The sequence below is a fragment of the Stegostoma tigrinum genome, chromosome 10 (genome assembly GCF_030684315.1).
Source record: "Stegostoma tigrinum isolate sSteTig4 chromosome 10, sSteTig4.hap1, whole genome shotgun sequence".
NCBI classification, from domain to species: domain Eukaryota; kingdom Metazoa; phylum Chordata; class Chondrichthyes; order Orectolobiformes; family Stegostomatidae; genus Stegostoma; species Stegostoma tigrinum.
Genome location: NC_081363.1, coordinates 55,497,792 through 55,609,959, shown reverse-complemented (window position 1 = coordinate 55,609,959; position 112,168 = coordinate 55,497,792). Strand labels below are relative to the sequence as shown.

The 112,168-nt window shown below is 40.5% G+C and overlaps 3 protein-coding genes across 7 annotated transcripts in view; 1 reads left to right on the top strand and 2 right to left on the bottom strand.

The window, feature by feature from the left end:
- The window catches only part of pnn (pinin, desmosome associated protein), a 26,435-nt gene extending 4,651 nt beyond the window's left edge, over nt 1-21,784 (bottom strand). The window contains exons 1-8 of the mRNA XM_048537958.1: nt 21,637-21,784; nt 19,049-19,120; nt 14,827-14,895; nt 7,814-7,886; nt 6,214-6,308; nt 5,643-5,718; nt 3,812-3,967; nt 3,593-3,731 (exon numbers count right to left, since the gene is read on the bottom strand). Of these exons, the coding sequence (XP_048393915.1) occupies nt 3,593-3,731; nt 3,812-3,967; nt 5,643-5,718; nt 6,214-6,308; nt 7,814-7,886; nt 14,827-14,895; nt 19,049-19,120; nt 21,637-21,749 (793 nt within the window). The 5' untranslated portion in view covers nt 21,750-21,784. The remainder of the gene's footprint in view (nt 1-3,592; nt 3,732-3,811; nt 3,968-5,642; nt 5,719-6,213; nt 6,309-7,813; nt 7,887-14,826; nt 14,896-19,048; nt 19,121-21,636) is intronic.
- A 7,770-nt stretch (nt 21,785-29,554) lies between these two features.
- On the top strand, nt 29,555-68,910 carry LOC125455925 (trafficking protein particle complex subunit 6B). Its single transcript, XM_048538494.2, has 6 exons — nt 29,555-30,212; nt 42,197-42,264; nt 43,988-44,105; nt 46,177-46,260; nt 62,592-62,685; nt 63,137-68,910. Exons 1-6 carry the CDS (start codon nt 30,117-30,119, stop codon nt 63,166-63,168), a joined length of 492 nt encoding a protein of 163 aa, XP_048394451.1. The 5' UTR covers nt 29,555-30,116; the 3' UTR covers nt 63,169-68,910.
- A 51-nt stretch (nt 68,911-68,961) lies between these two features.
- Nucleotides 68,962-97,574, bottom strand: gemin2 (gem (nuclear organelle) associated protein 2). 5 transcript variants are annotated; one of them, XM_048538491.1, is made up of 11 exons: nt 97,506-97,574; nt 94,468-94,608; nt 94,003-94,087; nt 92,485-92,574; nt 91,820-91,879; nt 86,752-86,871; nt 82,949-82,993; nt 79,013-79,081; nt 77,298-77,408; nt 70,112-70,170; nt 68,962-69,222 (listed from the first exon to the last, which is right to left on the bottom strand). In XM_048538491.1, the coding sequence occupies exons 1-11, from the start codon at nt 97,508-97,510 to the stop codon at nt 69,186-69,188; spliced, it is 822 nt and encodes a 273-aa protein (XP_048394448.1). In that variant the 5' UTR covers nt 97,511-97,574; the 3' UTR covers nt 68,962-69,185. The 5 variants fall into 5 exon arrangements, with proteins under 5 accessions (XP_048394448.1, XP_048394447.1, XP_048394449.1 ...); XM_048538490.2 differs by having other exon boundaries at nt 97,416-97,554; XM_048538492.2 differs by lacking the exon at nt 97,506-97,574 and adding an exon at nt 97,296-97,409.
- Between the last annotated feature and the right edge of the window lie 14,594 nt (nt 97,575-112,168).

The window sequence follows — 112,168 nt, the reverse complement described above, 5'->3', positions numbered from 1 at the left end:
CAGAACATCCAAAGAAAGTCATTGACAGGAATGGCTAACAATAATAGTGATTTTAATTTTCATATAGTTTGAATGAATTGAATCACCAAATGTAGCTTTAAGGATGAATTGTATTCATTGAGTGTATGACCAGGTCAATACATTTTAGAAACAATCAAGAAACAGGTTACTTTAGCTTTAATTAATTATATTTCATTGCACACTACCAATGAGCCCACAGCAAAGGATCCGAGATAAAAATGAGCAGAACATGACAATTTCACATCCAGTTTCAATAAGAAATTGGGGCTCAAAGTCAGTAATACCTTTGTAATTGCTTTTATGAGAATTTAAAAGACAGATTTTAATAACATAATGGGAAAATAAAGTGAAAGCTAGTCAGTAGCAAAGCTGTGGCAGACTAAGGAGAGATTTCATAACTGTCAAAAGACACATTCCTAGGAGGCAGAAGCAGGCGCACCATCTGCAGTCAAGGATTTAAGGATAGTTTATACAGAAAGATCCAAAAGATGCATAGCTTAGTGCTGGTCCAGACACTGTCACAGGGATGTACAGTATAGAAACAGACCGTTCAATTAAACTTGTCCGTACTGACCAGATATCCTATAAATCTAGTCCCATTTGCCACCATTTGGCCTGTATCCTTCTAAACCCCTCTTAGTTGTATACCCATCTAGATGCATTTTGTAATGTTATAATTGTACCAGCCTCCACCTTCTGGCACCTTGGTCCACAGACCCTCTCTAAAACAGCTGCTCCTTTTAAATCTTTCCCCTCTCACCTTAAACCTATGCCCTCTTAAGTTTTGGACTCCCCTACCATGGGGTAAAGACCTTAGCTGTTCGCCCGACCATGCCTCTCAGGATTTTATAAACTTCTATGATCACTACTCAGCCTCCAACGTTTTAGGGAAAATAGCCCTGATCAACAAATCTTTAGAGACTGGTAATGGTTAAGTAGATGGCAAAAAAGTCAACAGATTATGAACATGGAAAAACAGAAGGTTTTCTTATGAGGAAAGATTTGGTATGATGGGCTTATATTCAGTGGAGTTTAAAAAGAATGATAAAAAGAGATGTTATTGAAATTTTAGACTGTGGCAGGGGGGGGCGTGCGGTGTCAGATGAGGCTGACAGGGTAGTTGCTGAAAGGTTTCCAACATAGTAGGAATCCAGAGATCACGGTGACACAGTTTACAAAAAAAAAATCCCACTTGGATGAAAATAAAAGGAATTTCTCCTCAGTCGTCAATCCTTGAAATTCTCACAAAATGAAAGGAATCAATTAATTTTTAGACAAGGTGTAGAGCTGGATGACCACAGCAGGCCAAGCAGCAGAGGAGCAGGAAGGCTGATGTTTTGGGCCTAGACCGTGTTCATCCAGCTCCATGCCTTGTTATCTCAGATTCTCCAGTATCTGCAGTTCCTACAATCTCAAACAATTAATTTTTAGATCATGTTTACACAGAAACAAACAGTTAAACAGCGTGTGCTTCAAGTTATTTGAACAAGGATTACCCAAAGCTAACTGCTCTTAAAGACCTGATAAAATCCAACAGTAACAGTTAAACAGGTTCAAGTGACCAGAAAGAAAACTTTTAATAGAACAAAGTTAACAGCTGACATTCAGATCACTGTTAGGGCTTCTAGATAACTTTACTATTTTGGGTTCATTATCACTTCAAGCAACAAGTGTCACTCCATAAAACCAAAACATTCAATGCCTCTTCTTCAAAGCCAAGATTTCTAATAATTTATCTTAATTACTAATTGTGGGGTCTTGCATTGCATATATAGGAATCTGCATTTCACTATTTAATTACACTTTCCTTGTAGATCTTCAGGTTGCAAGCGCACTCTGAAAACTTCAAATTGTTATCCTCTAGCATTTAACTTGGTAACCCCAATGTGGTTGATTCATGCAAGAGTTTTCCTGTTTGCCAGCAAAACATTTTAGTATTTTAGACTTTCAAATGTCCTTAGTTTTGCACGTTCAGAATGAAAAAGTTCTTTTACCTTAGGTTTCTCCTTTAACTAAAGTATAAGTCCCGACATCAATCTCCCGTATGAGCATGATATATTATGACTGATGAGCCTTCTAAAACCACGCATTAAAAGGAGTGCTCTAAATTACTGCCTAGATTTTATACAAATACACTACTTCTGTTTAAATGAACCTCTGATCATGATGCAACACTTCTAAAAGACTGATTAGATGCTAGGAATTCGCTCAACTGAATTAGTCACCTCTGGAAGTTGCCATGAAGACTATATGGTAGACATTTAGTACAACCCCTTGAAAAGCAAAGATATTTTGATTTATAGAATGTAATTTCCTAGTGTTTTCTCTTTTGGTGGCATAGCAGGCTGGGCAGGTGATGTCTGTTGGACCCTTTAAATGGAAACTTGCGCGATTACCTCGGAATGTTGGGCGAGTGTAAGTGTATTTGATAGCACAGAATGAGAATAGGATGGGACAGATTGAAATAGTTCAGTTTTAGTAACCTAAAGCAAAGCTACTTGGAATTCATTTGGTAAAATGAGCCTTGTACTATTTTTAATCTTTCTAAGAAAAAACATTGGTTTGGTCCATCTCAGTCAGACATTTTGTTATAAATGGCCTTCTGGTGCAAAAAAGTTCAAGCATTGGCCAGGAGAGTCAATCACAATTCAACTGATTGTTATTCAGTATCATAATCATTTACTGCTAAACTTTTTCAAAGAGAACAAAGCTGACCCAATTTATTAAAAAAAATCTTTAAGATTAGTACTTGAAAGTTAGACTGACTGAAGTAGTTGTTCTCCTCACATTCCATTTCAATCTCATTTGATTAAGATACATTACCTTTAAATCAGGCTGTTTTCTACTAAAACAATTTCTAAACACAGGCTACTTTAAAAATCACCGAAATGTGATCTAAAGCCAATTGCTGAGCTACGAAGAATTCAACTTGAGATTCTGAAGCACAAGATAAATACCACTAAACTGCCCTTCAGACTTGATGCTCTCAAATTTGATTTGGTCTTTAACAAAGATTTCTTTACACAAAGACATAATGCCTCAGTAATGAAACTGTCCAAGACCCACATCTGTCTAGACTTTATACTGTTCTAATATTTTGGCAGGCCTATCAACACACTGCAAATGGGGACCAAAAAAAACACGCACACACACCAAGATAATCCCTTTCATCTAGGCATCAAAAAGCTCCCTTCTCCCTTTCAAACACAACTAACCATTCTCTCCTTTTGTACTGCACATGTCATCTTATACCCAACCATGTTACATTTTCAACTCACTCTCACCAGCTGCATTGGGACATTTTCAAAAGGGTGCCTGTACTTGGGTCACAGTTAGTCTTGCATCGCAATAACTCACGGTAATCCATATCCTCCGCTTGCTAATCGTTCTTTAAAGACTGCAGACTTGCAGAATGACCAATTTCTATACATGAATTAGTGACATACTAGAAAAGTGATTACCATAACTCAATTTCATATTGTTTAGCAAGCTACATTTCTGAAATTACAGGATTTAATCTCTTTGGCCTGAGATAAGACATTGTCTGTAATTCTACTGCAAAATCACTTACCATTCATCTTCCTTTGTGATTCATCCAAAAGCTTTTGAGTAGCTGGACAATGTTTGCCAGGTATATAAAATAAGTGAGGCTTTGTCTTGGTTCTGATGTATTTGATTATTTTTAAATTATGTTCATTCCATACATCTTGCTGTTTAAAAAAGGAAGAAACATTAAAGATCAAGCAAATACAAAATTCACAAATTTCCTAAGCAGAAAACAAATTCCTACCAACTGGGCCAGTTCCACTTTTTGTTCTAGAAGTCTTAGCTCAGTTTGTTTAGCACGACGTTCCTCAAATAATTCTCTCCTCTCATTTTCTACTTGTTTACGTTCTTCTTCAGCTTGCACTTCAAGTTTCTGCTCTATTTCCTGACGCCTTTTTTGCTGTTGGTAAGTGGGGAAATAGAAAGAATTAAAACTCGAACTTTCAAGCTCGGTTCTACTCTGCTCACAAAGTATAAAATGACAAATTACGTGACAACAGATTACAGTCCAACAGGTTTATTTAAAATGAAACTTTAGGAGTGCTGCTCCACCTGATGAAGGACTATAATCCGGTACTGCATAACTGACTGCCTGCTCCAGTCCAACGACAGCACCTCCACATCAAAAAAATTCAATTCAGGATAGTCATTTCATGCCAGCCCCAGAACTTCATATCAGTGTGATTTGAGGGGAAGCAGGTTAACAACAGAAAACAACTCCTAAGTACTGCACAGGTTAATATCTCAAATACAAGTAAAACCATGAAAATCACCACATTTGACTGCATCACTGAGAGTGTACATTCTACTTAATTGTACAGTCAAGTATGGTCTAACTGTCATTCCTAGACAGACATTATTGAAAAGGCACCAGAGGCCAATCTTTCAGTTGCATCAGTCCTTATGTATGCCGACAACTTATTCAACATACCAGAATTGCGTTGTGCGTGTATATTTATTTCATAGCTAGCAACATTCTTCGATAAAGCCTATAGGCTCAGTGTGACGGCACAAAACTTGAAGTGAATCTAAATATCACAGATTTTTTTTAAAAATACTGTAGAATCACAAAATTTCAAATCAATAGAATTGCTGAAGAATCAACCAAAAGCTGCAGAGAACCAATGGAATGAAGTTATGGATTATAGAGCTGTACAGAATAATTTTAAGTAAACTTACATGTCGTCTTGGACAACGAGCTGCAAACTAAGAAACAATACACTAATTGAGGTGCTTAAAGTGAGCCCAAGAGTCACCATTGGACAAAAGGAACATTTTTTTGGTATGACATTTATTCAGCACACTATCAAATATATAAGCTTGTTTGAATGGTTGAGAAATACCCCTGAAATCATTAGTACAATTCAGACAGAAACTGAAGACAAATGTCTAACGAATGGATTTAGGGGACTGGAAAACAGTATGTCAGCACTCTGCCCTCTCATACTTGGGCTGCATTCAAATTCATCACTGAGTGATACAATGATTAGCTAGCAGGCTGGCTGTTTTACCAAGTGAGAATATTTTGCAAGAGTTTTTAGGATCTGAATCATTATTTGTCATTAAATCTCCCCCTACAGGGAACACTTCTTGACTGGCAAAACTCAAATTAGTATTCACATAGCAGCATTCAGAACCACTCAGACATAGTTAAAATATGCACACTACACCTGATTCCAATTAAAACGATGATTCAGCATTTCAGTTTAAAATTACTGTAAAAGGTAAGCATGGAAATCGGTGCTCTACATTAATTTTGCATTTAACTCATACACCATGTCCTCACCAACTCACAGCAAATACAATAAATCAGTTTTCTTCTGCTTGGAGTCAGAAAGCTGCATGGGATTAGAAGAAAATGCATATGACATATACTAGTTTGCCATAATTTAAAAGTTAAAGTTAAAGATTGTGTATATGCATTTGTGTGGTAGAAATGAATTCATAAATGACATCTGTTGCGCACAAATTGGCTTGAAGTATTTCAGACACCATTATTGTACTGCAATAATCAGGACCAAACTCTTGAAGCAAGATCTAGCAACTGAAGAGCAAATATAAAGAGAAAAATATACCCTCTCAGTTGCAACATTAGATTCCTGTTTGAATTTTTGCAGAGTACCCATCAACAGGCCAAACATCCGCCGATTCCTATTAAGTAAAAGACAGCAATTAGATACTTTGTACTTGTTGTCTTGGAATTGGACCAAAAACTTGTTTAATCAAGAATATACTGCAAAATAAATTCAAACGTGCTGAGATTACAATTTATTCCCGGGGTTGTTGAGTTTTTAAACCATTAAATACTCCTCTCACAGGACTTCTGATGAACAACACTGAGTTAACAGTAAATAGACAGACATTCTTAGAAAACAAAACTGTGTTAACAATTTAATTGTTCAAACCCCTATCAGTTCAGCTTTGAACTCCATGTCCACAGCCAAAGTAAAACTGTTTGGTAACGATTACACACACACAAAAAAAAATCAAATTATGTAGTCTGCAGTTTTAGTTTACACCAGTGCTGATTTGAAATAGTGAACCTTCTAAAATTACACTTGCCCAGGAGTGATTTCAAAGTCTTTTTCATAATATGTTTCAAAGCAGTTAATACTGTGCACTATACTGTCTGTGGAGTAGAGATACCTTTCTTTGCCTTTTTCGTCCATCGTTTGATCCTGAATAAGGTCTCGGCGTGTTCTTTCTTTGGAGGTAGCAACAACAGAAGACTGCAACGCTGGCTATGAAGAGAAAATGAAATTATTAATTAACTATTAATTTTCATTTCAGCAAAAAAAGTTTGTCACTACCCTCTAATGGGAAAAGCCAATTCACCGGAGAAAATTTTCTGTAACAGTACCTCCAAATGCTCATTTCTTTGATTGTCAGTAACCTATTCAATAATGCTGACATTTTAGTGGAACCCAAGAGTTCTTCAGAACTGAGTGTGGGAAGGAAATTGGAAGAGGGCATCATTTCTACCTTAGAGCTCACCACAACAGCAAACCTGCAAAATCCTCCTTATCTACATTTGTGGGGTAGTGTCAAAATCAAAGACATGCGCTGTAGTCTAATTAAGAAATAGCCTGACATTGTCTATGATATGATTCCACAATTATTGCAATATCTAGGAGATCATCAACAATATCCCTGGGTATGTCGAGTTCTACAGATGTGAAAGACCATCCTCACTACCCCAACCACCAACACAGTTTGGGTACACAAGTGCTGGTCAAAGACCATTTTCGAAAAGACAGGACTTACTCATCACCCCTTTACCTTCAACTGTATACCTAAATTAAGGTTCGGGCTGGAAACGAGATTTTAACCGAGGGATTTAAAATAGGGTGAACCAGATCAAGATGTTGTGTCATTTAGACTATCCAAGCTTTCATGTCAGGGATTTAGGAGGTTTATTTAATAAGTAAGTTTGTGGTTGAGCCAGTTTGTGTCTAGGATTTTGTTCTTTACAAAATTCTAAAGTTCATGAACTACAAGCAAAATTTTCTCCATTCAAATGGACAGGTGTCGTTCCAACAACATTCAAGCAGCACAACACAATTCAGGAGAAAGAAACTCAATTGATTGCCATCCTACCCATAGAACAAGATTTACCTTGGGATGGTAATGATATCGTGGTTGTACTCATGGAATCATGTCACAACGTCAGTGTTAGGATCTTGCTCAACTAATCTGCAGTACAGTTCTCTCAATTTTGAGAAACGCACAATGTAGGTCAGTCATCTGCAGCGTTTACAGGGCTGTATTAGCCATTATACTGAGCTTTTCAGGCAGGTACAGCTGCCAGTCCTCTGCTCCAATTTTTCACAAAACCAGACATTCATTCTCACCAAGAAGAGCTTGCTCATTTCCGAAACACGCAATAAGGTTACAGTGGGTAATGATTCGGAAAACTTTGAACTAGAAGGATTAGGACAGCTGAAGCATTGGAATGTTACCATTGCAAGTTCCAGTCCAGATCCCACACTATCCTCACCTAACAGCATATCATTACTTCTATTTGTTGCCAGGTCAGAGGCTTGGAACCCCCCCAGAGGCACTGTGGGTATCCGATGCCCTGAGGAACTGCAGTGGCTCAAGAAGCCAACTCACCACATCTCCTCCAGGATAGGAGGCATGAGAAATAAGTCCTGTCCACATTCTACATTCAATGAATGAATAAAGAGGTACATTTATCAACTGAATCAGGATTGAACTGCACTTTCATTTTTTAATTAAGAAATACCTTTTTTGTATCTTCATCATCCTCTGCGTCGCTGTCTTGACGTGACTCTCTCCTAGACCGACGATCTCCCAGCCTAGTAAAAGACAGCACCAACTGGATTTTTGAAATATAATTTATTAAAGCACTTATCTTGCATGCAGCAAAAACATTAATCACTTCTGGTGAGTGCATTTTTTGTCTGTAAGGAATTTTGCACTAAAACTGCAAACTTCCAATTTTCTGATTTTTAGTCGACATAATATCTAATATATTCAGACTACAGATATTCAGTACCCACAGCTCTCCTAAGAACAATTTGATCATCAGAAGGAACACAGTGGTATGAAATAATTCTTTTTATTTTCTTCTCTTGCAGAGGAAAGAGTCAGATTCTTGTCGAATGCTTCCACGTTTCCAGTGATGCTTCGTTGTTCTTTTGGAAACAACACAAATCTTATTGCTGATTCTGTTTGATCAGAAACGGGATATGGGCATGGTGGGGATGATTTGGTAAGATCAGATGCAAGACTGCACGCTGATTACACAGCAGAGAAATTCAGGAGACTATACAAATACGAAAATCTGCTAATTAAAAATATAAATTTAACATTTGTGTATTGAACTTAGCTGAAGGCAGTTACATGTTTATTTTCTATGGCAGCGTGGAGAAGATGTACCATGCAGTACTTGCGTACAGGCGTTCTGAAGACTTGATGAAACGTTAATTCATTTAAGAAGGTGGTCAAAGATATTCCTAGGGCACAGATGCCGGCAACGAGAAATGCTGGAGTAATTGGTTCAGACTCTTTTGTGCTAACTTAAACATAATGCTGAAGCTGAAATGGCAAATCACATCCCAAGTATTTTGTGGTGTTGTGGAGTAACTTCTCATCTTGGATGTGGTTGCCAGAGAGAATAACGTTAAGTGTGGGAATACTGAATCTGGAAATGGAATATGAAGGAAAAAAAACTGTACAAGTAAGGAATCCCTCATCCAAAAACTTCAGGGTGAACTGGTATTTGGATAAAAGACATTTTTGGACCTACAGTAATCAGTTCAGACTCTGAAAAATAGCTTGGCTTAACTTGAACAGGCCTAAAGAAAAAGTTAAGATATTTTTCGAAAGGGCCTGTAGAGATGCTGAGTTTGGCCCTTTGGGGAGAAAAAAAATACTCTGCTTTCAGATCTGTTCAAGGTAAGGAGGTTACAGTAGATGTGCGCTCAGTTGGAGAGGGCGGTGCAAGTTTCACATTTTTGTACTATTTGGGTCTTTTCAGGGGTAGAAATGACCTGTTGAGGCTGGTTGGCTTGCCGAGCTGGTTTAATGTTCCATAGGCACTTTGTTACCAAGCTGGGTAATATCCTCAGTGCAGCCTCCGATGAAGCGTCAGTGTGTTTTCCCACCTGTTTTTTTTTTTAAGAACTCGAGTCCGCTGAGCTGGATTGCCTCACTTCTGGTTTTCCTTTGTAGTGGAGTGTATATGGGGGTTGACTTCTGTGTGTTTGTTAATGGCTTTCTTCGTGGAGTGCCCAAGCTTCTAGGACTTCCCATGCCTGTCTCTGCTTAGCTTGTCCCAGTCAACTTGGTGGTTCTCCTTATCCACATGGATAGAGATGAAAATGTATTGGTCATGTCTTTTTGTAGCCAGTTGGCGTTCGTGTACCCTTGTTGTTAGTTTCCTTCCTGTTTGTCCGCTGCAGAGTTTCTCAGTCTCTGCAGGGGATCACATAGACGATATTGGTCCAGTCCATGGCGGAGTTTGGGTCTTTAGTTCGGGTGAACAGTTGTCAGTGTTGATGTGGGTTTGTGTGTTGCTCTGATGCCCAGCAGTTGTAGGAGTCTTGTGGTTAGTTCCGACGTGTTCTGATGTATTTTAATTAAGTATTTTGTGGTACTTAAAAGCTCAAATCTTTGTTTCCGCTGAATTGGATTGCTAAAGAGAGACAGCAGTGGACCATAAAACTAGGAGAAATCATGAATTGCACGGCCCCTACACTGGCATCTGGAAAGTACATAACAGGTCAAACACAGAAGCCCTCAAAACAAATTGGGACTGGCCACCAGTCAGAGATCAAATTGAAACCAATTACCTTGAGGACAGGGATAAAAGGATTCAGTTTCAGCAGATTACGTGAAATAGATTAAGGCATCAAAAAAAAAAGCTAGTCTTAGGATTACTACCAGTGTCACATGCTAACTAATAAAAGAGCTATACTGTGGTGGTAAAAATGTGACTACAGTTGCTTGGAGAAGGGCTGATTCATGAACTTTAGGAGCAGTTTTGGGTAGAATTAGAGGTACTGACTAACTGAGTCAATTCACACCAATCAAATAGCATCTTGAGGAAACCCTAGGCTAATGAGGCAAAGGGAATCTGAAAAGTAGTTAGATTAGATCGTTTAGAAAGAGAAACAATCTTCAAATAGAAAGCTTATATAGTACACAGAGTCAGAGCCGGACAGCATGGAAACAGAACCTTTGGTCCAACTTGTCCACGCCGACCAGATATCCCAAATCAATCTAGTCCCATTATCAGCAGTTGGCCCATATTCCTCCAAATCCTTCCTATTCATATAACCATCCAGATGCCTTTTAAAAGTTGTAATTGTACCAGACTCCACCACTTCCTCTGGCATCTCATTTCACATATGCACCACCCTCTGCGTGAAAGAGTTGTCCCTTAGATCCTTTTTATCTTTCCCTTCTCACCTTAAACCTATGCCCTCTAGTTTTGGACTCCGCTACCCCAGAATAAAAAAAGACCTGACTATTCACTGTATCTACGTCCCTCACGATTTTAGCAATTTCTATAAGGTCACCCTTCAGCCTCCGATGCTCCAGGGAAAAAGAAAATTCTCTCTAGCCTTCACAGCCTCTCTTTATGGCTCGAACCCTGAACCCTTTCAAGCACCACAACATCCTTCCCAGACGAGGGAGAGCAAAATTGCCACAACATGACTTCTCAATTCCATGCATTGAACAATAAAGGCTAGCAAACCAAATGCCTTCCTCACTATCCTGTCTACCTGCAATTCTACTTTCAAGGAACTAGAAACCAGCACTCCAAGGTCTTTGTTAACCAACACTCCCTAGGACCTTACCTTTAAGCGCATACACCCTGCCCTGATTTGCCTTTCCAAAAGGAAGAAAACTCATTTAACCAAATTAAACTGCATCTACTGTTCCTCAGCCCAACTGATCAAGGTCCCATCATATGGAGGCAACTTGCTTGGCTGTCCACTATACCACCAATTTTGGTGTCATCTGCAAACTTACTAATCATACCCTTAAGTTCACACCCGAATCATTACAATAAAATACCAAAAACAGTGGACCCAGCACCAATCCTTGTGGTCACGGTTTCCAGTCTGAAAAGCAACCCTCCACCACCACCTTCAATCTTCTACCTTTGAGCCAGTTCTGCATCCAAATAGCTAATTCTCCTTGTATTTCACATGATTTAATCTTGCTAACTAGTTTACCATGCGGAATACTGTCAAAACGCCTTACTGAAGTCCATACAGATCACGTCCACCACTCTGCTTTCATCAATCCTGTTACTTCAAAAAAACCCTCCAAATTGGTGACACACAATGTCCCACAGATAAAAGTCATGCTGGCTATCCCTAAGCAGTTCTTCTTTTTGAAAATATATATAAATCCTGTCCCTCAGGATCTCTCCAACAACTTGCCTACCAGTGATGTCAGGCTCACCAGTCTATAGTTCCCTGGCTTTTCCTTATCACCTTAATAAATAATGGCACGACATTAGTCAACCTCCAGTCTTGCAGCACCTCACCAGTGGCTATCAATGATACAAATAGCTCAGCAAGGGGCCTAGCAATCACTTCCCTAGCTTCTCACGAAGTTCTGGAGTACACCTGATCAGGACCCAGGGGTCAGCATGGTGGCACAGTGGCTAGCACTGCTACCTCAGTGGCAGGGACCCAGATTTGAATCCAGCCTCGGGCGACTGTGTGGAGTTTGCACATTCTCCATGTGTCGGTGTGGGTTTCCTCCCACAGTCCAAGGATATGCAGGTTAGGTAGATTGGCTATGCTAAATTGCCTGTAGTGTTCAGGGCAGTGTAGACTGTGGGTTATAGGGAGATGGATGCTCCGAGGTCTGGTGTGGACTTGTTGGGTCAAAGGGCCTGTTTCCATACTGTAGGGATTCTATGATCTATCTACCTTTTTGCATTAAGAGGTTCTGCACACCGCCTCTGCGTCGTGGACATTTTCCCAGATGCTGTTACTTATTTCCCCAAGCTCCCTAACTTCCATATCCTTCTCCACAGTAAACACTGATGCAAAATATTCATTTTATTATCTCCATTTCCTGCAGTTCCACACAAATCATTTACAGACATGAACTTATTTTTCACAGATCACAAGTTCAATCCCATTATGGCAGTTTGGATTTTAAAACCAAAGTGTTTGTATCAGTAAAAGTGACCAGAAATCTGTCATCTGCTTTATAAAAAAAAAAATGACAATTGGTTTAGGATTGTCTTTAGGACACAAGCCTTAGGCAGCTCTGGCCTATGTTGACCTCAAATCTTGCAATGTTTCAATTGACTTAACTGCCCTTTGAAGTGTTCATGAAAGATGAATTATTGTACAAGGGAAACATGGATTGGCAAGAAGTGAGATCAAGTTGGTGATCTCTGTGTCAATTTTAAAAAGAAATGTAGGTAACAAGGTTCAAGCTAATAATATAGCTTATCAAATGAAATCACTCTGTGGAAAGACTTGTTGAAAAAACAAGTCCATACAAAAATGCAAATACATACAAGAACAACACGGGGGTTTTTAGTGAAAACAGAAAATGATCCAAGTTAAAAAGAATTCAACAGAATTCGGGTTGACAATTATAGAGTTTCTCCGTAGTTGCAGATTAGGTCACTTTCAATGCAGTTCAGACCCCAGGAAATGCTTTCTAGCTCAATAGTTTCATAACCAGCATATGTAAGTTTTTGTGGTTTATAATTTCAGTTTGATTTGAACAAATTCATTGCAGATGAAGCATAATTTAATGAGATAGACAGCGGGAAAAAAAAAGAGGCTTGGGTGTCCTCATTCACCAGTACCTGGAAGCAAGCATGCAGGTACAGCAGATGGTGCACGAAGCAAATGGTATGTCAGCTTTCATTGAAACAGGATTTGAGTACAAGAGCAGGAATATCTTGCTACAGTTGTACATGGCCTTAAAACCATGCCTGGAGCAGTGCACACAGTTTTGGTCTCCTAATCTGGGAAGAGGCCCTGTCTATGAAGGAAAATTAACAAAAGCTTACCAGTCTGATTCTTGGAAAGGCAGGACAGATGAATGGAGAGACACTTCATCAGTCAGGATTATAATTCACTGATGTTTACAAGAATATCGCAAGGTTTCATAGAAATCTGCAAAATTTTAAACAGTACTAGGCAGGGTAAATGCAGGAAGGATGCTGCCGACGACACGGGAATCCAGAACTAGGGGTTATAGCTTAAGGACATGATGGCAGGCCATTAGGATTGAGAGGAGAAATCAGCCTGTGGAATTATCTGCCACAGAAACAGTTCAGACCCAAACATAATGTTTATAAGAGAAGATGATTAAATCCTTCAGGTGTAAAGGATTTAAAGGGTACATGAGGCAGGACTCAGTGGAAAAGCAGGATTGCTGCCCATTAACTCTCTGAAACAAGTAGCTTCTTTGACTCTGAAACCGCCAATCACATTACTGTGGATCTGGAGTTATGTGGAGGCCAGAATAGGTAGGATTCACAGAATCCATTCTGAAAGGGCATTCGTAAACCAAATGTGTTTTTCTAACAATTGATTTAAGATTCATATCACCATTACTGAAAACAGTTTTATGTTTTTCTTTTATTTAAAAAATTATTTAATTGAAACTGATACAGCAGGATTGAACCAGTGTCCCCCTATTCCGGTCTACTAATTCAGTGGTATTAACATCACACAACAGTCTCCTCCTGCATATTAATTCTACACCAAATTAAGTCAGAGACTTCACTTTATCAACTTTACTTTATTAGGAGAGTTAATAGGTTGAAGTGTGAATTGCTCAAAATGACAAACTTCCAAGATAATTTTGACATTCCCTTAATAAAATTGCTATTACAGCCATTACTGAAGAGAGAACAGAAAAGGTTAGATTTAGTTAGAGGAACAAAAGGGACCTTGGTGAGCACATTGACAGATCCCTGAAGGTAGAAAATACAACTGAGAAAGCATAATGAGTTCTTTAATAGCTTAGTGAGGCAATAGCCAAATGGTACTAATCACTAAACTACTAACCCAGAAACCCAGGTTTGAATCCCAGAGTGGATGGTGGAGTCTGAATAAAAATGTAAAAAACTGCAGTTAATGGTGAAATGATTACCATGAAACTACTGCAATTCTCAGGAAAAACCCATCTGGTTCACCAATATCCTCAAGGGAAGAAGGAGACCACCATTCTTAACTGTAATGGCCTACATGAGACTTAAGACCCACTACAATGTGGTTGACTCAACTGTCCTTTCGGCCATGCCCCTTGAGTGAATAAAAGAAGGGTTATGAGCTAAGCGCTAGTAACTGGAAATGGACTGGAGCGGGATTGATGGCTTCCTTTTGTGTTGTACATTTCCATGATGTTACTGAATATATTGGAGAACACAGGAAAATATTGTTAAAAACATGCATATTTGTCTCAAGAGTAAAGTAACTGACTAAACACTTGCCCAATTTGTGTGTATTCTTTGGTCAATTAAGTTTATACTTTGAAAAGATGCCATAAGCATTCTTCTGTGGAAATTCAAGTTACTCTTTTTGTCAAGACAGATATGGTGCAAGCAGGGCCACTTGTTTGAATTTACTGAGAAAGAATTCACCTCAGCATCTCTTCTTCATTTATGGACAGAATATTCAAAATTAAACATTATCAAAACACCAACAAATAGTTGTTTTAACTATATTGCTTATACAGTTGTCTGCAAGAATAAACACTTCCAATGTGACATTAGACTTAATGATAAAGATAAGATACCTGCTGAGTGCCCCATCTAAATCTCTCTGTTTGGCTGGGGGACCTCCTCCGCTGTCAGAGAGTCCACGTCTACTTAAACAAGAAAATAACAGTCCAGTTAGTTGGAGCAACCTTTTTTAAAAAAAAAATCTCTCCTCTGGAAAGGGGAGTTCATCTAAGAAAAATAAAACTGCAAAACTCACACCTGATCTTAGAGAAACTGTGTGGGGAGATCACAGGCAGGGAAACAGCAAAGTGGTTAGTTTTACTTTGTAAATCTGCAATAGTGAGTATGTTTTTTTAAAATTATGTCTTTTATTGAGATCTGTCTGGATTAAAATGTAAAACATACATACTAAGTTGGCCAGAAGTGTTTTTGCAGCAGGAAGAACGTTATTTTCTGGGTCTGTAGATTGTTAAGTTGCAAAGATGACCTTTACTAGAGCAATGTGCTCTTCCTGTCGATGTGGGAGAGATTCCATGTTATGGGAGCCAGGGGGTGTGGCAAACGTCAACTGCAGCAAGGGAGATAAACCGAAGAGAGTCAGGTAGTTCGGTGACCTCCAGGAAAGGTAGGAGAGGAAAGGAAATAGTGCAGGAGTCTCTATGGCCACCCTTATCTCAAGTATGCAGTTTTAGAAAGTGTAGGGTTGGCATTGGGGGGGGGGGGGGGGGGGGGGGGGGGGGTGGGGGGGGGGTGGAGTGGAGGGTGGAGAATGGAGAATGGGGTCTCAGGGTAATGCAGCGCTGACAGAAAGTTTTCTGGTACTGAGACTGGCTCTAATGTAACAAGGGATATACCAGGCTCCAAATGGTTGATAGTGATAGGGGACTCTCTAGTCAGAAGCACAAACAGACGTTTCTACAGCCAACAAGACATCATAGTGGTATGTTGCTTCTCTGGTGCCAGGATCAAGGATATCTTGGAGAGGGTGCAGAATATTCTCAAAGGCGCGAGGGACCTGTATAAAGTTGTTGCACGGATTGGAATCCATGAAGAGAAGGACGAGATTCTGAGGAGAGAATATAGGGAGTTAGGCAGAAATTTAAAAAGGAGGTCCTCAAGGATAGCAATACCTGTATTATTCCTGCTGCCAGTAGGAATAGAAGGATAAAGCAGATGAATGTGTGGCTGAGGTGCTGGTGTAGGGGAGAAGGATTCAGACTTGTGGATCACCTGTGATAGAAGCGGCCTGTATAAAGAAAGAGGAATTGCACCCGTATCTGAAATGAGACTAATATACTGGTGGGGAGATTTGGTACAGCTGCTCAGGAGGATTTAAACTAGTAAGGATGGGCGGGTGGCAGGTCGGACCCAGGGAGGCATGGAGGAAAGAGAGTGGTCTGAGACTGATACCGTTTGGGGGGGGGAGAGGGAGAGGAGGAGGAGGAGGAGAAATCAAGTCAAACGGTAAAGGCAGGTAGGAACAAAGTAAAGGACAATGCAAGCAGCCTAACAGGTAAGGTAGATGAACTCAGCATGGTTGGACACATGGGACTTGGGTCTCTCAGCAATTACAGAGTCATGGCTCAGGAAGGACAGGACTGGCAGTTTAATGTTCCAGGATACAGATGCCATAGGAACAATAGAAAGGGGAGCAGCAATTTTTATTAAAGGTAACATTACAGCTGTACTTGGAGATTATTCCTGGGAAGAGTCCAGGGAACTTATTTCGGTAGAACAGGTAGAAGAAAGAGATGATCACCTTATTGGGATTGCACTATAGACCATCTAATAGCCAATGGGAAATTAAGAAACAAGTTTGTAAGGATGTCTCAGTTCTCTGAGAATAGTAGGATGGTTACGGTAGGGGATTTTAAAGTTTGCCGAAGATAGATCGGAACTGCCACAGTGTTAAGGGCTTGGATGGAGAGGAATTTGTTAAGTTTATTCAAGAAAATTTTCTAATGCAGTACGTGGATGAACCTACCAGAGAAGGTGCAAAACATGACCTACTCTTGAGAAATAAGGCAGGGCAGGTGATTGAGGTGTCAGTGGAGGGAGCACTTTGGGGCCAGTGATCATGATCCTATTAGTTTTAAAAGTGTTGGATCTAAAAGACAAAATTCTAAATTACAGAAAGGTCAAGTTTGATGATATTAGGCAAGAACTTTCAGAAGGCAATTGGGGGGCAAACGTTCGCAGGTAAAACGGATGGCTGGAAAATGGGAAGCATTCAAAAATAAGATAGCGTGTCTAGAGACAGTATGTTCCCATAAGGATGATGGTCAAGGCTGGTAGGTGTAGGGAATGCTGGATGACTAGAAAAATTGAGGTTTTGATCAAGAAAAAGGAAACATGTTAGGTACAGATAGCAAGGGATTGAGCAAATTGTTAGAGCATAAGGCAGTAGAAGTATACTTGAGAGAAATCAGGAGGGCAAAAAGGCGATATAAAATAGCCCTAGCAAACAGGATTGGGGAGAGTCTAAGGAGATTCTACAAATATATTAAGGGCAAAAGTAGGAGGGAGTAGGGTCCCTTAAAGATCAGCGAGGCCACCTATGATGGAACTGCAGGGAATGGGGCAAGATACTAAATGGGTATTTTGCAGTGTTAACTGTGATGAAGGATATGGAAGATAAAGAATGTGGGAAAATAAATAGTGACATCCTAAAATGTCCATATCACACAGGAGGTGGTGCTGAACATCTTAAAATGCATAAAGGTGTATAAATCCCTGGGATCTAATCAGGTCTAATCCCGAACTCTGTGGGCAGTGAGGGAGGAGATCGCTGGGTCCCCTTGCTCAGGTATTTGTATTGATAGTCAGAAGTGAAGTATCAGAAGACTGGAGGCTGGCTTGTGCTGTGCCACTATTAAAGGAAGGTGGTAAGGAAAAGCCAAGGAACTGGTAAATCTGCCCTCAGTAGTGGGCAAGTTGTTGAGGGAATTCTGAGGGACAGGATTTACATGTATTTGGAAAGGCACAGAGCGATTAGGGATAGTCAACATGACTCTGTGCATGGGAAGTCATCTGTCACTAACTTGACTGAGTTTTCTGAAGATGTAACATTGAGGATTGAGGAGGGCAGAGCGGTGGATGTGATCCATCTGAACTTCAGTGAAGCATTCAACAAGGTTCCTCATGGTAGACTGGTTAGCAAGGTTAGATCATGTGGAGTACAGGGAGAACTAGCTACTTGAATACAGAATTGGCTCAAAGGTAGAAGACAGGCATTGGTGGGGGAGGGTTGCTTTTCAGACTGGAGGCCAGTGACTAGCCATGTGTCACAAGCTGGGCCCACCACTTTTCATCATTTATATTAATGATTTGGATGTGAACGTAAGGGGTATGGTTAGTAGGTGACGCTAAGATTGGAGGTGCAGTGGACAGCAAATAAGGTTATTTCGAAGTAAATCAGGATCTTAATCAAATGGGCTAGTGGACCAAGGAGTGGCAATGAAGTTTAATTTAGAAAAAAAAAGTGGTACAGCATTTTGGAAAGGCAAATAAGGGCAGGGCTTATACATTTAATGGCAAGATCTGGGGTGTATTACTACAGAGACCTTGAGTGCAGTTTAATAGTTCCTTGAAAGTGGAGTTACAGATTGATAGGATAGTGAGGAAGACATTTGGTTTGCTTGCCTTTATTGGTCAGTGCACCGAGTACAGGAGTTGAGAGATCATGCTGCGGCTTTTGTATTGTGTGCATTTCTATTCTCCCTCCTTTGGAAGGATGTTGTGGTACTTGAAAGGGTTCAGATGAAAGAAGATTCCAAAACTAGACAGTATGGGTTTAAGGTGACGGAAAAAAATATAAAAGCGTCCTAAAGGTGCTACTTTTTCCGTGCAGAGGGTGGTGCATATGTGGAATGAGCTTCCACAGAAAGTGGAGGAGGCTGCGACAATTACAACTTTTAAAAGGCATCTGAATGTGTATATGAACAGGAAGGGCTTAGAGGGATATGGGCCAAATGCTGGCAAATGGGACTGCATTTATGTAGGATATCTGGTCAGCATGGACAAGTTGGATCTAAGGTCTGTTTCAGTGCTATATATCTACACGGCTAAATCACAAACCAAAATTTCGCAGAATTCCTAGTACACATTAAATTATAAACTAAAGCTAAAAATGTATGCCAATTAGATGTAATAAAATCACTTCCTAACTTTGAATCTTACATTGCCATTTACATGAAATAAATGCAATTCCTTTAAATTTAACATAGTAAAAGATTCTATTCCATCAAATGAAAAATGTAAACGGTATTAAGGAAATGTAATGAATTTCTATCTTACCTAAGTAATCCAAGCCCACGTCCTCTACCTCCACCAGGACCTGCGATGGATAACCGCCTAGCTTGGCCGGGCCTGTATTCAAAAATAAATTTGAATTAACAAGGACTAAAGCTAGTCATATACCCAAGTATGGGGTTTTGTATGGTAAACTATAAGAAATATTGTGAAAGTGAGAACATCTTTTGCAACTATTAGCTAACATCTATGAACTTCACCCACAGAAGGGAACGGGTCACTCAAAAATCAGCACTTGCCTTTTTGATTAGGAAATAAGGATTTAGCAAGTGATGCATACGATCATATTAAACAGGAATAACGGTAAACCAGCAACAATCCACTGCAAGAGATAATGGGAACTGCAGATGCTGGAGAATCCAAGATAACAAAGCGTGAAGCTGGGTGAACACAGCAGGCCAAACAGCATGACAGGAGCACAAAAGCTCATGTCAGCTTTTGTGCTCCTCAGATGCTGCTTGGCTGCTGTGTTCATCCAGCTTCACACTTTTATCCACAATCCACTGCAAAACACCTTTTAATTCAACAGGAATGAAATGGCAAACAAAGAAATAAATGGAAGAAATTTTCCTCTTACCATCTGCCGCCCTTTGACTTGCCACTCAAATCTCTTCAAAAAGTGGGGACAACCCTGTTTACGGTCACCAATGGCCACAACAAATTCCTCCTCTTGAGCTCAAGGCTTTTGATACAGTTGGCCACTTAATCTTTCTCTACCACTACATCACAGTACACTTACTTTCTCCATTCTTGCTGCTATTCCTAGTGCGTTTAATAACACGAATGCAACAAGATCTCTACCCACTCCTGCTTGGACAGTTCCATTATGACTCCACAAACTCCTGTACAATTCTCAAATGTAATGCCTCTCAACATAATCTTAAAGGATGAGGTTAACCTGGTAGACCTTGTGATCCAGACATAGTAGGGACTGCAGATGCTGGAGGATCTGAGATAACAAGGTGTAGAGCTAGATGAACACAGCAGACCAAGCAGCATCAGAGGAGCAGGAAGGCTGACGTTTCAGGCTTATCTGAAGTCTGAAGAAGGGTCTAGGCCGAAACATCAGCCTTCCTGCTCCTCGGACGCTGCTTGGCCTTGCAGTGTTCATCCAGCTCTATATATTGTTATTTCAGACCCTATGATCCACCTTGGTGGATTAACATCTGCTCACTGAAATTCAAGCAGCTCAGGCTAAATACTGGCAAGAAAGCCTCCTAGTCATTTTTGAAAAATAAATTACTGAAATGCATTGCAAAAAAAGCTAGTCTACTTATTTCAACTGAACCTTAACATACACTTGGTACAGAAATCCTTGTGCTTTTGTTATTGATCAGGTGGATTTTGTGCATTCTTCCCAATTAGTCTGCCAGTATATGCAAATATGGCTCAAGTCATTGGTCACTCTACCACAATAAAGCCCTTTATTGCTTTTAAACTGCAGTCATCACTAAACTTTATTGAATTACAATTATAGTGTCCTTTTCAAAAGCACTCATCTGACATATTGAAAAAAAGATGATCTTTAACACAGAAAGACAGCTTAATTCTTCAAAGGTGAGAAATACATCAAGAACTGAGGTGATGTCAAATTAGCCAAGACTCAGAGCGTACGAGCTTTGGGATGGGGATGGGGTAGGGGCAGGGAGGAAAGTGTTATTTTGCATTCGGTAGTTTTCCACTTCCTACTTCAGGGGTGATGAGACACAAAACACAGTCTGATTTGCTATCATTCTGTAATATGTTACAAATCTCAAAACTTCATGACGTTATAACATAAAACAATACATTAATGAATGTAAGAACACCAGGAGAACTAGTTTATTAGTGATGTTTTGGTACACAGTGGCAAAATGTCTCGATACTTTCTGCAGAGAATCCCACCTACTATCCACATTTATGTTTGGGTTGCCGTGTATTGAAGTAAGTGAAAATCGCCGGTTTACAAGTGGCTAATTACGAATCCACTGTTAATTACTAAGATTCTTTTAAATGTCGGGACTTGATTCTGTGGCGGGAAGAAAGTGAGGTCCTGAAACGCGGGAATCCGTTAGTAACCGCGAAAAGTGAAGGGACAATTTCACAGCGGTGCAAGGGGGAAGGCGTTCTACACGTTTCAATCGTTAAAATATCTTGAGTAATGGCCACTGAATGGGGTTGATGCTCTTTTTCACCACTTCCTCCATTCACTTAAGGTGACTAGGCGCCCACGCCATCAAAGCTGGGGCATTCCTCCGCTGGTGAGTTCCGCGATTGGGAACGCCATGGGGCCGCTTGCCAGGAGGCGGCAGGGCCCAAGAGACAAGGCACGGGCCTGAGAGAGGCAGTCAGACGTTCCAAGGAGTGGGATCTCGCCACAGCCAATATTGGGCAAGTCCCGAAGTTCGGCCTCCAACTCTCCCTTCCCTTCCCTTCCCGTTTCGTTTCGACGCTTCTCTCTCCTACCCCCCTCCCGGGGAGAAGCCGCGGGATAAGCCCGGGCCCGACCACCTGGCGGCCCAGTGGGTATAAAGCGGAGAATCCCGAGCCCCTGATAGCCGAGTCTGAGGTGTCGTAGGCTGAAAGGCGGTCACCTGAGGTCGTTCGGATCCCGGCCAGTCAGTTTCCGAATGTTCTCGTCCACATTCTTCAAACTTTCCTTTGCTTTCTCCAATTGATCCTGCAAACTTCGCACCGCTACCGCCATCTTTTCTCTCGCCGCCGTGCGCACAGCACTCTGGGAACAGGCCAGGCCCCACCCCTTCCCCAATCGGCCCGCCTAACGTTAGTGATGGTCAGACTGATGCGCCAATCAGCGATGAGCGGTCACTGGAACAAGGTCCAATCAAAAAAACCGCCGGCCAGCGCAGTGGCCAATCAGTGGTCTCCTATTGAAGAGTGCCTGAGTGAACCTTGGCAGACTGCTGCTTGAGAGTCAGGGCTCACGTCTTCGGAACAAAAACAGATGTTGCTCCCATTATCCCTATTGCTGAAAAAGCTCAACAGGTCTGGCAGCATGTGTGATGAAAACAAAATTCAGAATTAACGTTTGACCTTTCAAACGTCAAACTTTCCTGCTCCTGAGATGCCGCTTGGCCTGCTATGCTCATCCAGCTTCACACCGTGTTATCTCAGATTCTCCAGCATCGGCAGTTCCTACCATCTCTTCAGAATTAACGTTACGGGCCCGGTGACCCTTCCACTCACCTCTCAGGGATTTCTTTTCACGTAAGGAGCCAAGTTAAGCGCGAATTTATAACAAAGAAAATCAATGTCAGAGGAATTTGATATATTTTTAACAAGGTAGATCACAAAAACCCCTCCAAAAGTTACCAAGCAGCACAGCCCCTTTTCCGCTGAAGGGTCCAGGCCCGAAACGACAGCTTTTGTGCTCCTCAGATGCTGCTTGGCCTGCTGTGTTCATCCAGCCCCGCACTTTGTTATCTTGGATTGTCCAGCATCTGCAGTTCCCATTATCTCTGCCTCTTCGTATTCAATGGCTTTACTACCACTGTCGACAATCTGGAGGTTAGTATTGACCAGAAACTGAACTTGGCTAGCCATGTTTGCAATAAACAACTGCACCTCGCATTCCTTAGACGACATGTCCATCCTGGGCCTCCTGCAGTGCCACAACGATGCTATCCGTAGGTTGCAGGAACAGCGACTCATATTCCACTTGGGGACCCTGCAGCCCAATGCTATCAATGTGGATTTCACAAACTTCAAAATCTCCCCTCCCCCCACTGCATCCCAAAACCAGCCCAGCTCGTCCCTGCCTCCCTAATCTGTTCTTCCTCTCACCTATCCCTTCTCCTACCTCAAGCCACATCTCCATTTCCTACCTACTAACCTCATCCTGCCCCCTTGACCTGTCTGTCCTCCCCGAACTGACGTATCCCCTCCCTAACTCCCAACCTAAGCTCACCTCTACAGGCTCCATCTCCGCCCTCCCTCTACCTCTAATGCATAGTAACAGCATTGTGTACCATCTATAAGATGGACTGCAGAAATTCACCATGACTCCTCTGACAACACTTCCAAAACACACAACCATTATCACAAGGGAGAAAGGCCACAAATACATGGGAACACTACCATCGGCAAGTTCCCTCTAAACCACACACTATCCTGACTTGATATATAGCTTTTTTTTTATTCACTCATGGGCATGGTCATCAATGGTTGGACCAGCATTTATTGCCCATCTCTAGTTGCTTGAGAAGGTGGTGGTGAGCTGCCTTCTTGAACTGTTGCAGACTTTTTGCTGTAGTAAGACTTACAATACCGTTAAGGAGGAAGTTCCAGGGTTCAGACCCAGCAACATAGACAGGATAAAAATATACTTCGAAGTCAAGATGGTGACAGGCCTGGAGGAAAACTTTCGGGTGGTGGTAATCCCATCTATCTGCTGCTGTTAAATGGAACAGGTTAAGAATTTGGAATGAGAGATAATGGGAACTGCAGATGCTGGAGAATCCAAGATAACAAAGTGTGGGGCTGGATGAACAGAGCAGGCCAAGCAGCATCTTAGAAGTGCAAAAGCTGATATTTTGGGCCTGGACCCTTCATCAGAAAAGGGGGATGGGGAGAGGATTCTGAAATAAATAGGGAGAGGGGGGGAGGCAGACTGAAGATAGATAGAGGAGAAGATAGGTGCAGAGGAGAGTATGGGTGGGGAGGTAGGGAGGGGATAGGTCAGTCCAGGGAGGACGGACAGGTCAAGGGGGCGGGATGAGTTTAGTCGTAGGAAATGGAGGTGCGGCTTGAGGTGGGAGGAGGGGATAGGTGAGAGGAAGAACAGCTTAGGGAGGCGGGGACGAGCTGGGCTGGTTTTGGGATGCAGTGGAGGGAGGGGAGATTTTGAAGCTGGTGACATGTCATCTAAGGAATGGGAGGGGGAGTTGAAATGGTTTGGGACTGGGAGGTGCGGTTGTTTACTGTGAACTGAGTGTAGGTGTTCTGCAAAGCGGCCCCCAAGCCTTCGCTTGGTTTCCCCAATGTAGAGGAAGCCACACCGTGTACAGTGGATGCAGTATACCACATAGGCGGATGTGCAGGTGAACATCTGCTTGATGTGGAAAGTCATATTGGGGCCTGGGATGGAGGTGAGGGAAGAGGTGTGGGGGCAGGTGTAGCACTTCCTGAGGTTGCAGGGGAAAGTGCCGGGTGTGGTGGGGTTGGAGGGGTGTGTGGAGTGGACAAAGGACTCACGGAGAGAGTGGTCTCTCCAGAAGGCAGACAAGGGTGGGGAGGGAAAAATGTCTTTCTTGGTGGGGTCGGATTGTAGATGGTGGTCGTGTCGGAGGATGATGCATTGTATCCGGAGGTTGGTGGGGTGGTATGTGAGTACTATGGGGATTCTCTTCGGGCGGTTATTGCGAGGGCAGGTTGTGAGGGATGAGGTGTGGGAAATGCGGGAGACACGGTCAAGGGCGTTCTCGACCACTGCGGGGTGGGATGTTGCGGCCCTTGAAGAACGAGGACATCTGGGATGAGCGGGAGTGAAAATGCCTCATCCTGGGAGCAGATGCGGCGGAGGCGAAGGAATTGGGAATAGCGGATGGAATTTTTGCAGGAAGGTGTGTGGGAGTCAGTGGGCTTGAAATGGACATCAGTCTGTAGGTGGTTGCCTGAGATGGAGACAGAAAGGTCCAGGAAGGTAAGGGATGTGTTGGAGATGGTCCAGGTGAACTTGAGGTTGGGGTGGAAGCTGTTGGTGAAATGGATGAACTGTTCGAGCTCCTCTGGGGAGCAAGAGGCAGCGCTGATGCAGTCATCAATGTAATGGAGGAAGAGGTGGGGTTTTGGGAGAGTGCAGGTGCGAAAGAGGGGACTGTTCTACATAACCTACAAAGAGCAAGGCATAGCTTGGGCCCATGCGGGTACCCATGGCCACCCCCTTAGTCTGTAGGAAGTGGGAGGAATCGAAAGAGAAATTGTTGAGGGTGAGGACGAGTTCAGCTAGGCGGATGAGGGTGTTGGTGGAGGGGGACTGGTCGGGTCTGCGGGACAGGAAGAAGCGGAGGGTCTTTAGGCCATCTGCATGGGGAATGTAGGCGTATAGGGACTGGACATCCATGGTGAAAATGAGGGGTTGGGGACCAGGGAATTGGAAGTTCTGGAAGAGGCGGAGGGTGTGGGTGGTATCACGGACGTTGGTAGGGAGTTCCTGGACCAAGGGGAGAAAATGGAGTCCAGATAGGTGGAGATGAGTTTGGTGGGGCAGGAACAGGTGGAAATAATGGGTCGACCAGGGCAGGTGGGTTTGTGGATTTTGGGAAGGAGATAGAAGCGGGCCATGTGGGGTTGGGGAACAATGAGGTTGGAGGTCACCTGAGTTGATGAGGTCATGGATGGTTTGGGAGATGATGGTTTTCTGCTCGGGGGTGGGGTCATGATCAAGGGGCAGTAAGAGGAGGTTGTCAGAAAGTTGGTGTCTGGCCTCAGCAATGTAATGGTCAGTGCGCCATACTACAACTGCGCCTCCCTTGTCTGCGGGTTTTGATGGTGAGGTTAGGATTGGAGCGAAGGGCTGCCTGTTCTGCAGGGGAGTGGTTGGAGTGGGTGAGAGGGGTGGAGAGGTTGACGCGGTTAATGTCTCGACGGCAGTTGGAGATGAAGCAGTCGAGGGAGGGTCGGAGGCCTGGGGGTAGTGTCCCAGGATGAGAACTTGTGTTGGAGGCGGGAGAAGGGGTCAGTGGAGGGAGGGTTAGGCTCCCGGTTAAAGAAGCAAGCAAATGTGTTGTTTAAGGATCTTTGTGCATTTCCACAGTGCATCCTGTAGATTGTACATGCAGCTGCCACTGACTGTAGGCAGAGGAGGGAGTGGATGTTTTTTGATATGGTGCCAATTAAGCAGGCTGCTTTGTCCTGAATGATGTCAAGCAGCTTGAGTGTTATTGGAACAACAGTCCTCTTGGCAAATCGGGAGTATTCCTTCACATTCCTGAATTGAGCCTTGTGGATAGATTTTGGGGAGTGAGAGGTGAGTTACTCGCCACAGTATTCCTAGCCCTCTGACCTGCTCTTCGAGCCAACGGTATTTATTTGGGGAGTTTCTGGTCAATAGTAACACTATTGAGTGTCAAGGAGCAGTGGTTAGATTGTCTTTTATTGGAGATGGTCATTGTTTGGCATTTGTATGGCACAAATGTCATTTGTCACTTATGAGCCCAAACCCGGATATTGGTCAAATCTTGTTGCATTTGAACATGGACTGCTTCAGCAGCGAATGGTGCTGAACATTGTGTGATCATCGGTGAACATCTCCACTTCAGACCTTATGTTTGAGGGAAGGTCACTGATGAAGCAACTGAGAACGGTTAGACCTCTGACGCTACTTTGAGGAACTGCTGCAGACCTGTCCTGGAGGTGAGATGCCTGACCTGCACAACAACAACCAGCTTTCTTGCGCGAGCTATGACACCAACAAGCGTAGAGTTTTCCCCAATTCTTATTGATTCCAGTTTTGCTGCGGTTCCTTGTTGCTACACTCAGTCTCTATCACTTGGAAAGGGAGCAGAGACTGCGATCAAGCTACTTGATTAACTAACACTGACCTAGTGTTTGCCTTTGTTGCCTTACACTCCAAACTGATCTTACATGAGCTTAGTACAAAACTGGGAATTGGAAAAGTAGGTTACTTCTGCTCTGATGAAGGGTCTAGGCCCGAAACGTCAGCTTTTGTGCTCCTGAGATGCTGCTGGGCCTGCTGTGTTCATCCAGCCTCACATTTTATTATCTTACTTCTTTAAAATTCACTTTTGGGACATAGGCCTCACTGGCTGGGACAGCATTTACAGTCCAGCCTTACTTTCCCTTGAGAAGGTGGTGCTGAGCTGCCTTCTTGAAGCACCACAGTCCATGTGCTGTAGGTTGACCCACAATGCCCTTTGGGAGGGAATTCCAAGGTTTGGACCCCGTGACAATGAAGAAATGTTGATATATATGTCAGTATGCTGATTGGCTTGGAGGAGAACTTGCAGGTGTTGTTGTAGGTGAATGTAGTTATTTTAATCAATCTGGTCGGACATGTTATGATACACGTCTAGGGCATGTTGGACTTTAACCTGGACCTTCTGGCCAAGAGAAAGGTTTAGGGTTAGAATTACCATTGTGCCAAAATAGCGCTTTTTAGAACATTAGCCAGGGGAATATGTTATGACACACCTCTGTAAGTGGATGGGATTTAAACCCAGGCCATCTAGCTTAAAGATAGGGACATTACCACTGTTCTACAAGCACCCTATAAGAGAATGTACATTTGCTAAACCAAAAAATAAACAACTCACCTTACAGTGGTCAATGCTCCCCCAGTAACAGACTGCTTCTTTTCGACATTTGGCGCTGATAAGCTCAGTTGATTGGAGAAGTGCAAGGCTCCTTCCATTCTTGTATTTTGACCCCTAAGTCTCCAGGTTGGATAATGCCCCCATCCAGCAACCTGGTGGGCTGAATTCTGTTGGACACCCCAACTATTGGGGATGAGGAGACTTGGCTTAACACTGGAGTTTTATGTTAATTGTACTTACTAGATTAGATCAACATCAAAACCACCATCTACAGTTTGCCTGGAATATTTCCTATGATTGTATCTCTGAATATTTAACAAAGATTTTAAAAAAGGTCAACCTGATATTGCACTCTTAATAGAGAGAGAGAGACACGCCTGGTGGTGATTTAACCTCAGACGAGGCAATGGTCAAGGAGGGACTTTCACAGTAACTTCAGCCAGGGGAAGAAACCAAGACTCATACGGTTGGTGATAATGGGAACTGCAGATGCTGGAGAATCCAAGATAATAAAATGTGAGGCTGGATGAACACAGCAGGCCCAGCAGCATCTCAGGAGCACAAAAGCTGACGTTTCAGGCCTAGGACCCTTCATCAGAGAGGGGGATAGGGTGAGGGTTCTGGAATAAATAGGGAGAGAGGGGGAGGCAGACCGAAGATGGAGAGAAAAGAAGATAGGTGGAGAGGAGAGTATAGGTGGGGAGGAGAGGGAGGGGATAGGTCAGTCCAGGGAAGACGGACAGGTCAAGGAGGTGGGATGAGGTTAGTAGGTAGGAGATGGAGGTGCGGCTTGGGGTGGGAGGAAGGGATGGGTGAGAGGAAGAACAGGTTAGGGAGGCAGAGACAGGTTGGACTGGTTTTGGGATGCAGTGCCACAATGATGCCACCCGAAGGTTGCAGGAACAGCAACTCATATTCCACTTGGGAACCCTGCAGCCCAATGGTATCAATGTGGACTTCACCAGCTTCAAAATCTCCCCTTCCCCCACCACATCCCAAAACCAGCCCAGTTCGTCCCCTCCCCCCACTGCACCACACAACCAGCCCAGCTCTTCCCCTCCACCCACTGCATCCCAAAACCAGTCCAACCTGTCTCTGCCTCCCTAACCTGTTCTTCCTCTCACCCATCCCTTCCTCCCACCCCAAGCCGCACCTCCATCTCCTACCTACTAACCTCATCCCACCTCCTTGACCTGTCCGTCTTCCGTGGACTGACCTATCCCCTCCCTACCTCTCCACCTATCTTCTTTTCTCTCCATCTTCGATCTGCCTCCCCCTCTCTCCCTATTTATTCCAGAACCCTCACCCCACCCCCCTCTCTGATGAAGGGTCTAGGCCTGAAACGTCAGCTTTTGTGCTCCTGAGCCTGCTGTGTTCATCCAGCCTCACATTTTATTATCTCATACGGTTGGTGTTATTTTGTATTACAAACCATCCAGCTAAGTTAGCTAAGTGACCTTCACTTTAACAATGTTAGAACAGGAGAGATTGTAGGCTGTATAAAACAAATAGGATGGCTAGATAGAATTAATAGGAAGGAGCCATTTCCTTGGTGATAAATTTAAAATAATAAATTCGTAGAAGGATTAATAGATGGTATCAGCGAATTTTACATCTTGACAGCGGGGTCTGTACCGAGCCTGAATGTAGGAATCTGAATCGTTGAAACTGGAAATTGCGGTTTGGTTACATAATGCTTTTGTGACCAGCAGGGTCACAATAGACTGAATCGCCTCGCTTTTTTCACTTACTTTTTGATAAAGGGCTGAGAGAAGCTGCACGGGCAAGACACATTTTCAGCGGTTAGTTTAAGATTAGGTGCAGGTTGAGTTTTCGTGTTATGTGTCGAATGTCGCCACCAAGTGATCCATTTCAGTGTTACGGTGTCTTTTCCAGGCATTCTTAAATTTCGAAAGTAAAAACATTCACCAATTTGCAACTATATTTATGATGCGTAACGGGGAACTCGTTTTATTTATTGGGCTGCGTAACTTAGTAAAAAAAAGATACAGTTTGGAAATATTTTAAAACATAAACAAGCAAAATGCTGTGGAAAATCTGGAATGAAAACAGCAAACGCTTGAAATACTCTGCATCTGTACAGACAGAGGAAGAGTCGATTAGATTCCCTTACAGTGTGGAAACAGGCCCTTCGGCCCAACAAGTCCACACCGCCCCCTTGGAGCATCCCACCAAGATCCATCCCCCCTATAACCCACACACCCCGAACACTTTAGCATGGCCGATCCACCTGGCCTTGCTCGTCTTAGGACTGTGGGAGGAAACCGGAGTAAACCCACGCAAAGATAAGGGGAGAGTGACTGTGTTCATCCAGATTCACACTTTATTATCTTAAACCCACGCAGACACGGGGCGAATGCAAACTCCACACAGACATAATGGGAACTGCAGATGCTGGAGAATCCAAGATAACCAAGTGTGAAGCACCCGAGGTTGGAAATTGAACCCGGGTCCCTGGTGCTGTGAGGCTGCAGTGCTAGCAACTGAGCCACCGTGCCGCCTGTTGACGTTTCGGTTTGATTATTAGAATTTCATTTTGACTTTAATTGCACGGAAAGCATTGTCACTGGACGTGAAACCCATTGAACGACAGTTGTGTTCGTTCCGGGCATTGCAGAAAAGCCGGGCATGAGGAAGTGACGCATTACCCCGTCCCCTCGCCCCGTGCAGTTGGAATGGGAACCGGGCCCGGCCGGGCTCGAGCCAGCGCTCAACGGCCGTGAGTCAGAGCCGAGCGGCCCGGAGACACTGACTGTAACATGAACAGGCAGGAGATGGCGGACGAGGCTCTCTTCCAGCTCCTTCACACGGAGATCGTTTCCTATGTTTATAAATCGGCTGAGCAAGGCGAGATGGTGAGCAGGGAGTGACTGAGAGTTGGGCAGGGCGAGCGAAGAATGAAGGGAACGGCGCTGCTGAAAGTTGAAATTAGAATTTAGGCTCCTCTATACTAGAATCAAGGAGATTTTTGCCACTTTTTTGGAAAAAATATGCTTGACATTTCTTCAGTTCTTTCCAAGTTACGTACCATTCAAATTAGATGTCATATGAAGTGCGATACCGTTTAAATGGCTGTCAATACTCCATTTTTCGCTGCAGTCAAATTAATGGCTCACCTTTACGTTTACATTTCATGCCTTTTTTTTGTTGTTTGGATTGCATGTTAGGAATGAGACATGCATGCCCATCACCCATTGTTTGTACATGTGCTGTAACATCTTGTATGTTGTTGAAGTGGTCAATTTAACAGTTGTCAGAGATAATGGGAACTGCAGATGCTGGAGAATCCGAGATAACAAAGTGTGAAGCTGGATGAACACAGCAGGCCAAGTAGCATCTCAGGAGCACAAAAGCTGATGTTTCGGGCCTAGACCCTTCTTCAGAGAGCGATGACGTACAAAATGCTAGTGTGGCCTCATTTGGAAGATTGCGTACAGTTCTGGTCACCCTTTTACAAGAAGTATGTGGAAGCATTGGAAAAGGTGCAGATATTTACCAGGATGTTGCCTGGTCTGGAGCGCAGGCCCTATGAAGAAAGGCTGAGGGACTTGGGTCAGTTCTCATTGGCGAGAAGGAGGCTAAGAGGGGATTTAATAGAGACGTACAAGATGATCAGAGGATTAGATAGGGTGGACAGTGAGAGTCTTTTTCCAAGGATGATGCCTTCAGCTTGTACAAAGGGGCATAACTACAAATTGAGGGGTGATAGATTTAAGACAGATGTCAGAGGCAGGTTCTTAATGCAGAGAGTGGTAAGGGTGTGGAATGCCCTGCCTGCCACTGTAGTGAACTCAGCCACATTAGGGGCATTTAAACAGTCCTTGGATAAGCATATGGATAAAGATGGGATAGTGTAGCGGGAGGGACTTAGATTAGTTCACAGGTTGACACAACATTTGAGGGCCGAAGGGCCTGTTCTGTGCTGTATTGTTCTATGTTCTAAGATGCTGCTTGGCCTGCTGTGTTCATCCAGCTTCACGCTAATTTAACAATTGTCGATGGCCTTGAAATGGATGTGGATAATGACCCTTAACACACAGATACTGTTTGGCCAAGGTCATTTTTCACAGTGGTCAGCAGAAGTATATTCCAGTGATGAGGAAGAACAGTTGGAAAAGAGAGAGCCAGCCATGGATTTCTAAGGAAATAAAGGAAAGTATCAGACTGAAAACAAAACACATATGAAAAAGCAAAGAGTAGTGGGAAACTGGTACACTTCAAAGGCCAACAGAAAGCCAAATAAAACTTGTAAAGTAAGATAGATTATGAGAGTAAACTAGCTCAGAATGTAAAGAACAGGCAGCAAAAGGTTCTATAAATATGTAAATCATAAGAGTGGCAAAGGTAAACATTGGTCCTTTTGAGGATGAGAAGGCCAATTTAATTTCGATTCCAGCCTCGGGTAACTGTCTGTGCAGAGTTTGCACATTCTCCCTGTGTTTGCGTGGGTTTCCTCCGGGTGCTCCGGTTTCCTCCCACAGTCCAGAGATGTGCAGGCTAGGTGGAAAGGCTATGTTAAATTGCCCTTAGTGTTCAGGTTTGGGTGGGATGCTCCAAGGGGCAGTGTGGACTTGTTGGGCTGAGGGGCCTGTTTTCACGCTGCAGGGAATCTAACCTAATCTAATAACTGGGAATGAGGAAATAGCTGATACATTAAATAGTTATTTTGTGTCAGTCTTCACTGTGGAAGACACAAATAACATGGTGAAAACTAATGGCAAGAAGGTTAAAGCGGGTGAAGACCGAGAAACTATCATCATCACTAAGGAGGCAGTGCTTGGCAAGCTAATGAGGCTAAAGGTAGACAACTCTCCAGGCCCTGATGAAATGCATCCCAGCGTATTTGCCAAAATTCGCCGGACTCTGGGGTAGTTCCCGCAGATTGGAAAACAGACAATGTGATGCCACTGTTTTAAAAAGGAAGTAGACAAAAAGCAGGTAACTGTAGGCCAGTTAGCTTAACTTCGGTAGTCGGGAAAATGCTTGAAGCTACAATTAAGGGAGAAATAGCAAGACATCTGGATATAAATTCTACCATTGGGATTACCCAGCATGGGTTCGTAAAGGGTAGGTCATCTTTAACTAATTTGGTGGAATTCTTTGAGGACGTTACATGCATGGTGGACAGTGGGGAACCTGTGGAAGTGGTATATCTGGATTTCCAGAAGGCATTTCACAAAGTGCCACACCAAAGGCTGCTACGTAAATAAAGTTGCACAGTATTACATGTAATGTATTGGCATGGATAGAGGATTTGTTGACCAGTAGAATGTAAAGAGTAGGGGTAAATGGGTGTTTTTCTGGTTGGCGGTCAGTGGCTAGTGGTGTGCCTCAGGGATCAGTGTTGAGACTACAATTGTTTACAATTTACATAGTCCCCAACTCCAAATCATCTATGTGTGGTATGTCAAAATTTGCAGATGACACTAAGATGAGTGGTGGAGCAAAGTGTGCAGAAGACACAAAGTCTGCAGAGGGATATAGATGGTCTAAGTGAGTGGGCAAAGGTCAGGCAGATGGAGGACAATGTTGGTAAGTGGGAGGTCATCCATTTTGGTAGGAATAACAGCAAAATGGACTATGTTTTAAATGGTGAAAAATTGCAGCACGCTGCTGTGCAGAGAGACTCGGGTGTCCTTGTGCATGAATTGCTAAAAGTAGGATTGCAGGTGAAGCCGTAATTAAAAAGGCAAATGGAATTTTGTCTGCCATTGTTAGAGGGATGGAATTTAAAAAAGAGGGAGGCTATGCTGCAGCTGTATCGGGTCCTGTTGAGGCCACACCTGGAGTACTGTGTGCAGTTTTGGTCTCCTTACTTGAGAAGAGATGTACTAGCATCGGAGGAGATTCACTCAGTTGATTCCAGAGTTGAGAGGGTTGGATTATGAGGAGAGACTGAGTAGGCTAGGATTATACTCATTGCAATTCAGAAGAATGATGGGAAGTCTTTTAAAAACATAGAAGATTATGATGGGAATAGATAAGGTGGAGGCAGGGAGGTTGTTTCCGCTAGCGGTTGAAACTAGGACTAGAGGGCATTGCCTCAAAATAAAGGGAAGCAGATGTAGGACTGAGGTCAGGAGGAACGTCTTCACCCAAAGGGTTGTGAATCTGTGGAATTCCTTGCCCAGTGAAGCAGTTGAAGCTACCTCACTGTTTTAAGACAAGGCTAGATAAATTTCTGAAGAGTGAAGGAATTAAGGGTTATGGTGAGTGGGTGGATAAGTGGAGCTGAGTTTCAAAAAGATCAGCTATGATCTTATTAAATGGCGGGGCAGGCTCGAGGGGCCAGATGGCCTCCTCCTGTTCCTAGTTCTTACGTTCTTATGTATGGTCAAGCAATGTTTGATTCAAACATTCTCATTCTTTTGGTCATCTGACCTCAATCTCCTTCTGTGGCTTGGTATCATACTTTATTTTGTACTCCTGTCAAATAACTTGTGGGTCCATAGTTATAGCGATTATTGGTCTACTTACAGCACATGGACTGCAGCAATTCAAAGAAGTGGTTCACCATCACCATGTTTTCAAGGGCAACAAATGCTAGCCCAAATGGAAATACTTGCACCTCCTGAGTAATTTTTCTTTTATGTATTCTTTTCTGGGATGTGGGCGATGCTGGCTTGTCAACCTTTGTTGCTAGTCCCTGATTGCCGTTGAGAACGGGGTGGTGAGCTGTCATCTTGAACTGCAGCAGTCCTCATGCTGTAGGTATAGTCACAATGCCCTTTGGGAGGGAATTTCAGGATTTTGATACAGTAACAAAAACGGTGCGGTCATTTATTCCCAAGTCAGGAAGGTGAGTGATTTGCAGAGGAACTTGTAATTGTTGGTGTTCTTGAATTCCTGCTGTCTTGGTCTTTCTAGCTGGAAATGGTTGTGGGTTAGAAAGGTTCAGTTGGAGGATTTTTGGTGAATTTCTGCATTTTGTAATTAGTACATACTGCTGCTACTGAGCGTTATTGGTGGAGGGAGCAGATGCTTATGTCTGCTTTGTCCTGGACGATGTCAAGCTTCTTGAGTGTTGTTAGAGCTTCGTGCCTCCTGAGTGAGTGGAAAACGTTCTGTCCTATTCTTGACTTGTGCCTTGTTGATGCTGGACAAGTGAATAAAAAAAGAAGTCTGGAAATCGCCATCTAATAACAAGATTGAACTTTGTCAGTTAAAGAATGTAACTCAACGCTATCCAAAGGATAACTAGGTTGGGGAGCAAGTGGTGAATTTTCCCAGTGATATCCCATCTTGAAAAGGGAGAAAGAGACAAACAGTTTGATATAGTTTTGCATTGCATTTTTTTTCTTGGCCCTACTTAGAATGTATTCACTATTATACCAAGAATTTATTTTTATAACTGGAATATGTGTGAGAATTTGCTTGGATTTTTAATTATTCATTACAACTATTGTTGAAAGGAGTGGGGAAGCAGGACGACAATGCATCTTCTAGATTATGGAACAATGGTGTTTATTTGATATGCTGTTGACACAGCACCAAACTACAGGATCTAACAGTTTTTATTGAGGTAGCCTATACTGGACTGTTGGCACTTCCTATTAGAGAAGGAATAGTGCAACTAGTCCATGTCCACGTAACCTGTGCCAGAGCAGTTTGGAAGGAAGTATGTTGCATGCAATGCAGGAAGAACAAAAAAAAACAAACAATGTGAAACAATAGTCTTAAATTTGTTACTGCTCACATATTGGGGGAAAAAAGCTAAAGTTGCCTGTGAGCACATTTGCAGGAAGCCTGGTCATGTTCTTGGCTTGAAACTAAGATCCATCCATTGATATTGCATGACTTGGTACTAAACCAAAATAACTAACTGAAAATTTCTTAAAGTACAAAGTGGAGGTTTTATTGGTTATGCTTAGCTTTTGCTATTTAATGCGGAGAAATTCCTTGTAGAAATGAAAAGTAGTTATGATATTTTGTGTTGGACGGCCTTGCTGTCCCCCCTCCCCTCCCCCCTCCTCCCCTCCCCCCCCCCTCCTCCCCTCCCCCCCCCCTCCTCCCCTCCCCCCCCTCCCCCCCCCCTCCTCCCCTCCCCCCCCTCTCCTCCCCTCCCCTCCCCCCCCCTCTCCCCCCCTCCCCCCCCTCCCCTCCCCCCCCCTCCCCCCCCTCCCCCCCCTCCCCCCCCTCCCCCCCCCTCCCCCCCCTCTCCTCCCCCCCCCTCCCCCCCCTCTCCTCCCCCCCCCTCCCTCCCCTCTCCTCCCCCCCCCTCCCTCCCCTCTCCTCCCCCCCCCTCCCTCCCCTCTCCTCCCCCCCCCTCCCCTCTCCTCCCCCCCCCTCCCTCCCCTCTCCTCCCCCCCCTCTCCTCCCCCCCCTCTCCTCCCCCCCCCTCCCTCCCCTCTCCTCCCCCCCCCCTCCCCTCTCCTCCCCCCCCTCCCTCCCCTCTCCTCCCCCCCCTCCCTCCCCTCTCCTCCCCTCTCCTCCCTCCCCTCTCCTCTCCTCTCCTCCCCTCCCCTCCCCTCCCCTCCCCCCCTCCCCTCCCCTCCCCTCCCCCCCTCCCCTCCCCCCCTCCCCTCCCCCCCTCCCCTCCCCCCCTCCCCTCCCCTCCCCTCCCCCCCTCCCCTCCCCTCCCCTCCCCCCCTCCCCTCCCCTCCCCTCCCCCCCTCCCCCCCCCTCTCCTCCTCCCCCCCCTCCCCCCCCTCCTCCCCCCCCTCCTCCCCCTCCTCCCCCCCCCCTCCTCCCCCTCCTCCTCCCCCTCCTCCCCCTCCTCCCCCCCCTCCTCCCCCTCCTCCCCCCCCCTCCTCCCCCTCCTCCCCCCCCCTCCTCCCCCTCCTCCCCCCCCCTCCTCCCCCTCCTCCCCCCCCCCTCCTCCCCCTCCTCCCCCCCCCTTCCTCCCCCTCCTCCCCCTCCTCCCCCTCCTCCCCCTCCTCCCCCTCCTCCCCCTCCTCCCCCTCCTCTCCCCCTCCTCTCCCCCTCCCCCCCTCTATGGTACTTAGTGTTAGTGATCCAGAATTTTGAATATGAATAGTTTATTGACAGTGCAGAACTTGCACTTGGCTGAAAATAGACATAGTGTCAAAGCATTTTGTCCTGTGATTCTGCCTTGATGAGTGCAACAAAGGGAGCAACAATTTATACTGCATGGGAAGTTGTCTAGCAAGTGTTAGCTAATTGTGGAATAGCACCTAATCTTATACACTTTGTTCAGAGTTTTTAAAGCAAGGGCTTGACAGTTATGAGCAGTATTCTTGTTGTGAAAAGCAGAATAGATATGCTGTTTGATGCATTCCACTAGTTGGTACGTAGAACCTATGTACCTAGCATCGCATCAGCTCTGAAATTCGTATGCCATGTTTGTGTGGTAGACAAAACCTCTATTTGACAGCAGATGCAATACAATACTGTTTGTGTTAAGATTACGTTGACAGCACATTAAAGATGATTGGTCAGTCTTGTAGTGTGGTTCACTTAAGCATGATAGAAATTATATCCACACAGGTTCCTGTTCTTCACAAATTGAAAACATGAATGCATTAATATGTTCTATGAAACCAAAGATTGGGGGACAGCCAGTTAATGGTGCATTGTCATTGACAATGACTTGACTATTCAGTCAACTTGCCTGGTTTGAATTTAATTAAAAGCTTGGCAATTAACTGTTCACTAGTATATTAGCACCACCTCTGCTTATCAGAGTTAATTAGTCAACCAATTGAGCACCACCTTCTCCAGCAGTATAAATTGTTGTTCCCTTTGAAATTTGTTCTTGTGATTCAAGCATCATGAGTGCAAGACAAAAAGCTTTGCCAGCATGTTTTTTATTCAGCAAATCCCAAATTTTGAATACGTTTTTATTCTTATGACTTTTTACATCACTGAGTTGCAAAAAATAGCTCATATTTTTCTAAGAGGTGTCAGTGACTGAATTAACCATAGGGTAGGACAATACCATGTAAACATTGTGACTACTTTAGAATGGCATTGGAAATAGGTGACAAGCCCTACTTCTTGACTTCAGTTGGCAAATTGCAGGAGGAAAGTACTACACTTTTTGTCAGTAGACAAAATAGAATTGAGTAGATTCAAACTGAGTCAACTTGAATGTGGTGAGCTTTTATTTTTCTCTCTTCAGTTACCTCATCAATTGAAGCTGCTAGCACAAAGAAAATACCTCCAGAGGGGCAAATATGAATACTGTTCTTTATTTATTTTAGCTTATTAACTGTGAAATGCAACTGTATCTGGAAAATACTTGATCTGTGGTTGCTAACTGACTTTTTTTTAAACTACATAGTTTAAAATGGTAATATTAGGAAGGTGTGTTTTAATGATCTGTTAAGATCCTAACCTGTAGAAATGTAGAATGTTCACAACAAAATATTTTTGAATTAGTAATGGAGATTTAGTAAGTTAACCTTGTAAGTATACCTGCCTGTAGTTGAATTTTCACTAATGTAACCTTTGTTAGTGATTCATAAGCCATCAAGTTGTGCTGTAAAAGAATATCGTTGCACTTCACAATATCCTTTTGCAATAGTTCTCTTTCTCATTGTAAGTGGAGGTTAATTTTCCAATATATCATAACTTCAATTGATTAGAAAAACAATATGACGACCCCTACTATATTAGTGAGAGTGTTTCTGCAAAAATGACTCTGAGCTTCTGATCGACTGCCGTTTTAACACACCACCATGTTCCAACGTCTGTATCTCGGGCCTGCTACAGTGTTCCAGTAGAGCTCTGAGCAAGCTAGAAGAACAACACCTCATTTTCTGCTTGGAACCCTGCAACCCTCTGGACTCCATGTTGAGTTCAATAATTTTGGGGCCGAAGCACCTTTTCCCATCACTTTACACCAACCTCCACAATCGAGGTCCTGTCGCCACCTGGGTTGTTACCACAAACAACTTGTTTTCAGCCATTAATAGGCCTCATGAGCAACTATTCATTCTCCCAGGCTGACTTTCGTCCACTCTTTTGTCTGCCTAACGTTTTTTTGCCTCAATCCCTCCCCTACCCTACCCCTTCTTTAGCATATGTAGCAATGTTTTCCTCGCTATCAATTCTGACGAAGAGTGACAAGACTCAAAATGTTAATTTTTTTTTTCCTCCACAGATGCTGCCAGACCTGCTGAGTTTTTCCATCAATTTCTGGTTTTGTTTCAGAATCTGTTTATTCATAAATAGTAATTTAGTCAAATGCAGAAACCAGGTCTCTGCTTTCTGTTAACCTGGATCTAAAAGACAAGTAAATTGGTGAATTTTGCATACTTTTGTAAAATTTTTAACTTTTGTGATCATTCTGGGAATAGTGGGGCTTTATTTTCAGCGTGTTACCCCTGTGAGGTGTAACATGGTTGAGAAGTTGATTTGGAAGGGAGGAGTGAGATTGGTGTTAAGACTAATCAGTGAGGCAGCTTCTTGCATAAGACTGCATGTGACTGAAAATCAGGTGAAAAATTGGAACATGGGTAATTAAAGTTTCAATTCATGTTTGCAAAAGATTTTGTACAAAGACCACCTCTGTTTGTTAATTAGACACAAAAATGCTCTACTTAAGGAATTACAAACCACAATCTATAAAACTAAACTTCCTGTTTTAACCCACACTCCAGATATAGCCATGCTATTAATTTAATTTTCCAAAGTACACAGACAAGTTAAATAATAACCAAAATTTTAAAGATACAGTTTTGTTGTGCAGAAGACAGCATTGATTTACCTACTACCTTATGGCATAAAGAAGCCTAGCACGTTACTGCAAAGGTCAAAGCTGAAGTATTACGGTCTGTCTTCAGCCAGAATCACCTGAATGGATGATCCCTGTCGGGGTCCCCCAAGATCCCCAGCATCACAGATGACAATCTTCAACCATTTCAATTCATTACACATGATATCGAGAAACCGTTGAAGACACTGGATATTGCAATATCCAATGAGCCCTGACAAATTCTTGGGAATAGTGCTGCAGAACTGGCCACGTCTTTAGCCTTGTTACAGTATGGTCATTTAGCTTGATGTGTGGGCAATTAACCAGTCATGTCCAGGGCGCACAATGCAGGAGAAATCCAGTGTGGCTTATTACTATCCTGTTGGTCTACACTCCATCATCGGCAAAGAGATGGGGATCACGGGAAACAGTGGGAGAGGCGCAGAGTTGACTGCGAGTGGTTCTCTGACATTACAGAACAGGAAGTTTGGGAGGTCTTAGAGAATATGACGGTTGATAAATCTCCGGGACCTGACCTAATGTGTTCCAGTGGCATTGTGGACAGTGAAGGAAGGTTTTTTTTTGAGATTACAAAGGGATCTTGATCAAAAGGACAATAGACTGAAAAATGGTAGTTGGAGTTCAATCTGATTTAAATGCAAAGAATTGCATTTTAGTACAATAGACAAGAGTAGGGCTTATATAATTAATGATAGTACCTTGGGTGGTGTTGTAGAAGAGAGGGAGCTAATAAGCGTGCAGGTACATAATTCTATGAAGTTCCTGTCACACATGGACAGGATGGTTAAAAAGGCATTTGGTATGCTTCCTTTTCATTGTTCAGTCCTTTTGAGTACAGGAGTTGGAACATCATGTTGAGGTTGTGCAGGATATTGGTGAGGTTCTTCTGGAATACTGTGTCCATTTCTGAGCACCCAGTTATAGGCAGGATATTATCAAGCCCGGGAGGGTTCAGAAGAGATTTACCAGGATGTTTCCAGGTATGGAAGGTTTGAGTTATAAAGAAAGGCTGGTTAGGCTGGGACTTTTTTCGCTGGAGCGTAGGATGGTGAGAGGAAACCACATAGAAGTTTATAAAATAATGTGTAGGCAAGATAGAGTTAATGGTGGTTGTCTTTTTCCAAGGGTGGGGAATTTCAAGACAAGGGGACACATTCTTGAGTTGAGAAGAGAGAGATTGTGAAAAAAGATGTAAGGGCAAGTTTTTTTTTAAAGAGGGTGGTTTGTGTGTGGAACGAACCTCCTGAGGAAGTGGTGGATGTGGTAACAATTACAACTTTTAAAAGACGTTTTGATGGATACATGAATAGGAAAAGTTTGAAGGGATATGGCCAGGAGCAAACAGGTGGGACTAGTTTAGATTGGGATTATGTTCAGCATGGACTAGTTGGACCAAAGAGTCTGTTTCCATGCTGTATGACTATGACTGGATAGCAAAGATGAAAGCATTTCTACCTAGCTAGATGACAGTGACAAGATATTGTAGAGAGATGCTGTGATCAACTTATTGAATGCTCTAGGGAAGGATGAGGAGGGAGAGTTCACCAATATCAGTTACATTGATTATCATTTTGTGACGTTGAGCTGTTTCAATACTAAGGTGGAGTGGAAACCTATGTGGTGGGATTCAGTCATAGAGCTACATGAAAGAAAATGGATTTGGGGAGAAAACAAAACACATTAAAGAACTTGAGAGGATAGGGAATTTGAAGATAGTCCTTGGTTTATAAGGACAGAAGGGTGAATTTATGCCTTTTTGAGGAGGCATTATGCAACAATTAAAGTAGAAATGTACAAAACTCAAAGAAGAATTTGTAATATCAGCTAGTAGGACAATAAAGGATATTAAAACCCAAGACTAATGTACTTGTGCTTCAAATACTTAATCTTCTGTAGATCACATTAGAAACTTTAACTTTTTTTTAATTAAGAAAGCTTCATAGCTGGCTCATTTAATTCTCCTTACTGAGATGAAAACCTTCCAGGGTCAGGGATATTTGTTCTCTATTGTGTGCTTCTTGAATTTTTCTTTGTGTTTTGATTGGGTGAAAACTGTTACGCTATTATATAAAATGCATTATAAATTGGAACAGAAAAACTGAAAAATATCTTTGAAATAAACTAACTTAAGTAATTTAGCTATTGCCCTTTGCAGAAAAAGTAGGGAGAAATAGTATCAGATTTAAAAAAAAACTACCTTGCCCAATTTGTATTTGGAAGGTAACATTTGCAGTTTTTATAATCTTGAGTCCATCTGCAAAATGGAATGAAATGCACTTGTTGCTTCAATTCAGATGAATCCTTCATTGAAATCTTAATTAAAATGCTTAGTCATCTTGTAAGGTCCATGATCTTTTACCTTCAGGTCACCTATGTCTTATGGCAAGACAATAGGCATTCCACTTACTCAGGAAACATGCAGGGTCAGTTTGATGATTCTGCTTATTTTGTTTTTTGATTTCATGTTTTTTTTTCCATTAGTTTAACTTCGCACGCCCCAGAACAGAACATTTTGAAAGTATCTTTCCATTGTAATGTTAGAATTTCAAAACACTTAGCTCCAAGAAGAATGCCATACCCACTTGTGTGTTTATTATCAAAGCTTGCAGACACTTAAAGTTCCAAAATTTTATTGTGTTGATTTGGATGTTAAAGTTGCCAATCTTTCTATTCCCACTTAAAGTATTTAAATTTTAAAAGTTGGTTCACGTTTTTGAATGTGTCTATTAGTCAGTGTTCAGAGAGGCAGGATAATTCTAAGTGGAGCCTGACAACTTAATGAGGTGCTACTTGGCTGGAATTTGAACTTGGACTTACTTTGCAGCTACCATCTTTGTTTTTCTTAAGGTAAGAAATTTTGAGTCGTGAGGATTCAATTTCATTTTGCCGATTGAAGCTGATTTATTATGTCACCATTGATGCAAGTTGGTACATCAAAACATTTGTTTTTGTGTTGTATAGTAAATAATACAAAGTTGTTTTCAAACAGGGGTAAGTTGTTTTTTCTTCTGCTTTCAAGGAAGGAAGATTGTTCAGTAAGTTATTTCATCACTTGAAAACTGGTAGCAAGTGAGAAATCTAATCGAAGTGTATATAAATTCCTCAATGTGCTTTGGCAATACATAAGCTATGCAACTAAATACTTTTCCCTTTTCTTAGGAAAGTGGAAGATGTGTCACCAAATTGGAAAACATGGGATTCAGAGTGGGACAAGGACTAATTGAAAGGTAGAAAGCAGTGACAGCTTTTGAAATGATTGAACAGTAAATTAGTGATCTGTATCCTAATTGTTTTATTTGATGACAAATCATGTTTACATCTTTTTGTTGGGCAAGGGGGCAGAAAGACTGGAGTTAAAAGCACCAGTTTACATTGGTAGTGCACATTCAAGTCTTCAATTCATTTCTTTGGCATTTGGATATCCATTTTGCCGGCCACAGAGCAAGAAGCTCTGCAGCCAAAGGGAATTGTCATTTCTGTGGAATTATGTATCTCATACATATTCAAGAAATATGAGGGCTTACTCATAATTGTTTTGCTGGAATATTGTTGAGGGAGTACGGGCTGCAGAGTTCTGCAGCATTAGCTTCAAATTGCGCTTGACCTGAATTTGACTTTATAACAGAAATCTGGAATTAGTCAAACTTTACAATAAATGTAAAAGATTGTTGAATTAGACTGCTCAGTAGGTTAAAGATTGGTGATTTGTTACAACAATAAAATGGCAAATTAGTTACAAAGATAAACAAACCGTCTGTCATAAATTGCTGCTGGACCTGTCAGAAGTATTTCCAGCATTTCCTGCTTTTTACTTCTTTTAAAGCACCTGTGGTGTTTTCCTTTGTGATAGATTGCTTCATATTATTTGTTCCCCCCCCCCCCCCCCCTCAATGTCTACTGTAGCTATTTTGTTGGCCAATTCAAAACCATCTCTATTCCAGGCTTTGTGAACTCATCAGGAACAACTGGTTCAGTGCTTTCCAGTTCCTCACTGTCAACAATTTCTTCATGAGTAGTTTCTTCATCTTATCCCTTTGTTAGTATCTCTGATTCAATAACATAATTGCTGCCAATAGTTGCATGTGTGCAGCTTCGTTTCTTTTTTCAAATTTGTTCTCCTGTACTTTCATTTCTGAAATTACTAGTGTATTGCATTGCTCTGTAACTGGTGGTCATTTTTTTGTTGCACATCAGAAAACTTTTTAAACAAAAAACTTTGCAAAGCACTTCTCTGACGTGTTCCTGTGTTTTGACCGCAGTCTTTGTGGTTTATTCCCTTTTCTGTATTTGAATTTGAAATAAGGATTAAAAACTGGTTCACAGATTGTACACTGCTTCATACATTTTATGCATAGGTTTTGAATGGTTTGGCTGCAAATATTTGTCACTGGTTTCAGGTCACAGACTTCCATAAGCACATAAAAGTATTGTCATTAAACCTACAATACTAAGATTGTATGAGTGTTTTGGTGTTGCTGCCAGTAAAGTGTAGGAGCTTTATAATTTTAAAACACAATTGAATACTCTACCAATCATCTACTCCTATCTATGATTGCTTTGAGTACAAAAATAGCTCACTCTTTGCTATATTTAGTACCAACACAGGTGTCATCAATATTGGTTGCAATTATATGGAGAAGGAGCTGATTTTAAATTATTGCCATCAGTATAAGAAGTTTATATCAGCAAAGTGCAAGTCTTGTCAACTTTACCTGTTTCACTAGTGCCTGCCTTAAATTTTAAATTACGTCACTGCTTAAAATTAGCTAGCAGTTCATTTGAAGTCAAATTTATAAATTGCATTCTTCACTCAGTGAAATTAGTGTTTGCAGGATGCTGTTTTTGCATTTTGTTTATGCTCTTATCTAAAACCTCTGTTTCAAAGCTGGGACACTAATTATGTTCAGTTAATGTCATTGGATGTTCATATTTCCTCTGATTTTATCTCAGATTTACTAAAGATACTGCACGATTCAAGGATGAACTAGATGTCATGAAATTCATATGTAAAGACTTTTGGACCAGTGTATTTAAAAAACAGATTGACAATCTTCGGACTAATCATCAGGCAAGTAATTTGTATAGTTAAACCTTGTTAGTTCAGTAGCTGCATTTCTAAAACTGAATTTTGCTGATACAGCTGGCAGAATAAGTAATGAGAAATGTCCACCCTGTAATAGGAAGGATATTATCAAGATGGCAAGGGTTCAGAAAAGATTCACCAGAATGTTGCAGGGGATGTAGGGTTTGAGTTATAAGGAGAGACTGAATAGGTTGGAACTTTCATGAGTGTTATAAGTAAGCTGAATGGCAGGTGTCATTTCCCTAGCGCGGGGGATTTCTCGACTAGAGGGCATATTTTTAAGGGGAGAGGAGAAAGATTTCAAAATAAAAGCATGAGGAGCAACTTTTTTTTTTACACAGAGGGTGGCTTGTATGTGGCGTGAACTTCCAGATGAAGTGGTGGATGCAGGTATTAAAAAGATATTTGGATAAGTACATAAATAAGAAATGTTTGGAGGAAAATGGATCAAGCATAGGCAGGTGGGTGGGCCTAGTTTAGTTAGGGATTTTAGTTGGTATGGACTGGTTGGACTGAAGGATCGGTTTCTGTGCTGTATGACTCTGATGTTATTGTGCCTTTAAGAGATGAGTTCTGACCTGTTTCTCGTGCAGAAGGATGTTGTCACAGTAGTGATGAAATGCCACCTTCAGACAGGCAGTTGGTAAACACTTTTTGTGTTTTTCCGAGATGTTTATTTTAAAATGTAAGACAAATGAATCATGAGTGGGTGGGGTCAGGCTCACATAGACCCGGAGACCTTAGTTTTGCATTCAGTTGAGAAGGTTTTGCTGGCTGCTGGAACTGAAAGCTTGAGTTCTTTGCTGCTATAGTGAAGTCTGTGATGGAGAGGCTTCCTCTTTTAAAAATCAAAAGGGTCAGATTGTTTCTTTCTACTGGACTGCAGAGAGGCAGCACAAGAGAATAATAACTGTGTTGTCAGAATTGCCTTTGCTTACGGGATGTTGCTAATATTGGAACAGTTGATGATTAGTAGGTAAATATGCATATCTTGTTAAATAGTTCAATAGATTAAAGTTATGCTAATTCTTTTTGTATTTTAGCTGTTGTAAGAATAAGGTGTGTTTTGATTAAAGCCTAGTTGGGGACCAGTTGAATCATATCTGGAGCATTGTTCATCCTGTACTTGCCTTTTAGACATATACAAGTTAGGGTCTAGGCTCCTTGAATATACTTTGTTTGGAGGGGGGTGATTGTGGGGCAATTCTGGTCTGGACCATAACAATTAGAACAAGTGTAAATGTGAGTTGGCTTGGCATATTTTGTTTTGCTAAGAAGGTGTAGTTCCATTATCAGAGTTCTAACTTTCTCTCTCCGCTTCAGATCTCTGGGCACTTTTTGTAGTGCAGAATATGAGTAGGTAAGAAGAATTTAAATGATGTGAGGAAAGGACAGAACATCATGACTTAGTGGATAACGTTTTAAGAGAATAACCTCCTTAGTTCTAGTTACAACATTTGTTTTAGGTTTCTTTGTACATAAAGTTGACCTGAGAAACTCAACTGACAATTTAAGAAAGAAAATAGGACTGTCAGTTTCTCTTCTGTGAAACCATGAACACACGCGCACACACGCACACTCTCTCTCTTTCTCACACACACGCACACTCACTCTCTCTTTCTCTCACACACGCACGCACTCTCTCTCTCTCTCTCACACGCGCACGCGCACACACACACACAGGATCAGGAAGCCTCTGTCTGATGAATTGCTGGCAGAAATCTAACCTGTGTTTTACAATGATAGCATCCTCTACAATTGGATGACTGACCATTCATTTTATTTTTGTCATTTGAAGGAGGAAATGCTGACTAGGACACAGAACTCCCAGCCTTTCTTTGAATAATGCCAGTGGAATTTGTAGTATCTCCTTGAATCATAAAGACGGCATTATGTTCAATATCTCCACCAAAGAATGATGTATATGGCAATGCCGTATCCTCAGTCAACATATTTAGTTTAATGTTTAATGTTGAATCTTATCATAACATTTAGATTGCTATGCCAACTGATTGTCCTTTTTAATTTGTTGATACCTTTACATTTAACTTTGCAGGGTATTTATGTTCTCCAAGACAATAAGTTCCGCCTCCTTACTCAGATGTCTGCAGGGAAACAATATTTGGAACATGCACCCAAGGTATAACTTTTAGTTGTCCTGCACAAATAAATGGATCCATAGAGCCATATATTGATGATCTGGAAAGAATAATGCTATGAAATATATCTAACAGAATAGCTTAAAAAAACTGAGCTCATCAGTTAAAGATTTAAATGAGTTTTAAAAGTTGTTTGTTTTTCCTTTTGTGTATCGATGTTGTTAAATTCAATTGGTGGTGGAGGTTGTTCCATTTAAAAGACTTGCGAGTGATGGGATTATTTAGGAGGTGATTTTTATGCAGCGTCATTGGATTACGGAATGGCCATAAAATGTAGAAGAAGCTGTTGACCATTCAGCTCATCCAGTCTGTTCACCATTCAATAAGATTCACAGCTGATCTGATGATCGTCAACTCCACTTTGCCTTTTCCGAATAATCCTTGGTTCTCTTACTGCTTAGAAATCTGTTCGTCTCAGCCTTGAATATATTTAATAATTGAGCCTCTACAGCTTTCTGCAATGTGGAATTCTGTAGATTCACTACTGAATGAGGGAAAAACGTTCCTTGCCTCCATATTACATAGGCCACCTCTCCCTTCTGAAAATGCTCTTTGGTCCTAGTTTTTCTCAGAAAGGGAAATGACCATTTTGCTCTACCCTCTCCAGTTCCCTTCGAATCTTGTATGTTACGTTAAGTTCTCCTATCGTTCTTCTTCTAAATTCTACTGAGCACAGGCTAACCCAGTCAAATTCTCCCCACGGGGCAGTCTGTTCATACCTAGGATCAACCAAGTGAATCATTAGTGAACCTTCTCTGGACTGTAACTAAGGCCACTGTATCTTCCCTTTGATAAGGGACCAAAATTATTCACCGTATTCCATGTGTAATCTGATTAGTGGCGTGTATAGTTTCAGTAACATTTTTTTATTTATCCTCCATTCCTTTTTTGAAAAAAAAACAACGCTCCACTCAGTTTTCTTCCCTATTATTTGGTGAACTTAAATGCCAAATTTTTGTGATTTACGAACAAGGACCTTTTCTACATTCTTTCTCCATTTAAGTATTCGTCTGCTCTATTCTTTCTGCCAAAGTGCATAATTCTACAGTTTCCCACATTCTGTTCAATTGCCAGATTTTTGCCCACTGAATTAACCTGGCCATGTCCCTTGGCAGACTCTGTGCCATCCTCATGATTTGATTTTACCACCTTTTTTGTTTTTGTCATGTACAAATTTGGCAAAAGTACATTCACTTTGCTCATCAAAGTCATTTATACATTGTAAATAACTCTGGATCCAGCACGGGCCCCTGTAGCACAGTACTAGTTACAAATTGCCACCCTGAAAATGTTGCCCTTGACCCAACTCTGTCTTCTATACGTTAGCCAGTCTTGTATCCATGGTAATATGTGACCTTCATCTGATTAAGTAGTTTAACATGTAGGACATCTGATCAAGTGATGTCTGAAAGATCTAAATGTATCAAATTCACTGCTTCTCCTTTTATCCATACTACCTGTTAGCCTCAAAGAATTCTAATAAATTTGTTAAAAATGACTTTTTTTTTGTATGATCACGGGATGAGGACATTGGTGGCTAGGCCACCATTTATTGCCCATCCCTAAGTGCCCAGAGACCAGTTTAGAGTCAACAACATTACTATGGGTCTGGAGTCACATGTAGGTTAGACTGGGTAAGGATGACAGTTTCCTTCCCTCGCAGGACATTATTGAACCAGATAGGTTTTTCCAGCAATCGGCAATAGATTTGCAGTCATTGTTAGATTCTTAATTCCAGATATTTATTGAACTCACGTTCCACCATCAGCTGTGGCAGGATTTGAACCCACACGACCAGAACGTGGGTCTCAGCATTAACGGTCCAGTGATAATACCACTTGGCCGTTGGCTCCATGCTAACTCTCTGATTGTATTATGCATTTCTAAATGTTTTGCTATTTCATGCTTTATGTTGGATTTGACCATTTTCCTGGTAACAGATATTAAGCTAACTGGCTGATTTTTGTCTTTTAATCTTTTCCTTTATTTGAAATTCTGAGACCTTTCCAGAATCTGTATTATTGGAAGATTTCAACCAATGCGTTATCACTGTAGCTTCTTCTATTATCTTAGGACACACCCCGTCAGGTCCAGTGGACTTATTGGTCTTTAGTCCCATGAAGTTTGTTTTGTCCTTTTTTTCCTCTAATAATTATTTACTGTATTCTATTCCTCCCCCTTCTTTTGTCTTTCAATTGTTATTGGAGTGCTATTCATTGCCTTTTACTGTGAAAACTGATGTAAAGTATTCATTCAATCCCTCTGTCGTTTCTTGTTCCCCCACTATTATTATTATTATTATTATTTTCTGAGGGATCTATGTTAACTTTAGCTTCACTTTTACATAGGCAGCAAGATCTTCTTTAACTGTTTTACCAAATCTTGTAAATTTAACCTCGGTCTCCGTTTTTATGATTTTTTTTAGGTTATCTTTAGTTTTTAAGTTTTCACAATCGTCTGGCTTACCATTGATTGAATTTTTTTTTCCAATTTGATGCTATCCTTAACTGTGCTGATTAACAGCGGTTGGCTTATCCCCTTCTTGGAATCCTTCTTTGTTATTGGGATATATCTTTGCTGTGAGCCGTGAACTATTTTCTGCCATTGCTCCTCAATGGCTTTGCTGCTAAACTCCTTTCCCAGTCCACTCTAGCTAGATCTGACCTCATTTCTTTTTGTAATTGCCCTTATTTAAGCTTAGCACAGTTGTTTCAGACCCCAAGATTCTCTACTAAATGGCGATATATCATGTTATGGTCACTGTTGCCTAGGGATCTTTTAGTCTGACAACATTTATTAAACTTGCATCATCACATGTTACCAGATAGAAAATATCCTGGACCTACATATTGTTCTAGGAGATATACTATATTTTGGGCTATAAATTATTTTTTGTGGTTACCTCTGCCAATCTGTCTCTCCCTATTTTACATGAAGATTAAAGTCATCAATTGTTTAATGTACTAGCTTCATTACACTATCAAATGGCGGAGACCATTCATCCATTTTGTTTAAAAAATGCCGTACTCAAAAGAAAAGAACATAAGCTATAGAAATAGATTGAGGTAAATGGATCTAGTTTTGACTGCTTATTTAAAAGAAAAAGCACATATGTGATGTGCGAAAATGCTCCTATGCTGTAAACCATTAAAAGCCATTTGACCACTTTTGTAATATTAGAACGACTAAATACACCAGATTCTCTTTGGCAGAGAAAATTTATTCAGAACATTATGATGGTATTAAGATTTTTCATAGCTTTATGCGTGAACAATATTGAAGTCATATAATAGTCTTGGTCGCAATTCCAGAATGGGAAAACAAACTGTGTTCATTTGGGAGTGTCAAAAGGCAGGCTAGGCTGACTTTTTTACAAGAATATTTTGTTATTATGATCTACCAATTAGTAAGACAGAAGTTCAACTGTTAGAATTGGGCAGCAGTGGAATAGTGTATGGTCTCTGGCAAAAAGTGGCAGGAGATACTCTGAAGCAAGTCCAGAACTTTTCTGTGGCGCGCTAAGGAGAATTCTTGCACAGAAACAAACTACTACTTTTCTGGGTTGCTTGAAACTCTTGATTTTCCCAGCAAGTTTTGCCTGGTAGTAAAACCACGCATGTTCCTTCGTTTGGACCTTATTGTTCACATGGCAGATCAGACCTTGGAGTGATGTCTTTGCAGCCCAATCTTGCAAACTCAGGAAGATTCTATCAGATCCAAGCATCTAACATTCCTTGAGCAAAGAAAGTGTTCCTGTTTGAAAATTGCTTGGTTATAATTTAAAACTTTCTTTCTGCTTGCTTTTGATAGTCTGTGTTGTCAATACTCTTAATGCAAGCATATTTACATTTTATGTTATACATGTCTATAACCTTGTATCCTTTGGAAACTTTTTTCAACTCCAGTAGTGTTCTGGTGTAATTAAATTTCTATTGCTCATTTTTAACAAAGTAAATGAAAGGAATAGTAATTTTGTTAGTTCTTCTAGTCTGTATTTCAGGTCAGGAGGGGATAGCGCGTAGGCGATACACTGTTAGTAGTGATACATCGGATTATGTACCAGTCCAACAATAAATGCAGCATGTGCTATTCAATATATTATTCCTCCTTATAAAATGTTTTCTCTGACTCTTTAATTTGCTTCGTTAATATCACAGATTTTTTCTGAGTGTTTTAGTTACAGGATGAAGAGACTCCTTTGACCCCAAATATCTCCCTTTTTGTTCTAGATTTTGTGGTGTGCTTCTTTTAAAGATTGCAATCTCCTGCCAGTGCTATGCTTCATATTATAGTTGATGTTGCAACAAAATTAGTCCTCAGTTTAGGTAATGTTTTTGAAAGTCGGTGCAGCGCTGATTTAATGTGAGCAGCATGTTATTAGACTAATTAAACACTATGTTGGATTTAAAGCTGTGCTTTCTTTTGTTTGCTATATCCCAAAGAGAATACTTTGCTTTGAGAGGGTAGGTCTTTAAATGTGTGAAGTCTTTGTTTTTAAACATCTAAATCAACAGTAGCATGGAAAGGTGCCTGTACTTTTGGGTAAAATGTGAAATCTGAAAATTGTGCTACATTCCAAGAGTATTGATTATTGTTTTGGCCCATCTAAATGCTGAACTTCATTGAAAACAAATTACTGTCGCAAAAAACAAAGTAAATATGCATAAGAAGGGGTCTATTTCTGAGCGAATGTGATGATTTAAATATTTATTTTCTGTTTCAAAACAAAAACATTATGTTTACAATATTAGCAGTTGTTTGCCCTTCAACTGGTCACCTTAATTTAAAATAACTTTGATTCCTAGCAGATGAAATATTTCCCGTCTCTCCAACTTCTGTAAACATAATGGAAATGCGGGTATAATTTGTTTTGCTGAAACAAATGTTTCACCAGCTGTATAGAGGTGAGGTTTCTGTGAGGTGAACTGCTACTTGTGATATTTTGCCCAAAGTGATTCGAACTAGAGGAAATTATTGCAGCATTTCAAATCGATCATGCCTAAAGTTAATCAACATTCATAATCTTTTGCATTTTAAAAAAATTACACCGGAGGGGAAGAAATTTCCACTGGAAAACTGGCTACATGTTAGATTTGAATGAATTAATAGCCAAGGCAAATTTCTGCTCATTGTATCCTTTTGGCCCTTAAATTGGCACTTAAAATAATACTGCCACCAGACTGCAGTGTTTACAGTATGGAAACAGACCCTTCAGTCCATCTAGCCCACACTGACCATGTTCCCAAACTAAACTACTCTCATCTGCCTGCGTTTGGCCTGTATCGCTCCAGACTTCTCCTATTTGTGTACTTGTCCAAATGCCTTTTAAATGTTGTAACTGTACCTTTCATCCACCACTTCCTCTGACAGTTCATTCCTCACGTGAAGCACTCTAAACCAAAAAAAGTTGCCCTTTTGTCATTTTAAAATCTTTCTCCTTTCACTAAAAATATGCCCCTGGCTTTGAAGAACCCCCATCTTAAGAAAAAGACCTTTTTGTTATTCATTTTATCTATGCCCCTCATGATTTCATGAATCTCCATGAGGTCATCCCTCAGACTTGTATGTTCCAGTGGAAAAAGGCCCAGCCTATTTTTATATCTCAAACCCTCCATTCCCAGCAATGTTCTGATAAATCTTTTCTGAGCCCTCTCAAGTTTAATAATATCCTGCCTATCGCAAGGTGACCAGAACTGCAAAACTACTCCAGAAGAGGCCTTTCCAATGTCCTAAACAACCTTAGCTTGTCTCATCCCCAATACTCCAAGGTCTGAGCATGCAAGGCAAGCGTGTTAAATGCCTCCTTAACCACCCTGTCTACCTGCGATGCAAGTTTCAAACAATTATGCACCTGAACCCCTTGGTCTTTCTGTTCTACAACAGGACCCAGGACTCTAGCATTAATTGTATAAGTCCTGCTCTAGTTTGTTTTGCCAAAATGCAATATCTCCTGTTTATCCAAATTTATCCCTGTCTGCCACTGCTCACTTAATTGACCCAATTGATCAGGATCTCTTTGTAATTTTAGATAATCTTCTTCATTGTCCACTATAGCACCAGTTATGGTGTCATCTGCAAATGTACTAACCAGGCCATCCAAGTTATTTATATAAATGACAGACAAAGTGGACCCAGTACCGATCCCTGTGGAACACTGCTGGTCACAGGCCCAGCCAGGCCTTCAAACCAAAAAAAAATCTCTTCTCCAACATGCTCTCTTTCCTACCATAAAGCCAATTTTGTATTCACTTAGCAAGCTTACCCTGAATCGCATGTGATCTAATTTTATCAATTTGTCTACCATGTAGACCCTTATCAAAAACGTTAGTAAAATACAGTCACTTCCTAGGCAGCCTCAGCTCATCAGATGTAACTGCCAGGCATACTGAAGATTAGGACCATCCCGTAATTTGAGTTATTTAAAACTATTTTAACAACTACAGAACCAACAAAATGTGAAATCTTTCAAAAGTTTTCCTGATGTGCAGAATCTTAAGTTTTGTGACCTTACTCAGTCAACCTTCTATCATGGTTCAGATTTGTAGTTTGCATAGGGCTGAGCGAATATGTAGGTTGGCAACCTGAGCAGATGGGGGTGCATGCTGATCACAGGAGTTTGCCACTGAGCACAGTAGTGGCGCCAGCAGCATGCAATGCTGGTGGAGTGAGTGCTGACATCTGTTCCAGATGTACACTAATGATGTCAGCACTCTTGACTACCTAATACCAGTGGTTTGAATTTTGAGAAGCTTTCATCCTGATGTTATTTTGCTTGTTCATAGGGCTTGTTGTTTTCACTACCTCTGGATATCAGAGATTACGTATGGATTGCACTAGAATGAAATTGATGTAATCGCAGGAAAAATTGGCAGTACAAAGCAGCTAAGTATTTGCAGGTAGTTTGGTTCACTGTTAGCAACAAGTGCCACCCCATGATCAATGACTGCAGAATTTTATTTAAGCTGTTCCAATTTGTTGCACTTAATTTAAAATATTGATCAATGTAATTTTATTGCATTTAAATCCTTGTTCATGGAAAGTTGTGTAGAGTGAATGTGAATTTGAATTGAAAGTTCACTTCAGGAAACAAATGTGGATTTGAGTGCTACTTAAGCTGAACTGAACTCCAAAACTAGAAACTCTACTCAAGATTTCGGACTGTTTTAGGATGTAAACAAACTCTCTTTTTGTTCTTGGCATTGTGAATCTGTTTTGAGATTTCAGTTTACAAGAAGTAATTTAAATTTTTTGCTTTTACCCCAAATCTAAGTGATTGATTGCTTTGTCAGTCTGTTAGTTCATGATGCACAGGAGAAACACTATAGGTTGCCCAGCATCACTTCAGTAGTTAAGACCATAAAACCATAAGACATAGGAGTGGAAGTAAGGCCATTCGGCCCATCAAATCTACTCCGCCGCTTAAATCATGGCTGATGGGCATTTCAGCTCCACTTCCCTGCACTCTCCCCGTAGCCCTTGATTCCTTCCGAGATCAAGAATTTGTCGATCTCTGCCTTGAAGGCATCCAACGTCCCGGCCTCCACTGCACTCCGTGGCAATGCATTCCACAAGCCCACCACTCTCTGGCTGAAGAAATGGCGTCTCATTTCAGTTTTAAATTTACCCCCTCTAATTCTAAGGCTGTGCCCACGGGTCCTAGTCTCCCCGCCTAACAGAAACAACTTCCTAGCGTCCACCCCTTCTAAACCATACATTATCTTGTAAGTTTCTATTAGATCTCCCCTCAACCTTCTAAACTCTAATGAGTACAATCCCAGGATCCTTAGCCATTCATCATATGTTAAACCTACCATTCCAGGGATCATCCATGTGAATCTCCGCTGGATGCACTCCAGGGCTTGTATGTCCTTCCTGAGGTGTGGGGCCCAAAATTGGACACAGTATTCTAAGTGGGGCGTAACTCGAACTTTATAAAGCCTCAGGAGCACATCGCTGCTTTTATATTCCAACCCCCTTGAGATAAGCGACAAAGTTAAGGCACTAATGATGACCCTTCAGTAAATCTGCTTGCATTTAGAGTCATAGAGTAATACAGCACGGAAACAGGCCTTTTGGCCCAAACTGGTCCATGCTGACCATGGTGTCCACTCAGCTAGTTCCAATTACCCACATTTGATCCATATCCCTCTAAACCTTTCTCAGTCATGTACCTGCTCAAATGTTTTAAATCCTTTTTAGATTGACAATAACATATAATTCTCTTTCCTCTAGTCCCTCAACTCAGTGGTATTAGACTCTGTTCAGAGCCAGAAAGTTATGCCCTAATGCTGTGTTCCAGGTGTTCAAGCAAATAATCTGAGCTGACACCTCCCTGCAGCACTGGGTGAATATTGTCCTTTCTCGATGCCAAACTTCTGATGAAATTTTACATTGATGCTCTGTCTGCCCCACTTTGTGTGAACATAGATCCTATGGCAGTATTCAAAGAAGTGCTGGGGAGTTCTTTGGTGTCAGTATTTTTGAGTTATAATCTCAAGCATTATACACCATTCTAGATGGTTTACTTTGACAGTCTAACATTCTGGCTTTTGTTCAGTCAATGCATCTAGCCAGGTGTTTAACTGTAACAGCATTTGGGTTTCTTGGACTCACATTGAAGTGGAGACACTTTGAATTGGAGTGATAAGTCATTTACTCCAATTCGGCTATCAACTAGCTGACTGAAGTAACTCTTCAAAGGCTGGCATCCCATCACCAATCACCCTTTATTTATAAATGCATGGCCTTTGACAATAGCACTGCTGCTCTCGAGTCAGGCATTCTGGGCCTCCGTATCCCTGACATTAATCCTTTTGTGTCAGCCAGGTCTTCCTGATTTGGGGCTGTTAATCTAGTCTAATCAGGGAACTCGTATGTGAGGTCTGGCTGTCATTGCAGTCACTACACTGACCAATCTCTTGTTCTAAAGGGACTGGTTTCTGTGCCCTTCTAAAGATGTTAGAATGGTAGAATATGCCTATATAACCTGTAGTAGTAGGATGGAATCCCATTATAATGAGATTAACTAGTTTAAAAGCAAGTGTGTACATAACGCTCATTAGAATCATGTGTTTCCCACTTTCTCTCCCCAGGGCACATTCCCTCCCATCCCCCCCTCAAACATGATACTGTGCTAGATAAAGTCTTAGGCTAGCCTTCTGGTCAGTAGCTGAGGTGGGTGCAGAAACAGAAATCTGTTGGGATTAAGTGTTCTGGGAAAGATGGGCTTTAGTTTAGGAGGTAACAGTATGTTCAAGGTCCTTGGAAGGATGGAGGTGGGGTTGATAGTCTTCAAGAACTGTAAGGTCAGAGCCATTTCCTTTTGAGGAAAGGGGTGATTATGGCAGATTTAAAGGAGAAAGAAATAGTGCCTATTATGTAAGTCATTAATAAATCATGAATTATTGACCAACAAACATGAATCCTGTGGGACACCAATATTGATGTTCTGATAAAGAGTAAATTTTATTGGAATGTAGCAAATGTGAAATTGGACTCTAGACTAGACTAGGTGTTCGATAGGAGGGTGCAAAACCGTTAAAATAAATTATGTATTTCTGTGCTTCGAACAATAATGATTCAATGAAAAAGTTTTTTATGGCAATAGCCATAATAAAGTTAACAAAACTTATTTTGTTTTTGCACTTGGGAGAGGAAAGACTGGGGTTTACTTTCTGGTTTTAAAATGATGGACAAATGAATTGAATGCAAGAAAATCTGAACAGAAATTATAAAGAACATCTATCAAAATGTAAGATAATATGAAGTCTGCTACAGCAATGTTAGTTAATTGACAAAAAATGACATTTAATGGAGACCTGCTCAAGTTGTCTCTGTTCCATACAGATTTGAGGTTGTGTAGACTTTCCTTCAATATAGGAAGGGTCTGAAAAGTAACAGTGCAAAGCTTGGAGTGGTTAGGTGTTATGAATGACTCACTTTTTTTTTTGATTTTCAGCAGTGCCTAGATCACTTCCCTTGAGTAATGAATGAAATTTGCAATATATGCATCTTGGATTCTGGCTTATCTTTGTAAAGGTTCTTGCTACAGGACCAACCGATGAAAATATCTAAACTGCTAAATAGGTAATAAAGATTGTGTTCTTATTCAAAGAATGAAAGAAGTAACATATTAATTGCAACTCCTTTAGGGAATAAATTACTTGCAGTAGTATAGCTAATATCCTCCACACGAAATACCCTAGTTTCATTCCTTATTTATTTTCTTGATCACTTGAGAGTTGGTTTAAATATTTTCTCAAACGTAGACTATAATTTGAGCTGAAATATTCAGCAAGTCAGGCAGCATTTATAGGAGAAAGTCAATGTTTTGAGGTTGGTAATCTTGTATCAAAGCTGACAAAAAGTAGAAATGAAGTAGGTTTTCACCAAACGAAATGGGGTGAAAGTTATCCTACAAGTATGTCTATTTTTCAGATTTCTGGCTTTTGCAGTATTTTAACTTTTTTGATTTTTGAGTGGTATTGGTACAGAAACATTTTGAATCATGAATTCAGTAATTGATGGTGTATTTATTTGCAAGGTGATGCTTACGATCATATGCTTACATTTGAACTGTGCATAACAGCTGTATGACCTGATTGTTGAAATAGCTTGCTGAATGGAATGACAACAGGAATTTGGTGAGATGTGGAATTCTCTAACAAGTAAAACAAAGTGTTGAAGTTTAATCTGGTTTTTCCTCTTTTTTTTCGATAATTGTCGCTCCTCGAAGTTTTGTCAGTCAGCTCCAAGTGTGGATCGGAAATTACAAGCCTCCATCAGTTGAGGCAAGCAAAATAGGCCTCGTGGTTAAATTACCTACCCACAAGTTCACTACATAATATGGGGTTGGCACTGAAACTGGCAGACCACCAACTGATATAAATAAATAACTTAAGGTTCAATTAAAGTTGTTAAAAGTTGATTGAATAACAAAAAAAAATTATTTATAGGATGTGGGTCCCACAGCCAGCATTTATTCCCTGTCTCCAAGTGCCCTTAAACTGACTGGGTTACTAGGTCATTTCAGGAGCCAAGACAGAGTCAATATACTACTGTCGGCCTGGAGTTACATGCAGGTCAAACTAGGTAAGGATGACAGATATTCTTTCTGTAAATTACAATAATGAACCAGAGGCTTTTATGACAAATAAGCAATTTTACCAGTTGTTAAATATTCTGGAGTTTATTTGTATTCAGATTTCACCACCTGCCATGTTGAGGACAGGGCATGACTCCCAACATTAGTCTGTTGACCTGGATTATTATCGTACATTACTTTACCACTAAACCACTGCCTACCTTCACCGTAATGCATTTGGTGTGGACTGCATTTTGCTTTTAGAATGGCAGGAAGGAAGCAGGTACTTTGTTTGTTTGAATGGTGCTCTTTACTCATTGTGTAATAGTAGCTTCTTTCTACCCACATGGCTTTTTAAAATGCAGTCCTCTGACCCCTCCTGGGTTGGAAAACCTCTTCTACATGACTTCGATTTACCTCGATCTGGATTCCTGTTGGGTCTCCTCATTGAGCCTGTCTGCAGTCCTAGCAGCTGCTGGCCTGTTTGATTGGCTAACAGCTTCCGAAGGTGGAGCACCATGCCTTTGGGGTTAAGTCCTACTTCGCGCGATCTTAGTCCATCTACAGTGGCTTCCAGCTGTGAAGCAGATTTGTCCTGTATCTCTAAGTGTTAATTATTGTGCCTGGCAATTTTTTTCCAAAAATATGCTTTAGTAACATTTATAAAAGTACATCACAACTATTCAAAATTGAATTTCAAACTAAATTGCTTCATTCTAATACTGTGTATTAATGCATCTATAATTACAATTAATATTTACAAGATCTATTACATTGTAATGTACAGCCTTGGTTTTATCTAGGTTCGAACCTTCTGCATACTGAAGCTGAAAGGCCTTAAGGGTGGCCTTTTCCCAGTTGAACCTTTGTGGCACTTGCCCCAAACTTTAGTGCATCTTTCAGCTTAGAGTCCTTGATCATGAAATATCCCAGTATGCACGACTTGTTTGTGGACAGCTCTTTGTACTAGAACACCAGTATATTTGTTTATTATGGTTGGCAACTGAATAGCTAGTTGTAACTTGTTGCTTTGAGAAAGTACATATGGCAATCTGCTAGTATACTTTGTGTCGACAGTTAGATGAATCTGTTTGATTTGCTGAAAGAAATAGAGATGGGAATTTAGTGAGCTGGGGAAGGACATGCTTAGTGATAGAATTTAAGATGAGCTAATTAGAGGATACTTATATGATTGGGATCTGAACTGTATTAAATAAGCTGGTATACACAAATAATTCTGAAGTAAACAGGAGTTGGGAAATGGTAAACATAAACATTAAAATCCATAACTACATTGATACCCATTACTTAACACTCCAATGCCATGTGGAAACTTTAAAGACTTTTTTTTGTTGTCTCCTGAATAAATACTTCAGGAATTACTGTACGGTTTCTCAGACTTGGGTAGGAAAAAGACAGCGCAGTAATCTAAGAGCACTGAACTCTCAGCATTCAGTGTTTTTAAAAAAACTGTCAAGGGAGCTTTAGGGGAGGACAAATACAGCACATCTATAACACCAAAACAAATAACTAACAAGGTGGGCAGTGTAGTGATTGGAACAAGGTCAGCCAGGTGGATCTCTTTAGAACACAAGTTCCCTGATTGGGGCATAATGATATCAGGACTGCCAATGTTGGATACAAGACTAATTGAGAGATGCAGTTTACTTTAGGGGTACGAAGTTTGCTGCCAAAACCATGGGATTAGCCCTGCATACGTTGCAGGTCCTTGATGTACAAAGCTCAGGTAGAAGAGGTGGACCTGAACAAGCATGTGGTCCACATGAAAGCTGGAATTTCTCAAATGGGGTGGGTGCAAAACATACCTGGCCTTTCAGAACATCTGGTAGGGCTGTCAGAACTCATGGCTTCTCCCCTCTCGCCTAGTGTTGAAGAACCCTGTGAGGACAGGATGGATATAGCAGATGCCACTGCTTCAATGTTGCTACCACCTGAAGAAGGTGCATTTCTTCTGAGAAGCTCTGGTCACAAGCAAACTAGGGTTCAATACATGCTGCCAGTATCTGAAGTGGAGTTGGAGGAACCAGACCTGGAGAAGCTACAGGAATATTAATGGGCTTATATCCCAGGACTTAGACGGAGAGGGAATATAGTGATTGGAATGAGGTCAGCCAGATAGAGCTCTGTAGAATAAGAACTCCTTGATTGGACCAGATTGACAGCTGTAATCGGGGAGGCCTGGCTAATAGGTATAAACAAGAGTGTCAGAAGATCTGTTCACTCTAGGAGCTGGCTCTGTGCTAGCTGGGTCTTGTACTATGCATGTATAAATAAAGGGTAACAGGATACTGGTGTTTGTGGAGTTATTTCACACAGTAAAACCTAGAAATTCACTGAATTGTAGGCAATTTCATAGCTGAACAATTCTGCAACTGTGAATTGGAACCACAAGAGGTATGTTTCCCATAACTCGAGTTTCCTGTCCACCAAAGTCACTATTGATGAAGAGATTCAGTATTACCTCCCATTGTGCTAGCACAGCCTTCGGCCGCCTGTGTAAAAGGGTTTTTGAGAACAACAACATCAGATCTGACACCAAGCTCCTGGTTTGCAAAGCTTTGGTGGTTCCTGGTCTCTCTACGGCTCTGAAATATGCAGTGGCTACAGTGGACTTCTCAAGGTGCTGGCACAGCACCACCAATGCGCCTATGCAAGATCCTGAGAATCTGCTTGGAAGAAAGCGCCAGCACAAGTGTCCCTGACGAGGCCAACATCCCCAGCATTGATGTACTGAGGCTATGATAGACTGGGCACGTTATCCACATGACCAACATGAGACTCCCCAAGCAGGTGCTCCGCTTCCAGCTCTGAAACGACAGGTGGACAGAGGAAGCGCTTCAGTAATACCCTCGAGGCCTCACTGACTAAGTGCGGCATTCTCACAGGCACCTGGGAATCACTAGCCCAAGACTATCCAAAGTGGCGGAGGAGCACCTGGCAAGGTGTCAAGCATTTTGAGACTTGCCATCGGGGGAAGCAGAGGCCAAGTGAAAACAGCATAAGGAGAGCACTGCCACACCAATGCCTCACTCACTTCTTCATCCCAAGTGTAACAGATCCTGTGGAAGCTGCATCAGTCTGTATAGCCACATATGGACATGCCCTGAGTGGAAGACAGTCATCCTCATCTGTGACCAATGATTATGTTATCCCTTGTGGCAGGTAAAAGAGAATGCAGTGAGGCTGCAAAATATTTTTTAGGAAGAAAGGGGAATAGCCAGTAGTCATGGTCTGCATAGGAAGCAATAATGCAGGAAAGAGAAGGGTTATGGACCTGCAAACAGTGTCTCAGGAGGAAATTAAGGAACAGGGTCTTCAATGTAGTAATGCCTGGAAAACCTCCAGTAGCGCACATTGAGTATAGAAATAACAGGATATAATAGCTTTGTGAGAAATGGTGCAGGAGGATGGGGCTTTGGAATCTATTCATGGTAGAGATTTCCAGAAAGAACCATTGTTTTCAATGAAACATTAACTGTTGTTACAGCGAAGATTTAACTTATTTTAGCAAGGGATGGTCCACCAAGAGGAAAGTAGAGTGGAGATAATTTAGAGGGGAAGTAAAGTTAAAATTGCTTTAAGAAATAAGAGATCCAACGGGAATACAAGGTGGTGTAAGATGTAATAATAGTAATAGTCATACAGCACGGAAACAGACCCTTCAGTCCAACTTGTCCATGCGCAACAAGTTTCTCTAACTAAACTAGTCCCATTTGCCTACATTTTGCCCATATCCCTCAAAACTTTTTCTATTCATACACCTGTCCAAATGTCTTTTAAACACTGTAACTGTACCTGCATCTACCACTTTCTCTGGCAGTAAGGATCATACAGGACAGCCTCAAAAAGTGAATCCAACAGAGGAACAGAAATTAACACAGAAAATAAAGAAGAGTCATTCTGGACTTGAACCATCACTCTATTCCCCACCCATCCGGAAAGATGCTACCAGACCTGCTGAGTTTTCCAGCATTTTGTGTTGACCGATATTCGGCAACTACAGTATTATTAGAAAATAAATTGATTATATACAGAGACATAGCAACTAGATTGAAAATAATCAAGTTTGAACATACAAAGGAAATAACTATTAAAATTAAACAACATCTAATTTGCGAGTAGGTTCTGACAGATCTGATGTTTATTGCTGCGAGTGTATATAAGCAAATGCAAGTAATGTGTTAATTAAGGTTGGTGATCTGCAAGCGTGACAAGACCATGATGTATTAGAAATACCTTGGCTCACGGTGAAGAGTTTAGTACTTTGCAGACCTGTTTCAGGCAAAACAATCACACTAACAGATCATATTGAAAAATGTGATATTTTTGCATCTCACTGTTGTGTAGGGCATGATTCAGATGAATTCTACAAACTATTTTTTAAAACTCATCTTTGATGAATGCTCACTAAATTGTGGGACTGTCTTGCTTTAGCAATATCAAAACACTTAGAAATGCACAACCTTGTGTCTAACACACTTAAGACTTAATAGACACGTGACTGGGTGTTAACTATATTTTTGATATCCAGGATTTCATAATGCTAAAGTGAGACACCGACCCATGAACAATTCATGCGGTTCAATAAACAGTACCTCAAAAAGCCCTTGATTGTTGTACTGCTAGCCAAAAGCTTAGTTTTTCAAATTGAGATTTCTATTTGCATTCTTCTGACTGAGAATTTATTTGGAAGAGAGGAAAAATATAAATGGAGTCAAATGTCTTTCATTTATTATACATTTAAAAATGTCATTATATGTATTGAGCTATCTTGCAGAACTTAATTTTGCATTTAGTGCAAAGTGGACATTAAGGATCGTAGAATACTTAGTGTGGAAGCAGGCCATTCTGTCCATACAATCCACACCACCCCTCCAAGACCACCCCACCCTCTCTGCCCCATCCCTGTGTCTCTGTAACCCTGCTAGCCTGGATACAGTGGGCAACTTAGCACAACCAATCCACCTAACTTGCACATCTTTGATCTATGGGAGGAAACCAGAACAGCCAGAAGAAACCCATGCAGACACAGGGAGAATGTGTAAACTTCACACAGTCACCAGAGGCTGGAATTGAACATCGGACCCCGGCAATGTGAGGCAGCAGTGCTAACTTTGGCTAGCCGTGTTGAGTTTTGATTTAATATTGATTTTCAATATTCTTTACATATTACGGGAGGTTTAACAGCATCCTTATCTTTTATTTCAGTATTTGGCGTTTACTTGTGGATTAGTTCGAGGTGCGTTATCGAACTTGGGAATTAAAAGTATTGTGACAGTGGAAGTTACTGCAATGCCTGCATGTAAGTTGTGTGGTGTCTTAAAAATAATTATTGTATATGAGGGTTTTTAGTTTGTGTTACAACTGCTTGAGCTAAGAGGTTGTTCCACAGTTGTCAATACATCTTGATTAGCTGATCATCTTCCATGCATTTTGCTACTGTTTGGTTACCAAGAATGGAAATTCTGATAAACAGAATTATGGCAAAATATAGTGAGAGAATTGGTTATCATCTTAGAATATTTGGCCAAAAGTCTGCTTTTACCTTTGCAACTAAGCTGCCTTGTAATGTTTTTCCCTTGATTGCTTATGAATAATATAATAAGAAAACTGTAGTTTAACTGAAAGGATGTGTTCTAATTCAGGTACAAGTATGGTTATTGGTATACCGTGATAAAGCAAAACTAATTAAAGGAAATAATTGCAAGAGCTTTTGTATCCCAAATGAAATAGTTATCTAATTTTTTTTGCAGGTAAATTCCAAGTAATGATACAAAAGATGTAGAAGAAATCTTCTCAAGCACTCAAGTATTAGCTTTAAAAATCTAGATGATTTAAAACATTGAAAGTATTATGTAATTTTTTGTGAAATGACATTATAATGAATTTGTTTACATAAATGATTGTCCAGCTCTGTCTAAGTTTTGTAACTTTTAAATGGGAGTTTAGTGATCACCATATTACCACTGCATTGATCATACAGCAGAATAAAATTCAGTTCAGACTAGGTTAATAAATTGGACTCCTGATGCATATTCCAATTTGTTTTTAGAGATGTAACTAGGTTGATCTATTTGTTTTACTTAGCAATTCATTTTAAAAAAAAGCTTAGTTAGTTTTACTTCATCCAATTAAAGTAAAAATAATCTGCTAGTGCAGAATTTTAGAATTGGAATAAATTTTTAAAAATATACAACCATTTGCAGGATTTCAGGGCAGAACAGTTTTAGGTGAAGATCCTTGGTCAGTTTAGGTAAACTTTGAATCAGCCTGTTCAGATATGTTATGATGCACCTCTGGAGAAGATGGGACTTGAACCACCTGGCCCAACCTGAAGGTTGGAACACTACCAAGCCCCCCTCAATCCATATTTGGGGTTAAGTCCCATTCCAGGGATGTGCTTTGAGGCCGACACACTTGTGCAGTACTGATTGAAATGCTGTTATAGCAAAGATGCTGTCTTTCAAATGAGAAGGTAACATAGGTGAGATAGGATTCCTCACTGATTTTTTTTTCAATTGCCTTTAAATAATGCTGCATCCATGTTTTCTCAGATAAAGCCCCTCTTAAAGAATTGGGCAAATATTTCTTCTGGAATGGGAAGATAAATAGGATATTTAAACCTGTTAGTATCGAAGTGCTAAGTTTTACTGCATACTCGGCCTGTTGTGCTGGAATAAAGAAGCTTAGGCTTACACATCCAGAATATGCAGATGTAATAATTTAAAACTGGTTTTGGAGTATTAAACAATATTTGTCAATATAAGTGTAAAAGTATGGTGAGAAACAAATTGAAGATCAGCTGTGTATGTTTAATAATTCTCCACTTATTTGCTTACTTATGGAACAAACTATAGTCCTCCCCATTACTCCCCCAAACACACACGCATGCACACTCAACTAGATAGAGTAACCATTGATGTCTTCCAGTGACAGTGGTTTTGGTATTTTTGTTTTTCTTCTTGGCTAAATTGAGCATGTTATTGTCAGTAATTGTCTGTTTATTTCTTCTGTCATGGATGAGGCCAGCATTTACTGGCCATCCCTAAACGCCTAGAGGGCTGTTAAGAGTCAGCCACATTGCTTTGGGTCTGGAGTTAGTCTAGGTAAGGATGTCAGTTTCCTTCCCTAAAGGGCATTGTCAGGTTTTTCCTGACAACTGACAATGTATTTATGCTCAACATTACATTCTTAATTCGAGATTTTTACTGAATTCAGATTCCAATAACTCCTGTGGTGGGATTCAGACTTGGGTCCTGGGACATTATCTGGGATTAACAGTCCAGTAATTAATACCCCTAGGCCGTCCTTCCTCTCTGCTTTCATTTACAAAGCAGTCAGGAACTAAACTGTTTATACAACTGAAGTATGTAAGGGAAAGGATTGAAATTGTTCAGAACAACTGGTTCTACGAACAGTTAACATAGAAAATAGGATTGTAGTAGATTACTCAGCCCTCTGAATGGCAGAGCTGACATCCATATGATCATGGCTGATCATCTAACTCAGTCCTGAGTTCCTGAATCCTTTAGCCCTAAGACCCAGATCTAACTCTTTCTTGAAAACATGCAATGATTTGGTCTCACCCAGTTTCTGTGGCAGAGAATCTCACTCTCGGGATGAAGAAATTTCTCTTATCTTAAATGGCCTACCAGGTATCCTTAAATGTGACACCTAGTTCTAGACTTTCCAGTCGTTGGGAATATCCTTCCTGTATTTACCCTGACTAATCCATTTAGAGTTTTATGGGTTTCAATGAAATTTCCCATCAATCTTCTAAATTCCATTGAATATAGACTTAACTGATCCATTCTAACTCCATCAGTTCGTCTTGCCATTCCTAGGAATCAATCTGGAAAACCTTTGTTTGCATTCTGTCCTTAGCCAGAACATCCACCCTCCGAAAAGGAGACCAGAATAGCGCTCAGTACTCCAGGTGTGGTCTCACCATGGCCATGTACAACTGCTGTACTCAAATCCTCTTGCTATTAAGTCCAACATATTTTCCTCCTTCACTGCCTGCTGTACCTATATATCATTGAATCCCTATAGTGCAAAAACAGGCCATTTGGCCCAACAAATTTACACCGCCCCTCCGAAGAGCATCCTCTCCAGACCCATTTCCATTACGCATGCCCATGTCTAACCCACCTAACCTAAACATCCCTGGACAACTTAGCCTAGCCAATCCACCTACCCTGCACAGTTTTGGACTCTGGGAAGAAACCGGAGCACCCAGAGGGAACCCATGCAGACACAGGGAGAATGTGCAAACTCCACACACAGTCATCCAAGACTGGAATTGAACCCGGGCCCCTGGTGCTGTGAGGCAGCAGTGCTAACCACTCAGCCACCCTAAAAGGAGGACCCCTACACCTTGGGGTGGTTGTCCTCGTGATTGGTGCACAAGGACAGACAGGTCTAGTTTCACCTCCCATTTTCCCAATCTATTGCCATTCAGATAATCTGCCTCTTCTTTCTCTGTCAAAATGGATAACTTCATCTTTGTCTACATTACACTACATCTGCCATACATTTGCCTACTTGTCTAACTTATCCAAATCACACAAATATCCTTGTATTCTCCTCACGGTGCACCCTCCCACTTACCTTTGTACTGTTTGCGGTAGACATTATACCTAAATCATGAAAATATGTTTTAAATAGCTAGGATCTGAGTGCTGATCCCTGCAATACCCCACCAGTTACTGCCGTTTCTGAAAAAGATAATTTATTCCTACTCTTTATTTCTGTCTGACAGTCAGTTCTGTCTCCATATCGGTGTACTGTCCAATCCCATGTGCTGTTTTCTCTCCACTTTTTTTTAAATAGTGTGGTTACGTTAGCTGCCATCCAATCCAAACTGTTCCAGACTCTCTAGAATCTTGAAAAATGACCACCGATGCAGTCACTTTGTTTCTGTGAGATTTATCAGCCTTTAATCCCACCAATTTCTCCGACACTATTTCTCTACAAATACTGTCATCCTTCAGTTTCTCCCTCTCACTAGATCCTGTGTTCCCACTGCTTTTGGGATGTTATTGGAGTCGTCTTTTTGTGAAGACAGAACCAAAATATGCATCTAATTGGCTTACCATGTTTCCTCCCCATTATGACTTGCGTCAGAAATGGGGGATGTTAAGCTCTGTCAACAATTAGATAGGCCAGAAAAAAAGTGCAATCTATTTTTATTGTTCCTTATTTGGGCCAGCATTACGAATATAAATTTGCTATATAGAATTAATTAAAATGTAGTCCATATTTATTTTATGTTTGAGTGAGCATGTTTACTTTCTGTAACTTGTATACATTAGACTAACTTTTGAATTTGATAAATTCAATAACTTTTCAGCTTTATTGTAATATTTTGACTAGATTGAAGACATTAATAAAGGATGAAAAATACCTTGCTGTTTTTCCAACATACAAATACTAAGCCACCGTGTCTTATCTTATTCCAGTTCAAGTATAAACGAGTGTTTCATCTCGAACTTACAAATAATGTTTTGTTAGTATGAAAGAGTGTTTGAAGGGAGAGAAACTGAGTTCTGTTCAAGATAAATTTAGATCGTGGTTGTGTGTTCTAGCCAAATAAATATAAATTTCATCTTGGACATTGAAATTTTACTGGTGACATTTACTGGAAAAGCAGTCAGGTAGCATCCATGGAGAGTAGTTTTTTAAGAATGTATTTATTTCACATGGGAGAATGTTCCCAAAAGGCTGAGAAATGTAAACAGCCAAGAATGGACAGTAAGTCATGAGATATTAAAATGGGTGACTATAACCTTAATTACAAAAATAGAAATTGCTGGCAAAGTTCAGGAGGTCTGGCAGTATCTGTGGACAGAAATCAGTGTTATCATTTCAGGTTGTGACCCTTCCTCATAACCTTAGTTAAAACAGTTACATTAGCCCCTGGTTGAGCAACCCCTCTTTTAAAAATTTTGATCACTTTCAAAAAACTTCTGACCATACCCCTAATCTCTCCTCCATCTCATCCCCTATTTTAATTACTAATTGCACAACTGACAGCTATTCCTTCAGTTGATAAAATCCTACAACTTTGGTTTCTGACATTCCTTAAAACCTATTCTTTCAAACTTGCTGGCCCCTTGCAGTTTGCACCAATTTTCTTTTACATAGGCTTTTTTTTCCGGTTTTCGGGCTTTAACACTCACATGAAGTACTTTTGGTGTATTTATGTTAATGTGCTATTTAAATGTAAGGTATTAAAAAGTGAAATTTGGGAATCTTAAACTGATGAAAGTGCAACTGCCAGATTTGTAGTGAATGAAATAAAAGGTGTGCAGAGTCCAGAGTTGGAGGAACACTTCTTGAAGATTGCAAGGCAGAAAAGAAATTACAAATAAGGGGCAGATAGAGACCATAGAAGTGCTTAATTCTCTTCCTTTCCAAAGTACCAGTGAAGATCAGTGAGTGCAGAACTGATGGGTGAGCTGGTCCGATACAGGGAGCAGAATTTTGGTTGCACTTTAGGAGAATGGACAGCATTGGACAAGTCAGGTCTTGTTAGATATTTTCATCAGAAAGACCAAACATTAGAGATGAACATTTAAAAAAAATTGGAGAAAACAGTAGGAAAAGAAACAATTGTTTCCCATTTTAAATTTATTTTTGTTTTATTATAAATTCTCGTCCATATTTGTAATCCAGCCTTGTCACAATGGGCTGTATTCTCCTGCTTGTGGTCACTGCAACATCCTTTGATCAAAGGATACAGTTAGTGAAATTTACATAGGTAGATTAGTTTCTGATGTAAGTGTGGATGTTGGGAATTTGAGCAAAACAAATTGACACCCTATGCAGGCTTTTTAATTAGCTCTACAGTCTAACATAGTATCATGCCATAATGCAAATACATGAATGAGGACTACTGTAGAATTTGGAAAAAAAAAGACTGGTCCATTGCATGTATTATTTTTCATCCTCTAGGCACAATTTTATGTAGAATTTCAGGTAGTTGGCCAAAACTCCATTCTTATCTAGAATTACAGAATCCCTTGTGGGGAAGCAGGCCATTCAGCCCACTGAGTCCACACTAACCCTCAGAAAAAGATCCATTCCCCTATCCTACCCCTGTAACCCTGCTAACCAGCCTAGCCTGCACACCCCGAGATGCGATGGGAAATTTAGCATGCCTCTTCCACTTAATCTGGACATCTGTGGGAGGAAACCAGAGTACCCAGAGGAAACCCATGTAGATGGGGAGAATGTTGGTGACGAATTTGCACAGTCACCCGAGGCTGGAATTGAACCCAACTCCCCAGTGCTGATTTAGATTAGCCTCCACTCATTTCATAACTGACATCCCACAAGCAATGGTATTCTGACCAACTATCAGGATTAATCTTTCAGAACCAGTTAGCTAGAATCCACATAAGCAGTAAGCTTAAGATATTTCTTACCATTCTTGTCTCTTACATGGTTAAAGAGTTTTGTTTAAACTTTGGAATTTTGTGGCTTCATTGTTTCAGTAAATAACTTGGTATACAGGGGTTTTTGTTTTGCAAAATGTAGTTTGATAACTAAATTAAATCAAATCAATAACAAACTATTCCAAAACTAGTCAGACTATTTATTCAAAACAAAGTTATTTGGCAATATTTTTTCATCTGTGCACTTTAACTTCAGTTTTAAATATGTCACTGCAGTTTGTTTAATATCCTCAAATTTCAGACTGTTTGTCCATCAAAATAGAAAAATCCACATTTTAAAAAGGATAATGAAATAAGCAAGTTGAAAATTATAGCAGAATTCTTATTCCAGACTGCCGTCATGTTAATCATTATCTGCAAGATCACTCTGTTCAAAATACCTGAAAAAGCAAACAAATTTAAGTAGATGTTTACAGTGAAATACATTCATTCACCCAGCTACTTTCTACAGAGAGAAAATTCCCTTTCTTTATAACAGTGTGTCCAGAATTAAGATGGTTGTTGTTGTTCTCCATAAAGTTATCTAGAAAGATCCGAAACTCATTTTAAATTTCTGCATTATATTCCTAAGGTCCTATCTGGTTCACTGCTTTGCAACTTTCAGTTTGGCAAAGAAAACTATAAGTTACCTCTGCTGGTTAGACTCTTCACTGTTCACAAGGACAAAGATAATTTTATACTTTCCCACACTGTTTGCAACCTGCTTGTCCAGTCACAAACTCGTCTATATTCCTTCAATTTCTTACAGCTTTTGTTATCTTTTTGTGTACTAGAATATTATGACATGTCATAATGATTTATAGCACCAATCTTCAGGGTATTCCACTAGCTAAACCACCTCATCCTGAAACTACCTGTTCCTTTCTACATTTTATTTTCTGTCTATTAATCAATCTTAAATCCATGCTGAGATGTTACCCCAAATTTGATAGTACCTCTTAGGTGGCAAATTGGCACTTTCTAATGTCTTCTGGAATGTACCCCACGGATCTCCCTTCATTTCCCCTTCTGGTTACACCCACAAAAGCTCCAACGGTGTTGTCACAGATGTTTTCTTTTTACAAAACCATATTAACCCTAGCATATTTTAATTTTCCACTACTCTATTACTATGTCCTCAACATTATATTCTACAATCTTCCCTATTAGAAATGCCATGCCACTTGGCCAATGACTCCCAGTTTCTTCTTTCCGTCTTCCTTGCATAAGACTTTCAAACTTGACGAGCTGTCAAATATGCAGATGTGAAGTCAACAGCAAATTAAGTACCTGGCAACTAAACAAATAAGTAAATTCACTGCTGATAAGTCTGCATCTTCTGGACTTTCCTAGAAGAAAAGAAAAAAAAAATTAATGAAAATCCTGATTTTTTTTTTTGGGGGGGTGGGAATTGAGGTAGACTGATAATGATATACTGGTGTATAAATATAAAATATACAAAATTCAACAGATCTTTGTAGTTTGGTCATTTCAACTTAATATGGTGATTGCACAAGCAACTACCTTTGTTGGCTGGACAAATAGTCACTTAAAAGGCAGGGTAAAACTATCCAGCTTCTTACTACCGCTTTTCCACACAAGTGCCTCTGTCCAATACAGGGTCATTTTGATAGTCAACAAACATCTGAGCCATCATTCTACAGCCACAACTCTCCCTTCCTTAAGTTTGAGAAAGTAGCATTCTTCTCGCATTTCTGATGAGCCGCAAGTAATTAAATACGCAGTATTTCTTTACTAGAAAATAAAAGACGGTACGGCAAGTAACTGAGCTGAGGCAATTTGACTTTGAAACCAATGGTAGAAAATTACAGATGGTGGGGAAGAAAGTCAGTGGTTAGCTTAAAAATTGAAGTCAATCCTGCAGCTATAGAGTTACAAGTGAGCCGAAATGCCGCAGCGTGACCATCTTAGATATGGCAATAAGAGGGACTACTCGTGGACAAAGGTACCTGTCATTGATAGTACCCCTTAACTACTGGCTGTTTTAAAACTACCCTCTGTTTTTACCTGGCTGCTTAAGCCAACTATTTTAAGGAGTGCGCAAATTACTTTGAGTTAAGAATTTAAAACTAAGTAGACCCTTAATTACTTATTTACATTTGGTGAGCCAGCTGCTGATTTCAACACCCAGCTACCATCTGTACAATGGCCGAGTTTGGGATGGGTATGAAGGTGGCATCCACCAATCTATTTTACGTGCCCCATATGAACGGGATACAAATCAGGGCAGGAGTAGGCTATTTAGCCCTTGAGTCTGCTCTGCCATTCACTGAGATCACAGCTGATTTTAATCCACATTCCTGATTACACAAAAACCATTCACTCTCTTGCTCAACATGATTCCATTCACTCTGCCTTAAAAATTTTAAAAGATTCTGCTTCCATCAAATTTTTGAGGACAGTTCTACAGAACCTTTAGCCTCAAAAATCTCACCTCATTTGTTTTAACAGGAAACCTTTTTTTTAAAAAACAGTGACTCCTAGTTCTAGCTTCACCTATAAGAGGAACCATCCTCTGCATACCTTTTCTGTGAAGGCTGCTCAGGATTTTTCAAGTCACTTTGTACTCTAATCTCATTGGATGCGAGCGATTCTTGATTAAGGCAACACACCCATTCCGGGTAATAGTTCAGCGCTTCTCTGAACTGTCTCCAATGCATTCAGACCCTTAAGGTGACCAACACCGTACATAGTACTCCAGAAGTGGTCTCATAATGCCCCGTGTAATGACCTTCACTATATTTGTCATTTAAGAGACTGCTGGACATGTATATGGTCACAGAAATTTGAGGGTGCATACATGAGGATCAATGGTCGGCACAACATTGTGGGCTGAAGGGCCTGTTCTGTGCTGTACTGTTCTATGTTCTATTTCTTTCATTTTTTTTGGAGCTGACAGTTGAGGTAAGAGTTGGTTGAACTTTGAACAGCTGCATCTTTTAAACGAGAAGAAATCAAATGGTGATGTTTGCTGTTGGTGAGGAGGCTAGAAGATAATGTAACTTCTTTACTGATCTAAAGAACACTATGGATGATGTGGCGCCGAATATTGCCATGCCTGGGACCGGCAGCTGGTTGGATGTTGAGTTGGTCATGGGAGATTGATGCTGAACAACCAACCACAGAACACTGATTTAAAAAAAATAGGAAAAAGAGCAAAGTGGTTCTGACTGGTTCAGAATGATTTGTTGAAAGCTTTGATATTGGCTGCTGTTTTTATTCTGTCTAGTCTTTTCTGTCCACTTAAAGAATTTTTGAACATTATGAGAAAAGAATCCAAGACTAGGAAATAAGTAAGTAATTCTGGAAGTCTACTAAAACTGTTTGCATTCAGGTGATTTAGAAATTAGAATTTACAGTTAAGTACAATTGAATAACTCATTAGCCAAGATTACAAAGGTTTGGCATCTATTGTTCAAAGCTATTAACTGAACTGGCAAGTTGCAATTCTTTTATTTTACTTTTCAATTTATCCCTCGCTGTGTCTGGTGGTCTGCGTGTGTGTGGAAGTTTTGATAAATCTGTTCATTTTTAAAAACATAGATATTAATTAGATTAGCGTGTTGTTTAGCTTTGTCCTTTTGCAGTTCGTGCATGAAAATACCTAATGTCTCTGCATCCTCTCATTATTTAAATATGCTTTTTATTCTTCCATTTGAAATGGACAATTTCACATTTTCCCATGTTACAGTCCATTTGTCATATTTTTGTCTATTCACTTTACATATTGATATCTTTTTGTAACCTCCATGTGTTCAATTCGCAACATACTTTCCTACCTATCTTTTTGTTATCAGCAAAGTTGGCAACAGTATTTTTCTTCTTTCATCAAAATCTTACATAATTTGCAAACAGCTGAGGTTCCACCTCTGATGCCTATGGCACACCTCTCGTGACATCTTGCCAACTTGAAAAATAACTATCAATACCTACCTGCTGCTCATGTTAGCCAGTGAATCTTCTGTTCTAGCCAATGTTATCTCCTATACTATGAGCTTTTTTTCTGCAATAGTGTCTGAAGGTCATTGAAGTGACACCTTATCAAATACCTCTGGAAATCTAGTGTAGTCTATATACACTAGTTCTTCTTTATCCACAATACATGCCACTGAAGAATTCCAATAGATTGGTTAAACATGACTTCTCTTTCACAAAACCATGCTGACTCTGCCCAATTACCTTGAACGTATAACCTGCTATAACTTGTTAACTTGTTGAAAATATCTGCTACAGATGTTAAGCTAAGTGGCTGACAGATTACTGTCTCCATTTTTGATCAAAGGAGCTGCATTCACTATCTTTCAATTTAATGGAATGACTCAAGTTAGAGAATTAAAACCAATGCAGCAACTGTCTCACTAGTGAATTTTTCAAAGGACCGGAGGATGGGGATGTGACCTATACGGACTATAGTAAGGTGTTTGACTAGATTCCATATGGTAGACTGGTTAGCAAGGTTTGATCACATGGAATACAGGGAGAAGTAGTCATCTGGATATAGAACTGGTTTGAAGGTAGAACAAAGACGGTGATAGTGGACGCTTGTTTTTCAGACTGGAGGTCTGTGACCAGTGGTGTGCAGCAAGGATTGGTGCTGCGTCACTGCTTTTTGTCATTTATATAAATGATCTGGATGGTGAACATAGAAGGTATAATTACTAAGTCTGCTGATAACACCAAAATTGGTAGTGTAGAGGACAGCCAAGAAGGTTTCCTCAGAGCACAATGGGGCCTTGATCAGATGCGGCGATGGGCTGAGTGGCGGCAGGTGGAGTTTAATTTAGATAAATGTGAGGTGCTACATTTTGGGAAGGCAAATCAGGGCAGGACTTATACATTTAATGGTAAGGTCTTGTAGATTGTTGCTGAACAAGGAGATCTTGGGAGTGCAGTTCCTTGAAAGTAGAGATGCAGGTAGATAGGAGAGTGACGAAGGCATGTGGTATGCTTCCCTTTATTGGTCACCGCACTGACCATAGGAGTTGGGAGGTCATGTTGTGGCAGTACAGGACATTGGTTAGGCCACTTATGGAATACAATTCTGGTCTCCCTGCTATAGGAAGGGTTCTGTAAAACTTGAAAGGGTTCAGAAACAAGTTACAAGGATGTTGCCAGAGTTAGAGGGTTTGAGTTATGGAGAGAGGCTGAATAGACTGGGACTATTTTCCCAGAGGGTCAGAAGCTAAGGTGTTTAGAAGTTTATAAAATCATGACAGGCACAGATGGGAAAAGGCTTTGGTCATTCATCCTAAGGGTAGCAAAGTCCAAAACTAGAAAGCATAGGTTTAAGGTGAGAGGGAAAAGACTGAAAAGGGACCTAACGGGCAACTTTTTCATACAGAGGGTGGTGCTTGCATGGAATGAGCTGCTCGAGGATGTGGTGGAGGTTTGAACAGTTACAAAACTTAAAAGGCATCTGGATGGGTATATGAATAGGAAGGGTTTAGAGGGATATGAGCCAAGTGCTGGCATATTGGACTGGATTATTTTGGATGTCTGGTTGACATGGATGAGTTGGACTGAAGGGATTGTTTCCATGCTGTACAGCTCTATGACTCTACAACATCCATCAGAACATAGGCACTTGTTCGTCCACAGCTTTAACAATTTATACAGTACCTATTCACTGGTGATTGTGATTTTCTTGAGTTCCTCTCCCAATTTTCTGATTAATCAATCCTTATGGCATGTTACTTCTGTACTCTATAATGAAAACTGATGCAAAATATCTGTTCAATCCATCTGTCATTTCCTTATTTTCGGCTATTAATTCTCAAACCTTGCTTTCTATTGGACCAAAGTTCATTTTGTTCACTCCTTTCAATATTTCTAGAAACTTACTATTTGCTTTTTTATTCCCGGTTAGATTTCCCTCCTAATCAAATAATTTCATCCTAAATGTTTTGATTCTTTGTCATTTTTTAGACTCAGATTTATTGTCTGACCTGCCTGACAATTGTCTTTGTACAATTAAATGCTTTTTCTTTAAGTATGATACTATTATTTCTATATTTCTAATTAGCCACAGACAGGGAATTTTTCTTACTTGCTTCAATGTGTCTATTCATATACTTAAATGTCTGCCACTGCATCTGCACTGAACTGTCCTTGAACTTAATTTGACAAGTCACTTTAGTCAACTTTGCTTTCATGACCTCTTAAATGTCCTTATTTAAATTAAAAAGAAATTCTCAGACCCACTTCCCTCTAATTCAAACTGACTGTAAAATTCAGTCATATTCAGCTCGATGCTATCTAGGGGTGCCTTCAATTGGAGATCATTAATTAATCTGGTTGGAAAGAATCAGACTTGTATAGCCGGTCTCTCGTTGGTTCAAGAACTGTTTGTTCTATGAAATTACCCTGAAAAAAAATTTATGATCTTGTCATAGAGGCTACTTTTGTCCATCTGACTTTTCCAGTCAATATTCAGATTAAAATTTCCTATTCAAATTTCCCACTGCCTTTCTGACAAAGTCATTATTTCTTCCTTTATGCCAATCTCTAGTGTTTAATGTTAGGGAGTCTTTACAGCAGTCCCACAGGTGACTTCTTTATCATTTCTCATTTCTACCCAAACTAGTTCCACATCTTAGTTTCCAGAATTGAAGTCATCTCTCCATATTGTGCAAAATCAATTATTAACCAACAAAGCCAACTCTCCACTTTTTACTACTGTCATTCCAAAGTGTCCTGTACCCTTCAAGATTCAGGTTCCAATCAATATCATCTCATGTCTCTGTAATGGCTATCAGAACACGCTTATTCATTCCTATCTGCATTTTCTGTTCATCTAATTTGTATTCTGCTAAGAGCCTTTAGTTTACACTTTATAACCTTCTTCACAAATTTATGTCTTAACTGTTGGTTGAGATTCATACTCTATCCTTTCCTGTCATGATCTGTTTATCATTTACTGTATTAATACCTTTCTCTGTGCCTATGCACTGATGATGTCTTCTTGACTGGAGACGAAATGTTTGCAATTCATTTGCCAAGCTCTTGAACAAACCAACAGCCAACCTTTCTCTTTTGCTTTGACTGTACTCTTTCATTTACCACATCTTCCCAAATTTGATCTCTTGCCTCCACTATTCAATTTAAAAACCTCACTACTTCCCTTGTTATGGAGTTAGGAAGACAGACCACAATGAAAACAGACCAAGTGGAGGCACATAAACTCCAGCCCATAAAGTTTCTGAAGAATCAATACCTGCGAATTTGCAATATGCAAGATGAACCAAACTGTTTATCATTTCTCTGCACCCAGCAATTTCAGAATCACTCCCATGTTCTCCTGGCTTTATGTTAAGGTAGGTTAACTTATTAAGGGTTAATAAAAGATGGTAGGTGTAATTAATTTACAGAGGAACCACAATCTGACTTAATACTGAAACAGGCTAAAAGACTGAATTTACTCTGCTCTAACAATCTGTTTGCTGATGGATAGACGTGAAATCAATGACTTTATTTTTTTAAAAACCCAGTGCACATTAAGTGTTCCCAGGAAGTGCCTGCACTCTTTTCAGGAGGAGAAAGATCATTGCAGCAGTCTTCATCTTTCTAAAGCATAGACTGAAAATAATTGAGAAAGTAATGTCATGTAATCCCTAATTTCTTGAATGGTTCAGGCAGCAGCAACTGATTTACAGACAAGGACAGCCCCAGATTCATTCCCTCATCTGTCATGCAATCTTAGTAAGGACATTTATAAATGGGTCTCAGTATCCACAGTTTGCAGCAAGAAATAATCCAAATAAACCTGACTCTCAGCTGTTGGAAGTACAACAGTAGACAATGGTTGAGGACTTGCTTAGGCTCAGCTGCAAGGCTCCATAAAAACCACTGTCTGGACTTGGGAAGAATAGCTGCTTGGGAAGGTGATTATTTAAAAATAAATTAAGAAAAAATTAAGAAATTCTGAAACAGGAGAAAACCATAAAAGGTCAAAAAGAGGTTGGGGGTTGGATAAATATGGTTCAGAAGTTTCACTTGCTAATTATCATCATTCATTGGTAGAACCTCAGAGACCAATATATCCCAGTTCTTTAACCTATTGCTGAAATAATTGCATCAATCTCATTTAACTGTATCCTCTTGTGCAGCAGAGATTTTGTTATTCCTAATGGTAATATCCCCTTTTTACCCCAGATCTGTCACTGCTGTCTGTTGCAGTACGAATACAATGAAGCTCTTAATTACTGTGCTTTGGTATAATAGAATGTTGACTCACACCTGCAATAAAATAATCAGTAATTAATTGCAGTAAATGTATTTTTGGTTTTGCAACTGTAAAACAATATTTACATGTACACACATAGGACACTGTGTCACAATTGTATTAAATATATATATTTTGATGATGAAAAGTGTGAGGATGATGAAGTTCCAACATTGAACAAAGCTATTTTAAAATTTCATGCGTTTACTATGTTTCCTGTATAAAAAAACTTACTAGGTTAGCACGAACTGCAGAGCATCTTCTAGCCAGTTGTCGAATAAGTGAATGGGCCTCAGGTAGTAATGGCTTTTCTATACAGGCTAACAGTGCGTACAACCATCTGCCCTGTGAAAAAAAATTGAAACACAGTATTGACAGAGCAAACTACACACAAGTCTATAGAGGTCATGACCTTCATAATGAATTGGTAGTGTGTCCTTAGAGCATAGTGTACAATTTTTGGTGTTAAAAGGGTCAACGTTGCATAATTGTTTGGCGAAGCACAAAAAGAATAAACTATTGAGAAAGATTAAAAGTTCTCGAGCTCTAGAACCTATTTGGGTAGTCATTAGATAAGGATCCTACCGGACTCTTTGCAATCTATGTTAATAATCTACAAATGATATCAGCAGCACATTCCATTGAGACTTTTCCTAATGTTAGGGCCATATGAGAAAGAAAACTAGAATCTGAAATTTAGGTGCACTGGGAGAATTGTCACAAGACTTTGCTTTTTCCATAAAATTATTGGGCCAGATTTTCTGAGGAGTGGCAGTCTCATCTAGATTGCCACTGAAGCCAATTGTTTTTATGAAAGGAGGGGGCTCTGTTTTTGAGAGGAGATTTCGCGCAGGTCTCCCTTAGGAATGGGTAGCCTTATTTCCATTCTGACAGTTCTTCTGTAGAGGGGCAAAACCCTACCCCCTTTTCCTCAGCAGTCAGCAACCATAATCTGACATTTCAAAGTCCTTACGTCCACTTTAACAGTTTCTGTCAAGTGTAGGTGCATAAGTTAAGTGTGGCCAAGTCCCCAAGTGCAACTTTTATCTGACAACCAGCCAGTGAAAAATCTATCCTAAGGTTTCAGCTTCCTCTCCCATATCCTTTTTTTAAAAAAACTTCTTTCCCTTTTTTATTTTTACAATCAAACTATTCAGAGATGTTATGACATCCTTTTGGAGCAGGTGAGACTTGAACCTTGGGCTCTATCAGAGTCCTTAGTACCCACTCAAACCCCACCACTCATAGCAATTTTCTTTCATTAATGATTCAATCCATTTTGATTGCTGTAATAAATTTAGCAACAATCACACTATTGGCAAGCTTGTTCATAAAACCATATTCTACCTCTCAATTTATATTCTTATCTCAGATCATGGCCATTTGATCTCAATTTATCAATTGTGAAAAACCTTGTCTATTCATTTATCATTTTCAATGCCTCCATAAAATCCTACTCAAACCTAGGGTAGTTATTGATTGAAGTTTTCCCTGCAACTCACATCACCTGGTAAATCCAGAATATTGGTTAAAGGTAAACTAGGTTAGAGAACAAAAACTATTGCATGGTAACAAAAAACAAACATAATTCCTTAAAATGTTAAGCCAGTAGAGTCAAAGACAGTAACAAAGTTGAAATCAATTGGAAGTTAAGCTAGTTTGGGTGTATCTTAACAATAAAAAAGTTCAATAGAATTCTAATATGCAACTGATTTCTTGATCAGACAGATCATAGTTAAATACAGAGGCCGTTAGCTGGTTGCCTTTGCTGCTGCTGCATTGCATTGGTAGGCTAAGCAATAGAAGATGAAGGATTTTTGATGCCTCAAGTAAATTATGCACATCCATGATTTATGGTCACCTACAGCAACAGGCAGTATGCCAAAGAAGATACTTCCAAGTGTGATTTTAAAACAATCTACGTAGACCACAGGGAAGTAATCACTTACTAATTCTGGATATAATTTTTTATCTCCAAACCAGTTAATGAGATACTCCAATGTGTTAAATACAGTGGGCTGGAAAAAAAGTAAAAACAAGTTATGAATATTCTTGCAAAGGTTACACAGAAACAAGTGACTGAAGCAGAGTTAAATCTGACACAGGAAATCTTGTAAATTTTAACAAAACAAATATCAACTACTGATTCATGTGTTGCTAAAACTGGAAACTAATTAAGCATAGTTATCCAATTAATAAATCACAATGCAGGCTATCCTTGTCTAAGTAGTTGGAATACCATGGACTGAAAATCAAAACCAGTATCTAAGAATATTTACTTAGTAATAAATAGCTTGGTGATGAACACATTTAAAAAGAAACCAGCATTGTGAAATGAATAAAAATAGCTGAATGCTAGAAAGATTCTTTTATTTCTGAAAAAGACTCTCTCATATTTTGCACGTGAAATATTACTGGGAAACTTTACACAAAGTGTTCATATTAGTTTAAGTTTTCCCTGAAATTGATTATTACATCTTCACACACATACAGACTACTTAATCAAAAGCCAATTCTGGTGCAGCTCGGAGTCAATTTTAGTCACTGATAGAACTCATGGGTGATCAATTCATTCTTTAATAACCTTAAGTAACTGATAAAGATAGCTAAGAACCTTCTAAATTATTGAGATACCCAATATAAACGCTGAGAGAGTATCCGGGTCGTGTTGCTGTTCGACTGTTGAGAGATTCTATTTAATAAAACAATCAAATAATTTAAAAATAGCTGCTCCTTCAACAACTGAGTAATGGAGGCAATACAACAACCTATGGATCTATTTCAGCTGCTAAATGTTTTCATGATAGAGGAATAATGCAATAACTCGGTGGGTACATATTTATTAAGTGAAAAACTTCCTAATGGTGATACTTGTGTTGCAGCTGAAGATAAAACTTCATTGTATTTAATTTGGGGTCACTACTTCGCACTAATGAAGTTAAATTGCATTTAACAGAACAAAAACTAGGATATTACAGGAATGCTAAAGATTTTTTTCAAGTCTTCAGGTATTCAAGTTCCATAATTTTAAGAAGAGGATTATGTAATGCATTGCAAACCATATAACATTGCTGATGTACTTTAAATGTTGGAAATAAAATTTATTTTAACAAACATACGCAAAATAGAATGAAGGAAAGATTGAATACCAACATTTTATAAACAAATTAAAAAAGTGTTCAGCTCAATTTACAATTCTTCAGATGATGAAGCATCCCATGACAACAGTCAAGATCTTGACATTATGTTTGCTGATAGGTGGCAAGAAACATAATGTGTCATTAGGGCCCAATAATAATCAACTCCAAGATGGGACAGTTTAAACATCTTCTCAAGCCCTTCAAAACAACACAATCAATCATCAAATACCCCAAAAGGAACTTAACCAGACCGGCCCCACAAATTCTGATCATTACAGCAAAGGGAAATTCTGCTGCAGGTAACTAAACTGAATCTTTGAAGTGTGGAAAAACACCTGCAATGCACAAGTCAGGAGAGTGATGTTAAAATCTACCACTTGTGAGTGCAACTACAATGCCACTAAAGAATTTGACACCTCAAGGACAAACAACCTAAATGATCAGCACCCTAATACGACATAACTCCAATTTTCCATTTACATGGTGCACTTTCAATTTGCCCAAAGCTTTTTCTCCAGAAGCTTCCAATTCAACATTTTCAGCAATAGATAGAGTGATACAGTCAAAGGAACACTACCACCTGCAAGATTTCCTCTAAATCACACTGTTATGATTCAGAAACACAGGTGGAGTGTGTCTCAAATTCAGCTACCCAAAAAAACAGGGTTATGCAAAAACTGGATATTGTTCTCTTGGGCACCATTCCCAGAGTAAGTGCAGGAATGAAGAAATTACTGTCAAGCTGATCCCAGAAAAGAGAATCAGTGAGAGAGTTGTGTGCAAACAAGACCCCTGTGCACTGCAGCACATCAGCCATTTCTCCCGGTCTCAACTTTTACAGTTCAAGCAAATACTCTTCCTGCAAGAATTAGTCCAATCTAAGATCAACAGATGTATAATAATTTGCCCAATCAAAGTTTTAAAGCTTCAGTGGCTTTGCTCACAATGCTTGAGACCTTGTACCTTTTAAGCACCCTTGTGCTGTGATCAAATTGTGCAATAGAGTCGATCTGTGTGAAGGAGCTGGTTGCAAATCAAGGACAATCTGAAATCTGACACGATCTTGGTCCTGAGATTGCCAAATTTGGGTGGCTATAAATATCATTTGTTCATTGATGGTGGGCTAAAGTTTTGCACGTCCCTATCCAACAGTATTTTGGGAGTACTGTGACCACAGGTGACACCACACCTCTTGAAAAACAATAAAGCCTGCCCCATTGGCTACACACTAATAGAAATAAGCTATGTTCTAAAATTTCACTGTGTGAAGAAATTCTCAGCCTGTCATTCAATTTTCAAAACTGATAACCTTTTGTTCTTCACCCTCAACTACAGAAAATAATTCTGCAGTAACCACCCAATCAAAATCCTTGATAATTTTAAAACGGAAATTGAATATCCTTTTAATGTTTTGTGCTCGAGTTAGAACATTCCAGTGTTTTAAGATTTTCTTTGAAACAACTATGCTTTTAATTCATTGCCATCATCATGGTGCATCTGCACTGTAAGCTTTCTATGGCTTTAATATTCTATTCAATTTAAATGCACAAAAATACAAAAGAAGTTAATTAATAATCAATTTTTTAAAAAAAATCGACATTACTTCTTTCTTATACTCCTTAAAAACACTGAAAATTTACTCTGCCTACAGGCATACTTTCAGAGGTTAATGTAATTAAATCTCTAGCTGTATATGTTTACCTTTGCTTTTCACTATCTTTCCTGTGAGATTAAGCATTGTTATTCCTTTAGGGTAATTTTAATGCACATCTCAGGAAAGGCAGGAGAGAAATTAATTTGTCCAAAAGGGGCTGCAAACAGCTACAAATGCATCCATTTTGATTTAACTAGGGTGGATGTAGGTTTGGGAATCAAAATAAATGAGACATCATGCCTCAGCATTTCTCAGCTTTCTGGATGCAACACCTCCAGCAAGAGTTTCCAAGAATTCTGCCAGATCCAAGAGGTCATGTGTGTTTCCAACATGAGTTGGGGATCAGGAGGAAGAAATGCTTACCAACTTTCCTCCTTAAACTTGCAACAGCCAGCTGATACCATCCCAATCTCCATTTTTACCTCTGCCCTGTAATATCCTCACTCTCCCCCATGTGATCACATCGCCAAGTGCAAGAGGCAATCCTAAATACAGCAAGCCTGGCACTGGATGATTTATAACAAAACACCCCCATGTTTATTAAGTTGTACAAGGTAGCAAATATTACTTCAGTAAGGTATTATTGTGTCCTTTTAAGTCAGGAAAGGTCAGGCAAGTTTGATTTAATTAATTGTAGTTTGACAAATTAGAATGGAAGGCCAGAACGCAGCTTGGAAACATCCTACATTTTAAAATTATTTTCCACCCATAACAAAGCTGGACATCTGTGTGCAACCTGTGTTGTCCTGATGCTCCTTGTTAAAAACATATTGCTTGAGGATTTCCAATGATGTTGTTCAAATAATGGACTCAAAGAATTAGTTTTTATTTAAAACATGCAGTATTTTAAGCTGCAGTACTGTTGCTGCAAGGTCACAAGATAGAAGTATTTTAATATGCACAACTTCAAAAGGTTAGAACTCATTTATTGCTTGGTTTAGAATATAGTTGCAGTTCAGAAAGCCTTCACATTTCAAGATTATATAGCTTGAGATTGTAGATGAAAACTTTAGACTTTACACTGAAATTTGTCAGAAGATCAGCATTTGAACACTGCTAAAAAGCAAACAAAGTGTGAAATCTACACATACCTGACTCATTCTGCTGACAATGCTCAACAAGGGAGGAAATCCTACCTGCAAAATAATCAACGGTCTATAGTAATTTAAACATATCACAATAATAAAACAGAAAACAAAAATATAAATAGCAATAACAAACTCCATAAGTATTAGCACGCACAAGAGATGCAAACAACAATTGCATCTCACCATACATGCTTCTTATAATATTTCTGATAATCACAACGAAAGAATTTCACAGATTCCCAGTTAGGCCCCAGCAGGTGAACTAAAGAAGCTGCATAACTAAACATTGGGACTAGAATTTTCAAACGGTTGCTGACAAGACAGTAGGGGACCTGTATAGGGTTTGGGAATGCATTACAATCTGTAGCAGGCTTTGCTATTCTCTTCAATTTAGCCATAACATTAGCATCTCCCTCTTTGGGCCCTCCAACTAATCACAGGACAGATACAGTTTGTCAGCCTTCCTGTCAAACATTAGATGTTTACTTAAAAAGGGTGCCAAGATGGGTTAGAATGGCTGAACTATAATTTTTGAAGCTGCAGTAATAGAAGATGGGAGAGGAGACTTGAGAAGGTTTTTTGTACTAGCAGTTTCTGCTGTAAGATTCAAAGGTCTACACTAACGTGATCTTGCCTGCAAATGGGAGGAAGTGAACAACTTCTCCAGCTGAGGAGGTGTGCATAACAGAAGCCAAGTTACTCAGAAGAAATGTGGTCACTGTAATTACAGATGCAATTGGAGACAGTGCACCAATTAGTTCCAGATTCTTAGGAGAGCAGGCAAGAGGAATTGTTTAACCTCTTTAGGTGTCAAATCTACATTCTTGACTTTGCCAGCATTGTCCTGAGGAGTGCATAGCAAGAGACAGGAGGTGCCTTTCAAAGTGCAGCTCAACACATTCATGTTTCACTTAGACACATTCTATTCACCTCTTACACTGATGCCTCACAGTAACTCTTCACAAATATCTATTCCTCCCAGACACAAACAATTACTCATATCTCTCTAAATAAAAACCAAAAGAACTGCAGATGCTGTAAATCAGGAACAAAAACAAAGTTTCTGGAAAAGCTCAGCAGGCCTGGCAGCATCTGTGGAGGAGAAAACAGAATTAACGTTTCGGGTCCAGTGACCTTTCCTCCGAACTGATGTGCCCATCTACACCATTTGGAAGAAGATTTTGTTCCAGGATGCTATGTTTCAACAGCAATCTGCTATGAATGACTGAATCTCTTGGTGCTTACATGTATCAAAAGACTAATTCTCTGCCTGTACCAGTTTTCTGGGTCTTATTTTCTTGGTGTGGATCTGTGCAGACATCTTCTCTGTACTGTGACCAGCATGTCACTGAGGAAATACAGTTGGTGCTGATGTGGTTTCTTTTGATCTTTATTTCAGGGCAAGGTAGAGCCATGCGGTGGTAAAGCCTAACAGCAGAAAAGTGCAGTTGAAGGAAAGTGAAGAGCGAATGAGTTTTTTTTTCTAAATTTACTCATGGGACATGGGCATTGCTGACTGATCAGCATTTATTGCCTGTTCTCAGTTGCCCTTGATGGTGAGTTGCCTTCTTGAAGTGTTGCAGTCCATGCGATGTAGATTGACCCACAATGCTCTTAGGGAGGGAATTCCAGGATTTTGACCCAGTGACAATGAAGGAATGGTGAAATACTTTTAAGTCAGGATGGTGAGTGACTTGGAGGGGAACTTGCAGGTAGTGGTGTTCTCACGTTTGCCCTTGTCCTTCTTGATGGAAGTGGTTTGAAAGGAGTAGTCCAAGGATCTTCCGTGTATTTTTGCAGTGTATCTTGTAGACAGTATACACTGCTGGTAATGAACGTTGGAGGTTGCGGGAGTGGATGTTTGTGAATGTGGTGTGGTGTAAATCAAACTGACTGCTTTGTCCTAGATTGTGTCAAGCGGTGGGGAATATTCCATCCAACTCCTGACTTGAGGCTTGTAGGTGGTGGACAGGCTTTGGGGAATCAGTTGGTGAGTTACATACTGCAGTATTCCTATCATCTGACCTGCTCTTGCAGTCAGTTCAGTTGAGGTTTGGTCAACGGTAACCCCAAGGATGTTGATAGTGGGGGATTCAGTGATGGTAACACCACTGAATGTCAAGGGTTGTGATTAAATTGTCTCTTATTGCAGACGGCTTTGCCTGGCATTTGTGTGGTGAATGTTACTTGCCACTTGTCAGCCCAAGTCTGGATACTGTCCAGGTCATTCTGCATTTGAACATGGAGTGCCTCAGTATCTGGGGAGTTGCGAACAGTGCTGAACATGTTCGCCGATAATTGCACAATCACCACTTCTGATGCTATGATGGATGGACGGTTGAAATGACATCCATGAAGTTGGTAATCACCTGTCAAGCAATGAAACCATCTGAGAAATGTGCGTTATAAGGAGGCTATTACCTGGCCGTGGCTTGAACTTTTCTATTTCACTGATCAAAGGCTTCCTAGTTTCACCTGACTGGCCGTGGTGAGTTACTGACAACTGAGGAAGTAGATATTCTGGCTGTAAAGCCAGTGTGTTTGGTTAAAACTGCAGTTACTTATTCACATATTTAAATTAGTTAACCAACAGCTGTACATCAGTTTGGTATGTGGAACCAATGTACTTTTACAGGATTTAATTCCTCACACATACCCTGACCTAGTCCCCACTCTTGCTAAGAAAAAAACGTCACCCAACATTGAGGAGAGAGATTTGTGAAACTGAGTTTCTTAAGTAACTTCTCTCTATACTACTCGGAGATATAATTTACACCCATGTTTTACATACCATTGCCATAATGAGATATTTTGCATCGTAAATTGCTGCCTTTTACTATGGTACACACTGCTTTCTGCTGTTTCCTTTGCAAGTCACATTATCCTGATTCCTTTCGGTACTCATACTTAAGCATCTGTTGTAACAAATGTTCCAGACCCACACACTGAATGTGAAAGCATCTGCACTTGTCCTGATGAATAAATACTGTGCCTTGTGATTGCCAAATCTGGACAAGGGTCATTTCACAACAGACCTGCTACTCTATTGGCAGGATACTGGACATACAACACATATGAAGAACATCCAGCTGTTATGCTCCTAACTTTGATATGCATCCTCCTCTTGCAGCCATAAAACAAATACATCAGCAGCTGGCACTAGTAATTTATATTTGCTGAAAGGCTCAAATGTTACTGATGCCAGATGTTCATTAATTCACCAAAGCTTCAGTAGCATGCCTTCCAATAGTGCAGTCTACTTTACTATCCTAAGACCCATTTGCAAACAATTGCATCAGTTAATTGTTTTTTCATGTTCAATACCACTGCTATTATGGTGACAGGCAGAGGTAAAATGTTGCAGTTATATAGCAAGTGATCACATTTGTCAAAGCGCCTCATTTAAATGAATTATTTCTAAGGATAGTGATAAATGTAATCTTGCTTTGTTTCAATGATCTTCAGGTCAATACTCTGTCCTAAATAGGAAAATAAACATAAATGTGCATAGTAATATATTCTTATGCTTGACAACTAGGACAAGATTGGTGTCAAAACTTCTAATAAACTTAACTGAACTGGTATCCCTGCAACAGGTCAATTTGTCTACATTGCATTTCCAATAGAAAGGGTTCAAACAAAACCAAGAGCAGTGCAAAAATAACTAAATCTTCATTATTTTCATCAATTCCATGTATAATAATTTCTTTAACTTAACACAAAGGTTTATTTGATGCTAATCCCCAATGTGCAGAGGCAGTTGATTTCAAATTTTGTTATTTAGATGTAAATAATAAATTAATTACCTGCACATAGTCAATTCCTGGGCTATCAGTCTCATCAGTGTTTGGTGATACATATGAGTCAAAGTATAATTTTTCTCCAAGACAAAACTTCTTCCATCCTTCTTCATCATCAGATGCTGGCTGTGAAGTTAACAGATTTCAAATAATTCAGAATAAAAAGGTTTCATTGTCTCCAAGGAAACTCTGTTTAAATAGAAGTGATATGTCAATCTTTGAATCACATTGAGAATGTTACAAGAAAGAAGCCATCCATATTTATGTTAAATATTAGTACATGGGATGTGGACATCACGGTATTTATTACCGATTGCTACTTCCCCTGGAGGTGGCGGTGTGCTGTCCCGTTGAACTTTGTGCAGTCTTTTGTGAGCAGATACATCCAGTGTTGTTAGGAAGTGAGTTCCAAAATTCTGACTCAGCAACAGTGAAGGAACAATAATATAATACCAGCTGAAAATGGTGTGTGTCTTGGAGGAGAACTTGTATGTGGGCGTGATTCCATGCATCCGCAGTGGTTATCCTTTCAGGAGATAGATATCGCAGATTTAGTTGGTGCTGATGAATTACATCACTGGATACTGTACCTGGCAGCTACTACTGTCACTCAATGTGGATGCGGTGCCAATCAAACAAGTGCTTTGTCCTTGGTGATTTCAAGTTTTCATTGTTGTTGGATCAGCACTCATCTGGGCAAGCAGAGAGTATTCCATCATGCTCATCATTTGTGCCTTGTGGATGGTGGACAAGCTTCTCACTTCAGAAGTCAGAGTCTCTCACCTGCTCTTAAAGTCACAGCATTTGTGTGTCTAATTTAGTTCAACAGTAGTCCCCAGAATGTTGATCGTAGTGGATAAAGCAATGATATCGCCATTTAACACTGGGGCAAATGGTTAGATTGTCTAGTTGGAGATGGAAATGCATGGCATTTGCACGGTGAAAGTGTTACTTTCATTTATCACAAACTCAAGCCTAGAAGTTCTCCAGATCTTCCTGCTTGTAGACACGATTGTTTCAGCATGAGGAATCAGGAATGGTGCTGAACATTATTCATTGATGATAGCATACTCTGATATTACGATGGAGGGAAGATCATCGAGGAAGCTGCTCAATGAATCTATGACAACACCCCAAACGACTCCTGCAGTGATTCCGGGGATAGAAGTGATTGACTCTCAATAGCCACAACCATCTTCCTTCAATGGGTCTGCTCTGTTGGTAGGATAGGGCATACACATTGATGGTGACGGCATGTCTTATCTGTAAGCTAAGTTTTTGAATATGTGATTATAACAGCCTATCACTAGATGGCAGCAAGACATTGTTGAATGCTTTTCCTTCATAACCAAAGGATGCAATTAGCAGTTTGGGTGATGTGTAGATTGGTTAAATGTAACAATGAAAATGTATCAGAATTACACTATCTGCAGGAAATTAGTCTACATTCACCTACTGGTCACTATATCAAAGTAAGAGAGGGAGAGTATATGAACCACAGATTTGTGAAAGCTTTGGAAGGACAGTGCAAATTTTAAGATAAATAAAATATCAGGGTGTCCAAAGGAACGTGCTATTGCTTTAAAATATAATTGACTTTAATCATGAATAACTCCAGTCTGCAAGATATGAAGCAAGGAATAAGTTCAGCATTGAATAGAATTGAACTGAGAGTAGGAAGCTAGAGGCCAGAAAATAGTCTTTGTTAGCACTGTGTTGATTGCTGCACTTAGAAACATAAGTGTTGTGGGTGAGCAAAGCTCACTTGTTTAAAGTTCTGGCCTGTGTGTCTAATTAACCACTAATTCTGGACTTGCTTCAGCTGAGTAGATTATATAAATAATAACATTCCCACCCTATCTTCTTGAAGATGTCGATTCCCTGCTGAAGTAAAGTTGTACGAGTGACAGTCAACCTGCAGTGCTTCACCCAAATGAATGGTCTTTACATGCAATCCTGTAAACCATCTAGCGAGTAGGCAAATAATTAAAATGGTGCAGCACATTACAGACAAATCCAATTCTTGTCATCTTTGCCGTAACATTCAGAGGTCCTTTGGTCATCAGGAGGAAAACTAAACCTTCCTTCTCCAGTCCTATCATAAATCAATTAATTCAGTACACATTCAGAAGATTAAACATGGCCCCACATATTGCTCAGAAATGCTGATTAACCAGCTGATTCCCAAAACTAACCATGTGAATGATTCACTTAAGGAAAGGTTTGAAATTATGAAAAGAAGTATCAAAAGCACCAACAAAACAAAGTGCTGAAGAAACTCAGAGGTTTGGGAGCATCTGTGGAGAGAGAAAGAGTTAACTTTGAGTCCATTGTGACTTCTTTTCTGGATTTTTAAAAAAAATCAAAATAGAGTTTTACATAAGTCTAGTAAAGAGTTAAGATTTGTCAGCACCATTTCTAGATCTGCCCTCAACAATTCCAAAACAAACTTTTGCTGCCTCCTCATTACCATGATTGAGACATGTAACCTCCTGCAGCCTCCATTACTGGATGGCTACAATGAATTAGGGCTCTAACAGCATACATAGCTAGCATATGTTCCAGCTCTTCAAAGCAGTGTCTCTCTCAAAGAGACGCTGCACTGCAACATAAGTCTGAAAGAAACTGGAAACCAATGCATTCAGGATGAAGAAAAATACAGCACCAGCTAAAGGAGAGGAGACTCCCAAATCACGTTCTTAAAGGATGTGGATAAGGGAAAGTGAATTTGATGCTCAGATCTGGCCATGAGGACATGTCATAAAGAGGACCTCATACAAGTACTCCTGCTCAGTGAATGCACCTTTGCACCAGTTCTCGTATCCACCAAACCACCAGGTTGTTGAGCCGCCACGGTATGACACCTCCATCACTCACCCAGCTACAATTAACAACATTTAGAAATCATACCTAATGTTCACATATATGACCTCACCTATACACTTTTCAATTATGTCATTCTCCTATCCTAATCTCATTGCTTCCAGACAGCTCCAGTTATTCAGGTTTTGCAATGGACATCACCAGTGTCAGGCAATAACAGACCTCTCTTATGCTAAAGGACATCTATAACACAATGTGGTATAAGCAACTCAGTGGTGATGAGGGTGGGATCCACCACTCTATTCAATTACTCAGAGGGCAGATGCTCCGAATGACAGGGCCAGCAGCAACAGAGGCTGTGACATCTAATGCCACTGAGAACATTCAGGAGATGTTAGCTTGAAGCCTAATGTCCCTTCTCAACTCTCTTCTGTCCTTTCTACTCAGGTCTTTTAAACTGAAACTTACCAGTGGGTTGTTCTTGGATATCTGGATTTCCTTCCACCTATCTCTTACCCCAACGTTTCCCCTGTCCCTTTTCATACTTTATGCTTTCAGATACAAAAGATCTTCCTCCTGGCCAGCTTGAAAAGCCATGAGGAAAGGGGCAACAAGCATATACCAACAATTAGGAAGCACTGTCACTTGACGACACAATCTCAGGCACTAGGCCTACACATAGGTTAGTAGCTAGTGCAGGCTTGTGGTGAGTTACTGGGCAAACTGCCAGATCATGGGAAAAGGGTAGCTCACACCGCAACTCATCAGAAAGCACAACTGTGCAAGTTCTCCTTGCACCAACAGGGTTTTGGCAACGCTCTTGCTACTGCCTCTTAACCAGTCAACATTGCCAATACTGAGCTGGACAGTCCAAGGCCAGGCTCCTCAAAGTCCAGGTATAATAAAAGGTCAGGTGCAGTTTCCTCCTTGAAATTCTTAATTTGTCCACCAGAAATACTTCAGCTACTGGGATAGTACAATACTGGAAAAAGCGCATGACAAATCAGTTGAAAGTAGGAGAACTAAGCTTTGAAAACTTTAGTGGACAGCGTCTTCTGTAGAGAACCTTCCTCCTCTGTATATATGCTCTGATCCATATCAGAAGCCAATACAACATAGCCCCTGTACCTGGGTCAGATATGCCTCAGTTCTTGCTTCCTGAACGGACTAAACTGCCAGAAACTCAGCACATTTATTTAGGCGGTGTTTGTGGAAACTAATCAAATTTTTAAAAAAGCTGCTGTAGGCAGCTCTTGTGGTGCGAAAGTAGTGACTATACCCCTGGACTAGGAGGCCTAGGTTCAAAAACAACCTGTTCCAGAGGTGCATAATAACATCTATGATCAGGGTGATTAGAAAATAGGTTAAATAAATATTTTTGAAAAATAATAAGGTGCTGCAGAGGGGCTCTTGTGGCGTAGAGCTAGTGTTCCTACCTCTGAGCCAGGAGGCCTAGGTTCAAGTTCCACTGCCCCAAACATGTGTCATTATGTGTCTGAACAGGTTGGTTTAAAAAAAATAAGCTGCTGCAGCCGATCCATCCCTCACCTTTGATTGTTTGCATTGCGCATAACAGGCTTTGCTTGTAAATACTCAACTGGATACACGCGTGTCTTTATTGGTTGTGGTTGCTGGTTTAAAAAAAGTCACTTCGATTTTGGTGGTGGGAAAGTGCTCACTTGTGTGTATTAACACTTCTGATTAGAGCAAAAAGGCAAGAAAAAAGAAATAAGCTGATGCAGGGCCCATCTTGCTGCGGAACACTTGCTATTTGTGGAGTGATGACTAAACTTATCCAATGGGCCTATGTGGTCCAAATATGGTAGATGGGCATTATATCCGCTGCTCGGGTGGTATGATATCAGGATAGCAATGACAGCAAAAGCAGTCGCTTTTGATGCATATAGGGGATGGCCACTCAAAAGGGCACACAACATCAGAAGCAACAGGGGCACAGCATGCACCAGCAAAAGAAGGAGCCCTCAGCTTCAATAGCTTAGCCTCCAATAGAGAGAGGAAACCAAGCTCATGCTCAAAATTTATTTCCCAAAATGTCAAATTCAAATCGCAATTTATTCTGGTTGATTTCTTGTAACATAAAGTGATCCTTTCAGTGAAAATTTCAACGTCAATTTTTTTTCCTGCATCTATCATTCATTAACAGGTTTACAAGCCCTTTTGAAGATACATCCATTCACATTTCCACTTCAAATTCAATATAAAGGGTGTTGAATCAGTCTAAACCACATACCAGCATTACATTACTGTCCAAAGGTTGTGCCTTCCAATGATCCCGGTGTTTGGCAATACTCTGGGAAATAAGGAAGTAAAAATTAACGTCTTTTTCCAAAAATACACGCATCATTGTCCTGATGTTAAAACAAAAAAAATACCAAATATCGCTAGAAAACCCGTATAAAGTTATACCTTCAAATAAGCATTTAGCTAGTGATGATGTCTGGGACTATATCCCACACCTACAATTTATCCTGCAGCATTTCCTATTAATGTTTTACATAATAAATTAGCACAGAGGCACCCCGATGGCCGCAATCATTCACTGTACATTTTCATTGTTGAATTACACGTTCAAATATCAAAACAAACACCATTTGGTGAGCGTTTTTAAACCTTTTGAAACTGAATATTTCCACTGATTAGCTATACTGTAAACAATTTAAAATTAGAACTTGGTATGAAATGCCACAGAATCACTATATTATTATTTTGCGTATTAAAATGTACTAATTAGAGGTCACAGCATACCATATTCAACAAGCAGCTTCTTTACTATGCAACATTGCCTGCTGGCCGGATAATTAATGCTGGTTTCCCACGAAAATAAATTGTGAATGCATTTTCATCACCAAGTTCTTAAATATCTACAGAAATAATTTAACAATGCAAATATTTTACCTGTCGGAGGACTGAAAAATTAGCTACTTGTTGCTGCTGCCAACGAAGACTGGGAGAAAATCCTGCAGGGGCAGGTTGACATCCTGATAGCTAAAATACATAAATTACAACAAATTTACAAAATGTGCAACAACATGGTAACCTAAGATATCCATGCTTAAACTCTGATGAATGTGGGCTGCATTTTTACAGCTGAGCGGCGATGGACTGCGTGACTCAAATCCTCATATGACAATGTAACTATATTAGTTATATTTATGTTTTATGATTTTAATATTTTCTATTTGAAAAAATCAATTAAAGAAAGGAACAATAAGAGTGGAGCTGCGCTTTTTAACAGATGCGACAAAAAGTTAATTTGACTTCAACACAGTGCATTTTGGGTACCTGCTTTGGTTTCTGAATTGCAATCCACAGCTTTTTTTTTTAAAAGATTAAGTTATCACTTTTGGGGGCAGAACAGGAGGGCATAGAAAAATGTTGTTGTAATTTGAATAAAATATTCAACATGATTTTGGACAACACTACAGTATCTCATCACGTAAATAGATACAATGACAACGTAATATTTGAACTTTTCAAAATCATTTGAGAGGAAAAAAAACTGCATTACTTTTGCCACAATCCCACAAGACCATGCATACATTTCGAAATAAATCCATTCTAGTCACAGTCAATGTACAAGCCCAATTTATGTTTAAACTGAACATAAGATGGCCAAAATTTTATTAAATATTTTCATTGCAGAGTTAGATCTTTGATTGACAAGGCATCTAAGTGTTATAGGGGAAACAATGGAGTAAGACCACAATCAGAAAGCCATTATCTCATTGCTGCTGGCTCAATGGGCCAACTAACCTTCTTGTGCTCCAGTTTCAGATAATCTGAAAATCACGTGCACAACACTAAAGGACAAAAACCTTAAAACCAAGTATCGATTTAAAAAAAACAGGCTCAAATGAAAATAGTATTTTTTTGTTGTTACATTAAGAAAAACATGCATCTATCAGTTCATTGGTTAACTTTTAAAGTACTGTACCAACAAATATTTCAAAGTACAATCACTATTGTCAAGCAGGAAATGTATGCATACCTAGATCCAAACAACTTGTGAATGGATATCCAGCTAACTTATTTGGATGGAATTTATTAAGAGAAATGTTGGTCAGGATAGATAAAACTCTTTAATCTTCTCTGAAGTCATTTTCCTAATGTGACATACAAAAGGTCTAAAACTATAATAAATGCTCAGCGCTACAGAAAAGCATGTCTAAAAATGTATTTCCTTGGGTGAATTAAGCTACTTTTCTGTCAATTTCTCTTTAAGAAACAGTTTCTACTGTGAAGATGGAGCCAATTTTCCTCAGTCAGTTACATCTTTCTGCTAAATTTTATGTATTGATATAGATTGGTACTACAGAAATAAAAGTGGGCAAGAAACAATTAAAAATATATACATGCTCTTTCCAAACAAATTTCATATGGGTTTCATGTAATATATCAAATTATTGTACTTACTGAGACATTCACTGTTGGATTCCGCTTCAACTTTCTTGGGTCAATTTTTGCCACTACTACTTCAGGACATCGCGAAGCTTCAATCCTGAGTGCAAAATTTAAAACAACTTCTAAATTACAATGTGTAGGCTAAACTAAATAATGAACATGAACCAAAATCATGCAGTTACTGATTTCGTAGTTAGCAATTTTCACCTGAGTTACATTTGAATGTGTGCTCTCATTCCCATGATCTTGTGCCACCTATTACAGTGATATCTTCCCAGCCCGCTATTAATACCATACTAGGATGACAAATAGTACACGGCACAAGCTGTATTTGATTTAAATCTAAACTATAATAGAACATTTACAACTCAAGTTACACGGAATACAAAAGTCTTCACAAGGAAGACTTTTCAACTATTTTTCAAATCATATCAAATATTTAATTGCAATTTTGGCAATTCTTCCTCTTTTACTTACTGAACTCTTTTCAAGTATTCCTGGGGTGTTCTGGGTGGCACACTAGGATCAAAGTCTTCAATGGTATCCCAGTCATCCACAGGCAATTGCCTGGGCATCAAATCTTCCTCAAAATTCATTCCTGTCACGCTTTTCTCCACACTATTTTAAAAAAGTTAGACTTATATCTAATTTGCCAGGGACAAAATTCACTATCTATGAAAATGAAACAGCAAGAGTTCAGAACTGAAAGACAATGATGCATCATCACTCCCTGCAGATATATTTTAAGAAAACAGTTGTTTCTGACCATCTTAAATTTTTAGATCAGTTTGCATTTGAAAAGTGTACTGTTGTAAAATACACATTACAGTCAGTGATTATGATATCTGAATAATCAGGTACTTAACTCTCTTTATTTCATTATTAGAGACTTTGCACATGTTTGGATGAGTATCCATTTAAAGCATTATTCTGGTTTGGTGCCTGATTTATGGCCAAACCTACTGAAGGTACCTCTACTATTTCGCAGGCAGAAATGGATCCAAAATGTCAAACAAAAACTGATTTAAAAGCAATTAGTAGTATTTTGATTTGAGAATGAAATTCTTAAAGTGTTGTTTGTATCAGTGATTCAAACAGAAATTAACACACCAAAACAATAATTGTAAGTCACACTGGATGCTGTCCTTCCTCTAGAAGAAAGATGAAGGTAGGCCTGTTGTGTGTTGGATGGAGTTAAACTCCAAGTTTTGGATATTCCCCTCATTTTCCTTGTCAGTCCTCTAAAAGGACTATTTTCTCCAGGATACCTTGGTCCACTCCTCCTCCAGTCCCAAAACCTCCCACAGCATCTTGCCCTGCGACTACAGAAGGTGGAATACCTGCCTGTTTAGTTCCTTCCTCCTCACTATCCAAGGACCCAAATGCCTTCCAGGTGAAGCAGCATTTACCTGCACTTCACACAATCCAGTCTACTGTAGTCACTGCTCACAATCTCCTCTACATTGGAGAAATGAAGTAGACTGCAATGCAGAATTCCCACGTTTTGTCTGCAAGACAAAGACCCTTAGGTTCCAGTTGCCTGCCATTTCAATATACAGCCTTGTTCCCTGGCCAACATCTGTCTAAGGCTTGTTGATCTCAGCGCAAGCTAGAAGAACAGCACCTCACTTTCTGCTTAGGAACTCTACAGCCTTCTTGACTCAATATCGAGTTCAACAATTTTAGGGCTTCATGCACCTTCTCCCATGACCTTACCCTAATCCACACACACCAGGCCTTATTATCACATGCTCTGCTATTACACACAACCCATTGTTACCCACTACTAGACCCCATTAGCAGCTATTCATTCTCCTAGGCTGACCAGCATCCACTCCTTTGTCAGTCCAACTCTTCTTCTCTCCCTCTATGGGCTGTATCTCTACATGTTGTAGAATTGCTAGAGTGCGGATGAGGGCCATTTCACACATCAGGTCCATCTGACCTTCTGAAGAGACCCTACCCAGACCCATCCCTTTACCCTATCCTTGTAACCCTGCATTTCCCATGTCTAAGATAATAAAATGTGAGGCTGGATGAACACAGCAGGCCAAGCAGCATCTCAGGAGCACAAAAGCTGACGTTTCGGGCCTGGACCCTTCATCAGAGCTGAAGGGTCCAGGCCCGAAACGTCAGCTTTTGTGCTCCTGAGATGCTGCTTGGCCTGCTGTGTTCATCCAGCCTCACATTTTATTATCTTGGAATCTCCAGCATCTGCAGTTCCCATTATCTCTGATACCATTTCCCATGTCTAATTCACCTAACCTGCACATCCCTGGACACTATGGACAATTTGGCAAGGTCAATCCACCTAACCGGCATACCTTTAGCCTGTGGCAGGAAACCAGAACACCCAGAGGAAACTCACACAGACACAAGGAGAATGTGCAAACTCCAAACAGTCACCCACGGCTGGAATTGAAACCGGGTTCCTGGCGCTGTGAGGCACCAGTGTTCACTACTGAGCCACTGTACTGCCTACTGTTTATTCCTTATCCTCTCTCCCACCACATTTTCTGCATAAAAACAAACATTTTCCTAGCTATTATCAGTTCTGAAGAAGGGTCACTGGATCCAAAACATTAACTCTGATTTCTCTCCACAGGTGCTGCCAGACATGCTGAAATTTTCCAACAATTTGTTTTTGTTTCAAAATTTTGGATGCTATGTTCCAATTTGTTGCTGCAGTGGCCTAACTAAATCAATTCAATAAGAAAACAAGAAAATGCTGGAGATACTCAAGAGGTCTGGTAGCATCTGTGCAGAGAGAAAAAGTTAATGTTCCAAGAATTTTTTCATAACTGGTTTTATTTCAGATTTCCATCATCTGCACTATTTTGCTTTAATTTTCAGTTGAAATTATTTTTAAAAGGTGCATCAAGACAAGCTGTGATAAGTTACTTTGCAAACACAAAGGTGACAGCCTAGACATCAGTGAAACTGAAAAGCAAACTTAAAGCAGTTCATCAGATCTCAAAATGGAAAAACTAAATGACAGACAATCGTAAAGGCTATTTTCAGCAAAGAACATGGAACATAATATTTGCAAAAATATTTATAACTCACTGCAGTTAAATAATTAAGGCTCATTTCCAGAACTGGCATATTTTATGTCATACTACTGATGCAGCCGGATTTCAGATATATTTCCCATTGCAGGGAATGGAAATACAGGCTTAGGGCAAGGCACGGCTAAACCACATATGAAGAATAATATGTACTTTCTGCTAGTCACAGTGATCGTGTTGGAAGGTCAGCATTAGGCCAGAACCCTCTCTCCCCTCCCTCAAACTGCCCATACTCACCAACCTCAGGGTCATGACCTCCTAATATCACATGGCCACTGGTAGCCAATCACCACCTTCCCCTTGCCCTGTGCCGCCCTGTCCAGATTTTTAACAGCTCCCCTCCATCAAATACTCCACCTAGAGGTAGAAGCGTCAATCCACTTCATGTTAAACCGTCGCTGTACCAGTTTTGTGTAACCGGTGTGTACGATATTAACCAGAACGTACAGCATTGCATGCTGTCCCCTGCGCAATGACGGAGGACGGTAAAGGGACAGTAATGCGACTGCGCAATGATGGAAGGCGGTAAAGGGACGGTTATGCGCCTGCGCTTAAACGGCGGACGGTAAAGTGACGGTAAAGCGACTGCGCGGTGACGGTATGCTGAAGTGGAATTTCGATGGGCAACGTTGGAAATGTTGACTACTCCTTTCTTTCAGATACTGCCTGACTTGGCGTGTTCTTCCAGCTTCCTGTTTGTCTACCTTAGGATTCCAACATCTGCAGTTTTTTTTTGTTTCTACGTAAAGTGATGTTACTGAGGGTTTTTGTTCTGTAGAAATGATGATACAGAAACGTTCGTATTGTGAAAGTAGGAGATTATACTCTTGTTAATGATGGGCTATAATTTTATCCACATGCACTGTATTATGTAGCTATCGTCGATGCACTGCGTTTTGGTGGAGAAATAACTTTTTTTGTAATTTCGTTATTGAGTTCAGCTTACTCCAGTTCATTGAGACTGCCTACGGGTAGTCTATGCTATTGTTCCTGTTTTGACTCTCCTGGTGCTGGAAGTAAAACATAATATGTCCTCGCTCAAAGTTGTGTTTCTTTAAAAAAATCATAAATTAAATTTGTGAAGTGAATTATAGAGTCCCATTGGAATCAATGCTGATTTTATTATATTATTGACACATGTACCAAGATGCAGTGAAAAGTATTGTTTTGCATGCTAACCAGACAAATCACACCTCACAGAAATATGTCAGAGTAATAGCAGAATGCGGAATATAATGTTACAGCTACAGAGAAGCTCAGAGAAAGATCATCTCTAATATATGAGAAATCCATTCATAAGTCTGACTACTGCAGAGAAGAAGCTGTCTTAAGTTTGTGTCTTCAACTCTTGTGTCTTCTACCTGATGGAAGAGGTAGAAGATAGAATAAATGATTTTTATGGCTGCTTTCCAGAGGGAGTGAGAAGTCTAGACGGTGTCAGTGGAAGGAAGGCTGGCTTTCATGATGGACTAAGCTGCATTCATGACTCTGTAATCTCTTGCAGTCTTGGGTAGAGCAGTTGCCATACCAAGCTGTGATGCATCTGGATAGGATGCTTTCTATGGCCCACCTATAAAAATTGGTAAGAAGCATTGTGGACGCTGAATTTCCTTAACCTTCTGAGGAAGTACAGGCATTAGTGTGCTTTGTTGACTGTAGCATCAACATGGATGGACCAGGATTGATCATTGGTGACATTTACTCCTTGGAACTTGAAACTCTCCACCACCTCCACCTCAGCACCATTGATACAGACAGGGGTGTGTCCTCCACTCTGCTTCCTGAAGTCAATGATCAGCTCCTTCTTTTGCAGACATTGAGGGAAAGACTTTTGTTTTCACATCATGCCACTAAGCTGTCTATTTTTCTACTTTACTCTGTCTCATCATTGTTACATCTAAAGTTATTTTCCTTAAAGCATTCTTGTCTTGGGAAAAATAATGCACAAGGTGAAACATTGTTCCCAGCTGAAATAATGTGCAAACTAAAATATATCAATCAATATACAAAATAAGTACAATGCCCAATAACCTCTGGACAAATTAAAACAAAAAATCAGTATCTCCTTCCACTGCTGTGAACAGGAAGTCAATACCTCACACGTCATTGGTAAGTGCTTAGAATTAGAAGTAGAATCCCATGTAAATGAATAGTGCTGCCTGAGGAACCCCTGCCACTCATTCCATTTGGTGCTGTGCTTGGCACCTTGCTCTCTACTACATCACTTGCTCCCACACTAGTTGCCCTACTGTTGACTCTGCTGCCTCCCTTCTGCTTGCTGCACTGCTCCCTCCATTCATAGGAAGGTGGCATTGAGCAAAACATGATCCTAGGATTTTAATTGATTTAGGACATTTGAAAATCACTCATTTTCTCAGTCCTATTATTAGAGACAGAAAATTGTTTGTGGTGTCTCTGGCAGAGACTGTGTGGGCTGTGTCTGCCGTTTGTGGTTCCAGTGGCAGTATAGGCATCTTTATAAAAAACTCGCATAGTTTTAGATTGACCAGCTGCTGCTTCAGAGCTTGAGACCGCATAATATCGGCTTGCTTGTTTCGAATTTTAATTTGGGAAGCTTTGCCATAGGTGAACAATCTGTAAGGAGTAAGAACTGCAAATAAAAACGTTAATCGAAATAGCTTCATTTCTATCAACTCTCTAAATCACTTGGTGGTGATTCTACTAGGGCAATCTCATTTGTTTCTTTATAATCTAGAGGTATATGTTGAAACTAAAATACATTAATTTCACTTTAGCATTGAACAATCAATCAGAATTGTCAAAAAGCATTCTTTGGAATTATATTCTTGCTTGTTGTCACATTTCTGATTCACATGTAGTGTTACTGTCTTAATTCCCTTTCCTATTATGAAAAATCTCATTCCCAGATGATTAGTCACCCTATTTCCAGCGATATATTTCCCTGTACACTACTTATTTCAGAAGGATGTAACTGACCCAAGCAATTGAGCAATAATGTTCTTAGTCTTTTTACAAAATTCAAGAGATCTTAAATATTTTACTGCATTTTTGTCAAAGGCTGACAAATTATTATGCATACCATACACCAACCCATGTCCTTGTATGATTAAAAGTCATTATTATAGTGAAGAAAGATCTTTGCAAACATTTAAGCATGTGAAAATGCTAGTATTAAAATAACATTGGGTAGGTTAAGCCTGCCCCTGGGACTGTGAGAGCAACCTACTTCAACTCCTGGGAGTGGCAAAAAAATAATTCAAGACCATTGGAATGGAAAGATCTGGAAGTTATTCTTATTATTGTATACAATAAAACTAGTCCAGAACGCTAGATTGATCATGTGTTTTTACTTAACAATTCACCTAGCTCTCTAAAACATGATTTGGGCCTTGCTGCAATATCACAGGACAGGGAGACTCTCAGAAGACTTGGGCTGTCAAGTCAGGTGACACTTGTGATTTCATACAAGAAGACATCCAGGGCATTTATTGCCTGTGGTCAATAAGGCAATTATTACTCAAGGCCATCCAAGTACATCCACACACCCACCAACAACACTACCTCATCGATCCCCTCCTCGGTCTCTGTCTTCTGCCACATTGTGTGCTCTCTTACAATGTGAGAAGGCAGAGAGGTATAACTGTTTGAGTAGTAAGGGTGGAAGGAGAGTAAGAATAATTGTGAGACACTGGTGTGAAAAGACAATTGGTCGTGGAGAATTTGAGGTGTGGGCTGCTCAGATGTAGTATGCCTTTGGAGAGAGGAATGTATGGCTCTGTGTTGTGTGTTTTCCTGAAGAGTATTGAGCAGAAGAAATCTAGGCAAGTCAGAGCACAGGTGTTATCTGAAAATGTTTGTACCATTTACCTGCCATGCCTTCCTGTGGACCTGAATTCCCTTAATACATTTTGTCCAAGGTAGAGAAACTACATCTGCCACGGACTACCTCAATCATTTCCAGGTGGAGAGATTTAGCACTTCCTCCAGTTCTTGGAAGAGATTTTCTCAGTGCAGCCCCTCATCTCAATCAGTAGACGTTCAAGTTTAGAGTCAGAGACTCATGGAGCAACCTTCCCATGTCCCTTGTTCATTTCTGTGTTTCTGAAGACTCAAAAATGCAAATCTTAGTGAGATTTTCTCACTCGTACTGTGGTCCCTTTAATTAGAAAACCTTTAACAAAATGGATATGCAAACATTCCACTCTCCCCAATGGGTGGGGAACCCAGAAGTAGATATTAATACTGCAGGTCTGGATAAAGTCCAGCAATTAATGAATTACATTGTCAACCTACAAATAGTGTCACTTTCTATCAGGGACTAAATGTAGAAAATTCTTAATAAAAAATTGAAAGAACTGTGGATACTGTAGATCAGGAACAAAAACAAAGTTTCTGGAAAAACTCAGCAGGTCTGGCAGCATCTGTGAAGGAAGATACAGAGTTAACGTTTTGGGTCTGGTGACCCTTCCTCGGAACTGGTTTTGTTGTTGTTGTTTCTGGTGTTGAAAATTCTTCCCTATATAATTTCTTACTTTTCAACTGGTTTGTATGCATTCAAATTAAATGAGCAAAAAGAGTAAAGAGGCTAAATTGGATAGCCCCTGAAGTGCACAGGAATTATTATGTGTGATTGAGCACAAGTTAATCAACATAATGCAGACAAGTTGCCAAGTTTCTGCTGCCAAGTCTTTGAATGGTTGCTGCTTGTAATCAATGTATCACTAGGGGCCCCAGATTCATAATTTGCCAGCACCAAATAAAGCTAGTCTGTACCTCTTAAAGGGAAAATGCATTGTGATTGGAGTAGATATTAGCCATCATGCCGGAAATAGGTCTGACTGGGCACCTAAAAGTGAAGGCACTATGTGGAAGAAAGTGGCTCCACGGTTTTTGGAATCTGAACTGGACTCATTGCTGAGGTGATTTTTCTTTATAAAATTTGTTCAGAATTTTTCTTTTGTGGTCAGTTTTCTCTTTGTACTTTTGCAAGCAGAGAATGAAATGGTCAGTGACAGAGTCAGTAAGATGTGGACCTGTTGATGATTGGGGAATTGGGTAGTAATTATTAGTGTCGCACTTGGGCAGCAGGTTTTCTCTAGCTTTTCTCTTCCTCACTCTTCTCAGTTCAGCTTCTCAGATGTACATTGTGTGGCTGTACTTTCTCCTCATGATGGCGAAGCTGTACAGCATATAGTAGATTGCCAAAAATCTTGACATCTGCTCTGCTGAGTACTGCTGGGCTCCTTCAAAATGATCTTGGCAGTCAAAGCATTCCTGTGGAATGTTGATCAGTTACATTACGTGCGGCAACATAGTAGTCATTTGTATGGATGCTGTGTACGTTGGAGTCATTGACCATTTGGGCATTTGATCTTTCTGATGACCTGGTAGTTGCCCTTTGATTTGCTGTCATGGCTAACTGGTATAGTAGCCTGCTGCAGAATTAAGACAATGTATTTTTTGCCAGGATACCAGGCATTGACCTGCATGATTTACTGTCTATGGTCACACCAATCAGACATTCCTGTCCAACCTAAAGTCAATGATGGATTTGTTATTTTATCAAATATTATACAAGTTTGTGGTGGATTCATAAAAACTGAAAGAACTGCTGATGCTGTAAATCAGGAACAAAAACAAAAGTTGCTGGAAAAGCTCAGCAGATCTGGCAGCATCCATGCAGAAAAAATCAGAGTTAACATTTTTGAGGAAGGGTCACCGGACCTGAAATGTTAACTCTGAATTTTTCTTTACAGATGCTGCCAGACCTGCTGAGCTTTACCGTTACTTCCATGGTGGGCTAATACGTGTTATACACTTACAAGTCTTGAATATCTCTTTAAAGGAAATAATTGTTATTAAAGTAATACTCTCAGGCTAAAGTTCTCAAGGTATACCAATTGTGTAAATGTTTTAGTTCAAATCCCAAAATGGCCAAATTGTTTTCCTCTTTTTTAGTTATCCAGAACAAAAGAGACTCTCACCAGATTTCTCTAATTCATGCAAAAGCTGATTTATTATAAACAAAGAATTTTTAAAATAAGTCACAAAAGTGTTTAATAACTGAGATAACAAGGTGTAGAGCTGGATGAACACAGCAGGTCAAGCAGTGTCACAGGAGCAGGAAAGCTGCCGTTTTGGGCCTAGACCCTTCTTCAGAAATCTGAATCAGGTTTCTGAAGAAGGGTCTCGGCCCGAAACATCAGCTTTCCTGTTCCTCTGATGCTGCTTGGCCTGCTGCGTTCATCCAGCTCTACACCTTGTTATCTCAGATTCTGCAGCATCTGCAGTTCCTACTATCACTGATTAATAACTGAGCTATATTCCAGAATTGAACTGTATCTACTTAATCCCAAACAACCACAATCACATGACAAACAAGGCAGCAGACCAGTGCAAATGATTTGGTTTTATAAAGGGACAAAGTAACACCTTTGTAGGCCAGTGCCTGAACTCAAAGAATGACTTCTCATGGTTTCTCAAGCTTCCTGTTGACAAAATCGGAACACTGACTGCCATAGAATAACAGAAAATCTTCAGGGTCAGAATATTGTTCAGATGGAAAGTCAGTTAGACTTAGGTCTTTGAATAGAAGTATCAGATCAGCTTTGGGGGTCTATGATGTAGTCATAGATACTGATGGCTGCAACTTTTTCAGGTTCCTAGGAATGCTTTGCTGTGAGAGATCTCTGATGCTTGTCTTGCTGTGAGGTTTCCTTTTACTGCTTTAGGAGAGAGATAGAGAGACTTGTGTTTTACATACTTTAGAGTTTTTTTCTACTTCTAATGCCACAACTGGGTACCAGTTCCAGAAGAGCTTTGTAAGGCAATCTTCAGCATAAAAGCACCATCTCTTCCAAATCAAATGTGCCCAGCAATTGATCTTCATCTCTCATCTGCCTTAAAAGCTTTGCTTGTCTCCTTTCCGAAGTTACTTGCCTTTTCAGTAATTAGTAGATGAGTCACAGGTCACACTCCTGTTGAACCAATCAAAACCATGCCCCTTCAAAACCTTGGTAAAGATTTTAAAAATCCAGAATATCCAACCACTTATACAATTCAGTACTTAATATTCTGGGAGACTTGAAGTATGCAAGATGTGTGTACTGTGAAAGCTCTCAGGAAACAGGCACAAACCTGCATTTTGCTTCTCTAGAAATCACACACAGGTTATATATACATGGGTTGGAATTCTTTATGTTTTAAAAATGCAACTGGCTGTTCCCAGGGTCCTTTCATGGCCACATGAATATAGTCAATGACCCATTGCACTAAAGGAAATCCATAGAATGTGGCTGACTTGCAGCCTGGCTGTCTCCTTCAGGTGGTGTGGATAAAATCATAACTGAGTAGAGTATTGCTCATCTCCTTTAAGCACCTGCCTGTTGCAGTTCATGAGATACCACAGTAATTGCCTATTGTTCCCTGGAAACCAATACTAGTGTAGAAGTTGAGTGTTGCTGTCACCTTGAGAACCCTTGGCATGAGGTTTGTATCAAATCCATGTGACTACACATCTTGCTGAACTCACTGTCATATATTTATCATCTTTTCCCAGGTCATCCTCAGACCTCTTTGCACCATTTGGATATCCAAAGTGATCCAGAATATCCAGGAAGAGTGTTAAAGTTTTAGGAATGTGCAAGAAATGTCATATAAGTCATGATTTTAGGAATGTATTTCAAAATATCTAGTTTATTCTTGCCTGTTGAAGTGCCTGTCTTTGCTGATGCCTTCCCTGGAAGCTTGTACTGAGACCAACATGCCACTCACGTGTTGCGAGCTATGGGTCTTAAGATCTCAGTTGTTGGACAGCAAGAGTTCTTCTTCACATTTTCTCCTCCTACTCCCAAGGTTGCAGGAATAGCCTGATTGCCCATAGTTCCCATCCATTTAACTAATTATTTGACAATAGGGCACTGTCTGCAGAAGATAAGAACAAGCTATCTCGGCATGTCAGAGAGGTGATTACAGAGATGGTTGAATATTTCCTAGGAAATGATCACTGAGATATGATTGATTTGTTCAGCAAGACCTGGAGCCATGAGATTTATTGGCCAGCTTCTAAAAAAAATCCAGAAGTGCTCTGGTCGGCAGCTGAACTCTTTTGTTCCCATCATCAATCACCCGTGGCATTTTTTTCATCTATAAACCACCATCAGTAATTGGCTAGATTTAAGCATCATGCACTCCACTCAGAAAATTATCCTCTTCCAACTTTATTCATGCTTAATTGTAGAATAGCTGTGTTTGAAATAAGATGATGGTACATGTGACTTTTCTTACACGTACCTATACGTGTTCTCTTGTTCTCCTTGTCACTCTTGACCAACACGTGATTTTTCCTCTCCTCTGTTTCATTTGAATCTCCCCTTACTCTTAATTGTATTACTAATTGCGTGTTCTATCTCTCTCCCTGTATGTACAGCAATGACCATCCCACTCTAACCTGAACCCTCCCATGATCCTCCTCATGTTCTTGTTCACTCACATGTCCCAGCCCATGAGACCTTCCAGTTCTTCACACTGATGCTATCTCCATTTTGAAAACCACATTGAGTATGATTGTTCTGTCCTCTGTAAAGATGCAAATTGACCCCATTATTGATCCTGATCTTTAAGCCCATCACCCAACTTTCAATGTCAGTTCCTTGAATAATTCCTCCCTTGCAAAATTACTGCACCCAAGTACCAAACTTCCAACACCCACCTCCTTGGGCCACAGAGTTCAACATGGACAATTGCATAACTTAGTGACAACCACATAAAGTCAACTGGTGAGGATACCATGGGAAGCATGGGCCTGCCAGGCCTGTTACATTGGATATTAAAGCAGATCACATTGATTCTTAATAATTACAAATTATTACAGTAATTTGTGTTATGTTATTTTAACAAGTGAGAAAGACATGGAAAAATCACCTGTATCACTTTACTGGTCATACTATTTTTAATTTTCAACTTTCTACCACTATATTTAAGTGTAATCACAAAATAGGCAACTGAGGTGGAGGCATAATGTAAAAACACAAAGTACTGGAGAAACTCAGCAGGTCTGACAGGATCTGTGGAGAGAGGAACAAAATTTCTATTTTGAGTCCAATGTCACTTTCAGAACTGAGGTGAAGTATGGCAGTCATTAATTTATGCTGTAGAAAAGTTGAAAGGGATATATAGAACAGAAAGGCCGGTTTGGGAAAGGAGATTGGAGTCAAAGGGTCATAGAACAGAAGACAAAATGTGTGGAAATATTTATAGAGAAGGCATGTATATAGTTACAAAACAAGTTTTTGAGCAAACTCAGCAGGTCTGGCAGCATCTATGGAGAGAAAGCTGAGTTAATGTTTCAGATCCAGTGACCCTTCTTCAGAACTGATTGTAACTGGGTAAATGTTGGTATAGGTGCTAAAGTAGGCGGGGTGTGGGTTGGTGGAGAGGTGGAGGAGTAAATGATAGATAGAGGGAAAGCCCAGACAGAGAAAAAAAAACATCAGTTGGGCAGGCAAAGGACAGAGTAAAGGTCAGTTCGGGAGAATGAATAGCTGCTAAACGGGCGATTAGTAGCTGACAATGAGATGGTGATGATAGCAGCCCATGTGATGACAAGGCCTGGTGTGTGGAGGTTGAGGTAAGGACATGGAAGAAGGCCCTCAAACCCTAAAATTATTGAACTGAAAATTTAATCCCAAAGGCTGTAGAGTCCCCGAGTGGAAAATGGGATGCTGTTCTTCCAGTTTGTGCTGAGCTATGCTGACACACTGCAGCAAACCTGAGGCAGAGATGGTGGCCAGGAAACACAGTGTTGTGTTGACAGGGCAGGCTACAGAAACACAGGTACATAGATGTTCTGCATAGCGGTGACTCAGTCTGTTTTCATCTCCCCAGTGTAGAGGAGAACACATTGCCCATTTGCAAATAAACATGAACAATGACCACCTGAGAAACTATAGAATTGTAGAATAATTTACAGCACTGAAGAAAGCTATTTGGCACATTGATCTTATGTTGGTTCCCTTGTGAAGCAATCCAGTCAGTTCCACTGCACACTTAATCCCTGTGGTACAGCAAATATATTTCCTTCAAGTGCTATCCAATTTCCTTTGAAATCATGGATTACTTCTGCTTCAACCATCCTCATGGACAGGGGGTTCCAGGACAATACCACTCACCACACAAAATATGCTAACCTTGCATTTTTAAACTAGTCTTTGTATCACTAGTTAACAGGAAAGTTTTTCCTTGTGTTGGAGATGCTACACTGGCAGTACCTGTAAATTTGAGCAGGTTGTTGACATATTTCCGATACTGGTCCCAGCGTTGGTACACAACCGCATGGCTGGTCACATCTTCTTCCATCTGCCTCCAGGTTCCAATGATCTGGTAGCAGGGCCTTCTGATGGCACCTTTCACCATTCACTGACTGTCTGGAGGGGAACATGCAGGCCAATTTTGCTAAACTGTGGGGCTGGATGGACAGGTCAAAGGAGGCTTGTCTCCTCTCCACCTCTCTGCTCCTTTACCCCTGGTAAGTGGGAGGTGTTCAAGAATGTGATGATGAGAGTTCAGAGGCATTATGTTCCTGTTAGAGTGAAGGGTGATGACAGTAAGATTAAAGAACAATGGATGAATAAAGATATTGAGGTTCTAGTCTGGAATGAAAGAGAATATTATTTTAGACAGAGACAACTTGGTTCAATTGAATCTCTTAATCAGTATAAAGAGTGTAGGGGCATTCTTAAGAAAGAAATAAGGAAGGCAAAGAGAGGATATGAGATAGAGTTGGCAGAAAAGGTTAAGAATAGTCCAAAGCGATTGTACAAATACATTAAGAGCAAAAGGGTAACTAGAGAGAGGGTAGGACCTCTTCAAGATCAAGGAGGTCATATTTATGTTGAATCCCAGGAGATGGAACAGATATTAAATTAATATTTTGTGTCAGTTTTTACTGAGGAGAAAGAAATGAAATCTAGAGAATGCAGCGAGATAAGATTTGATGTTTTAAAAACAGTTCACTGTACAGAAGAGGAAGTTTGGGAGAACTTAAGGAATACAAAAGTGGATAAATCCCTGGGACCTGATCTAATGTATCCCAGAACATTGTGGGAAGTAAGGGAGGAAATTACTAGACCCTTTTAAGAAGTATTTGTATCATGTAAAACTACAGGTGAGGTACCTGATGACTGGAGGGTGGCTAATGTTGTACCTTTATTTATGAAAGGTTGTTAAAGAGAAATTGGGGAATTATAGACCTGTGAGTCTGACTTTGGTTGTGAGTAAATTGTTGCAGGTGATTATAAAAGATAGGACTTATGGAGATTTAGAGAGGCAAAATTGACTAGGGATAGTCAGCATGGTTTTGTGCAAGAAAAATTGTGACTCATAAACTTGGTTGAGTTGTTTTTTTACAAAAAGTTACCAAAAAGATTGATGATGACAATGCAGTAGATGTTGTTGATTTGGATTTTCGAAAAGCCTTTGACAGATGCTGCCAGACCTGCTGAGCTTTTCCAGCAACTTTGTTTTTTTTTAACCAGGATGTTGCCGGTTGTGGAAGATTTGCGCGATAAGGAAAGGCTGGATAGACTGGGACTATTTTCACTGGAGCATAGGAGTTTGAGAGGTGACCTGATAGAAATTTATAAAACAATGAGTTTTGATGGTGGTTATCTTTTCCATAGGATGGGTGATTTCAAGACTGGGGGGTACATTTTTAAGGTGAGCAGAGAGAAATTTAGTAAAGACACGTGAGGTAATTTTTTTATAGAGAGGATGGTTCATATGTGGAGTGAACTTCGTGAGGAAGTGATGGATGTGGGTACAATTCCAATGTTTAAAAGACATTTGGATAGGAACATAAATAGGAGAAGTTTGGAGGGATACAGCCAGGAGCAGGCAAGTGGAGTTAGTTCAGCTTGCGATTATGTTTAGCATGAACTGGTTGGACCAAAGCATCTGTTTCTGTGCTGTATGACTCTATAACTCCGTGACTCTATAACTGAAGAAAGTAAAATTATTCTCATGATAAAGTTGTGCTCCCATTATAGATCTTTGTGTTTTAATTTTGGAAAATCAAATGAAACATGAACAATGTCTCAGGATTCAAAGTATGTCAGGAAACAGGTGCAGAAAATAATCAAGAAAGCTAGTAGAATATTGGCCTTTATATCTAGAGGACTGGAGGACAAGGATGCAAAAGTTACGTTGCAGTCATATGAAACCCTGGTTCAACACCATTTGGAGCACAGTCGGTTCTGCTATTATGCATATTCTGGCAACATAACTCGGCTGTACTGCGACTGATGAATAGGGGAACGCTATTTCTAAAATGTAAACTTGTGTTGGCTATAATGTGATTCCATTGATGTGCGGAGGAGTATGTGTCAACATCACATGATCATTTCGCAGGCTTTGACCTGAGTATGCGCAATGTTAGCACTGAAAAGGTTTCTGCACCAGCGCTAACATTGCAAACATCAAAGTGCTATTTCTACCCCCAAACACAACCTTGGAGCCAATCTACCATCCCCTGAGAAAAAGAACAGGAAATGACATCACCAATGCAGGAAATGACATCACCAACCCAAGGAAACCTAACTAGATAAATAGAAAGCGGGACATAACACCAGCGCTTCGTCGGAGTTTCACTGATGATGTTACCTAGAATGGTGACGAAACATCAGAAAACTAACTTTCCAGCTCAGCGAGCCAACTCACGTCCAGAACCTCAACCTGAGCTACAAATCTTCTCAAAACTCGCTACAACCTTTCTCCATCAACCCATGGACTCGGGTGCAATTGCAGCTTTTACAGCTTACTATTTAAAACATGCATTTACGCGTCTGATTATGACCACTGAGGGGAGTAAGGACAGTGTTCTTCAATTTTGGAAGAGCTTTAACGTCAAGAATGCAATTGATATTATCGTGGAGGCCTGGGGCGATGTCCGTAAGGACTGCTCGCATTCAGTTTGGCAGAAGCGTTTCACAGATCTTTTTCAAGATTTTAAAGGCTTTGATCCATCAGAGGAATTCCCAAGCATCATAGAACATTGTGCTGATTTTAGAAAGCACATTAGATGTTGAATAATTTGAGGGTGAAGATGTTAAAGAGCTGCTTGAATCCCACTGTGAAGATCTCTCTACGGCTGTTTTATAACAACTTTTCGCTGAAGGGGATCTGGAAGCTGGAGATGAAGAAGATGAAGCCCAGGATGCAGCAGCACAAGATTTTTCCACTTTTGTTTTGTCTTCTATCCTAAAGAAAATTGAGAAGAAGTTGCAGCTTCTATAGGATGATGATTACAATGCAGAACACAGCAGGGTAGCAGTTTGTGGAATAAGGTCTTATTGGGCACCCTATGAACTGCTTCTTCATGAAAGAAGAAAAAGGGCAAAGCAGCAAAATTTGAATGTCATTTTTTGAAGCAACCCTTAAGAAACGGTCAGAAGACAATGAATCACGGCCACCACTTCTGGATTAACTATTTTTCGTCCTAACCCTGCAATGACAACTACACGTGAAGGTGTTGATGATGATAGTGGTAACCCTCAGGCCCTACATTAGCAACAGAGCAACCTCAAAACCTCCTCCCCCATCAAGTCATCTTGACATGTTTTTCGAGGTAAGGTGTTAAATTTACTTTTATTTCATTATTAGATATGAATGAAACATTTGTTCAAATTGTGCTATCCTTTGTATTAGGCTTTTGAGTGATTTTTTTGATGGCCTGCCCCTAACCTTGCTTTTCCCTTAGGCTCTGTTATTCCTATAGCATGATTTTCTCCACCGCGATGTTGTGCAGAAATGCAACTATTATTGCATTGTAGCAGAGCTGACTGTACTGTGGGCAGATCTGGGCACCACACCTTCGGAAGGATATACTGTCCTTGAAGGGAGTACAATGTAGGTCTACAAAAATGCTACCTGCACTTCAGGGTTTAAGTTCGGAGGAGAAATTATACAAATTAGGCCTGTTTTCTCTTAAATTTAGAAGGTTCAAAGGTGATCTGATTGAAGACTTCCAAATATTAACCGGAAAAGACAGGGTAGATAAAGATAAGAGATAATGGGAACTGCAGTTGCTGGAGAATCCAAGATAATAAAATGTGAGGTTGGATGAACACAGCAGGCCAAGCAGCATCTCAGGAGCACAAAAGCTGACGTTTCGGGCCTAGACCCGTCATCAGAGAGGGGGATGGGGTGAGGGTTCTGGAATAAATAGGGAACGAGGGGGAGGCAGACCGAAGATGGAGAGAAAAGAAGATAGGTGGAGAGGAGAGTATAGGTGGGGAGGTAGGGAGGGGATAGGTCAGTCCAGGGAAGACGGACAGGTCAAGGAGGTGGGATGAGGTTAGTAGGTAGATGGGGGTGCGGCTTGGGGTGGGAGGAAGGGATGGGTGAGAGGAAGAACCGGTTAGGGAGGCAGAGACAGGTTGGACTGGTTTTGGGATGCAGTGGGTGGAGGGGAAGAGCTGGGCAGGTTGTGTGGTGCAGTGGGGGGAGGGGATGAACTGGGCTGGTTTTGGGATGCGGTGGGGGAAGGGGAGATTTTGAAACTGGTGAAGTCCACATTGATACCATTAGGCTGCAGGGTTCCCAAGCGGAATATGAGTTGCTGTTCCTGCAACCTTCGGGTGGCATCATTGTGGCACTGCAGGAGGCCCATGATGGACATGTCATCTAAAGAATGGGAGGGGGAGTGGAAATGGTTTGCGACTGGGAGGTGCAGTTGTTTGTTGCGAACTGAGCGGAGGTGTTCTGCAAAGCGGTCTCCAAGCCTCCGCTTGGTTTCCCCAATGTAGAGGAAGCCACACCAGGTACAGTGGATGCAGTATACCACATTGGGAGATGTGCAGGTGAACCTCTGCTTAATGTGGAATGTCATCTTGGGGCCTAGGATAGGGCTGAGGGAGGAGGTGTGGGGGAAAGTGTAGCATTTCCTGCGGTTGCAGGGGAAGGTGCCGGGTGTGGTGGGGTTGGAGGGCAGTGTGGCGCGAACAAGGGAGTCACGGAGAGAGTGGTCTCTCCGGAAAGCAGACAGGGGTGGGGATGGAAAAATGTCTTGGGTGGTGGGGTCGGATTGTAAATGGCGGAAGTGTCGGAGGATGATGCATTGTATCCGGAGGTTG

What these genes read in the sequence shown, in the direction of transcription:
- LOC125455925 (XM_048538494.2), top strand. Translation starts at nt 30,117, where the DNA reads ATGAACAGGCAGGAGATGGCGGACGAGGCTCTCTTCCAGCTCCTTCAC. An exon ending in CGGCTGAGCAAGGCGAGATG is followed by an intron (nt 30,213 to 42,196) that starts GTGAGCAGGGAG and finishes CCCTTTTCTTAG; the next exon opens with GAAAGTGGAAGATGTGTCAC. An exon ending in AGTTACTGCAATGCCTGCAT is followed by an intron (nt 62,686 to 63,136) that starts GTAAGTTGTGTG and finishes TTTTTTTTGCAG; the next exon opens with GTAAATTCCAAGTAATGATA.
- gemin2 (XM_048538490.2), bottom strand. Translation starts at nt 97,510, where the DNA reads ATGCTGTACGTTCTGGTTAATATCGTACACACCGGTTACACAAAACTG. An exon ending in ATTTTTCAGTCCTCCGACAG is followed by an intron (nt 91,880 to 92,484) that starts GTAAAATATTTG and finishes CTTATTTCCCAG; the next exon opens with AGTATTGCCAAACACCGGGA. An exon ending in CTTATTTGTTTAGTTGCCAG is followed by an intron (nt 69,223 to 70,111) that starts GTACTTAATTTG and finishes TTGCTTTTTCAG; the next exon opens with GTATTTTGAACAGAGTGATC.